The sequence below is a fragment of the Accipiter gentilis genome, chromosome 25, assembly GCF_929443795.1.
Source record: "Accipiter gentilis chromosome 25, bAccGen1.1, whole genome shotgun sequence".
In the NCBI taxonomy this organism is placed as follows: Eukaryota; Metazoa; Chordata; class Aves; order Accipitriformes; family Accipitridae; genus Astur; species Astur gentilis.
Genome location: NC_064904.1, coordinates 13,455,889 through 13,569,367, shown reverse-complemented (window position 1 = coordinate 13,569,367; position 113,479 = coordinate 13,455,889). Strand labels below are relative to the sequence as shown.

Genomic DNA, 113,479 nt, shown 5'->3' with positions numbered 1-113,479 from the left:
AACATGATTGTTATTTTATCATTTATAGGATTGCCAGAGCTCCCTGGTGCTGTGCAGTGTCCTGGCACCTCACAAGAGGCAACGTCTGCCCCAAGGATCCTATAATCAAAGAACAGCAAAGGGGCTGGGGGAAGGGAATTAATCAATGATTGATTTTCTCTGCATTAAATACAGGAGTGTCTGAGGTATGGAAATTAAATGACTTGGCTAGGTTATGCAGAGAGTCTATAAAAGAATTGGGAATTGAAAGTAGCCCTCTTCCATCTAAATTCAGACATGTTGAGTCATCAGTCAATAACAAGACTGATTTCCATGGCAGTAGCGTTCGGAGGCTTTAATCAGGTTTCATGTCCTATTATGCTGGGTACTGTGTAAATATAGAATAACAGATACTCTCTGCAGGCATGTGCTTAAACAGATCCCTGCTGATTTCAGTGGAACTCTACATGTCCAGAAGGATTCCCTGGGGTAGATCTGATTTTCTAAATAAGGATGAGATGCAGTAGGTGGGAGTAAAACCTGCAGGATTTATGGGGAACAGATTATAGGTAACGGGATCGCAGGGGTGCCTGCGTAAGGTACGCAGTGTAGCAACTTTGTTGATGACTTGTTTTATTTATTAATTATGGAAGAGGGTAAATGAACGAGGGAAAATCATAAACTTTTTCAGTGGGAGTCTGGTACCTATGTGCTTTGAAGTGTCTGAGTACTGGTGGTTTAGTGAATTGCAAAGTTTTCCTGCCCAAGAATAAATTAAAAGCACTTAAAACAACTGCAGCAAAGCTCTTTTCCATTTTTTCACATAAATAGTCTTTAGCAAAGAGTAACCTCTTTGCTAACTTAAAAGGCGGGATGGTGAAAGTTAAATGGAGAATAAAGATGCTATAATGGGAAGAACCATGAGCACATTTGGAGGACATCTGCTGAGATGTTATCGGTGGCAAAAAGAAGCCCTGCCCATCTGGTGACATCATTTTCTACAACTTCCAGCCTGTCCTGGCAGGCTCAGGGGCTGCAGCGGGAACGCTGTGTGAGAGCCAGGCTGGATGCGGCAGAAAAATACAGTGGGCCTGATTCCCTCCAGGCTGGCAACGAATATCTGGCTGAGGAGCAGCCAGTTCTCCAGCCGAATGCAGATGACAAGGCTGAGGGCAGTGAAGACTGCAAGGCAGGTCAACAGGTTGATTTCTTTCACAGTGGCCCTTATCATTTTAATATTTAGCATGTATGTCAGACAAGCACCGAGGGGCTCCTGCAGAGACTGTGCTCGGCACTGGACATGGACATGCCGAGAGGTAGGTCCTGTCCACACAGCCCCGAAGGGATGGATGGCCCTGTAATCCACAGCCTCTGAGTGGACCCAGCTTGATGCGTGAGCCTTTCTGTTCAAGGCTGGGATGGGAAGTTCAGCAGACAGGCCATGTTTGATGACTGGAGGTCCAGGAAAACTGACTTTATGTGCTGAGCATGGTGAGGGGTGGGGTGGTGAGGGCAACCGAGTAGGTACTTGTTACATCAGCACACATGCAGGGTTTTTTTAGCCTGAATTCTGCAGTGTTAATGCATGTGCCTGGTTCTTATTCCTAATATCTTCTTAAACTTCTTCTTCTTCCTAATGTTTTCTTAACTTCTGGATATCATCAGCTCATGTGGCAGCAATGTTTTCAATGCCTGCGTCTACATTAGCACGTCTGAATCAGGAGTGTGCTACCAAAGCAAATCTCCTGATCACACCGATTTTCTGTGCTTCAGTTTGTACCATGGACCAACCTGGGAGTGCATCAACCGAGCTCCCTTCCAGCGGACCTAAAGCAGTGAGATCCTCCAGACCAGTTCATGTGAACTCTGGCCACCACTGGGCATGCAGTCCGTAGGACCCCGTTGCAGCTAGCCCGAGGCACCCCCACTCCACTGGAACACCTTCGGTGTGGAGATGGGGTACTCCACACCAACGGAGCGAGTACTCCAGAAAACCACACCTCTGGGGCCACTACTGCTCACGCTAGAGCAAGCACAGCTCAGCTTGTTGCCCACAGGAAACTTTGGGCCAGGGGGAGAAGAAGACGGTTCAGGCTTGGAGAGGAGCCCTGCCCCTCAAAGCAAGATCAACATAACTCTGGCCACAGGGTGCAACAGCCATAAACCTATCTGTAGGCACAGCTAACAAAAGCAGCGTCGGTGTAGCTTTACTGTGTAGTAAAAGCACTCGGAAGTTTTGTGACAATAAGAAGTCAGGCAGAAAAGGAGACCTTAGCGATGTCACTGAGGGCAAGGGGTAGCACAAGCTCAAACTTGATCAGACATCAAAGAACTACAGGAGAGAGATGCTCAAACAGAAAAAAAAAATTATATATATTTAAAATATGTTTGTATATATATAAAAAATATTTATATAATATATAAATTATTACCGGAGCTCTCCTTTCATAAGACTGCTTGTTGTATTATAAATAAAGCAGAAACTCCTCTCCCTTGTTGCTCCATAAGCCATTGCTTTTTGGTTGGTGTCTGATTGGCACGACTGCAGAAACAGGGACGCAGCAGGGCTCTGAAGTAAAGAGAGCACCAAAGATATGAATTCATCTTTCCTCTCTTTTCCTGCTTTTATGCATGGTAGTATCTTCTCTTTTACCTATGACATATGAATACAGATGAAGACATCACTAAGTGCAATTTTATGGCTGCACTAGCCAGAGGCTCAGACCAGAATGATGCTGAAACGCTCACTTCTGCCCTTAAAAAAGTTTCCAAACCATACAATTTTGAGGAAGAGTTTCAAAGGGTAGCAGATTTTTGCATGCATGCAGATACCATGAAAAACGCACTGAAGAAATTAAAAGCAATCCCTTCTCTTCTGGCGTTAATATACAAATAATATAAAAACCTGCCAGTCCACTGGATAAATGTCATATGTATACACGTTTTAAAGGATCTAGGAAACCCCTGTCACCATAGCGCCTAAAACCTTAACAGCTCGATTACAGCTCTTGATCTCTAGGGAACTGCAAATGTCATGAGGAAGACTGACCTGCTCTGCGCTGGCTTTGCCCTGGAGCTCAATGCAGCCAGAACCAGTGCTCCAAGAACCCACTGCTGTGTGAGTGCCCGCATCCAGCAGCACGGTTGCTGCTCCTTCCACGTTTCCGTGTGGGGATCTGCAGGGGTAAACTGCAAAAAACCTGTAAAAAAAAAAATCACTGAAACTGCACCCAAGTTAACGTGCCCACATTGTGCTTAACTCTGTAATTTTAGGTGAAGAGCATAATCAGCGTTGGGTGTGGGAGAGTTGGGAATGCACCAGGAACCTGCAAGTTTTTACTTTTCTTTTAATATGTGTCTATAACTTCAGTATTTCCATCTCAGAGGATTTGCCTTTCTGACTAGAGTTAAGATTGTGATGTTTCTTCACACAGGTCATTGGAATTTTCTACATTTTCAGGTATCCTCCCAGAACTAAGAACTCAAGACATGTTATTTTACAAGCAAGGGGGAAAAGCAGCGGTTTGAAGCAGACTTCAGTCCCTTCAGATCAAAACCCGTGTCTTCCGATGTGTCTTCACGGTGCCTAATGGTGCCTGGTCCAGGCAGGGACTTGGGGTTAATACTGTAACAACAAAAGCAGCTGTGGTGGTGTATGGGACAGACCTGATACACTTGCTATTTTTGTACATTCTATATCTAACTAGTACATTTTCTATGCAAACCAGTTCAGTTCCTGTTTATATAGCAAATTCCCCATAGCATGTTTGCTGCCCCTTGTCACGTCTGTCATCATTCCTGGTCAAGAGGACTGTACTGCTCTCACTTTGGAGTTTGCCAGCAGCGTTCGTGACCCAGCCAGAAAAAGCTCTTTGCGGGACTGCGCAGCGTGCCTTCTTCCTCCTGCTCCAGCTGGAGAAAGCCCACTGCCATCCCAGGGCTGTCCAGCTTGAGCACCCTGGTGACCGGGAACAGAAGCTGGAAACCAAACCTAGGGCTCCTGTCCAATCTTTCCCTGGACTTTTAGCGAGCCATTGGGAAGAGCTCCCAAAAATGCTTCAACAAACAGGCATCATTCAGTTTTCTGCTCTTCACGTTACCAGTTTAGCTGACACTTAGTCTTGTAGGAAATTCATTGGAGAAGTACAAATGAAATCATACATTTATTCAAACGATGGATTTCTAAAAAGCAAAATGACAATGTTTCAGTATGACTACATTCATTGTTTTTTCCAGATAGCCTGCTATTGTTTTGCTACTGAGAAATACACCTTCAAACACTCGATTCGTTCAATTTTAGAAGCACAGCTATGTTTATTATATTTGGTGCCATGAAACGCACTTTTAATTTGTATTTTTATTGAGCTAGATTTTTGTTTGAGACCAAACCTGAGTTGTTTAAAAGCTGTTAACGCCTAGACTGAGATACTAGCTCTGTAATTCTAATAGGATGTCATATAGTCTCTTCCTTTGAGTACCTTTGAGTACAGCCCACCTTTTAAAAAGGGGGGAACAAAATCACTGTTGACCCATAAAGGTGCTGTCATTACTTGCAATCACGGAACAGAACTTGTTCTACTGGGGGTTAACTCAATAATTCCACTTCATTTTACCGTGCTAGTCTTTCTTCTTCTGTGTGACTGGATAAAAAAACATTTTTATCCCAAGCTGCTTAATTTTAACATTTTAAAATAACTTTTAAAAGTTACATCAAATTATATGTTACCTACATATGTGTTAAAAATGGATGAGGAGTGCCTGCTCTTCTGGCGTGGTATTGATACTCTGTTTGGCATTCAACCATTCTTTGCCACTAACCCTTACATTCAGTATTTTTAGGTAATATAATACCAAGGAACAGTTGATGCACCTTATCCTGAAGCACTTAATAAGCCAGAGTCAACAGATGTGAAATTTGAGTACGCGCTCAGGGAAATCTAGGGACTTCCCTGAAAATTAGGGTTATAGACTATAATCCCATTGATGATAACTGAGTGATAAAACCCACATTGTTTGCATTTATAACAATTCTTGAGTGATTTCATTGTTCGCAAAAGAAAAAAAAAAGCTGCTTTTGTTCATTGTCAATACAAAGTCACTCTTGTTGTTGCAGACCAGGCACTTCCTACTTCACCTGGGTATTTTTATCCACAGTACTTTGCTGTGTTTGAAAGATAAGCCCTTACTCCAGACTCTGAACCGCACTTCCCCCTCAACTTTGGGGAATGTCAGATCCAGATCAGGATCCAAACTTTCTAGTTGGGGCCTGTCTTTCATCATCGTAAATCAACAATTGCCAAATCTAAACAATCCGTTCGTGTTGAAATTTGGGGTTTTTTTAATTGCACTTCCTTTCTAGCAAACAACTGAGGTTTATTTTCTTCTCTTCGGGACAGAAAACTGTTTACTGTATGACCTTATTTTTTAAACTGCTGCTTCATTTGCAGGGGGAAGTCCTAATGACCTTGCTCACCACACAGCCTGGGAGCTTATCAATCAGGACAGGGTTTGGCAGGAAGGCAAGAAAGCTCTCCTGCAATCAGATCTATTACCAGAGATCCCCCTCCCTGGACAGAAGCGTCTTACAGACTGTGAACTGCTGTACTTACACATGCTCTTTCTTGCTAGGTGTAACTTCTGTCTGAAGACTCAAAATTAGTTCAAAAATTAATTTTCTTCTTGTTTTTGCTAAGTTCAATACATGTCCTCTGAGCTGCCTGCAAGCTTTGCACACTGATGATTAATTTAATTTTAAATATATCTTTAATGCCTACCTACATTTTAATCTACGCTAAATATTCTGTACGTAATGCAGAGTAGGTCGAAATGTGATCACAAACCCAGATTTTTCCTTTCCATTACCTTTGTATCTCAGAGAGTTCTCACAGCCATTTATTTCATTCTGCCCTGGTATCAACAGAAATCTTTCCACTGACTGCAGCAGATGAGGATCTGACTCTAAACTAGGTAACTGGGCCTGTACCACGGGGTCTGCTTATTCCGCTAAGTTGCCCAAATGGTACATTTTTAAAACTGTGCTGAAATATGCCCTAGTAAACTAAAGGACAGCCACAGAAAATGCCACGCTGGTATAGCAGCTCTCTCTGCCAGGAAGAACTGGTGTGTTCCTCGGTGGGAACAGAGGTCTTGCTCTTTCTCCCTGCACCATGAAGAAGAGTGAAGCCTTTCCTCCTCTGTCTTCGTCGTTGGCTCCTCTGCACGCTGGTGTACCCAAAATCCAGCGATCCATTTGATGCTCAGGAACCCTCATGACAGGTAGGATTAGACAGACTGAGTAGATCAAAATGAAAGAAGAAAGTGAATTTCACTAAATGTGTGCAATCATTCAAATGATGTGGTAGAAAAGCCTCTTACTATATCAAACAGGTTTGCCACCAGTGTAAAGGCAGAGTCGTATTCCCCAGCTTTACTGCTGTAAATGCATTTTATGCACCTTTATGTTAAGAGTGTAAAGCTGTGGGAAGACGTGCTGTTTTCTAAATTCCAGCTAGCTTCCGACTGCAGAAACGCGCTCATCAGCGATCGTACGTTTCTGAAGAAACGCAATCAGTTCTTACAGCCCAGTTAGCGTTTATGGCACTGTCAATTAGAAAATAAACAAAATCCCTTAATGACCAAAGAGGGCAAATTTTGATACTGGAAGCGCGGAGCACTAATAAATCTGTCAAAGGCATTTCCACAACGTCGTTTTTCAGAGCAGAACGGCTCTTAAAAATCTTACAACGCACTGCCACGCTGCAAAGCCATAGTTCAAGTCATTTGTGATGTTTTGAGCCATTCCTGCTGCGAGAGCAGGACGGCCTCGAGCGCAGCGAGGCGGCGAGGAGAGCAGCGTCCAGCCCCACCGCCCCGGCCTCTCCGCTGCCCAGAGTCCCCGGGGCCGGGGCCTAACCTCTCCACGCCTCGCAGCCTGCCTGCTGAGCAAAGGGATATCGCAATAACCCCCCCCGAGGTACCGCGATACCGTATTATTTAATCAGTTGGTATTCCGCGGGCACGAGGGGAAGCTCCGAGCGGCGGGTGAGCGGACTGGCACCCCCTGCTTTTGCCGGGGAAGCTTGCTGGTGGCACCCCAAGAGGTTTACGAGGGCCCGGCCCTTCCCCAGAGGTCGAAATGCCGGGCGGCGGGGTCGGGCCCCTGGTTTGTGGGGGTAAATCGTCCACGCTCCGGGCACCAGGCTCCTAAGGCTGGGCGGCTTCCCGCAGGGCCCGGTTAGGAGAGGCCACATCACCTCACGGGGCACGGCGTACCAAACGCCCGGGTCAAGGGGCCGGTGCGGGACCCCGCCGCCGGGCCGCCCGGGGCCAGGCCGCGCCGGGGGCCCGGAAACGCCGCCCTCGGGGCCTGGGGCCGGCCTGGCGGGTGGGCGGAGGGGGGCGGCGGCGGCGGCAGCGGGGGGGGGGGGGGGCCGGGCCGGCGGGCGCTGCCCCGCAGCGCTGAGGGGAGCTCGGAGGGCGGCGAGGCGGGGCCGGGCGGCGAGGCCCTCGGCGGCGAACCCCCCCCCCCCCAGACCCCCTCCGTCCTGCCTGCCCCCCCCTCCCCCCTCACCGGGGAGCGGAGCGTCGCGGAGCGGGGCGGCCCCTCAGCGCGGCGGGCGGGAAGCGGCGCGGCGGCGGTAGGACCCGGCGGCCGCTCCCCGGAGGATGTGAGCGAGCGCCGCGGAGACGCGTGTGGGACGAGCCCGGCCCCGGCTGCGGGAGCTCGGCCCGGTGGCGTGGGGGGGCGGCGGCGGTTGCGGGGGGAGCTGCTGGAGCGAGGCGAGGGGCGGCCTCCCCCCCCCCCCTCCCCTCCCCTCCCGGCCGGAGGCTGGGCGGCGGTGGGGACGAGGCGGAGCGGCGGGGAAGGCAAGCCGGCAGCCGGAGCGGGCGTGTGAGCCCCATGGGCCGAGCGCCTGCGAGAGGGGGAGGAGGAGCCGCCCCGCCGCCCGCCGCCCGGGGATGGTGAGGAGGCGGCGGCTGCCGGGAGCCCAGTGAGGCCTTCGCTCGGCACCCGCCGGAGAGCCCGCCTCGCCAGCCTCCCCCTTCCCCCCGCTCGCTCGCTGGCTCGCTCCCCCCTTCCCTCCCCTTCCCCTGCCTCCCTCCCCGGCTCCCTTTCCCTGCCGCCGCCACCCTCCCATCACCTCCTCCCCGGGGCTCCAGCCATGTAAGTGACCCGCTCCCCCGGCTGGGAAGGGCTGGGGGAAGGAAGCGACGGGGACGGGGACGGGGCCTGCTCCGCTCGGCCGCGCCGTGCCGGGCCGTGCCCGCCGCATTGTGCCGGCCCGGGAGGGGAGGGGAAGGGAAGGGAGCGGGGGGCGGCCGCCCTCCGCCTTCCCCGGGCGGCGGCCGCTGACCCACCTAGGCCGCGGCGGCGGGTGGGGGGCTGCCCCACCGCCCTCCCGGGGCACGGCCGGGCTGCGGCGCCCCGGGGCGGCCGGGCGAGGTGGGGGAGCGGAGCCGAGGGGGCCGGGCTGCGGGCGGCTCCCGGCCAGCGTCCTGCCGGCGGGCCCGGGGCGGACAGGAAGCCGTTGGCTGCCCCGGGATGCGGTGGGTGAGAGGGGCGGCGGGGCGGGGGGGCTCCCCCCGGCGGCCCTCGGCCCGGCCCCGGCTCCCACGGCCCTTCCAGCGCCGGCGGGGGGGGGAGGGGGGGGGGGGCTGGGGCCGCTCGGGACCTGCCCGAGCATCCCCCGGGGAAACGGGGGTGGCGGGGAAGGGGGTGTGCGTATTTGTAAAACTGTGGCAAATAAAGTCGCCAAGTGTCGCCCCCCCACCCACCCCCCCGCCTTCTCCCACCTCACCCGCCCCCATTTTCTCCCCTTGTCTTCTGTAGCCGCGTTGTTCAGCCCAGCTCCGCTTTGCGGACCACTGAGTGTTTGCCGACGGGGGTGAGATTATCTCCGTGGGCATTTGGCGTGTGTAGGTGGCTGTGCAGCGTTTGTGGACTTGATTTTTTTTTTTTTTTTTTTTTTTTTTTGCAGTCGTGTTTTGCAGAGCTGTAGGGAGCTGTCTGCAGATGCCCCCCTGCCCCCCTCCCCCAGGTGAAATTCTGCAGTTGCCGAAATGATCTTGGAGACTTCTAGGACTTTTGCTCCTGTTTCTTTATAAAACACATAATTATAATCAAGTTTATGAACGTGCTGGGACTTTTTATATATTTTACTGACAGTACGCTACTGATGCTAATGCAGCTTGCACCTTATCGGTATCTCCCCCTCCTCCCGCCCCCCCTAGGGAAAGTATTTAACTGTTTTTCTTTCTGCTTTTGTTTTCCTACCACCACTAACATATAAGAAGCAAATCCCTGATTTGCTCTTGTTTGTTTTATTTATACCACAGGAGGGATGTACATTTCAAAATACAGTTATAAAGGGGAGTTACTAACACTTAATTCGGAAGAATATTTGTTTACAGGTAAATAAATTTGACATACTGCATGACTAGTAATTACTTTTATGTAGTAGTTAATTTCCTGATGACAGCCACAACATTTGTCTGAGTTAACAGATTTAAAGACACTGTGGAACTGCCTTTGATTTTTTTAAATAGGAGAGTTTTTGTTGTGTGCAGTGTTTGTAGAACTGTTTTTGGTGTGCAGCAGTGCTAAATCAAATTTAAGAATTGATCCAATGTCTACAAGTTAACTTGTAGCTCCAGCATTCACTTGCTGGCTTATAAAAACGTCCTGTAAGTGATGACATTAAGAATTAAATAGGTTCATGACTGAGTTGATCTGTTTGGGGACAGAACAAAACTTCTGTTATAAATACTTTAAAATGGAATTTGATTAAATGCATCTCAAGTTGGTACAGAAGTTCTGAGCAGCACAGTTCTTAAATTATACGAGCATAAACTGTAAAAGGACTTGTTCTTGTTTGGGAACATAAAGAGGATTTTGTCTGGGCTGTGTCTTTGACAGAGAGGGTATGAAGAAGTCTCTTTTCTGCCATCACTCAGTTTTGAAATAGGCAGCTTAGTTTGTCCTATCAAAGTGTAGTTGTGGTTGCAGCTTGGACAGCTGGATGTCGTAACTCTGGCCCCTCACCTGAACAATATTAACCTCCTGTCTATTGATCAGCAAAGGCATGAGAGCACAAGTATTGCAAATTACAGTTTCCTAAACCTAGATTAGGCTAACAGATTGAAAGAAAAGAGGATGCGACTTTAGAGATTTTCTTTTTCTCTGCTTACCATTTTCCCTATAGCTTGGTATCAGAGAACCCTTTCAGAACCTTGTGATAAGCTGCACTTGCTGCCATGAAATACCAGTTTAGTGGTGGTGTCATTCAACACAGAACATTAATAGCAAGTACTAGTGACCACACCTAACTCGTGGCCCACAGTGCATTTTTGTAAAGTAAGCTAAGATGCTGGAACAACCTGGTCCTTCTAAGCTTTCTTGAAAGCTGTCTGCCCAGATTTGGTAACTGGGTCACGGTGCGAAGCTACTGCAGGCTTAGTGGGCCTTGACTGCCTTGGAACTGCTGCTGCTCCTGTGAAACACCCAAGGCAGGATTTGCATAATGCAGGAGATGTACTTCACTGGTCAAAGCCTGGTGGGAACACCTATCTGTATGCTCCACTTGAAATGTTGGCTGGTGCCCAACTTTGTTGTGTCTGTGCTGTTCAGGTGCAATTGGCTGTCAGCTGTGAACTCACATGGGGATCTGGGATCGACTGTGGGAAGAGCTTAGGTTGCTCATGATATCCCATGTAATGGGCCCAAACACACACCCCTTTGCCCTGCTCCAGTTCCTGTGTGTTTTATCTGCTCTCATGACAACGTCATGTGGCCAAGGGAGGCAAACGCGGGCAGCTGGATCCTCTTGCCTGGTCCTGCTGCTGTACATTATAAGAACGTTAGGGCTCAGGGTGTCCTGGGGGCATCAGGACTGTGCCACACCAGGGCAGTGGGCATTGGTAGCTGGTGGCGTGATAGGCAAAGTGATAGTCCAGGAGCACGCTTCACTGTAACCTGCTTTCTGATCTGGGCTAACTGTTACAGCCTGGACGCAGTCTAACGTGCCGGGTGAGGCAGCAGCAGGACTGAGGTTGGTGGGTCTGATCCTCCTTCAGTCTCTTGCTTACTCTCACTCATTTAGGACGAGAGGAAATGGCCTCAAGTTGCGGCCAGGGAGATTTAGGTTAGATATTAGGAAAAATTTCTTTACTGAGAGGGTTGTCAGACATCGGAGTAGGCGGCTCAGGGAAGTGGTTGAGTTGCCATCCTTGGAGGTATTCAAAAAGCGAGTAGACGGGGTACTCCAGAACATGGTTTAGTGGGCATGGATGATGGTTGGACTTGAAGGTCTTTTCCAACCTAAATGATTCTATGATTCTAAGATGAGGTGATTACCATAGATGCTCCTGCAGCCTGTAAGCTTACATTTCAGCCTTCAGCGTTACAGAAGAATTCCTTTTCTTCCTGCTCTGCTTTAGGTTGTGAGTAGAAACTAATAAAAAATTTCATCTTGGAAGGAGGACGAGGAGGGCAGATATCTCTTGATTTTGTAGAGGCAAAAGAAGGTGAGCATAATAAATGGAAGAGAACGAGAGAAGGAGCTTTAACGTGACTCGCCCAAATACGGAAAAGACTGTTCTGCTCCACCTTCTCTTGGTTGGTTGGTTTGACTGACTCCTTAAAGCAGGTTTCGCTGCTGTAGTGCCTAGGGAAGTGAGTTATCTCATTGTTTATGAAGAAGTTAATAACCTTTAAGGAACATAGGCATAAAATCAGCGTCACCATGATACGATGCTGATGTCATCCCATTCATGATTTACTGCACTTCAGCTGCGAGAGGAATACTTTGGTATTGAAAAAGGTATTACAGAAATGCGTATTGAAAAACAAGCAAACAGAAGGCTAAGAGAAAGACGGAGTTGTTTAGCTTTTGACAGCATTCAGTCATGTGCAGATACGGGCTGGAGCAGCCAGGTCATACTTACCTCAGATGCCCTCAGTTCACTGGGAACCATTCCTAGATGGCCATAAATGAGGACTGTAATCATTCCTTTTTTTTTTTTTTTTCTTTTTTTCTTTTCCCCTCTAAGGATTTTATGGAAAAGGAACTTTCTCTGGTTTATGCATCTTCAGTAGTACGTTGACCTGTAGTTAACTTGCTCTTCTATTCTGAGAAATTACCCTTACTTGCTGCCACTGTCTTCAATAGCTTCTTTTACTAAAATAGATATATTAGGCACAGCTTGAAAGTGTGTTTTAAAATATACCAGATAGAGCGGGTTTGCTGCTGTTGGAGCTGTGTCTATGGACATCTTGTTGGACAGCGAGAAGGGATCTACAGCTCTTTGCAGTGTGAAGAAAAAATAGCTTAAGTTCCTCCTTATAAAATAAGCACTCTGGCATAGCTGACTGAAGGACCAAGGCAGAGCCCATGCTGCAGGTTGGTGTCAGGGAATGTTTAGTGTTTTCCCACGTCGTTGCAGTGTGCTACCCAATCTTCTGTGCATGGATCCTTTATAATACCCTCTTCTACTCCCTTCACCACCCCTCTCCCTTTGAAGCGGATGGGCAGATAAAGACGTATCCCTGATAGCAGGGCTGCAGTAGCAAGTGGGCAGTGTTTCGTGGGTAGAAATTGTAGGGAAGAGGGAGTCCAAACTTTCTGGACACCACAGAGAGTAGAAAAGTAGTTCCTCTGAACTTTGAGTTTCTTTGTTGATCTGCTTTTTTGGGCCGTATTGTCATTCAAATTCAGATTATGAGATGACAGTTTAGTTTAGCCGATGAGCAGGAGGCTGCAAAGTGGTAATCTTGGCAAGCATTAACCCAGAAAAACCTGCAGTAAGTTAGCTGCAGATTGCACAATTTTGGGCCTTCGTGCTTTTTTCTGCTTTTAATAATAGGATTGTCCTTTCTACAGACTAATTTGGTTCGTAGCTTCCTTCTTTATGTATGGTTATTGAAAAGGATATTGATTGATCATTGCAGCTACATCGCTGAATTCAAGATGCAGAGGTAGGTTGCACAGTTCCTGCGTTATGTTACAGCACAACATTAGAAGCGTTAACTTTCACAGCTGGGTGTTGCATTTCCAGACATAAGCTGTGATAATCTTAGGGGTTTTGTTCAACACTTTGCAAATGGCTCGATTCTTAAACGAAGCCTCTAAATGAGGTCTAGCCTCCTCTTGACATCAACAAGTAAGTCTAGCTCGCATGACTATTGTGCATGCAATTTTGAAAGGGGAATGAAAGCCTGCTGTGTTTGTCAGGTTCTGTCCTAATTGTTCTGGAGCTAAAGGAGTTTGTTCCAAGGTAACTCTGGCAGCTCTGGGTTATTGGTCTCTATTCTCATATGTATTTGTGAACTCAAGGAATTCTTACGCGTCGCTTGTTCAATGTATTTTTTTGTGTTTTCCCTCCCTCAGGCAAATGTCTGTTTCTTGGAGTTGGTAATTTTAACCAGTGAGATATGGCAGATTTGTAATGTAGGAAAAAAAAACCCCACTGCCTTGTTTCTGGGGAAAAACTAGAAAATAAAGTGTTACTGGAAAAGCTGAGGAATAGTGATAAACAGTGAAAGTTCACAGGCAAAGGATCAGGAGAGTGACCTCGTTTCTCCCAGGCCGTTTCTGCTGGCAGTGATGGAACTTGTTCAAGTTTGACCTTGCTTTGAAGGCTGCCCATTTCAGAGCACTGGTGATGTACGGTACAGAGCCCTCTGTCTCAGCTGGGGTTTCAGTTCTAGGTTGGATTCATTTTGACCACCTGTTTCTTCCATCCAGGGTTGTGTCTTAGTGAGTTATGGGGAATTAGTTGCTTTTTAATCTAGTTTCTGATGGATGGCTATCACCTGCATGCTCTGAGATAATTGATGCACGCGTGCCAAATGCATGCAGAGATGGTGTATATGTGTTAGGTGGGAATGTGATATCTTTGTGGTTGGAGAGAGACTCCAGTAAAAGCCAGGTCTTTGGTGGCAGGTTACAAATGCTGCTGGGTTTTGTTTTATTAGACTTGTTGGTTACTGCTGGGAATTTGTCACCAATTACATTTTTTGATCACCCAAGTAATACCAAATTGAATGGCAGTATGGACACTTTGGAGAGCACAGAAGTCATTAAAGAAAAACAAACAGAGAACATTTGTACCATAAGTGGAAAAATAATCAGATTCAATTTAGAAAAATAATAAAAGCTAATGCATTTGGGAAGAGATTACTTTCAATGAGGGAGAGAAATGTGAAGAGCATTTCTGTGGTAGTCAGCCATGAGCTAGACACATTTTCAATACGATATGGCAATTTTGAGCTATTTAGATAGGGACTTCATCTCATAAAGCAGAAGGGTAAAAATCCTAAGTTTTACTTGGGTGTATTTCATTGTGAGAAAGACAGCAGCAAACTGCAGGGAAGAGCAATAAAATTGATCAGGGTGCTATAAGGGCTGATTTAGGATAACAGAAAGGTATGTGAGCTTACCTGAGATTCATTGTATACCTCTAGGAGAAGTAGGAGTTTTAAAAATCAAAGGTAGAGAAGACACTTTTTGGGGAGTCAAGATCTGAGCGGGATTAGCAGGGATAATGCTGAAGGTAGGAAAATGTGAAGCAGACATTGGGAATTTTTACTGTCAGAGGTTTATCTTGAGGATGATAGTTGATAGACTGCTATACCAGGCTGTAAAGAAACCTTCAAAAAGAGCTTTTGGAAGTCGTCTTACCAGGAAATACTGCTGTTGAGAGTGAGGTGGTATTGGAGAGATGGAGGTCTACTGGGCAATGTCTTGCATCTACCTCTAATCCAGACAGTGTCTGGTGATGTTGTGAATCTGCCCATGATCAGCCTGCTTGGTGAAGAAGCAGGACTTAGCAAGTACATATTTTGGCACCTCTACCCGCCAAGATGTAAAATCCTTGTGAAGAGCTAAGCCGTCATTCAGGATTTGTAATAATAATAATAAAAAAACCCCAAACCAACAACCCAGCAATGAAAGCTAGTCCCTGTTCTGTACCTTACTGTACACATGTGACATGCTTCAAAATGATGGTGCGCTCTTCTTTTGATCCTTTTAGAAATAGCTGAGAAGGAGAAAAACGGAAAAAAAAAACCCATCCCTTTTGTGGAGCCTTCTGCGGGAGTTCAGGAATTTCAACAGAGTGATCTTTTGGCATAAACTGGTTTTTCAAGAGACATTCCTGCCATTATGAATGAAGTAGCAATAGTGAAGGAAGGGTGGCTTCACAAACGAGGTAAGTGTCTCTTTGCTTCAGGACAGTAGATTGACTTTCTCTCATGCGGTGATCTGTCCTTTAGCAGCAGTGTATCTTCAAATAGTCCATTATTTTCCCATTCACCCTAATGGGAAACAGCATATAAGGAGCGTGCATGATCTTCTCTCAAGTTTGAGAAAATGCACGTGTAAGGGGTCTTCTTTGGGTGCGTGTGTGTGCGTGTGTGCACTGACAACTGTGTCAACTGCTTTGAAAATTATGATAAAAATAGCAACTGAGGAGATGCTACTTAGAGTGTTAAAGGTTAAACTGCAGCAAATTGTTTCAGTTTATATGTAAGTCTAGTTTTTCTTTCTGTGTCAGAAGATAAAATTGTCTTGAGGTGGATCTTCATGTGAATGGTGGAAAATATGCCTGTATTTTGCGAGCAATGCAGTGCTCTTGCAGAGTCTTGCTACAGAATGTGCTATTTTGTTTGTGTTGAACCGCACTTGGTACCAGTGTCCTAGACAGGAAGAATAGCCTTGAGTTTGTGCGCTCTGTGCATTTCTGTTGTACCACTAATGCTACTTGATTTTTATAAAAAGTCTTTATTCTTGACGGGGTGGCGAAACTGAAATAACAGTTATGTGTACCATTACGCTTTCTGCATTCTTGAATGTTTTATTCCCAAAACAGTGAGTTTATTCTTTTTTGGGGGGGTAGGAGGCTGTTTGTTTTCAAGTACGACAGCATTGCTCCTATAAGTTACTTGACTTACCTGTTTCTTTGTATTCTACTATCCTTTCTTGGAAAGGAGAGAACAGTGTAGGTACTTTCCATAATATCATCATTTTTTTGGACCAAAACCAGAATCTGTGTACTCCAGCAGTAGGGAAGCTCGTGTGGTTCTGCAGACTCAGGATTTTTCTAGAGGGTTTGCAACAACTTGCCTGAAGGTGCAAAGGTGTAGCATAATTATTTCTGGAAGAAAATGGGAATACGTTATCATAACCCTGATAAAGGCTCATGGTACTTCTGCAACAGTAAGAAATTTCTAAGAATTTAGAAAATGTGTGATAATCTGTGTTTTAAAAGGGTGGAAACGTATTTCTAACAGCTGGATATGCAGCTTAGTTTAGCAAACTGTCTGATGTTTGATGTAAAAATGTTTTGATAAAGTTTTTTCTGTTTTTTTGTTGTTGTTGTTCTGGTTTATTTCAGTTAGAAATGCCTTTCCACTCAGTATTTTAAATAACTCGTTTGATAATTCTGGTGTACCCAGGCTACCTTGTTCTGACAAAGTATTTGAGAATTATGCTGTGTTTGGATAAAATAGGAGAAAGAAACACAGAATTATGCTTCCTATTCCCATTTATTAATCTAGAAACTCTTCAAATCAAAGAGATATGTTTTTAGTTTTAAATTATGTTTTTAGGCTGAGGATTTTTTTAACTGTCTATTGTTACAATTCTTTCTGTACTTACCTGTAACTTTAAAAAAAATTATTTTGTTATTTTGAGGAGCACTGTACAAAAATTGGGGGGAGAAACATTTATTTTAAAAAGTATGAAAATGGAATTCTATCGTCCGGATGATTCAGACACAGATGTGTCTGAAACTTTAAAACAGTTGTGTTGTACTTCAAGCTTGTCCATATTTGCTTTTGAGAATTGAATTTTCATTGTTTCTACAATTATGATAAAGCTGCTTTCAAGTAAGGAGACCTCTGGAGGAGGTCTTAGTAAACGATGCTCTGATCTGGTTTTGTTTTTTTTTTTAAATTACCTTAGAGGAACAGATTACTATCTGATGGTTTGCTGATAATATTATGATGAGATTATCTGCTGAACACTTTCCCGTTTCCAAAATGTTACTCTGCATGTTCTGCATATTTGAGGCTGCAAATTTGTGCCCGAACGCCCAAACTCTTAAAAGATTTCTTGGCGTTTGTTGGATGCCAGGTTTCCTAATCTTTTTAACCTGTTCCCCAGTGCCTTTTTGCCTTCTTGGTATGTGCCGTGACACCTATTTCATTCTACTTCGTTGACTTTGCAACTGTTAATTTGGCGTTGTCCATGTGAGGGAGGGTTTTAGAAAGCAGTGCTATCTCTCCTCCTCGGCTTGCCAGTGTGTCAGCTCTGTTACTCTCTTGGTTTTTGTAGCTGTTTTGGGATCAGTTGACAGATTCAGTTCTTTTGGCTGGGGCTGCTTCTAGGGGGAACTGATCCACTGGTGTGTGTGTTTTCTAAAGGATTTTTTTTTTTTAAATCATCTGCATTTATTGGCAGACCCTATCAGTTTGCTGGCTCTGCAAGATCAAGTGCTTCAACCACAGGATGTTTCCAAAACTGATGTCTGATACTGTGAGCTTCTGAAGTTAAGGCATAAACAGTAATTACTGCAGGGAGGGACTGCTAAAGGAGGATTTTAGATATAGGAAATGTATATTGTTTGTCTTTTGGATAATTTATAAAACCGAACGTTGCACTGCATGTGTTCTTTAAAGATTCTAGGGCCCTCCACATGCAAATATTTTAAGTAGTGACTGGCTGAAATCCAGATTGGGCAATGATGTTCTCTCTACCTAACGTTCCCGCATAGCTTTGGTTGGATATGGTGTCTCTTAGTTCACGTCCTGAGCAGTTGAACAGCATGGCTGTGTGTAGTTAAACAGTTGCTACATCTCACCCCAGCAGTGGCTTAATTTTGGTGGTTTTAATGATTTGTGTATGTATAAATCAGGCTGCAAAGTGCTCTGGAGCCCTTCTGGATGGCAGGTGTATATAAGCATAAAGCTGTCATTAGCAGGAGCAGGTGTTTTGTTCTGGCAGGGAAATAGCAGGGCTTTCTAGAATTGTGGGGTTGTTTTCTTCTGTCAGCATGCTTTACATTTCTGTTTTTGTTTCCAAGATTAAAAACACAAATGGAGAAATGAAATTAAACATCACTGCCTGGCCGAAAGCTCTTGGCAGTTCTGTTGGTCGCTTAAAGGAAGCTCTACTTCCAGTAGCGCAGATGTTTGTGCAGGGGCCAGAGTCATCTCCATGACATGTCTAACCTCAACCAGGCAGAAATAAAAGAATTCATGAATGAACTTCCCCCCCCCCCCCCCCCCCCCCCTTTTCCCCATTGAGCAGTGCTTGGTGCTGTTACTCTAATCACAGTGAGGTGGTAGACTCTTGTGTGAAGATGGAAACAGTAGTTAAAATACTAAACGCTCTTTGCACGACTGAGTGGCTGAAGTGTTCCAGCACACATGTAGAAAACATGAAGAAACTCAGATTTGGGATTGGTGTATTGTACGGGTATGTCCAGAATATATAGTCCCTGGTTGTGTTATTTTGAAGGTTTGTTCAGTGGGAAAGGATGAGGGAAATGGGTTGATGCAGAGGTGCTATAGTTGTGGCTGAATATGAGGGGGGAAGGAGAAAACTACCTGCCCAAATTGCTGCTTGTTGAGTTCTGAGATTGCAGGTTTTCTGGATGTATGTCATGAGTACCCTTAATTTTGGTTGTGTATTGTGTAACTTTTTGGATAAAAGAGGTATGCCTGAGTGTATTTTATTTACTTTACGGATCCATTTTAAAGGTCTCATTGGATTTTTTGCATCTTTCTGCTCTGGTCCCTGTTTATAAAGGTCCTTCTATTGTCTTCAGTCTTCATCCTGTGTGTTTTTTGTTTTTTTTTAAAGTCTTTCTGCAAGGCTAACAAAGAGGGGGATTGTGCGTTTTGATACTCTGTCATCTCTGTCTTCCCTAGTATATCCGGTTTTCTTATTAGGGCATAAACTCATATGGAAAAAGGAGTCTTTTGGAGGCAGGGAAAGAGGGGGAGGGAAGAATGTACACTGACATTTAAAAAAGGAAATAGAAATCTCAATTTCTCACTCTGAGAACTCTGAAGCAATTACAAGCAGCAGGAGAGACCTGTGTATTCATTAATATTTAGCAGCAAATGTGGAGCTACATTTGCTTTTGTTTTTAAGTAGTACATAAACACCACACAGTAATTTTGACCGTGAAAGCCAGAACGCGTCCTCCAAATGTCAATTTGTGTGGACTTCAGGCAGGTAAAACTATTTGCGTGGTTGGGAGTCTGGCTTCCAAGCTGATCAAAATTACTAGAGGTCCTTAAATAAGAAATTACACAAAAAATACTTATTCCACTTAAGGAAATACTACTGATTTTTTTTTTTTTTTTTCATTAAAGAATTATTTCTGTAATGAAATGGAGTGATAACAGATATCCTAATAAATAACCAGTAGTCCATTGTGATTTGTCTTCCTATAGCTTCATTGCATAAAATGAATGCAGAATCCATATGTAAAATACAAGCCAGGAATCAAATGCTGATTGTTGCTCTTTTAAATTTCTCCAGCAGAATAGTTCTGATGGTGAACTTTAGCTTTGTTACTTTGAGCACAGGTTCATACTTTCAGTAAGTATTCTGTTTAGTATGAATCAAAACAGGATCTTACGAGGTATGACCAGAAGTTAACTTTTTTTTTTCTTTAAGCCAGTGGGTCTCTTGTCTCACTGTTTTTCTTCACCTCTTCTTTCTTCTCTCTTTTCTGTTCTCACTGTGTTCCCTACCTCTTTTTGTGTATATATATGTGTGCGTGTGTGTGTTTTATTTTTTACCTCGGCTTCTGTCCGTCCCTGAGATGTAGCGGTGCACTTTCTTGATGACCTGTGTAGCCAGAATCTTCAAGGTTCAGATTAGTTCAAGGATCGTCTGTCTTTCATGGTATTTCAAAGGAGTGGCTGTGGCATTTGATACAAGGGATCCTAAGACGCATCTGAACTCTGAAGATGCCAGCTATAGAGGGCACAGCTGCTTCAGAGGAAAAACTGAGGGGAAGAGGAAAGGTAAGAAACAAGATAGGGGCTGAACAAAGAACAGAGAGGGGGAAGTTTGTAACAGATGGAAAGAAGCTGATGCTACTTCCAGAGCTGAAGGGTTGGGTTTATAGGGAAATTGTTGTTCTTCTTATTGGAACCAAAAGATAAACTGTGTCAATTTGTGGTTTTTCTTTTGTGTCTCTTTTTCAACACAAGGGGCAATAGTTTTGCAATGCTAGGTCTTGGTTGCTTTCATTTTGCTTGCACTGTTCTGGGAAAAGGGGATTGGGGAGGAACCAGGAAATCGTCGACCAATAAATCTGACCTTGATGGTAGGCAAGATGCTAGAGACATTAAGAAAGGATGAGATCACAAAACATCTGGAGAAATATGACCTGATAATGGCTAGTCAGCTAGACTTTTGGAGGGTAGATCTCATCTGATGGAATTATTTGTGGAGAGATCATAGGAAACAGGCTGGATCCAGTGTACTGTAAAAAGTCTGCTTTGGATGACAGGGAAGTCAGATGCTGAGAATTACCTAGTACAGTGTAACTATACTGTATTACATCTTTGAAAGAGCTAGCATAGCCTGGAGATTGCTTATCTTCCTTCCACTGAGCAGACTACTTAAGTCTTTGACCATCTTTGTTACTTTCCAGTGTCCTTTTAAAAAAGCCTTTCTTCCAGCCACAGCTTCACGTTTTTGCAGGGTGAAGTCCAAATGTTTCTTTTTTCAGTAAAAATTACTCCAAAAAAGTTGTTACAACATTTTCCCCCACCTTTTTTGCAAAATACTTTCAGTTCTTTAGAGATGACATGCTAGGTTAGATGTTTTTCTCTGTGTTTGTAAACTGACTGTCTGGAACTTAGATGCGATGTGCAAGTGACACTCTTGCTTTGAATGGGAAAGAGGAAGAGCTCAGATGTTGATGCCCACGTTATTTATGTCAGTCCTAGAAGTTTACTTTCATATTCTGTTTTATTGTACATCAGAAGCGAAACAAACTAGGTCTCAATTTTATCTCTAAGAGTGGGGTAGTGTCATAAATTACTGTTACTTGTTATTAAAAGAGATTCGAGAATGAGGGATCTAGGACATTGTAAGCCCTGTTAAAGTGAGCCTGGGAATGCTTGATACAGTGGATCATGCAGAAACTGCCCGCGTTGGCTTTGATCCTCTTTTTCATGGTTCCTTCGTTTTCAAGAAGGAAAAGGTAGGCCTGTGGTGGTGGTGGGGAAGTTCTCCACGTGTGGTTTTCTGTTCTTTTTTTCTCTCAGTAGGCATATTGAGAAGTCATCAGGTTTGGATTTAGGAAGGAAGAAGTGCTAAGTGAGTATGCTATTTTGAGGTAAAGAGAGAGCAAAAGAGTAAAGTTCGCTCGTTGTTCTTGCAGGAGTGGTTTTAGGCAAGGTGCTGTGCCACGCATTTTAAATTTGGTACCTTGTCCTCACTTCAGAATGTCTTCCCCTGCAGCCCCTTTGTGGATGCCAGAAGGTTCCTTCCCTTCCAACATTCCCTCCTGGTGCTCCCCCTGCCTAAGCCCTGTCAGTTGCACTCTTTGCCTGTGCCTGCAGCTTCCCCTGCCTAAACTTGCTCTGTGTTACTACTCTTAGCCCTAGACTTTACCATCTGAAAAAGCTGGTGAAGACTTGGATGCTCCTAGAGCAGTACATGGTGACATGTAGTGTATCTTTTTTTATCCACTTTTTATGTTACTAATAATTCTCTTAAAAATTAGTGTGGTGGTTGGTCTCGGACTCATTCAGGAAACAAGCCTTAGTATGTATTGGAAAGAGGCATTTGCTGAACATTTGAACAGTTAGTTTGGATGCATTTTAAAAGACAGCATTGTAAAAAACCAAACAACTGTCAGCCTTGTTGGTTTTTTCCCCTTTTACATATTGAAGTAATTGATTTACTAAGAAAAAAATGGGTTAAATCTTATTTAAAAAGTAATTTCTCATGGGGGGAAGACAGAGGAGGGATTATTATTTTCAGATGTATTATGTTGCAGGTACAATGTGCCTCTTAATTGGGGAACAAAAACCAGGAAACTATGTGAGGAAAGAGGAAGAAAAAGAATGGAGAAAGAATAGCACCATATTAGGTGTGAAGTACTGTGCTTCTGTGAGAAATATTTACTGCAACTGAAAGGGGGAAATAGGACTGACTTCGAGTGCAGTTGGAAAACATGTTATGGAACTCTGGGATTATTCTCTCACCTCTTCAAGTTGAGCCAAAAATGTGAAAAAGATAGCTGGTCAAACAATATTGTGAAATTTGTCAATTTATTCAAAAGTGCATGGTCATATTTGAGGACAGCAGAGGTAAACAATCATCACAGACTGTGGGCAAGTCAGTTACTGTTTTCCTGAGTCTCTTGGGCAAGTAAGGAGAGCGTGTTTTGAAGTGCTGTCCAAAGCTCAGGCCTTTGATGAACTGCATGCAGAAAATACACTTTGGAGTCAGTGGTTCTGTGCATGAGTGCAGTGGTATTTTGTGCTAATATTGAGACGGAGTGCAGCATCTGAATCATTTACGGGGCCTTCAAATCAGTCTCCTCTGCTTGGCGCTTTACTAATGTTCTTCTCTTAACGAGGACCACAGAACATGCATGCCAGAGAAGTGGGTTTTGTGTTGGTCATGAACCATGGCATTCATAGGAGACACCTGTTTTGGGTGGGAGCTCCAGTCTTAGAATGGGTTGGGTTGGGAGGAACCTTTAAAGATCGTCTAGTCAACCTCCCTTTCCCTGGGCAGGGACATCTTTCACTACATCTGGTTGCTCAAAGCCCCATCCAACCTGACCTTGAACACTTCCAATGATGAGGCACCCGTAACTTCTCTAGGCAGCCTCTTCCAGTGCTTCACCACGCTAAGTAAAGAATTTCTTCCTTATACATATGTAGTCTAAATCTACTCTCCTATAGTTTAAAACCATTACCCCGTGTCCTGTCACTATAGGCCCTGGTAAATAGCCTCTGTCAGTCTTTCTTATAAGCCCCTGTTATACATAGAAAGGCCGCAGTAAGGTCTCCCTGGATCCTTCTCTTCTGCAGGCTGAACAGCCCCAACCCTCTCAACCTGTCTTTGTAGCAGAGTCTTCAAGACAAGCATTAGTGTGCTGATATGAAAGTCTAACTCATGAGGTTGACACTGGTGTTACTTGAGTGGATTTCAGGTGCTGATGCAGGTCAGGGCTGCTTACAGCAATCGCTGCTAATTCTCAAATTTTAAGTGCAGCCCTTACATTTGTGGTGACTTTATAAATCAGTTCCCAGCTGTAGAAGTCACAAGATTTTGAAAGTTTTACCCCTTTTTCTTTCTGAAGCAGAGGAGCTTGCTGATCTTTATGATGTAGAAAGAGCCTGGAAAATGTAACCTGAGTGCCTTCTTCACAGTTTAGACTACGGAGAAGAAAAAGACCTGTTTAATTACTTTTAAAGAAAAACCTCAGAAAATAGAGGATTTAGAATAATTTGTAATGTGCGTTTTTATTTTTCTGAACTCTCGGCCTTAGCAGTATACCCTACTATTTCTGCAATTTTGTCAAAGGATCTGGGGATCAAGAAGTGCATCCTGATTACACTTCTGAAAGCAAGCGATATGAAAGAATAACTTTCATGTTTTCTGCCAGAGGCTTGACAGGTCTAATGTCTAATAGAAACATACAAATGAAACTATATTTGAACTGCTTTTTCATCCATCAAAATCCAGTTAAACTAAATCTCAAGATTTAAGAGAAAAAAAAAAATTATTTAAAATCTTTTACGCTGTGTTCCCATATGAGCCTGTGTACATACCATGTTACAGCTGACAATGTAATGCTGCCTTGTTCAAAATGATGTAGTTACACTGGTGTGTAAGATGCTTGCACCAAGTTGGGTTTATGCCCTGAAATACAAGGGTTCACACTATTTTGTATGTTCTTGCCTATGTTGGACCTTCACAGTTGGGAGTGTCAGTGAAAAGTTATGCCCTTGAACAAACCTGTTAAGCAGTTCAAAATCTATTGTCAGGCTTCTTCATAGCTGCAAAGTGGGAATACTACCTTTTATTTGCTGGTTGCTTTTCAGGGGCTTCCAGGCATGGATTTTCTGGGCTGGTGTTTTTTTGTGTTTCAAGCATATCCCTGCGCCTGTCTGTGGTCTGTAAACCTTTTATAAATAGCAGTCAGTTAACTAAATGAAAGTGTTTTCTCTGTAATGCAGATTTTTGGGGGGTTTGGTTTTTTAATTTTTAACTTTTGCTCATGCAATATCCTTCCCCTCCTGGCCTAATTAAGTAGAAATGAAATTTTGGGAACACCAAGAAAAGAGAAGGCATTTATTTCTTAATTCAAGACTTGACTTAAATGTGTAGTTGAATAGGTTTAGCTATATTATATGTTTATTGTTCCACTTGAAGTTTATGCATGGAGCAGACTAGAATCTAGTTGTGATACTCTATAGTGGCAGTGCTGGTTGTGGGGCTTTGAAGTAGTTTTATAGTTGGAAATTGATTTCTGGACATAGGATATGAATCCTTTGTCACTATAAATTCAGTAATTAAGTCATTCTGTGGTAAGTGTTCTTTATGCTGCTCTGGCAGTGTATCAAGAAGACCATGCTTTAGATTGGGAGGTTAAATGCTGCCAATCATCATGGCTTTTTCTTCAATAATTTTTTTAAAAAAGAAGTCTGGCCTTTTTACGTGGTTGTTAATAGAAAAATAGTTTTGCTTCTTTAATGCTGCCTTTGGTGATATGTTTCAGACAGTGAAGGAGTAGGATAGTAGTTGACTTTTTCAACTTGAAATTTTCTTCTCATCAGAGTTCATTGTAGTTCTAGGTCTTTTCTGGTACAGATTCATTTTTACTATAGCATGAACATTTGAAGGTATATAACTGATGTATCGTCCAGTGTGGAAGTCGAAGTTGCCTTGTTACTTGCATAAGAGAAGTATTTTTCTAAATAAGAATTCAGGAAAATTACTTTTTCATACATGGAAAATCACTGCAAACTTGCCAGCAACAGCCTTCATCTGACTTGCAGAGATATTGCCTATTGAACACTATTGTGACAGCTTGTTTCTGTCGTTTTTGCTGAAGTTTAGCCTGTAAAGTCAAGATAATCTTGATCTGAGAGATGGGGAGATAGTTAAATTACATCATCATGGAAGAATACCAGCATACTTAGCTTTAAAGCCATTCAAGACTACATTGGCACCCCTTTGTTATACAGTGTAGCTGAAAACGAACTGCAGCAATAATGAACCAATCCATCTAAATCACAGCAGCTGAACAACTGACTGTTCTATCTCAAAATGCAAATGCCTTGTGCAGAATGGATTTAATTGTAAATGTTTGCTTAGTAGGGAATATGAGCCTTTTAGTTTGTGACAATAATCGTGAATACAAAGACCCACAGAATTTTAGGGTTTACATAGCTTGTCCCTGTTCTCATAACAATATTTCAAAGTCAGTTTTTTAAAATGTACCATTTGGCTTTTTTCTAGCCAGTGAATAGAACTCTAAATGCTCAATCTCTTAAGCGGTGTTTCGAAAACTGAAAGATAAATTTAGCTCTATGTATTTAGATCAGGCAGGATTTTCTGTTGTATTTCTTTCAAATCTATCTTAGGGCTTTTATATAGCTTCAGATAATAAGAGGAAAAAGTGCTGACTTTCAGAGCTTGGATTTGTTTTTGCAATGCAGAAATGCCGAGTGTAACTTAGAGTATTAGCATTTTCTTTGAGGTTCTAGTAAGGTGCCTCTAAAACAATTAAAAGGTTACTGTTAGGAATTTCTTTTCTAGTAAAACAAGCAAACAGCCCACCTCCTGACCATACTAAAATCTTCATTTTGTTTGTTAAATTCTTGAAACCTGGCTGCTGAATGCAACTCATGAGAATGAATCTCTGTCACCAATTTGAATGAATTAAAATAAAATAGCATTGTCATTTTTTGGGGGGGAAGGGAAAAACCTTACTGAGCTTCACTTAGTAAAAAGAGAGAAAGCAGAAATACCTGCCTCCAGGCTGTTCCTAGGTATCTTTCTGTGTAAGGAAAGACAGATAAAACTTTGAAAACACACATGCATGCACAAAAAGTGTGCATGTTTATGCTTCTGTTGGCATTTTGTGTGTTCTTTAATAGCCTTCACATGTGGATTAGTCCTTCTGAAAAAAAAAGGCAACCAAGCCCCCTGAAGAATAGGCCTTTGTGACACTGGAGAAGTTTAGTGTGCCAAAGTTATGGTAAGAATTTGTAAATTTTGGCTGCTGGAGTACTTCCTTCCACTGCTATGTTTTTAATGTTGGAAACTTGTAAGTGTGGAATGGAGGGTGTGGTTTTTTGTTGTTTTTTTTTTTTTTTTAAATGACAATGCAAACATTCATTTAACGAACTAAACTGCCCGTTCACATGACACTGTTGGTTGTATATAAACACCCTGTTGATCTTGTTCTGCAGAAGTCTTTCTTGGGCTTCCTGAGTCATACAGAAATTCTCCACTGCTTGTTCGGGGCTGTGCTGTGGACTTAGGCTGTATCTGCTCAGATTTAGTTTGCCAAATTAATGTCCCTGAAAGAAATGTTTTTACTTGGAAGAGGGCCCTCAAAGCTGGGATGTGTTTCTATGTCTCTCTTTCTCCATGTATTGAAAATATTTCATTCTGCTATCTTGGGAATGGTTTTTGTTTTGCCTGTATTCCTCGGATAAAGCTGAACCTGTCGGTGAGATGTTTAGTATTTCTTAGTTGCAAAACAGTCTTCCTCTTACATTCGTTGTTGTTTCTTCACATGGATCTTATGTTGAATGTTTTAGTTTGTGAGTGGGCAAAATAGCTTGGGGTGAGAGGGCTCTACAGAGCACAGAGGGCCGAGAGGACACCAGTAGCTGCACTGCCAGGTGAGCCTTCCCGGCGGCCTGGGACGCGGCGACAAGCTGTACAACACAGTTGACTTCACAGGGGTTTTCTTGAGTAACCAAGGGCAGAATTTGAGTCCAAGGCTAGACTGTCATGGTGACAAAATATTTAGAAAACATTTTCTTGCTCGAAACAAAAGCTTGGATTGTGCAACACGAAGTACTGTCCCAGTGTAATAAATGATGTTGTGTATTTTTAAACGGTTCTGTGTGTTCCCTGACTGTCAGTGCTTGCCAGGTTCAGCACATTCAGGTAAAACGAGGCATTTTTCCTCTGGACTGTTGCCTTTACAAGGTGGGTTAATTCTCCCCCTTTATGCAGGGGGCTTACAAAGGTGTAGCAGCCAAATCTGGCCTTACATTTTGCACATAGTGGACAGACCTGTTAAAGACAGATGCACTGGAGTAGCTTCTTCTCTTCAGCTGTGGTGGCTCAGCTGCATTAAGAGCAGTTGCTTAAAACTTACACCTTGTCATTGGCATAGACTGATCTGATCCCAAGCGAGCTCTAGGACTGGACTTGGTGATTGCTTTTATTGGGTTAGAATGTGCTGTTCTTGCTGCAATAGGAACCTTTTGTACTGCAGGTGTTTCATCCTTCCATAATAACTGCTATAACTTTTTTTTTTTTTTTAATGCCTGAGTTATTGGGATGTCCCAGCCTTACTGGTATCTACCCTCTGACTTGAAAGTAAGCCAGAGGTCTAAAGCGGCTGTACTAGATTGTTCATCGGGAATAACATAAAATGATTTTAAGATGAGCAAACCTGTGACAACTGAGTGAAGGCTACTAGCCAGCCATGTACAATTCAGTTCAGCATAACTGTGCCATTGGGAGTTAATGCATTTTTTCCCAGTCTAGTCTGTGTTTCCTGGGTAATATCAGTTGTTATTTCGGAGAAAAGCATGATTTTACATGTATACTGCCTTCTCTGCTTAGAGCAGCAGGTGGTCAGATTTCTTTCTGAAATAGTGACTTGTCTCAGCTCTAAAGCAAATATAACCAGATTGCAGAGACTGTATTTTTTGATCTTCAAAGTAGTTGATATTTTCAAAGCTGCTGTAGTTGTTGGAGTATACTGTTATTCATGAAAATAAAAAACAAAAGCAAAACATGGAGGGGGGGAATATACTTTTCTAAGGTTTGCATCATCTTGCATCTTTGTATGCTTGGCATGTAACCTTGTTCCATTCAGAGTGCTGCTCTGAACAGGGCAGAGCTCGTTCTTTGAGCTGCTGCTTTGTTGCTATCTACTAGTTCCTCTTGCATTGAGCTGCAAAACCATCTGCTTTTGCTTTTCATACCTATTTTTACCATCTCTAATTTGCTATTAAGATGTTAACTTCTGCCTCCAGTTAGCCTAGCATGTCTCTATACTGTGACTACAACATGGGGGCAAGCAAGCACTCTGTGCATTCTCTTATGCTACCCTTTCACACTTGGGAAATGGTCCCTGTAAACAGCTGCAGTACTGCTTTATTATCCTCTTTAAAAGCTCTCGCTCCTTGTGTTGCTTATAAAAGGCCTTGACGAACTTGCAGTGCACGTGTACTGAGACTGCTGTTCACTGCGATGCCCAGTATTGGTCCCCTTATTTTTGTGTGTCTATCTGCACAGCCTTCCGTTGTCCCTGTCCTGTGACAAATAAACTCTGCAGAACAGGGACTGTCTCATTGTTTTATTTGTACAGCAGGTGGCTCAGCTCCAGATGTGTATCTGAAGTTGCAGTGTACTGCAGTAATACAAATCATTATGTTACAGAAAGCTGTATCTAAAATGGGGGGGGGGGGGGGGAGAGATCAGATTTACTGTGATAAGTTTTATGCATTTTTAAGGGTTTTTTTTGTGGGTTTTTTTTGTGGTTGTTTTGGGGTTTTTTTGTGTTAATCCTCTGACAGGTTACTGGCTGGAATGTGCAAAAACCAGTATATATGAAGTTTTCTTCCCATTTTAAGGAATCCTCCTCCACATGGCCAGAGGAAAGCTTTCTTCTCAGCACCTGCTCCAGGCTACTAGGAATGGGCTACTTTACAACAGCTCTTGTTGGTGTCTTGGAGAGGTTTGTTTACTCCCACAACTAGACTGGGTGTGCTTATGGCAAAACCTCATGTTTCTGGAGACTTTTCTCTTTTTAGGCACCATTTTAGAAGTGGAATGACACACAACAGGATGTGTGTGGTTGTAGGTACATGTTCATGCTTCAGAGAGTGTGCATACCTTTTTGACCGTGTACGATCCTGTGCTGTATCTTTCATCATTCATGTGGTGAAATAAAACATAGAGGAACACAGAATTCATTTCTCCTTTTTATGCCCAGTACACACACAATGTTTATTGATGATTGTCTTTCTGCTGACTGTTAAAATCGTCAAACCAGTTAGTGGAGGCAAGGTGATCAAAAATGAGGGCACATGGCCAAGCAGACTTGAGGTTTTGTTCCTCAAATTTGATTTGAAAGTTGCACTTTTATAAAGTTTCATTCATTCTATTTTTTGCCATTGTGTTTTTATAATTCTCCTGAATTACCTACATGTACTACTAAGTGTTAGGATTTATTTTATAGTGTTTTGAATGGCCCTGCTTTGAGTAGACAATTAGACCAGATCACCTCTAGTGGCTTCTTTCAACATAAAGTATTCTGTGATTTTGTGTTTCTTGACTGGTTTGATATTGGGAATCTCATGCAAAGCCCAGCCTGATTTTGAAGGAGAATAACAACCCCATTGGTAGAGGTGCTTGGTTTTAGTTTTGATATTCCTTGTGATGGCTGTGAAACAGAAGGTAAGTAGCAGTTCCTCTGTTGTCAACACGCCTTTTCATTTTTTAGTGTTGGCTGATCTGTTCAAATACAGAACTTGGGATTTTCCAAGGAAAAGGTTCAAAACATGGAATAATAACAAAACTTGCTAATTTATTACTTGTTGTTAGTGTTATGGGTCCGTGCTTTGGAACCAAAAGTTGCTCTCTGCTTTAATTACTAGAATTCCTGGTTTACTAAGATTGCTATGTGGCTGTGAAACTGCTGGGAGCTTGCTTGCTTTTGCTTGTTTGGTTGGCTGTTGTTGCAGTGAGGCTCGCTGTCGGAAGGTAGAAATGTTTCTAACCTCATCCCAGCCTTTTCTTTCACCCTTTTGTAGTCCTGGTGTAAAAGAAGGGGGAGAAATAGGGGTAGCAGGATGTGTGGTGGGACTGGTTCTGTTCTTTCTGGTCCTTTCCAAGCAAGGCTTCAGTTATTTTATGTCACTGATGGAAGTTGAATTAGGTGCTTTGATGGTCACCTTCAGCAATAGCTGGTTGGCTGCAGCTCCTTGAGACTCTGACCATGGCAGAGGAGGTGTGCTTTAGATTCACGTTGAGTTACTGGTGGCTGAAGTTTACAGCAACAGCTTGTTATAAAAGTAGAGGCCTGAGCAATAAGGTCCAGCTTATCAGCAGTGATTAACAAGATAGTCTACTGATAGCAGAGGCAACTTGGAAGCTGAGCATGGCTGATCTGGTGCCCTCAGCTAGTATCAACTCACAAATTTCTTCCTTTGTCCCAATCAGTATAGTGACAGTGTCCTTCATCAAGGCCTATTTGTGATGGTTTAGTGGTGGTCTGTCGTCCTTTGGCTGTTACGAGCAGCCGCCTTTTGGAGTCAGACTCGATAAATAAGGTGATCCATGGGGTGATGGATCTATGCTGTTTGTTCCAGGATAATAGTCACCTCAAATAGGTGACATGAAATGCTGCTTTATGAATGCCCTTAAGTTGCAGAAGCTTATTTCGCTACTGGTGCTCTGGATGGCTGAAACTGGAGTTCCAAAGGACAGAGTAAATTTTGGACCTGATGTGCCATTTCACTTAGAAAAGAGAGCCTTCAAGGGCAGGGTTGAAGTCTGGCCCAGCCAGAAATGGGAAACCTTGAGCAGTCTCTAGACTCTGGAATTTGTTTTATCTGAGACAAGATTGTTGTGTGAAGTTTGGAGCCAAGGTCTCCATATGGAACTACGTCAGATCTGTGTTTAGATCTGCGTCTGAAATGAGATAGCTGTAGTTCCAAAGGGATTTTTTTATTTCTTACTGTTTTATAACTTCAAATCTCCAGAATGGGGAGGTTCTTGAAGGATGCATGTCTAATACCAGCTTCCTATTAAAACTTTTATTAATTATTTTAAAATTGTACTTACGAGTTGCTGTGGATTTTTTTTTTATTTTTCTACTTTGAAAAGTTGATGTTTCATCCTTCCTTCCTTTTCCCACAATACCAGGATAGTGCTGACTATTTTGGAAATTGTTGTCTTTGTTCAGATTTGGATTTATGAATGCAAAAAATGCCTGCATTTGATACCCTCTTCAATTTTCGCTTGGCTGGAAATGCTGTTAATAAAAATTATAGGCATTCCCTATTCCTTGTTGCCCAGGGGAGATAGGTAGGCTGGTCAAACTGAAGGCAGAGCATCTAGAAGCTTAAGAGGTGGCTGGGTGTATTAGAGTACCATCCTGGAACCGAGAATCGAAGCCAGTCCTCCCCTGCTCTGCCACAAACTTCCTCCTATATGATCATCTCAGATAAGGTTATTTTTATCTCTCTGTGCCCTGGTTCCCTATCTGTAAAACGGTGATAACAGCACTTCCCTACTTCACAGGGATGTTGTGAGGACAAATGCATCTCAGGCTGTGGGGCTCTTGGATACTGTGGTAACTGGGAGCACAGATAGAAGGGAAATGTTCTGCATAAAAACTTTCTGTTCTTTAAGCCCAGTGGTAGGTTACAGCACTGATGTGAGTGAGGCTTCCACTGATGTCATGGTTTGACTGGTGCCATGTCTTTTCTCGGAATGTTTCCTTGCTCACTACTACATGCATACCAGCAAAGCACTTAACGTCCTTGCTAAATACTATTGTTTGCATCCTTGGCTGCAGGCTCTGAGAGCTCAAGAGCCTGGGTGAGACTTGCTACTTGTGTGTTTGCCAGCGTGGGCTGCTCACAGTGACTGAATGGAGTACATGCTTCTGGCAACAGCCACCCAGTGCATTTCACAGACTCACTCAGACCCTGGAAGGAGTTAAAAATATGTATGAATGGATTTTCACTTGTGAAATTCAAACTACTGTTGCAGTTACTCTGAGCAAGCCATGGGCTGCAGTCTGACCAGAAGAAAGCAATTGTCCTTGACATAACTGGTTAAATTTCATAGAAACCACATCCTTTGTGTTGCCACTGACAACATAACATTCCTTAATGTTTGATTTCAAGTGGTGCTTTATTACCCAGCTGTACATGCAAACATACTTTCTTCAGAAGAATTTCTGTCCAAGACACCACAGAAGAGTGCAAACCTCTTTCCGTTTTAACATGGACTTCGTAGTACGTGTTTATATATAGTACAAGCAGGTAAGAGACAGGAAACCTATCTGCTTAACATTTACATCGTCACATGTCCAAAGGGAAGGCTGTGGTGAGTTGAATATTTGTTCAATCAAATCTCACTCATGCAAATTGAAGTGTGTTTTTTTGGGAGCTTTTTGGGCCAGGAGGTAGGAGTGTACTTCGTTTATTGCTTGCTCCTTGAAACGTGTGGCTCATGTCATCTTCCTTGTTCACCTGCTTTGATAAATTCTATATTTAGTTGCCTCTGCCCATCCACTTGAACAGGACAAAAATAACTTCAGTGTAATCCATCCTCTCTGTCCTTTCCTCTCCACCCCTTCCCTCCCCTTTCCTTTCCTGCTGCTGGGTTTAGGGCATTCAGTTGTTTGGGAAGTGGTGGATTTTTTGTTTGTTTTGCTTTGTCTCCTTACAAGGAGGGTTGGGGGGCAGGAGAGAACATTTATACCCCGCAATAAAATTGTTGTGAAGAGTATGCAAGCTGTCAGAAACACTTCCTCCTCTCTTACAACATTTGCTGAGGGGTCAGAGTGTGTGCAGAGTGCGTGGAGGGAGGTGGAGCAGAGAGGTTGGGAAATAACTTGCATGTGGCATACATCTGTCTGACAAAAAGCCAACCATGCCAGGGGATAAATGGACAAACAGTGTTTCAGTTCTGAACTCAGAGGTTGAATCTAAAGTTTGCGCAGGAGTAACTCTTCAGATAAGTTTCCGATGGACCTTGACTCCTGTTGTGCAAACATGTAGTAGCTAGCACGGAAAAGACTGTCCTCTATTTCCCTGCTTGGGAAAGGATATAAGCATAGCTTGTGCTTTGCACGGCTTCTCCTGTGTCCCATGATGGTCAGAGAGAGAGAAAGTCTGACACAAGTCAACATTGGCGAAAACCCCCAAAAGTATTTAAGTGCCTAACCCCTTGACTTTAGCATGAATTAAGCACAAAACTAATGAAGCGCTCTTGTTACTCTAGCCGTGGATGTTGACTGGTTTTATCTGTGAATTGGATAAAGAATGTCCACTGAACTTACCAACATGTTTGCTGCCAATGTTATCTGAAATATTGTCTTCCACTATTACACTGATAGGGATTGAGGGAAACGGTATTGTTTTGGTGAAACTGCTTTGAGATACAGCCTGCCAAGTTCTTGTATCTTGAGCTGAGTGTTGGGTATGTTGTTTGTTCCTGACAGAACATTGTCTGGAGATGTTGGGGGAGCGTTCCCACAAAAAAAGTCACTTTTTGTAACTTCAGCAATTTTTAGGTTGTGTTAAAGGTGGTGATGAGGAGCAGAAAGGTTGAGGGAAAGCCCTTAATTGATGCCTAACAGAACTCAAGTTGTTTCTTGATGAAACTTTTCATTCGCTATCCGCTTTTCAAAAGAAAGTGAGAATTATTTTTTTTTTTTCTTTTGCATTCAAGGAATTACTTCAGGACAGGAGGAAGAAAGAATTGGTTTTGAAAACTGGTCACAGTTTTAAAGATTAAAATTCTCCTTTCTTTCTCGTCTCTTACATGTGTACCGATGAAAGCCCAAGCCCAGTGGCAGTGTCAGGGTGGCAGCACTGCCCCATTTTGACTTGCAGCACCCTGGGTGACGCAGGTGTGAAGGACAGCTAATTGGAGGACACCAGATTATGTAGGGATTCTGTGATGTGAAACATGTTGGGCAGTACAGTGGAACCACTGACCAAACCTGGCTTTCACTTAGGAGCCTAAATCCCAGTTTGAACCTCCAGGCTGTGAATTTGGAACGAGATTCCTGGAGCCTGCCTTGCTACCTCACCTCTGTGGGGTGGCATCCGATTGCCTTGGCCCCTGTGCTTTGTCCTGCTTTTAGAGCAAAGGGCGCTTTAGTTTTTAGGCACATTAATTCCTTACTTCGTAAGCACAAATATGCACTCTGGGTGTTTGAAAAGGAGCAGGCCCCGAATTGATAGTGCGCTGCTTAGGCTTCCAGGCACAGTGTAATCCTGTTAGTAGTCTGGGTTGGTGTGACAGTCCTGGGCAGGCCAGGCTGCCTTGCAGGCATCTGCTTCTCTGCCTATTGAGTCAAGTCAATATCCTCAAAACTCTAATTTTCACTGTAATGATGGATTATGCCTGTCATGGTTTACAGAATTTTGTCTTGTGTGTTTAATAAAAGAATACAGATTCTAATGCTTATTATTTCTGAAGTCCAATACGTCTGAACTAAAGCTCACTGTATGCAAGACAAACTATGCTTTAATTTTACAATTGTCTGATGGGACTTTGCGATTTATTTGTTGTTACTTCCTTAATGATGTTGCAGTCAGAGGCACTGTTTTGCTAAATGTTGTGTAAAAAGTAAATTGTAGCACAGCAGATGTTGGTATTTGGATGGATGTCGGTGCAATGGGGGGACAGCAACAGTCATCTCTGTCAGCTGTCTTCAGGCTCGGCAGGCCTGCTGCGTGGTTACTTTGGTGTGTAAAAACAGCTCGTTTTGCAACTGGGAAGTTTGGCATTACATTTGGCACTGAGCCATGTAACTGGGTTAACACAAGTGTTTATCCAGCGATTTTCTCAAAATTGGTAACTTGGAGAAAATGTTTATTAAACTTCAGTACAAAGGAAGGAGGAAAATATGGCTGGATCTCTTCTTTTTAAAAGGCTTTGATGTTTGTAATGCTAAACCCCATTTTTTTAATTCCTTTTATTTCCCTCACCCCTGTCTGTCTTTTGCTGTTTCATCATCAATCTTTTTGCAGCTCACTGTTTACAGTTTCCTTTTTAAAGACTAAGACAGGGAAGCATACCCGGTGAAATGCAAAGTGTATAGGGTGCCATAACTACCTTTCTCTCCATCTTGTGTGCTGTCATGAATTAGGTGCAAAGAATTGAGGACTGCAAATGAAGCTATTTAATTACCATCACTCCCCCCCCCGCTCCATACACCCCCATTTGGTAGCAATTCTGACTGCAGCATGGAACAGGAGCCCTGATCTACAGAGCAGTTCATTCTTATATGATAAATTACCATAAATTTTGCCTTTGGGTTAAGTACAAGAATCCCTGCAGGTCATGAAGAATTTTTCATAGAACTCCTGTCAATATTGGACATATATCTTTATGGAAATAGCAATTTGGCCTGTATTTTTAGTAAGGAGGAGCAGGAGAAAGCAGTAGTTTTTCAAAGCAGCAGCAATTTCAATCAGATTTTATACCTGAAATTGGGAACCTGTTGATTTAAGGTTCATTGGGAAACTTTCTCATAAAGGAGACATTTAGTTTGGATTAATTTTTCTAATCCATTTTAATCTTGTACTGCCCCTGTGATTAAATAACTAAATGTCTTAAAGACTCCCATTTCTTTTGGAAAAGGGAAGATGATTAAACTAGGAAATTTGGATTCTCTGGTGAGGGGAGGAAAAGCGTGTAGAAAAACATATTCTCAAACCAATGACAGTGACCCAATAGTGGACTTGAGTGTAGTTAATTTTGTAGTTGAACTGGAATTTTATCACCAAATATAATATCAGGACGCTAATTTTCGTGTGGGTCCTTTGTTCTCTCTCTTTTTTTGTTTGTTTTTTTGTTTTAAAGGAGAGGGTGTTACCTGTACCTTCTAATTTCTGTACCCAAGTGTGGCTTCGTTTAGAAAACCGTAATTTGCAAGAAGGCCTGCCCACTACAAAGATTCATTTAGTGTGCTGTGCATAAATGAAAATTGCAGATTAGCCACTGCAAGTGTGCAGTGACTGCTTTTTTGAAACATTTTTTGTCTCTTAGCTTGATACTGAAACTGTAATCCTCATGTTAAAATGGTTTTCTCACAGTATGGAGGGCGAAGGGGAAATAAATGCATAAAAGCATTAATTTGGTAATAATCTAAACTTTACAGCTTCCCCAGACCAGGGGGTGGGCTGAGTCTTTGTGGCCAACCTGACTTTTGGAAGATTTCACTGTGAGCGTTGGCTCTGCCTGTGAAGGAGCAGGGTCAGTGCAGCGATGTGTGCTCATGACCAGGTTCTATGTTAGCTCTGTTTAACGTACGTACGTGTGTGTGTGTATTTAAAGGATGTAGCTTTGCTATTTAAACTTGCTCAGATTTGGCCATGTTTCAAGAATGAGGTCCTGAATGGGGAGCAGTACTCTCCCCATGGGCTGGGCACAATCTGCCCTTCCAGCTGCCCCCGTTGGTCCTGGGACGGGACCAGGAGCGGGACCAGGAGCAGGACCAGGACTGGCGATGGCTACAGGCACAGCTGGTGTGGCCTGGGGTGAGGGTCAAGCTGCCACCTCTCCCTGCCCTGCCTGTGCTCTCAGCAGCCCAGTGCCTTCCCCCCTGCCCAGCACAGACACAGCACCGGGGACACCCCGGCTTGTCCCTTTGTCGGCGTTCACCTCTCTGATGCAGCAGACGCCAGCCAGAATTACGGTAGCCACATCTTGGCTTATGTTTACCACCCTCTTCCCCCTCCACAAGATGCCTCTGTTCTCCCCCTTTCTCCTCCTGCTCCCCTCCTGCCTTGTTGGCAGCAGCAGCAGGGTTTTCAGGGTGGCCTTGCTTTTGGCTTGACCTCTGGGGCAGCAGAGGAGCCCCTTGCAGCTGCCGCCTGAGCTGATAGTGTCAGATCAGGGACTAGTTGAAGAAAATGCTATAACCAGAGCATGCGCTAAGCATCGAACGACAAAGCAGGGTTTGCATGCAGCGTTTCTTGTATGTGTGCATGACCTTCCTTGCAGAAATTCCTGAGGCATGAACATGGCCCCAGATGACCTTCTTCAGGAACATTACCCCAGGTGACCTGTAGGGTTTTTTCTCGCTCTTTTTTTTTTTTTAAATATTTTATAAACAAGACAAAGCAAAAAAAAACCCAACCCCAAAACCAACTCATAGAGTTTAAAGCTTTATTTATGGCTTTCTGGTGTTCTCATGCTTAAAGTTTGGGAATCAAAACTCTCCTGGACAGCTGTGTAGTTGTTGCAAGTTATACAAACCTGAAGGGTAGCTGTAACACAGCTAGGCAAGGGATGCGTTTTGGTGTTTGTCTTGCTTCTGTTCTTTGGGGACATGCTAGTAAGGGTGGGAAGATGAACTACAGAGAGCAGACTGTGCTCAGTTATAGAACAAGGCTTTTAGGATTCAGGTGGTAGAGGGGACGTGCATGGTGAGGAGCAGTCGCGTGGTGCGCTGTGCTTGGAAAATCAGATGCGGTAGAGAGGTCGGGCTGATGCAGCAGTCCCTGACTTCTGAGAATCCGGTGGGCCAGGTCCCAGGTTTGATGCCCATGGAAACTGGTGTCAGTTTAGGGCTGGCTGGGGGTAGGGGAAGATGTTTGGTTTTCCCCTGGGAATAGGAGCAGTTTTAAAAGAGGAGATTGGAATTTTTGCCATGTCTTCCCAAAACAAGAGTATAGGGCACTGCAAGCTGGAAAGTGTAATTCAAGCTCCCATCTTCCTGTGCCCATCTGCTTTTCTCTTCTGTGTGGTGTATACCTTTCATTTGTGATACTTTTTTAAAAATGAAAAGTGTTTTTAATATACCAAGATGCTGTTCCAACATGAGAATTAATTCATGGTAACAGTGTCAAGGTAGTCCTTCTTAACGTAGGAAACAGATTTTCGTGTAACTGACTGGAATGCATGTCTCCTGGAGTGTGGAGCTGTGAGGAAGAGGTATGAGGAGTCCACTATAATAGATGACTTTGGGTTTCAAACAGTAATAGTCACTATTATATATATATTTGTTTTTAGCAGTATATATGTATATTTCCACATTACAGGGCTAAATTGTGGTACCACTGAAATCCAGCAGGAATTTTGCTGTTGGATTATATTGAGACTCAATATTTTTACTGTGTATTGTAAAAATAAATGAATTTTAATAGTGTTTAGGGTGACAGAAGTGTGTCTAGCTGAGCCCATAAACCTGCTGAGGCAGCAGTGTGGATTGTGCTCTGCTTTACAGTGACGACACACTTCAGTCCAAGGCACAAAAGTCCTTGGCAAAGTTTCTTATGCCTGTGTTACTTGGCTAAGCTTAGCACCACAGCTACAGTGGCTGTTTGCTCTCAGGTTACCCAGTGGTGAAGTTGCTTTAATAAATTTTCAGTATGGAATTAAGTTACTATATTGCAAAATTCCTCTGAACTGAGGCAGGCACTCCTGTTATCTGGTGGAGACTTTCATTGCTGAATTTGGGGTAGTGACTCAGTAAAAGTTATCTGCGGAGTACTAAATTTGGAGGCGTAACCAGGAGGTTGCCATGATAACAAATATTAGAACTTGCTTTCTGGGAAGTGCTTGTAATTTTTCCATTGATGGCCATTAAATGGCTCAAGATAAATGAAACTTTTTATTAGAAACTAACACGGTCTCCATGTGCCCCTCCAGGGTTTTTCAGACTTGCTAGGGATGAGATGAAGAAGGGAAATCCAAATTAGCCCCAGCCATATAAACAGCACACCCCTTTTTTTTATGTCGCTTCTTATTTTTGCCATTGAAATATTTGCTTAACTTGGCTTTTATGCATCTTTCTATGAAATATTTACCCAGTAACTGTTTGTATAAACATGCTTAAAATTCTGCATTGATTTTTTTTTTTCTTGGCACTTTTGAGAAATTTCCTGATGCACAGCGTGATCACACAATTACTGGTAGAGCTTTTATTGTAAGTGGCCTAAAACAACTCTGTGTATTTATGTTGAAAATTACGACTCAAACCCAGAAGCTAAAGGATAACAATACGATGTGTTAATTTCTTACCCTCCATAAATTGCTTATTTATAAAAGTCCATGTTCTGCAGCTTAGTTTTTACCAATAGAGCTTTTTTTCCCATTTCAAACCGCCTCTGAAGTTGGTTCATATCATCTGTTTTAGAAAAGCTGCTGTTTCCATAAATCTCCCCTAATGTCCCTTAGCCTTTTTTTCACCATTTCTTTACAATTCCCTGAGGTTTTGATTCGCTTTGTGAATGACACAATGATCTAGTAATGGGAGCCTAGAAGACCAAGCCAGGGGCTCGTGAGTCCTCGCCGCTGATGTTTTCTGCGCAGCTGCATCCTGCTTTTTCCCTCCCCTGCTCTTGCTTTCCTGTGTGCATCCACCCCCCCAAGTTACCAGCTCACCTCTCAGCTTCACCAACTTTGGGATTTTAATGGAGAGCCTCTACTGAGTACTTTTCAGGTTTAAAGTTCACAAAGCAAATGAATGCATCATAAAAATTCACTCTTGCCTGAGTCTTTGGCTCTTGAATATTTTTTCAGTGGGGCAGAGTGGGGGAAGGGACCTAAAAATCAATTTTTGAGCAATTCATGATGCTTTTTCTGAACGTACTCTGTGTGTAGGCAGCCCTAGGAATACAAGCTAAAACTGTGCTTTTGGACTTTGTTTAATCTCTGGAAGAGCTTTGGCTTGTGAGTATTTCTTTGCTTTGTCCCTTCTCTACACTATCTGTCAGTCTCTAGGCAGGATTTAGTGAAGAACAAAACTGGGTATGTCATATTCAAATAAGGCATGTGTTCCGATAAGTGCAAGAGTCATGGCTAAGGATGCTTATGCTAAGAGGTAAAATAATTAAAGCAGCTTTTAGATGATGTCTAGAAAAGCCCTTCCTTGTTGAAATACACCAGGGTGTGGTGTGTTTGGTGTTTTGGTTTGGATTTTTTTCTTTGTATTTTTAGTAGAGTTCATAAAATCTTTGGAGGATTAAGTCACACCCTTTATATAAGTACATTCAGTGTATATAAGAGCCTGATTTGCAGAAATACTGATTGTATTGACTTCAGATTGAGCTCGAGGAATAGTTGTAGGTACCTTCCCCCTCTAAGGGAAGATATTTAAAAAGTTGCAGAGACTTATTAGCTTAAGTGCCTTGTTAGCTGCTTGTGCTATTTTCCATTATAGCGTCAAGGTAAAAATTACTTGGGGAGAAATAATTGTTCCAAGCACGCTTAATTCAGTTCAGTGAATCTGACACCTCCTCTGTCATTTTTATTTATTTATAAAAATGAGAGTGAGTTGGGCACCTGTCAAAAGCAGAGGAATACGTGATGGCACTTTCTGTTACAGGAATGTTTTATTTTGTTAAAATGCTGTGGCTGCTTGCGATCATATTACAGAAGAGATTTCTCTAATTGTGTTGGACACCTCGTGGTAGTTTTAAGTCCTTTTGCTCCCACCATGAGGTAGCGGAGATGCAATTCACTCCACGATTGTTTTCAGCATAGCTTAAGAAATGGCTTTATACTTTCCTGTAATTTATGTAGCTATCCTTAAAACTGCTGTTTTTAATGAAACTTCATTTACATCTTCTCCCACTGGAGACAGCTGTAGGTTAGGACTAGCCTGACTAAGCTGTGCCAAAGGTAGGAGTAAGGAGTTTTTTACATGCTGATTAATTCTCTTTTGCTCCTTTGGGAATATCTGGTATTGCTTAAATTGATTGCTGTAAGCAATATGGCAACATTTTTGACCTTCTAAACTGAAATTCAGCAAAAAAAGAAAAAGATAAACCTCTGTTTCAGTTTTACATAACCATACAGTTGAAATACAGTGATAAAAAAAGAGAGGTGTCATCTTCTGTAGTGGTGGTGTTGGCTGGTGATCTCAAACTCTTGGACAGAGATGGAATCGGAGAACGTGGTAGTTGTCCGTCCCCTGCATGGAGAAAGTATTGGGCGAGAATCTGTTTTTCTTTCTCCGTAATCTGGCTTCTGATCTCTCCCATGCCCTAGCTTTGTGAATCAGAGCACCCATTCCTTGCCTTCGTTAGGTGTTCCCCATCTGCGCCATTGGGTAACTCAAGGCAGGGGTAGCTTCCAGTATGCTTATTTTTCTACACAGCGCGCCTGTAGAGCTTTGTGGGAAGCGCTAAGCCGAGGCTGTTTATTGCCTTCTTAAGTTAATTTACAGATGTGGGGTGCCAGGTGACCAGCAGTCGTCCTCACGGGGCTCCCTTTGTCGCTTGAAGTCCAGACCGCTCCGCCATCCCCCTCACCCCACCTCCAACTCCCCTCTTCTTCCCTCTCTCCCTCCCCAGATTCCCCCAAGATATGATAATGAAGCAGGTGCCCCGCATCGCAGCTTTCTGTGAGCGTGAGAAACGGCAGTAGGTTTAGAAAAGCCGGAGCCGAGCTGGAGGAGGAGGCGGCGGCGGCGGCACTACTTCTTAACCTGTTGGCAGTCACGTCAGTCACGGCCACGCAGGCCGCCGGCACACCGCACGACTGTCCAGCTGCCTGGCGGAGAATAAAGCGGGGAGCGGATCTGTCGCACCCCGAATTAGCCCGTCGTGACCGCGGGACCCCGTGTTAGGGCCGTGAAAGGTGCGGAGGAGCCGGGCCGCTAGCCGCCGAGCGTTGGCCTGGCGCGGGCAAGGCCGCGGGCTGACCTCCCCGCCGGGGAGCAGCCCCGTCCCGGCCGCCTCATTGAGATTCAGGGCACAGGCGGCGCCTCCGCAGCTGTACGCTGGAGGCGGCGGCCGAGGAGGCGTCCAGAGAGGGGCCAAAAAGAAAATCATCAAAGAACCGGCCCCCTTCGCTGCGCCTCTGAATAGGCAGACAAACCAGAGGTCCTTCTCTCTCTGCAAGTGTGTTGGGAAAGGCATTAGCATAACCTCCTTTTCTTTTTTCTTTTCTTTTTTCTTTCTTTTTCTTTTTGCTTTCCCCAAGCTACTGAAAACCTGGCACTGTGTTTAAATATCTTGTTTTGACAGTTTGTTGAGGGAAGGGAAGAGTGCTGCACCAGCCTGGTGGGTGTCTGTGCAGCTATTTAAAAAAAAAACAACACACATATTTGAACTGAGAGTGTTCATTCGGGTCACCCTAGACTTAATTGTTTGGTGTCAAGTCGTTAAGATCCAGAATTAGCTCGCTGTGTTTGGAAAGGGCTTGCTTCCGAGTCCTTTAGAAATGCAAAGGCAAGTTTTCAAACCCTGCTTTCTTTTTCCAAATCTGGTTTGATTTCTGCTGGTTTTGAAGCGAGCGGACACTTACCCTATTTACTCAAGCAGCAGAAACTAACTGTAAATCCCTGATCCGCTCTTCAGCACGCACGACATGGCAGCTCCTGAAAGCTTCATGTCTTTAAGGAAGCTGGCATCTGTTTCACCGAAACCTTATTAGGCCGACAGGATGCAGACCACTTCTCGTGGCCATTGAAGTCTCAGAAATGAGTCATTCCGCCTTTGACCGGTGGCACATTAGCGCTGCGATTGGCATAACTTTCGTGTTTCCCTCAGACGGTTCAGGGCTGTACAGTCAAGGAATGTCGTACATCTTCGAAGCATGTGGGAACGTAGAAAAGGCTTGCGTAACTCAAAAGCTCTAATATTTTGAGTGTTAACCTTAATTGTAATTAATGGTGCTACTTCTGATGCTCAGAGCAGAAAGTTTAATGCATTATTTATCCATAGATTTGTGGTAGCCACTTGAGTGCATTTCATATAACTGAGAGCTTGTTTTCAGTTGGTGCTCCTGGGCTTGTTCTGGTTACTTTGGGGCATAAGAAAGTTAATAGTTGGTCCAGCACTTTTGTAAATATCAAGGGTATCATTGGATGCTGACTTGGTTAACCTAATGATTTATTTTTTTTTTTCCAAACCATTGGTATGTATGAGTTGATTAAAAAAAAAAAAAGCAAAGTCTTCTTAAATATAGTCTGTTCTGAATTAAAGGGTGTGGTGTTGGCTTTGAATGAGCTTGATGCAGCAACAAGCATGCAGCAGTTGGTAAATAAAGATGGATTTTCTTTTGTTCTGCTGGTGCTTGCTGCTCATTATTCTCCACTTACCCCGTGAGCTTCCCAGGGAGTGGCAGCTGTTTCTGATGTTAGACACTCTATCAGTGGTAGACAGCTCCAGATTCGGTGAGATACTGTTGTGGGGAAGAGAGGAAAATAACCTAACCCTGCATTATTGTAAATCCTCAGTAGAATTAACTTTTCATGAACCAAAAGAGTTTCGTGTTTAACTTTTTCTGAAATATTCAGGCGTAAGCGTGCTTTGCAGTACGTGTTACTGCGAAAAAGCTTTTCTGGCATGAGATGGATTTACATTCTAAGTGTGTGTTTAAGTATTTTAATGTGCAGTGTGTGGGGGCAGACACAAGGCAATAAAGGGAAATCGGTCTATAACAATCTTCGTGTATATTTCCAGATATATACAGTTTGGGAATCTTTGCAATTTGGAAATTGCTTGGAGTGAACAGAATGGTACATAAAGATTTTAAATAATAAAGCTAGCAAGCTACAGAGGAGTCTATTTGGTTCCAGGATTTTATATGTAGGATTTATAACCCATGCTTTTACTTTCCTGTCTCTGCAGTGTTAGCATTCTGTTACTGAAAACAAAGAAGGCTCTGCCAGGGCATTACACAAGCAATGAATCACAGAGGAAAAAATGTTTTGCTTTGTAAATTGTTCACTTTTCCATGGTGGATCATTATTATTATTTATTTTTTTTAGGGTTGTCTGATAAAATTTGCCACACATGCTTGCATTTACTGTACTCGGTACAGTTCTTCTAGTGTGACTACATAACTACTAATATTAGTGACTTCAAGTAACTTCTTGCTTATTATTCTTAAAAACAAAACCGCAACAGGAACAAAAAACACACGGCAAAAATTGAAACAGCTCAGTTCACTCTTCAGGCATGACAGCTTACTGAATATATCAGAGGAAGGAAAAGGTGTTAATGTTTTTCAGTCAGCTTTGTCCCAGCAGTTCCACATAATTATTTTTTTCTCTGTATTGACAAACTCCTTTTCTGCCTAAAATACTCAGATTTGCTGCTGTGATCAATGTGGTCCTCCTCACAGGTTGTAGGAAGTTTGTAGTGTTTTCGCTAATCATAAAAATATAAACTTGTTTCTTGAGAATATGCACTTTGTACATTTTCTTGATGACTGCGTTGGTGAATCTGTGTTTCAGAACTTCTGTAGAGGAATGATAGTTTGCTCAGGCTTGAATGTAAAACTATACTTACAGATAGATACCTGATTGGGAAGTCACACACCAGGCAATGTCTTGCCACTTCGCTGCAAGATGCGGAAGTATAACCTCAGTGGGTTATATGGTAGAATTTATACCACAGATGCTGCAGGGTGCCTTGTACTGTCCTTGGCAAGAGCAATAATCAATAATATGTATGCTTGCCATATTACAGGATTCATCAAGCTCCAGATATGTGGAAAAAGAAGTTTAAAATCTTGTTTGCAAATTAAAAAGGTGGATCAGGAACCAGCACCAGCTAAAGCAGTGGATAAGGGAAGGTCCAAGTAGAATGGTCCTTGCAAAATGCCTGGCAGTAACGAAATGCTTGATTTTTCACGCAGAAAGAGTGAAGAAAGAGTGAGTGTGGAGGAGGATGCTATATATGTATGGAATACACCATTTTAAACACTATGTGATTAATCTCTTAGATGATGTGTTTCTAACAGAGAAACAGATCGGTGGAATAAAGCTGTAAGAAAGTATGAGAGCCAAACATAAGCATCTAATTTAAGAGGAAGGGTCTCTTGTGACAGTACAGTGTAATTTGGTGTAAAATTATGCATAATTCACTGAAAATAACCAGATAATAATTTCAGAATCTGCAAGAAATAAATGTATCCTCTGTAAATACCAATGGGGAAGACGTGTAGCGTAGATTAGGGAGTAAGGGAAATGGAAACTCTGTGTCTTGCCCCTCTTCAGATATTTTTTGTCCCATCCAATCTAGATTTAGTCCTAAATGCAGGTATGATAAGGGCTATGTGATGGTTCCTGGGTCTCCTGGGTCTGCTTTATGCAAGAGAAGAAAATACCAACAAGTCAGGTATGTAACAGTGCGTTCCAAAATCGTGATGGTCGGGGCAGCTGCTTCCCCGACCTGCTTACCTGACAAACCTCTTGTCAAGAGCTTGGCTGAGCGTGCCATGTATCTTCTTGTCCCTGTAGTCACATCTGTGGTCTAATAGTAATGAGATTGGAGTAATCTCACTGATCTGGGCTGAGTTGGACTGATAATTTAAATGTGAAAGGCTTCATAATCTCCTACTGATCCCAGAAAGTTTTCAGCTTTTAATTAAGGTCAGAATTAAAAAGATGATGACAACAAAACCTTCCACATTTACCGCCTTGCTTATATGTTAAGGCATGACAGCTATAGGTGAGTTCTTCTGAAATTCCTAAAGCGACAATGACATTTTTGTAAACCTCTTATAGGTTAGTGTAATACTTACAGCTGTAACAGACGTCTCTAAAAGAAAGACTGAGAAGGCTTATTCCTTTTCCTCTCATCTTTCTTGTCCTGTGCCCTGTTTGATCAGTGCAAATGGATGTTTTCTGCAGACGTGGCCGCTGTTGGAAATGTGGCTCTGTGTGACTGTCTCTGCCAGTTCAGTAACTCTTAGTTTTTTGCTTTAGATTAGAAAATTAAAAGCCTAACGAGGGGTAAACAGGTGAAAGCAGCAGCTAGGGTTGCGCGTGCCCATGGCCGAGTGTCGTGGGCGTTGGGGTTGCTTGTGCTTCTGTGTGCGGGAGAGAAAAGTATGACTCTGAATGGAGAAGAAAAGACACCAGCTAGTGCCCGAAGCAGGTTGAAACTGCTCTGCAGAAGGAGAGGAGGTCTGTGGGGAGAGGAAGGAGGCAAAGCAGCTGCAGGGGAGTTCCTGGGGCAGGGTGCACATCTTCGGGAGAGAAATTACTGGTGGAGGAGAGCCGAGCAGCAGGAAAAGAGTGGAATGTGAGTGGAGCCTGGGTGAACAGGAGCCTGGGAGAACAGGAGAGCAGCAGGAGGTTGCCAGAGCCAATAAATCTGGGGAGTCTTTTCTTCTCACTGCTCTTGGTGGTTGTTTGAAGAGCTTGCCAGCAGATGAAACCGTGGGCACTGGGTACCAGCCGCTGCAGGGGCAGCATCACGGGGTGCGCAGGCGTGCTCCTGCTGTGGCAGACCAGAAAGAAGCTCCCTCGTCCTCTCCTTGATGTTGAACAAACAAGTGAAAACCATACTGGAGGGAGGAGGGTATAGCTGCTGCCCAGCTGTGGGTGCTTTGTTGTGACCACTTCTTTTTTTTTAATTTTAAATCAGTTGTTGTTGGGGTGAGCAGAGTTGGAAAAGTATGGCTGGTACCCTGATTTGAATAACACCTTGAGTGAGGCTTTTGTGATTCAGCTGAACAGAAACATTACTGCAGGACCCTGTAGGACCTAGAGGACTAGCTGACACCATCCAGGTAAAGCTATTTGAGGTTCTGGAGAGACTGCCTGAGAAGATGACAACATGGACAGTGAGCAAAGGGGGAAACTGAGGCATGTTGACAAAGTCACCCGGAAGAGCCACAGGTGGAACCCCTGTCTTCCTTCCCTGAAGCCCAGCTTAGTAAACCCAGTAAATAATTGAGGTTTTGATCAACTCTTTTCTTTTTATTCTACTGTTTGGAATGTGGCTGTAACACAGTCATGGAACTGTCATCTGTGCAGGTTACGCAGATAAGCAGTAGCATAGTGTCAGCAAGGGATCTTTTCTCTTGACAAAGAAGAGGTGGAATTTTCTTCCTTGTGGTGGTTATACATCATCCAGTGTTTTCCCCTTCATATTGTGATACATCATCTTGTGTTTCATGCTAGAGATGTTGTGAGAGGAGTGAGTGATGTTATATAACTTAAGCAGAGAATTATGTTCTTATGTTCTAAAAGTGACTGTTGGTTTGATAAAGCAGTTGACTAATTAGTAAATTACCCATTGTTTTTTAAAATACTTGCGCTGCAAAATGTAAATGAAAAAAATTTCTCCACTTGTCAGTATGAAAAATGACAATAGCAAAAATAATACATAGGACATCTGCTCTGATTTTTTTAAAACTTAAAATGCATTTAAGGCAGATGTTGCAGAATTTGAATGGAAATCGGAGTAGATGGAAGAACAAAACATAGCTGTTTACCTTTTATGAAGTCCCATTTTTATGGTTAATATCACTAGCAATATCTGATTCAGTGCCTGTATTTTTCCACTGTTTGTGTCAGAATGAACTGAATGTTCTTAAAACTGTTGCTATGTCAGGATGACATATAGTTTCAATATTAAAAAAAATAAAAATATTGGCGAGTCAGTATTTTGGGGTATTTTCTGATGTTGTCCCTTTTTGTCCATCCTTTCTTTCCAGGAGAATACATAAAAACATGGAGGCCGAGGTATTTTCTTTTGAAGAACGATGGCACATTCATTGGCTACAAGGAACGACCGCAGGATGTTGACCAGCGGGAATCACCTTTAAATAACTTCTCAGTAGCTCGTAAGTGTTTTTACCTGCTCCCTTGTCCAGTTTGGTGTTGATGTCGTCTTGTAGTCATAGTGCTGGTAAGCTGCATCAGTAACATTCAAATCTGCCCAGAGCAATGTATCTAAACACTAAATGTGTTTATCTGAGATGAACCCCCCCTTGCCCCATGTTTCTCAGTAATGACTGGCATGTGGAGGTTTGATGCTCTGCTTTTTTTTGCAGGTGTTTTTTGTTTTTTTCCCGCTGTTTCTGGTTATAGAATAAAACAGGTTTATTTGTTAATATTTTGTATGTCTGTTACTCAGCAAGTTGCTTTAAAGTGAAAATTAACCCAGGCATGTGTCTCGGTACTTGGCAGGTAGGCGCAGCCGAAGTGTTTCAGCCTCTGTTCTGCCACCAGATCTGGGTTCAAGTAGCTTTGATGGAGGTCAAAGTTACTTAATTGTTAGCATAAGAGAATGCAGTGTGAGTAGTGGTTTTAATGAAACACACTCAGTTTTTCTTAATTTTTAGCACAAAACCATATTTCTTCTGTTAGGGCCAACAAAAGGGTTTGGAAATAATAACAACTCCTAACCTCTGCACTCTGTCCTATGCAAACGTTTCCGACTTTGCTCAGGTGCTGCAGCACAGGATATGATAGAAGACTCTGAAGATAATTTCCTTTTCTTGCTCATGTTTTTAACCTTTCGCTGTATACTTCCAGCTTTTATTTTCTCCTGTTCTTAATCTTTCCTGTCTCATGATCTGCCTATGTCTCGTTCCACCACTTAAAAATAGATCATTGTGGCACCTGTTATTAACAACGATCTGTTCCGTGTTCCTGGTGACTAGTGGAAGCGAAGCTCTGCAGAGAGAAGGGTAGGGGCTTTCTCTCTTCATTATAGGGTAGCTTGAAATACATGGGGTTCATCTTTATAGTTAACCTTTGAGCAGGCAGATTTATTTTGGAACAATCTGGGCCTGAAGAGGGCTGGGCAGCACTAGGAATTAATGCAAATGTTCATTTTTTTTCTGCTGATAGCAACATATACCTGTTCTGACTGATGATGGGAATAAATAATGGACATGCTGTTGCCTGGTGCCTCTGTGCAGGATGCCAAGAGTGCTTTGGGGTTTTTTGTCTTGTTTTAGAGAGCGAATTGTCGTAGTGTTTTCATTTCGGTAATGACACGTACTTCCCTCTTTAGACTGGTATCTCTTTATGGATCAAGAAGGTAAAGAAAAGCAGCAGAGAGCCATTAATTCATAAATTAATTCAGTACTTGGTCTGTAGCCAGAGGCTTTTAACAAATGCACTTTTTGCAGGACACTTCTGTTGCTGCTGTGTTACTTACGATAATTATTTACTGCAGCTCAGTGCTAAGGAGTAAAAAAAGATGTGTCCATTGCCTTCTCTTTGTCCGAGTTGCCTTCAGAATGGGTTAACTTGAATCGGTTTTCACAACAGGAATATGGTGCTTTTTTTGGCAGATTGAGCCCATCAGTCTTGGCATTTATAGATAAACAAGTTGGTTACCATGGTATCTGAGCATTGTTGAAAGAGACAAGACTCATGCCTATAGAGTAAGGTGTAGCCCCCGTAAGAGGGATTGCAGGGAGGGTGGTGGGTGGAAGGATGTTCCTAGCAGTGGCTCTTGCCTGGTGAACCAGTGACAGGTTGGGAAGGCCTTGATGACTGGGGGAGTGGGCCTCACTGCCAGAAATCATTATTGTGGTTTTGGGCTCACAGAAGCAGCTGTTGCCCCACCAGGATTTAATTTCTTATGTAGGCATTGGCATGCAGTGCTGCTAGCACCTGATGTGCGGTTCCCTTCTGGGTACCCTCCACACTTGTATCATTTGGATGTGTTTTGCACCACAAGTTTTGCCTTTGAACCTGCCTGCCTGGTACTTTCATTTGGGTTAACTTGTTGAGTTAGCATGAGTGAACTTGAGCTGCCTTTGGAGGAAGGCTCAGGCCAGAACACAGCCTTGCACTGCAGAGGCAGCCTGTAGAAGCCTCCTGCCAGTGAAAGGTGGGGGAAATTTAGCTTAAAAGTTTTGTAAAAATTCTTTTTTTTTTTTTTTTTTTTTTTTTCCCCCCAAGAGACCATGATACTCCTCCTGACTTTTTTTGTTAATTAGTGAACTAGATTTTTTTTTTTTTTTTTTTTTTTAATGAGATGGCAGGCTGTCTGTGTCAGTCTGTTCTTTGGAAGTGGTCCCATGTTTCTGATTAAAATCTTTACCCTCTTCTGCTGTAAAATAATGTAGGCTTTTTTATCTTTGCAAGTAAAAGATTTTTTTCTCATGAATGGGGGACTCTTCTTACTTGTAGTATAAAATTCATATTAAGTGATTTTGTCAACCCATGAGAGGTAGGAAATACTCAATTCAGGAGAAAACAGTGAAAGAAGGTAGCATCTAATGATGATCTGTCTTTTCCCTTAACAGATATGAAGAAAGTATTAGCAATAAATAGAGTATGCTTTCCACGTGCTTGACAGTCTCTTCTTTCTCCTATACCTGCGTTTTCCTTTCAGTCTGTGAGGGTTTTGATAATACATCTTCAAAAACTTGTTTCTAGGGCACCCCATAGGTAGGTAGAGAGGCTCACTTTTAAAGTACCTTTTTCTCCACCTAATTTTCCATTTAAAATAGCCATATATCTATGTTTGTAATTTAATGATATGTTTAAGGAGTTTATTCTCCCTGGAAGTAACCTATTGGTGATTTATTTAAAAAAACAAACAACCCCAAACTTCTGAAGGATGGTGCCTGAGTATTAACTGTGGTTTTTGTCATATTTGTGTTCATGTTCTGTACCTCACCACTAGTAAGGCAAAAGGAATAAAAAAGCTTGTAACTAAATAGTTCTGCTCCAGAGACCCTGCAGATAAATAACCAATAGAGCCTGTGTTGTAAATCTGTGAGATAAGTAGCCTTCATGCCGATTGTAATCTTGGATTATCATGTATGTCTCCCTATTAGGTTATAAGCCTTTAAAACCATATAGCTGAGAAGAGCAGTATATTGTGAAAAACCACATGGAGAGAGGCTATTCCTGCTAGAAAGAAGGGATTATTTCTCCAACTGTCAAAAAGGAGGGTGGACTGTGGTGGTTTTGTTGTGCAGCTGAAAACATAATTGCTCAACAATATGAGTGCTCCTTTTGGGACAGGACTGCGTGCCTGCAGTCAAGCATTTATCAGAGGGCATGAGATGGCTAGATTAGTGAACAGACTTTTTTGTCTGCTGTTACTAGGGGCCACCTTAGCCCAGGTCTGTAACTCAGGGCTCCCAGCTCCTTGCCTTTGCCATGCTGAGCTGTTTGGGGGCTAATTTATCCAGTGGTGCTAGCAGAAAAGGAGCACTTCAACATAATATTCCTGTTGGCCTATCCAAAGTTTTATTTATTCATCATTCTTCTTGCCTGATTTACTTATTCTTCCCATCTCCTTCCTTAAAGAAACCAAAGCAGGAATGGGAAGGATTCTTCCTTGACGTTATTGTTTTAAGTGTGATGTCATTATATAGGGAGCAGAATCTGACACTTTCATCGAAAGTAATCTGCCTTTTACCTTAAGTGCTGGGGAAGCAAATATTGTGACATTTTAGAAAGTCACTGGGATAATACTAAGTGTCTTTCAAATACAAAATGGTAATTTACATTTGAATGCCTTAGTGTCTATTCCTGTTAGGAACAATTTCTCTGTCCTACTTACTTTAAAAGACCAAAGGCCAGGAAAGAATCGAGGCTCTTTAGAGCAATTTAAATCATTTTTAACAGGCTGCTGTTCATAGTACTTAATTTGTTGCAAATGGGAAATACTTATGTTGGCCTGTTTGACAGCAAAAACTGTCTTCGAAGAGGGGAAGTGGGTAAGCGACCCTCGGCCCATATTTCAAAAGTGAATGTTCATATAGCAGAATCCCCTACATGCCGTGAATCAGACCTGATCCGTATCTGTGCTGTGCTGTAGTGGCGCATGTTGCAGTACCTGATTACAGAAGGCAAGTTTGGTGCTTCTCTAGCTTGCCAACTATGGTGAAGAGCACAGAGCTAGTTTTAAAAGTAAGAAAAAAAAACCCCTACTGCTTCATTATTTTATTGATAAAATCCATGCAATTGGTGTATATGGGGAGAACTAAGTGGTAGCTTCAAACTTTCTGAAACCTATGTGGTACAGCACTTTGGTAAAGCAATTTAAAAATAAAGCCTTCTGTATTTCTTGATATGTGCTGTTATGATTGAGCAGGGTAATTAGACAGCATATTGTTCACTAAACAAAACACTTCTATGTGACATACTTGAATTATAGTGGTTATTAACTGACAAATCTCTATTATTCATCTTGCTGTATGCCTTAAAGATTGCTGGATCAGCAAGCTTAACAAATATCAATGGACAGTGCTGATTTAGGGGAAAAGTGGTGATGTTTAATTGGTCCCCTTCTATGACAGAAAATGCCTTGTGTGGTTTATTATGCTGAAATGAAATGGTTAAACTTTAGAGTTCATGGCTAGTTTAAATATCTGTGCTGCTACTTCAGAATACTTAATCTGAGGTACTAAATGTGAATCTAAAGTCAGTTTATTTCTTCATAATGTTGCACTTCTAGGTAAGTATAGGAGAACAGCTCTGGATTAGCATGAGGTTAGAAATAGTCTGATTTTCTTCTTTGAGTCTTCAGCCAAATTCAGTATCTGTTAGGGCTGCATTGTGCAGGCTCATAAAGAACAACCCCAGCCTTAATCTAATCATGTTAAGCAGACAAAAATGGGAGGCAGAACAAACAAACAACAACAACAACAACAAAAATGAAGAGTGGCTAAGGCAAGGTGGGCAATCTGGGAGCAGGAACGAGATATTTTGAGCTGAATTTATCAGTACAGGGCTTACTGGGCTGTGCCGGCTTGTGCAGTTGTGTTCGGCTTTCGTTGCCATTCTGTGAAAGAGGATGGAGGTAGCTGGAAGGCTAAATACGGCACTCTGCAAACACGGCTGCGTCGCTGTGTGGAAGTTCTTTAATCTCGGTGAATGAAGGAGTGCCGTTTATCACACTAAAACCTTTTCATGACTCATTAATAAACTTTCTTTTATCTAATTGCAGTGCTTTAGTAGGATGCAGTATAACCTCAGCGTGCTATTAAAGAAAAATTAGATTTTCTTGTCATGAAAAATGTAAAGTTACTCATTGAAAACCTTATAATTCCAGTACCAAATGAGGCATGAAATATATTGCCAAAAATACGGCGCCCAAAAACACTGGCGGTAAATATTTTATCTTGGTGCTAATTAAGAGCTTGAATTTAAAACTGAGCATTCTAAATTATCACAATAATAAAATTAACCTAACGATACTAGTGTAGCCTTAGTAACGTGCACTGTTATTCTGGCCGGATTCTGTCCTTGACTTGCACATTGCTGATGGTGGAGGATGTTCATAGCTCTAGCAGTAAGCAGAAATTTCTTCTTGTCTTCATAGTACCTTTTTATTTACTTGGAAGTTGATTTAGAACCCGAAGACCAAATAACAGCAAGCTTGTTGTTTTTTTAACTGCAAGGAAAAGAGTTTAATATAAGAAAAAAAATCCCAGTTATCTCTCTTCCCCTCCCCCAGCCCTGCTCACTTTGTTACTTAATTTGACATTCCTTTTAACAGGAGCTGTTTAATTAGCATTAGATTTTCTGTTAATGTAAATCTGAAAAATGTGGTGGTTTGGCTTCTGTTTTTATTTAATTGATTTTTCTTTTGTTTTTCAGAGCCTCTCTTTTAGTATAGCTAGTGTACCCTTAATCAGGTGCATTTTCAGGCCTAAATTTGTAGAATAAATACTCATAACATCCTATGAAGCTTAAAATAGTAGGTGTGATTTAAAAAAAACCAAACCGCTCAGCTTTCGAGAGCATTTTTATGAAGGAAGAAGTGGGGTTTTTTGCATGTAGCTGTACTCCTGTAGCCTTTTTGGGTTGTGCTTAAATACTGGCAATGATGGAAGCTGTTAGCTGCCTGTCCATACAGCATCCAACTCTGCGGCAGCTGTCCCAAAGGCGTTCTGAACAGGGTCTTTTCTGGGGGTGCCTCGGCAGTTTGATATTCCCTCTAGTGTTTGAGGATTGGAAATGCTGAGTCTAATCGTCAGGTCGCTGCAAAATGACCAAACATGCTCTCTAGCAACTCCTTGAAAGCCAAGGACAGGGTTTTATGTCGGGAAAGTCAAAGGGAGGGAATGTGGGGGTTTGGCTTCAATTTCAGTGGATGTAATTGCTGCGTTATCAGCTGACTTTGTCCGTGTGCTCTGCTCTGGATGACCTTTGGAATGTAGGACCTGAGTCTGAACAGCTTCTGTGTTATCACATCACATTTCTACTTACCTCTATGGGCAGACCAAATGTGGAGCCGTTCTAAGCAGAATTTGATTTCGGTGCTGCTTAGATGACTATCTCCCAAGCTATTTATTGGTTTCATCAACACAGTAAATTGTCTCAAGTCTCCTAAAGAAGTACTTACAGAGATTTCTATGGCTGATTAATTGCAACAGTTTGCTAGATAAGAATAAAGACAAATGATTATTTAAACCTGCTTATGTACCATGACTCTTTCTTCCTTGATTGTGGTAGAGTGCCAGCTGATGAAGACAGAACGACCTAAACCAAACACATTTATCATTAGATGCCTCCAGTGGACCACAGTAATTGAAAGAACATTTCATGTGGAGACTCCAGAGGAGCGGTATGTTTCATTCATATTTAATACATAAACTACTTGCAAAAGCAGATGCAAGCGTTCAGCATTAATAGCGAGTCCTTTGCTCAAGCTCTTATTTATCGGATGATGTACGTCTAGACTGAAAAGCGACAAATAATTTTTGAGCGCCTCAGTTTTAGTGCGTGTTCCAGTATAAAAGATACCTTAAAGGGGGTTTCAGAGAGTGGATTTTGAGTAGTACTTACAAATGAAGTGTTGCTAGGTTGGGTATCCAAAACAGGTGCAGGTGTGTACCAGCACACAGGTAGTTATTTCTGGAAACTTAAGGTTCATTTCTCACTGGAAGTGTTGTGGTATGTGAAATGAAGGGTTTCTGACCTGGGAGTTTCTGGAAGGGTGAGCACCAGTGAAACAGATTCAGGCAAAGTTGAGTTGTATCCGAATACTGACCCTTTAAAGTCTTTTTAGACGCCTTTTTTTTAAAGGAAAAAAATTAGTTGTATCATTGCTGATTGCTAATGTTTTATGCAAATTAGATAATAAAAGTGATAGTTATCTGCTGCAGGTGCAGATTTCTGTTTCAGCTGTTAGGAAACAAAGCTAAGAGCATGCATCCTGTGCTCTCATCATTGGAGAATTGATCTCTTACCTCCTGAGAGAACAGTTTTCCAGCACAGCTATTCTACAACTACAGAGTATTTAAATATTTACTTGCTCTTCAGGAACGGAACTTAAATTATTCCAGTACCATTGCCCTAGGGGAAGGGGTATTTTAAAACCCTTGTCCTCCCTAGATATGATACTGGCACATGTTTATTTTCAAGATCAGCAAATTCTACCTAATAATCTTTCCTTTTTTCTTCCATAGCCTTTGCATGCCCTGATTTAAAGAAGGTTCCTGTTTATTGGTTTTGATTCTGTTACAATGATCAGAAGAAGGTGAAATCAAATTAAAAGCAAAGAAAAAGAAACTGGTCCTTGTTTCTTTTAGTAGCTTTGTGGTCAGTGACCCTAAAGGGAGTGAATAACAGTTTCCACTTGGGGGAAGATTGTGTTTCAGTCTTGTTTTGTTCCCTCCTAGCCAATTAAGTCAGCTTTGTGACACTTCAGGGCTCGGAGTGTTAGTCACCTTTGTTGTGTACGCTTGAGACATAAAAGCTGAGGGTGAAATTCTGGTCTCCCAGAAATCAAAGATACTCATTTCAGGAGGACCGAGATCTCAACCAAGTCAGTAACAAATCTTACAAAAGATGTGAAGGTAGATATGCCTTTAGCTTTCTCTGTGCCTTTAAAACCAACATTTCTTTTTTGAGAGAGATGGAGAGATAAAAACACAGAAGAAAAAGTTCTTTTTGTAATTGTTCTGAATATGAAAAATTACTAGTAAATAAAGGAGTGTGTTTATGATGGTAAATGAAGTAGTCTGTGCTGGGAGTATAGGGAGAATGTTCAGAACGTTTAGCATTACCTTGCTACCCCAGACAGGGCTGGATAGTGCACGTTCAGACAAAAGCCAAAATAAAAAATGCACAGGGTGGGAAAGACCTTATGTGTAATTGGTGCAGGTTTTATTAGAATCTTATGTTGGGTACTTTTTCCCATGGACTTTGCTTCCTCTGGGAAATGATCTGCCTCTTCCATCTGTCACAAACTGAAATTCACATGTTCAGTTACAATTCCCCCACCCCTCCCCCCCCCCCCGCCCCCCCGGACAATTTCATAGAACCAGTGAAAAATTTGACATTGATTAGGATGGCATGGCTTCACTGCAGGTGGTACATAGAGTTGTTCAGCATTGGCTACTTCTGTTCCTGCTATAGCAGCGAAGTATTTTACCTGTGGTGTCCTTGGGAGAAGTGTTTAGCCAGTGCCCAGAAAATACCAACTAAACCACTACATCCCGTTCCCCACAGATACAAAAGATAGTAAAACATGGTAAATTCACATAGTCCACTGAACATGTCTTCAGTCCCTGTTTGTATTAAAGCCTGTCCCAAAACCCTGTAAGCTCTTACAAGTTGGATGCTTTACGTTCAATAAATTTGCAGTGAAATGAAGGCCAAGAACTTTCACTTCAGTAGTTTCCAAAGGTGTGAAATTTCCCAAAGGAGACTGGAGTGGAAGTGGTCTCCATGAGAGTTGAAGGGGTCAGTATTAGAGCACCCATTGCTGAAACAGCTGTGGAAACTTGTATGGTAACCAAGACCTGTGCCCAAGATAAAATGTCACTGCTTTTGCTGACATTCTGCGAAAATATACACAGGAATTGCTGTATTTCTGTCATCCTCTTTACAACAGAGGAATAACCTAAGTATACTGGGCTTTAATACCTTCTAGAACACCCCTTGCCATTAAAATTCAGGATATGTGTGCGAAGAGGTGGCATAGTGCCCCCAGCAGTTGGATATATGTGTTTCAGTGCACCATAAGAATGGAGAAGCTGTGTTTAATTGCTTTGTGCTGCATGGGAGCCTTTTGCTTTTTGGTTTTGGCAAGTCTGTTTTTGTTATGTAAATCTCTGTATCACCGGGTCATATCTTGAGCTGCTGACTGAATGCCTATTAGAAATTCTGTTGTCTGAAAAGCCTTATACTGTATCCAGACTGGGAGGACTTCAGTTGTCTCTTGTTTCTAGTACGATCAATAAAGATGTATGTTAAAAGTGCTCTTAAAAATGCATTTTTATAGTGCTTGAAAATGCACATAATTCGTTGTATGTTGCATCGATTCATCAAAGAACATTAGTTACTCTGTATTCTTTGGTGACTCTTGCCATGGCAGACGGTAATCTAAAGTCACAAGTAATGAATGTCTTTGCTTGTATTTTGCCAGGGAAGAATGGACAAAAGCCATCCAAACAGTAGCAGACAGCCTCAAGAAGCAAGAGGAAGAGATGATGGATTTTAGATCTGGCTCTCCCAGTGATAATTCAGGTGCTGAAGAAATGGAAGTTTCTATGACAAAGCCAAAACACAAAGTGGTAAGTCAGCGTAGCAGGAATAACAGTATTTTTTAGGTCTTCTTGAATGTAGACAAATAGCCATCAACATGCATCTGTTCCCATAACAATTCACAGTTGGTTGTAGATGCAGCTTCTGGAGGAAACGATTGTCTGAGCTGAGCAGGTACCAGCTGAGCTCTGTGCTGAGCAAAGCCTGTCTGGGTCCACTGGAGTTCTGAGTTCAGATGTCCTTACTGGATGGCTTTCAAGGCCAGCTCACTTCTGGGTTTGGTTTGCCTATTTTTCTGTGGTACAGAGCCTGAAATCATAGCTCCTGCTGGACTGTGTGACTGTGTAAACTCTTTGCAGGCTGGTGCAAAGATATTCCAGTGGATTTTCAGGATTTAGGGTGGGTCCAGTGGATTTAATTGCTCCGGATTAAGGGTTTAGGCTAACTCCCAGACAGCTGCTGTGTGTCTGTCCATAGTGTTCCTAGACTTTGGGTTTTTGCATCAGTCACAGCATTGTCTAAATGCACGGGGTCAGCTCAGCAACGACCTTCCATGAAAGGAGTATGTGCCAGAGGAGATCTTTGCCCTGTGGAGCCCTTTTAGGTATCTGTCTTCAGCCTCCCTTCACTTCTTTCTACCTCCTTGTGGTCTCCTGTTTGCATTTCCATTTTCCAAAGCGTTCCCACCTGCTCTTGTAAGAATTGATAGAACCTTTTCCCATGCTAATGCTATGTGTGTGGATTGTACTAAGGCACTTCTTTGAGTCCTTATCTCACCACTGTCATCCCCACTTCCTTTCATAAGTTTCAGTTTTGGGAAAACCAATGAAGTTTAAAAAAAAAAGAAAAAAAAAAGATAGCCTTCTACCAGTGTCATCACCAAGTATGTGTGCCAGCCTTGTATCATATCAGTGGTTTTACACTGATGGGGCTGGCTACTTATGTGTCACTCTGAGTTGTAGCTGCTGTTAGGCTTCTATGTCCTTGATTGAATTCTACTAAGCAAAAGGATTTAAAAAAACCACATATGCAACATATGCAATGTATTCTCACGTGAATGAGAAATTCTAGTCTGAGAATGATACACTTATTGTTAGTTTATGTAATTCAGTTCTTGTTTATCTGTATCGTTAACAGACCATGAATGAATTCGAATACCTTAAACTACTGGGAAAAGGCACTTTTGGAAAGGTCATTTTAGTTAAAGAAAAAGCAACTGGACGGTATTATGCTATGAAAATTCTGAAGAAGGAAGTTATTGTAGCAAAGGTGGGTAGATGGGGAAACTTGGGAATGTGGTTCACCCTTGATACAGCCTTTGGGAAAGTCATACCAAGGATTCTCTGAGTACTTGTAAAGAATTGCTCCATTAGTGTTTGAAATGGACCCGTGATCTGAGGAATCACTTTGCTGATTTCCTTCTGCTTGTGTTTCAGGATGAAGTAGCGCACACGCTGACAGAAAACCGTGTTTTACAGAACTCGCGGCATCCATTTTTAACAGTAAGCATTTCTCTCTCAGCTAAGTGTAACTTAACATCGTGACAACCAAGACTCTCCTTATTTTTTATTATTTATATAATACATCAGAGATCTGTGTTTTCAGAGTGGCTGTGTGTTTTTGTACCCTTCCATTTTTGGGAAGCACAAATTAAAATGCTTTTTTAAGTCTTCTGATTCTTGCAGAGCAGGTCCTCAGTACCTCTTGAAGACAGTGTTTTAGGGTGTGACTTTATGGCTCACCCATTTAATGGCTTGCTATCTCTGAGAGAAGTATCTGCTTTCGTTGTCCTCCAAATGCTTAGTCTCCTCATTGTATCAGAGATCAGGGTGACCCTGATCTTGTGACAAACAAGTTCAAGAAGATAGAGTGGGGGAAAAACCCTTTAATTTTGACTGCCTTTGTTGTTTTTTTAAGCTCCCAGAAGCAGCTTACTATGGAATCAGAGCACTGGTAGTGCCAGCCAAAGGGTAGTGGTGGGAGCATGTGGGATGGGACAGGGAAGAGCAAGACCATGTTTTATCTGCTGCTTTCCTTTTGGATTGGCTTAACTGTAAAATCAAACCATACTCTCAGTTTAGACCTCCAACACCAGCAGTCTCTCTGGGTTGAGTTTAGATACCGAAGTTCCACCTCAAGATTTTGTTTCTAGTATTTATTACAAGTTGGCTCTGAATTGTTTCCAACCGCTTAAGCCCTCTAAGAGACCTCTGTAGGATCCCGGTTGTTTCCGTCATCCAGGCACACAAGGGCTTAACTGGAATTTAGACCTTTTAAGCGTGGCCTCTGGAAGTAAATATTGGCTGTATTGGGTATAATCAGTAAATGTTTGTTGACATGTCTAAAACCCGATCCTCCCTTTCTCTGCAAAAATATGACTGGTTTGAAAATGCCACCCCTAGTAATGAAGACGATGATTTCATATGTGGTATTTTCTTTTTAATGCTTTCATAAACCCAAATATCCAAAACAAGGGCTGTCTTGAGAAGTCAGCTAGGAGACTGGGTTATGACCAAAAAACTTGAGACTGTGGCAAACAAGTTGTTGTTACTTTTGCCACAGGAATACATGTGACAGGACTGTACAAAGGCACCTTGTGACACTCCATCACACCCTCCATCCGGTCTGTTTTTGTGAATTGCTCACAAATTGATGGCAGCATTGCTCAATCCTCTGGCAGGCTGTCAACGGGGAGCAGTTGGAGGCAGCAGGGCAGAGACCAGGGTGCTGGTGTGTGTAAATATATCTGTTTCATCTAAAAGGGCTTATAGCCAGTGCAGTAAAATCTTGTGCTCTGGGGTTTGGTTGTGGCCTCTTGTCTGTGGGATGAAACTGTGGGAGCTTGTGGCCTGGGGAGGAAACTTCAGAGCCATTATTGGTACATTTTGTATCACTGTTAATGGGCCAGGACTTTGTTTCCCGGCATTATAGGTGTTACTGATAGCTTCTGCAAGGGATTGTTTTAATGTTTTGTTAAATTTATTTAATGAAATAAGTTGGCGGTGGATCAGTCCTCAGCTGCAACAGGAAAGTGTAAGTATTATGTAAGATCCAAGGACAAAACGTCCACTAAAATAGAAAATTTCATGTGTGTCTACGTTTCTGAAATTCTATTTAAAATGCTTTTATAACTGTCAGTGTGATCTGTCTTCTAAGTCTTGGTTTAAATCTGTTTCAGGCTTTAAAGTATTCCTTTCAGACACATGATCGCTTGTGTTTTGTTATGGAGTATGCTAATGGAGGGGAGGTAAGGGAAATGTAATAATGTTTAATACTTTAGGATTTTCCTGTACTACTACTAATTCTGTTTGACATTATTTAGCTAAGGTCCATGTTTGCAATTCTAATTAATCCAAGTTGTCCCAGTTAAACAGCTGTTTGCAGGTTTAACTAATATTAAGAATTAAGACTCTTAATTTTCTTAACTCCATTTTTAGAGAATAGAGTTTTTGGGTGTAGGTTCATATTTTACATGACAGCAACATATTGTAATCTGACAGTTAGTAATTCAAGAAAGCAAGGTTGCTTTCTAGTTGCTCTTCAGACAACGTTTTAACACTTTTTAATGAATATTGTGAGCATGCATTACTTTGGAGAGAACTAGAAACAGCAAACTACCGTTAGTCAAGAATGGAAAGTTGGAATATTAACATGTCTCTAAATCATGCATTAAGCTGTGGTTTTAATATGTTATTGTAGTTCAATCGATGAGGTTTTTTAATTTTCTGTACGTACAAGAATGTGTAGCACACAAACTGGTTATAAGTGTGCATCTGTGAATATGAGATATAATTGTCCAATCACTTAATTTATGATGCTTTTTAACACATTTGGGAACACAGCTGGATGAGGATGGGAAGGGATTTTCTTTTAAGTGGTATCACATTCCAAGCAGGATGGGCTGCGAAGTGCGAGACGTAACTCAGAAACATGCAATCTAAAGGTAACAAATTATCGTTCTTGTAGTTGTTTTTCCATCTGTCAAGAGAGCGTGTCTTTTCTGAAGACCGGGCTCGGTTTTATGGAGCTGAGATTGTTTCAGCGCTGGATTACCTGCATTCAGAGAAGAATGTGGTTTATAGAGATTTGAAGGTACATAGAAAAATAATTTCATAGGCTTTTTGGGTTTGTGCTTTTTTTTTTCTTAGTCACAAAAGCAAATGAGCCTGAACTACAAGAAAGCCTTTCCTGACTGAACTTCAACATAACAGCTATTGCAGCTGTTGGACTTGACTTTACAGGATATCTAAACACTTTTATAGTCTAAGAGGTTGTATAACGCATTTATCAGGACCCTGGCAGCTTTTCAGAGAATAGGAAGGGTTACTGAGCTACTTGGGTTGCATTTTCACTTGCCTGCTTATGTTCTCTTATGTTAAGAGAAACGTTGCTGGCTCTTCTGCATGGTGTAACGTAATCCTGGGCTCTTCATCCCAGGTCTTATCAGATAGATGCAAATTCATACTGTGTGGATGTTGTCCTTCCTTGCGATATGCTGCGCAGCACTATCTCCATAGTACCTGTTTGCAGTTAGAAAATTGGATAAGCTTCAAGTTGCTTACTTGTTTGGTGAGCACAAAAGGGGGAAACCGCCCCCCAAACCCAGCAAAACAGGAAATCTCAGAGCAAACAAACTTGGGAAATTCTTGAGGAAAATGCAGCAATAGCTTTTTTTTTTTTTTTCCTGAGAAGTGTTTTCAGGAGAGGATGGGGGATACTGGTAGTTCATTTAGGAGCAATTTAAAATGAATCATGCTGTGTAATGTTTTTAGGCTATGTCAAAGTCATTTTGGGATTCCTGCTGGGATTTCGTCTCCCATACTGCCATGATTCCTTTGACACTGCGCTTTATTTCATACACAGTAGAAACTCTGTCCTGAAATCTGGATGGCTTTCTGACAAATTAGTGGCGCAGGCTAGGTGCTGAGTAAATGTAAAAAGTGATTCTCATGTAAAGGGTTTATTTGGAAGTGGTTCCTTAGCCTTGCATTTGATTGTTTGTTTCATTTGCTATCCTTTACTGATGCAGAATATTTCATAAAATCACTTAGAGTAAAAGCAGGGATGAAGTTGTGTGAGGGGGAATACTTAATATATTTTTAAAAGAACTGGTGTTCTGTTGGTGATAATATTGTAGAAGTGGTCTACATTCTGGATTCTTTCTGTCTATATGGTCGGTCACCCAAAGACTGCAAATTAGTTACCTAACGTTCCCTAAAGAACTTAGGAAAGTGATATAAATGTATATTTACATCATACGTGCTTTGGCAGTTGCTATGGTTCTGACCCCAGTGAGAACAAGGTTGAAAAATAATCTGCAGAAATTCATGTCTTTCATTGACTTGCTCAGGAGCAGTGTATCTTACACATAATAATGTCTCTCATTTGGATTTTCTTCTCAGTTGGAAAATCTTATGCTGGATAAAGATGGACACATAAAAATAACAGACTTTGGACTGTGCAAAGAAGGCATCAAGGATGGAGCAACAATGAAGACTTTCTGTGGCACTCCAGAGTATCTTGCACCAGAGGTATGTTTATGTTGGCTGTTGTACTAAATTATCGTCTTAAATGCCATCCGTGATAGCAGTAGTGATACAGAATAATTCCTGTGCCATAATGTGTTCATACAGTAACTACTGTTATATAACAACACATAGTGAAAATCTTTTATTCATCATGTTCTGGGACCTATCTTAGCATAACAGTACGTGATAATTTTGGGGCAGGGTAGTATCTTCCTTCCACTTTAGGGAATATTTACATTTTACTGGAACAGTGCTTTCTTGTTGTGTCAGAAATCTAGTTTTAAAAAACCCTTTAAAAACACTTCAAATACTATGTGATGGATTGGTGACTGTTCTGCAGTTTGCTGTGTGTTGGCCTATTTGAAAGCTATTAACAGGACTTCGATTAAGTAAAAGTATTGTCCAATTCTTTTACTCTTTGAAAACAGTATAAGGTGACATGTTTTCACAAACAGGACAGACTAAGCTTTTTTTTGCAGTATTTAGCATGGTATGCATTAAAAGTGCCAACTGTTTTGTGCCTGTAAGTGCACAAGATGTTTCTTAATGTTAATTTGAACTTTTCAGCTTCAGAGGAAATAAATCCAAGCAGGGGATCTCAGTCCCCAAACTGTATGTTTTGGGGATTTTTTTGGCCTGATTTTTTTTTTTTTTGGTTTTGTTTAAGTATAAAGCAAAGGTGTCCTTGCAATTTTCATCCTGGAAATACTCCTTCTGAGAGTTGTGCAACACAGGTGGTGTTATAGCTGTGAGTTAGTTACAGGCAGATCAAAAGTGAAGTTGTGTGATAGAGAATATATGTATACATGGTATTTTGCAGGCAGACGCTAGTTTTCTCTGCCCACGCTCTGAGCTGTCTGGAAGCAGACTCGCTGTATTAGAAGGGCACCAAACCTGAGCTAATGCAGTGTGCCTCGCAGAAGGGCTGGTTGCCTTGTAGTGGGTGGCCTTTGCTACCCGTGGCATTAAGACTTCCACCCAGCTCGGAGCACAGGCAGAAGCAAGCCTTGGACTGCTGGCAGATTACATATTGTTGGCACAGCCAGGATGTAGCCTTTCTCCGAGATGGGAGACTTGAGCATTGCAAACTTTTCTGGAGTTGAAGTATGCAGAAGTACAAAGTATGGCAAACCAAAGCGGAGGAGGAATATTTCTAATGAGAGCTGATGGCTTTGCTGATCAGCACTTTTTGCTTGCATAGCAGCGGCAGTGTGCTCTTGGTTTCTGTCTGTCTGTCTGTCTGTCTTTCTGTCTTTCTCCCACCTGCTTTCAAGGGCCTCCAGTCTCTTCGTAATAATGAAGAACATGGGCACCTGTCGAAGTAGCTTGCAGCAAGGAGGTGGAGTCAGTCTCATGATAGCTGCCAGCTCTCCACAGATCACCAGAAGTCTTCAGTGAATCTAAATTGGGGTCTATGCACCACAATTTGAGATTTACTGATGCAGGGAGTAATTAGCAGCATGACAGAGTGTTTATTATTCATAAACATGGCTTTTATTTTAGCTTCCCTCTTAAAATCAATTGCTGAACTTCAGTTTCTCATCAAGGATTTTGAGGAGACTAAAAATATTTATTGTTTTGGTTTTGTTTTTTCCTAACTTGGAATGTGGGAATTCCCTGTGCAGGTGTTATGTTGTTCTTTCTGTTACATTATTTGCTGTTATTTTTCTTTTTAATATTTATGGTGAGTTGGCTCATCCAAAACCCTGAAGGACAAATCCTTTTGATTAACCCCGCTCTCTCCCTTACTTGCAAATCCCATCTGTGAGTTGGAGTGTTAAATTCTGGAGGCTTTTGTCATCTGGTCGGTAGCATGCAAAAAATCTGGAAATTGTGCATGAGCAATATTCCGTGCATTTAAGGTCATACATCCTTAGAAGCAGGGGTCTTGATCTTCTTGTCTGCATTTGTAACTTGAATCCGACATAGCGGCATGTTTGCACAGTTGTTGCATCGTTGTTTTTAGGTTCATACTGGAATCTTGTGCATGGATGACAGTGACTGAACCATGTCAACTTTGATGTGTCAAATGCAGTGATGGCTGTGATGTTTACAGCTGTTCTGCCTTCTCTTTCAAATTCCATCTCACAGCAGTCTGGAGCTGCTCGTTAGGAAATGATGATCCTTTAATTTAAGTGAAATGACCTTGTTACTTTACTACTCCCCAGCTATCTATTCTGTGTGTTGCAATAAATCATGGATGAGTGCAATACCTTTTTTGTTGCAGTATATTTTTGATACTAACACCATTGCTCTGTTCTGTGCAATCACTAATAAGAGCGTATGCTCGTTGTGATAAAGAACTTCGAAGAAATGAGCATTTTATTTTCTGTTTAGAATTAATGGAGGTGAAGAAAAGAGTTGTAGTTAGTAATCTAGATTATAATACAGACTATTAATAAGCTTACTAAAGTAACATTTGAAGTATTTGCTGCATTTCGAAAGCACCTGTAGCATTTATTACATACACAATAAAGGCTTTGTGGGTTTCATTTTCTTTCAGTCTCTCCTATTGCATCTCTTGCAGCAGTTTAAAAAATAAAAATCGGAGGCCCCATGACTGTTTTATTTTAGGTAACCCAAGTGTAGGGGAGTGTGAACAGGAAGCGCTTATTGAACGGGGTGACTCAGAGAGCGGTAACTGCATTGTCACACAATATCTCCTGTGAGCTGAAGGGCTGCGATGTCTTGGGAAGGACAGGGCCGGCTCCTGGAATCCTGTCCGGCCAGCAGCTGTGTCGGCCGTATACATATACGGGGCAGCTGCACAGCCAGCTGTCGTTTGGTGTGAATCATACGGCAGGGGATGCTGTAAATAGACCAACGTGGGGTAATCCAATACCTGGCAGCCTTTTGATTTTTACTGCAGGCCCTTTCCCCTCGTTCAGATAATTAAGGGGAACAATTAGTGAATAAAGAGAGACAGAGCGCAAACAGTTGTTATGTGGAGTGTCTTGATGCTTCTTTTTTGTGTGCAAAACCTTTATCGAGGTTTGTAAGAGGTTCAGATTCTGCTTCTGTTAAATTTGGGTCAACTTTGTTTGGCTCTTTCACCCTTTTAATTCTGAGTGTAAAGTATTCTGAATTGTAGCAATTTAAAGCTCACACAGACACCATGCAGTGAGAAAACACGATGGTGGTGTGGTCGTGGTTTGTGCTTTTAGCAAGAGTAAGCAGTTGAGTGCAGACCCGTGAAAAGAGTAAAGATGGCAACTAAAACCTGAGGACAGGGTCTGGAACATGAGACTGTTGGTGTCAGCTACAGACAACTGCGCAGGAGACACAAAGTCTAGAGAAGTCCTCGTAACATCCACTCCACAAGCCACAAAACACTCCCCACTCCCTTCAGCAACCTTCAGTGCAGAAGATCAGAAATGCACTATGACAGGGCTTCCCCAGAACAAGCAGGAGAGATGGAGGGCACTGCTGGAGTCCCAAGTCCCTGCACCAGCTGGGGCTTTGTTAGGTAGAAGTGCCCAGGGGAAGGGAAGAATGAACTGTGCTGGACTCCTTCTGCTGTGAGACCTGGCAGAAGTCCACCCCACTGACAGCTCCTGGGTTTGCAGCCCTCTAAGCAGAGGCAGGAGTGTTAGAGCTAGTAAGCAAGTGCCTTTGGAGAGGGAGGAGGGGAAACATTTCCAGACAATTTGGCTGCTGTTTTATGGCCTTACAGCCAGTCAAATGTTAGGAGTGGCGTTCTGGCTCTTAGTGTTTTAATGTAGATTAGTCATTTAGTATATGTGGGTGGTCCTTCAGGATGTGCAGAGCCACCCTTTGAGGGGTGTAGGTTGCTATGAAGATGATGGGGATGTTTGGCTTGTTGCTTGTGACATAACAGGTTGACCGTCTTTTCCGCTCTCCCTGTACTGGCTCTTTGGTGGTTTTTCTCAAAAAATTAGATCCCATTTGGAACAGTTTGTGATGAATAAGTGAGAATTTAACAGCTGGCTTTGTAACATGGGAACAGTTCTCAGCCTTTGGGCTTTCAAAGGTTGTGCTTATGACCATAATGTGAGGGAGGGTGGGAGGAAGAAGGGAAGGAAGCTGCCGTAACGTACCTGCTGCCTCCTTTTCCCCCTTCTGCTCACGTCGTGCGGTGAATGTGGATGCCAGTTCTTTTCAAATGGTTCCTCTTCAAATACTCTGCTGGTAGATATGGCTGTGACGTGTGAAAAGATGAACTTGCTGGGGTGGATTTTGCCTCTCAAGTTCTGTGTTTATGCCCGGTTTGGGAATGTCTTCTAAACCCTTCTCCTTATGCTTCTGCAGGTGTTGGAAGACAATGACTATGGCCGTGCAGTGGACTGGTGGGGTTTAGGAGTTGTGATGTATGAGATGATGTGTGGCCGGCTCCCTTTCTACAATCAGGACCATGAAAAGCTCTTTGAACTCATCCTTATGGAGGAGATTAGATTTCCACGCACTTTGTCACCTGAAGCAAAATCTCTCTTATCAGGTTTGCTGAAGAAAGACCCCAAGCAAAGGTGAGACTGTTGCTTAATAGTTGTGCTTTTAAGCACTCATGCCCTCAGAGATATAAAAAAAACACTTCACAAAGTTGTTAATAATTGTGCTATGCAGAGGCATGTCTATGAAAGGGAACTATCTTCAAGACAGGTGACTTAAAAGTGACTGTTTCTATGCTGCCTTATGAAATGCCCATATCGCCATCATTGAAAAACAATTGAAAATGGTACTGCACAAAGGGCTATTGCATGTATGCATGCCAGCCATTTTTCTTTATTTAAAGTTGAGGGAAGGTATTTCAGACAAAATGGTAGTTTTGTTTCTAATCCATTCAAAATGATCATCCACCAAGATGCAACAAGTGGACCTACTCATTTTTGTTTTAACTTTTGACATGCACTGACACTGCAAATAGTGACATGAAGCAACTTTGGTGATCAGAAGGCTGAACTTCAGAATATGATGGCTGCCATTAACGCAAAACTACAGCCTGGGACAAAGCAAGTTAACCCTGCCTTTGGTCATAACGAATCCAATGGCTGCTGTGGGTTATAAGCTGCTCTATGCTGATTGCTTTCACCTTCTGTCCCAGTTCAGGCTGCTGTCCATTTTCTGAATTTTTTGCTTAAATCCACGCGAGTGATTTAATATCCTGCTTTAGACAGTAGGTGGTGGTGTTTGTACCATGTTTGTGGTGGAGTTTGTACCATGCTTAATCTACTTTTCCTACTTTCTCCTTTTTTTTCTTTTCTTGGTATGCAGTATTATTTAAAAAGTAACCTTGATTTAAAACCAGAAAAAAACCAAAACAAAAAAACCCCAAGCTTTTAATGGCTAACAAACAGAAAATACAACAAGATCCAAAAAGGATGTTGACCTTTGCACAAAGATAAACATCAGTTTAAAAACCTGCCATCTTGTCAACCCAGACATTTTAAAAACAAATAATATTGTGACTCTGCCCCTGATCTCCTGTCCTGTACCTTCCACTGTAAATGGGCCCCAAATAGGAAATCTTTCATGTGAGGTGCAAGCAGAGTATTCCGGTTTGCTTTCTGATGTTTGTTTAGTCTCCCTGTGTGTGTGCGCGCGCACGCACATAGCAGGAAAATGGTTTTTGCCAGTATGTGGATACTTGTAGCAAGGATTTTTGTCATCGCTGTAGGCTATTTCCATCGCTGGTTTTTGATGGAAAATCCTGTTGAGAGGTCTTCTAACGCAAATACACAATTTGTACCGCCGGAGGATTCAACTTAGCAGTGACACGGGGAACCACGAACAGTTGTAGTCAGGATCGCGGCCAGCCTTCTACTAGGTGGCAACAGCTGCACGCGCCTCCTGAACCCAGTGCCTGCAAGGGGACCTCCAGGAGAAGGTTGTGTAATTGATTAGCAGCCCCCCCAGGTACTGTGCTCTGCAAGCGTGGTTGCAGCCCCTGCCAACAGGATTCCTGTCCAGGAAAGCACAGGTTAAATACAGTTGTGACCCTTTTGTAGCTTATTCAGGTGGGGCCTTTCAGTCACTGGAAACAAGCAGCATCTGCTGTAATTTGTTCTTAAAGGAGCATCTCTGATGAACCAAAATGTAATTTGTTTACAAACAAAGAATGCCACTTGTTTCTAATTACAAGGTTTTCCCAATGCCAATAATTACTCCACAATATGCTCGTTTTATACAAATAGCCACTTCTTCACATGTATCTTCTGCAGGCTTTGAACCAGTGATGCTCTGATCTGTTGGACAGATGATTTTCATGCTGCTGATAGAAATAACTATAGACTAGACAAGCCTGCACACAGGCCCGCAGCTTGCTAATTACACTGGTGCTTCCCAAGCTTTTTGGATCAGGGACCATTCTTAAATACTGGTTTCTCACCAATCACCGTTCACCCAGCTTTTTAATTGAAGTTGTGATTCTGCAAATCCCCTGCACTTCATAGTGTTTCAGACAGTACGGAGAACTGAGCTGGAAGCACTAGGGGTAGAAGTCCTGAGTCCTAGCCTTGTAGTTTTACGTTCTTTTTATTGTGTGGTCTATGTGCTGGGGTGGGTGATTGGCATACTTGGTAGTTGACTCATAGTGAGTTCATGGAGCCATATTGAAGAAAAACAGCCAGATAGCTACGAAATGCACTCAGTAAAAAGTTAAATAATGTGCAGTGGTCTGGTTGACATTAGCCCGTTGATGATGCTTTGGGGAACCACTGTGTAATTCAACAGAAATCCCCTCTTCCACAAAGCCCAGTGGTGGACAGAAGTTGGTGTCATCGTAATGTTGTCTGTGGCAGAAAACATCAGAACTGGCAGCGTTTAGTAACTGCTGATGAACTTCAGAGTGAGATGGAGGAGACGGCCAAAACCATGAGAAAAATGAAACTGGGAGATGTTGTCCCTTCCCGTAAAAGCCTCAGAAAAACCCAACAATAAAAAAGGTTGATATAATGAAGCTCAGTGATGAGGATATTTTAAGTTAAATATCAAGGAGCTAGGGAATTGTGACTTGCATCAGCAAATTAAATCTTAAAAATTACCTATTGTACCTGAGCTGGATATGTAGAAGCAGTCTTAGCACTCTGTGTTCAGTAATACCAGTTCAGTCTCAAACTCATAGGCATATGGGGAAAATGTGAAGACCAATAAATTTCATTCTGCTTTTAATCATGGCTGTTTTCTAAATTTGGTCATATAAAATCCATTTTGTAAGAGAAAAGGAATTTTGAAGTTTCTTTTGGGATTGATATAAGTTTATTAATCTTGTAATGTGAGCCCTAATTTTCCTAAGAAGGAAAAAAATCTATTCTGTAAGTATTTCCTTTTAAAGTGACCCGAAATTCTCTTTCACTGCTTTGTGGCATGTATCAAATGGAAGGAGGTAATCAGAGCATTTTTTCACACATAAAACAGCCAAGTTTTTAACTTCTGTTATTCTTTCTCTGGCTGTGGAGACTGCAACCTGTGAAAGTGGGCAGGGATCAGAGTGATCCATGTAAACGGGCTGCGTTTAGATGAGTGGGTGGGTTTGTAATAGGCAGTGTCTCGCTAGCTCTGAATCTGGGCAGGTTTTAAACTTGAGAGAACTTAGGATAGTTTCATCTGAATTTTGATCATGTGTTTTCACTACATGCCTTAGTGCTCCTTGCCATAGGTCAGGGTTGTTCATCCTCTTTCAGATGGGGTTTGTCACAAGCTGCTTCATTTACTTCTATCTTCTGTGGTGCTGTTGGACCTTGCCATTCGGGAAGAATGAGAGGAAGAAAGATGCAGCATTTCACAAATGCCTGTTAAAAGATTTAATAATTTCACAGAGTTGTAGTTGTGGCTTTGGAGTGCCGAAGGTGGTTGCTGGGAACTGGTGACCAGTCCTTGCAGCCACACAGAGATCTGGCGCTTTGTTCTTTCTAGTGATGGTCATTCTTTCCAAGTACGGAGTGCAACTTTGGCTGCAGATGCTCAGGAATATCAGGGTCAATCAAGCCTTTACCTGCATGAAAACCAAACTCCTTGGGTTTTTCCCTCATGAAAGGAGGCAATTTGTAGTTAAGGTGTATGTCTGTGTCCTCTGTTTGTGGTGCTCTGCTGCAGGAAGGGTAGATGGCTTGAGCAAACTTGCTCTCAGATACAGCTCGGTCTGCAGCCCATGCAGCCGTTGCTGGACTTGGAAGAGGTAGAGGTGACAGTCATGGGGACTGCAGCTAGCTGGTGGCAGGCAGGAGGATGGTCCTCTTAGGCAGCAGACTTCATTTGTTGTGGGCATCCAGAGTTTTAAAACCACACAACAAGTGTCTTACGTTTGCTCTGAAATAGGTGTGTCCTGAGTACAAAAGTGTTTCCATGTCCAGACAGCTCCAGTGTCCTGGGTATCCCTTGAACTGCGGAGTGCTCAAGTCTTCATATATGTTTCACCAGGAGCTTTGAAGTAGACTGAGATTTAGCTGTTCTATATGATAATTTTAGTCTAAATCAGTTCAGTCCAAAGCTATTCAGAACAAGTTTGGACAAACTCAAAACAGTTCACCCATAAGAGATCTAAATTGAAGCTGAGGAAAACGTAAAAAGCAAATTTAAAGAGATTTTTTTTCCCCAGCTTTCTAGAAATCAGTAGTTTAGAGACTTCCAAGCCTCGGTATCCTCAAACATGACTGTGGTTACTAATGTTGGGGAGTGGGAGTTTTTCCAGTGTTACTGGATCCACTACTTTCGTGTTGCACGCAGGTGGTTAATGAAGAAATGGGGAAGTAAAGCTCAGCACAGACCAGGGAGTTGCATTAGGCTTTCCAAAATCTTAATCTCTAAGCAGGAAAGCCCCCAAAGTATGTGTACAGGGCTTTGGGAATAATGTGGCCTTTTTCTTCCAAATCTGGAGTCATCAAATCGTGCTGTTCCCAAAGCCAGGCAGAGCTTCTCTGTGCTGATAGTGCTGGTCACAGGAAAGCGATGTAGATGCAGTTCCTAAATTTTTCCCTGTGGCTATTAGAGGCCTCTGAAGGTAAGGGTCATGGTAGAATAAGTTACTAGTCTCCATCCTGACTGTATCAGGGAAGGAGAAATAGGCGTCTGTGTGCTCTGAGCTGGTGAACTCCAATAGCTTTTGCTGCGCTGATTTTCTCGAGCCTGGTGGGTATATTTGCACTGCTGTACAACCAGGTTTGGGGTCAGGGGAAAGTCAGAGAAATCATGTGAAAAGAGAACGGCAGCAGAAGTGGTGTCTAAAACTGTGGCTGTTTTCTCAGACGAGGGTGGTGCACGTGCAAATCTATAAACAACAGAAATCTGTCACCTGAAAGTATGACAGTTTTCAGATGAGGATTCGCCCACAGTCAGAATCTGTGTTGTGGCTCCTAATATGGCGAAGCACGAGCTTATGAATGGGATTATTTGGCAGGGCAGAGTGAAGGCGGTTGCTGCCCACTTTCCTGTGTTGGACCCTGGCTGTCCTTACTGTAGAAACTTTTTAACTATAAAACTAGAAGTTTGTGGGTTTCTTCTTAAAGAGCTGGGAATGGACCTGGGTGCTGAGCACTGCTTACTTTTACATGGACAAGTAGAGAAACAGCATTTTTCCTGTGATCCACTAATTGCAATCTTCTGGCCTGTGATAATACTACTTTCACTATTGACTGTGTGTTTATACACTATATTTATATTTTTATATATATATATATATTACATAAATTTTTTAAAATATTTGCACATTATTTATCTGTGGAGTGATAGCTGATTGCCCTTGATTTGCAGAGCCACAGACATTTGTCATTAAATGATTAAAGGAACTTGCAAGCAATACACAGTTTCATGAAAAATTAAAAATGTGGAAATTGTTTCAGTTTAATATTGATGTTGCAGTTTATTAATAATTTTCTCCTTGGGACTTAGCTGAAATACAGAAACAAAGGCTCTGAAATATAGATGGAAGTTAAATGAATAACGAGAATTGTTTGGCAGGTATTTTTTAAGGAGACCAATTTGGACAGAAGTTTAGGCTTTGAGGATTTTGGGGGTTTTGGGGGTTGTTGGTTTTTGGGGTTTTTTTAATTGCTTTTTGGCGTCTACACTTTCTGTTATATTTCCTTGTATACTGTAAATCTCAGCAGCTTTTTCTCTTGAAGTCCTATTAAAACTGGTTTTGGTTCTGTCTGAAGACTTAAGTGTACAGAATTTAACTTTATTGTACAAGAAGCTTTTCAAGACTTCTATTCCTGCTGTATTTTTAAGCAGTTGTTGCATGTCCTTACAAAAGACAAACCTGCTGCTCTTTCAGTTCCCAGTGGTGCTTAACCATGATTTTTGCGTTAGGTGCTGATATAATTTTGCTCTCCTTGAGAGGATCCTTTCATAATAATTCTGAGAAACAAGAGTGTATTTTGGAATAAGCCCATATCCAAAATATGAGGTTTCTATCATTTCCCCATTTGCTTTGAATGGATTTGTTTAATAGTAAAGATTTTTAAAAGGTAAGTAAAACATCTGGGGTTTTTCTTGGCATTTCCCCGAGTGTGTGTTTGCCCTTCATGGAACAAAGGCTCGTATTAGATAACGTATTCTCCAAAACACTCCTGCGTGGGTGCAGCCAGCCAGCCTTCCTGCATGCTTCTGCAAAACACGATTCAGGTTCTTCTTAGCTCATAGTCACTCCTGGACTTCTGTGCAGAAGTGCAGTCTGTTGTCATCTGTGGATAAAGAAGATCAACTCCACCCTCTTCTTCACTGGCCATCATCATCTGTGCTGGGGAAGCAACAAGGAGCCTGGTAGAGACTTGGCAAAGCCTCTAGACCTGTGGGAAACCAGCTGAGAGATGATTACTCGCAGAGTTTGTCTCTGTTCCCAGGCTGCCCTGGAGTTCGTCTCTGTTCCAGGCTGCTCTGCAGCTGTATAAGGTGCTGCCAGGCAGATGGGAGAGTCGTTGGTTTGGCCTGTGGAGCTCAAGGGTGAACTTAGGCTTGGTCTCAGAGCTTACCTGGGGAAGGAGAGCATCACCCAACACTTTGGTACTGGAAGACTGGGGACCCGTTCCCTGTTCCACTGCACGTTTCCTGAAGGAAGGTGGAGGAGCAGACCCTTTAGGTTGCTGTGCTGCTAAATGGAAGAGAGCCAGGAAGCAAGCATGGACTCTGAGCTCTCAGGCACCTCTGCTGCTTGGTCTGTCTGGTACAGCTGGCCTCTGCCAGCTTGCGTTCTCTGAAGACAGTGCTCGGGCATGGCTGAGAGGGTTGCACGCACCGGGATCACTTTCCAGTCTGCTGTGTGGACAAAGCATCACAGTATTTGTCTCCTCCGCACTAAACGATCGTCCAACACTGTCCCAGTAGCACTGTGCCTTCAAGCTACATCCCACACCGTGCAGTGCAGTCTCAAGCTGTAAAAATACCACTTCAGTGGGCTTTAGCACAGCCTTCACATTATCTCTGATATTTTGAACCAAACCCCTCCCCTCTATCCCCAAATAATCATGTATTAGGGCTGCAGCGTTACCGCAGGTGGCCTGGAGGAGATTCAGGGCCAGCTGCTGTGCAGCAAGGGTGGAGGCCTGACCGGACAGCTTGGCTTCGGGTTCAAAGGGTTTGGCCCTTTTTTCTGTAGCAGTATAGCTCTAGCCTTGGTCACGTAGAGGCATTGTTCCAAGCTCTTAAAATGGGGATAATATCTCAGTTTGCCAGTGGCACCAAGACTCAGAGGACAGGCAGATACTAGAGGTCAGCCTGGATGAATGTGGTGGCACCTCTTGTACTTAGAATCCTGGGCGTCTTCTTAACCTTGTTACCTGAAAGTAAGTCTCCTGCTGATTACTCAGTATGTGTTTTGTTTTCTCAGTGCATGCCTTTGCTTGCAGATGTGGTTCAGTCTTTTAGAGAACATTTTAACCTCCACAGCAAAATTTAAGCATCTATTAGCTCAAGACTGCAACTAAACTGATTGCATCTATAAACTGTGTGGACAGTTTTATTTTGGAATAAAAGTGCTTTATCTTGATATACCTTAAGTCAATAAAACACCCTTTGTGCTTTCGTGAAGCCGAGGAGGAGGAAAGATTTGCATACAACATGATATTATCACTGCAGTTGTCAACTGTTTTCTTTAATGGAAATTTAAATCAGGTTGCATAAATCAGTTTGTCTTAAAAATCCTTGCCTCTCTTACACTTCAAAATCAAATTCAGTTTTAGTGCTGGCATCACTCTGCTCTAGAAAATTCTAAGTGGTAGTCACTTGTTAATTTAGAAAGAGAGAAGGGTGTGTGGCTCAGACCTTTTACTTGCAGGATCTACTGTGGTCCCTAGGAGAGCATCTTTCCTGAAGGGCAGGTCTTTTGAATTGTGATTATTACTATTTTTTGCTTTGTTTGTTTAAGAGAGACCTTTATTCTAATTCTATTTGTTAGTATGTTTTCAAATCTTTTAGTGGAACTGTGTTGAAGCCTAAAATAGACTATCCTGCAGCCCTTGCACAAAAAAACAAATATGAAGCAAATGCTAGAACTGCTCCCATATGTATTGTATAAACTCAGAATTTCTTCACTACAGTTTAATAAAAATTGCATGAGAAAAAATAACTCTACTCAAACATTTAATTACTTATTTTGCCCCAAACAGGTTAGGTGGCGGTCCTGATGATGCCAAGGAGATTATGCAGCACAAATTCTTTGCTGGCATTGTTTGGCAAGATGTATACGAGAAAAAGGTACTTGTGCAACTGTTTCCCCAAGGTGAATTGTAACTGTGGATATACTGAATGTTTCAAATTTTGTTGCCCTCTGTAAGGTACACAGAAGCCCTCCACCGAAGAGGTTTGCAGTTGTTTTAGCAAGGCTAAATTGCTCCATGTTTCTTAAAATACTGTAATCAGATTACTTCTGAACCAAAGCTTTTTTTCACAATGAGAGGAGTATCTCTATGAGATACTTGTTTCTGTGACTGAATAAATAGGATGTAACCAAAATTGCTTCCAAATTTAGACCATACATAAGCTTTTAAAGTGACTTTTCCTGTGAATTCTTGTTGCTGTTCCTTGCTATCAACTAACATATCTCTTGCAAGCCCAGGAGTTATTGCTGGTTCCTGAGCACCTGAAGCAAAACTTCCTAGAAGCAGTAGTGGAAGATGGGCTGTTTGTTCCCTCTGCATTTTTCCTGTCTTGAATGATGAAATTAGACTGAATAGGCAAGTGCAGAGAAGTGTAGGCTTTTACAGCAAACCAAGCCTAATACTTAGGTTTTTGTGGTGACAGAGGGCTGCTGTGAAGTGTCTGCACTTTATGGTGTTTCTCACTGGTTTTCATTGAGACCTACTGAGTTTGTAGTCTTTCCAGTGGGAGCCACTGAAGCCAAAGAGCCCAGCCGTTTCTGTATGAGTGTTTCATCAGTTGTCTACGCCTCATTGTCCCTTCATTCACAGATAACATTCCATTCCTCCAGGATGCCCTGCTTTGTGCTCTCAGGGCGATCCGCTGTTGTCCTCTCCCATTTGATTCTCACCAGCCACATTTTCTGTAATACTCATGTGAAATGCAGCTAACTGAAACATGGATATGGTGATTGAGGGCTCCCATCTATTGGTGCTGCATGATCCCATTCAATCCCAGCCTTTCTTGATTTCCCTCCTTCCCCCTGCAGCCCCTCACGATACCAGATCTTGTTTGATCTCTAAATACAGTTTAGTTCTCCCTCCTGTTGGTGGGAGCAGGTAAGAAATTCAGCAGAAACGGAGTTTTAATTCCTTGGATTCTTTTGGTAAAACTAATGTGGTGATCTATGAGCAATGTTGGTATTCTTAAAATAACAGAGCGTAACACCACTGGTTTCTATACTGTAGTGGGAGAATTGTCCAGTGCCTGTATACAACTACAAAGAGTGCTCTGTTTCCCTCTCTTCTTTCACTTCCTTACAGATTTGTGTGGCTAAAGGGAATTGGAAAATCATAAAATAAGTTTTTGTGCCTTGAAAATGTAGATAGAGTTTAGACCTCTGTCCTTTCAAAGCATCCCTTGAGAGAGAGATGTGTGCAGTCATGAGGGCAGGAGGGAGTTGCGTGGAGTTTATTCGGTATAATGTAAAAACTATATCTGAATTACTGTGCTAAACAGGAGGTTATCCCCATTTTCACCCAGCTGACAAACTGAATACTTGGGGTTTTGCCTTTTTTTTTTTTTTTTTTAAGTTTAAAAAGTTGATAATGGGGCTCAAGTGTCCTCAGTGAAGTTATTTGTTATTTGATGGTAGTCCTGGTTTCCTGAATGGAGGAGAAATCACACAAGCTGGAGGCAATTTATTTATCTGGGGGACTGAGAAGGCCTTCATAAATGGTCCCATAGTAGTACTGACTCAGATTCTTGTGGAAATTACCAGGAAATTCAAAATTTTACATATTTTGGAGAAAACATTGTGCTAATTGAGACTATTTCTGACCTTGCCATATCCAGGGAGGCTAGATTCTGTTTTTGCTCCTGTCCCATTAGCACGTGCATCTGAAATAGCCATGCTGTGCAAATGAAGAGATTTCAAAAAGCCTGTGAGTAATTGCTGCCTATGTTCTGGGTGGTCCAGAGAGGATCTTGCAGCATTTACCTGAAATGCAGTCTCATGGATAAAAGCTGGATTTTGTGAGCTGCCTAGAGGTGTTTATGTGCTAAGCTTGGTTACCCACTATCTCCAGATAATGGTGAATATGTTGATGAATATAGATTTGGGGTAATCGAGAACACTTACTTTGTAATTAAGCTTTTTGGAAACTTAGCTTTGCTTTGAATTATAAGGAGTTTTGAATAACTGGGGTTGTCCCAAGAATTTAAAATATTCATTAGACTCTCCTGGAAGAGTGTTGTTGTTTGTCTCTGGCGCAAAGAAAGGTGCGATTTAATTTGCAGTATTTTGCCCACCAGCAAGCGAAACATACGCAATGATATTTTAATCACATGGTTTTTTCTGGTCTTTTTTGTCTCTTAAACCAACATAAGCCTGCGGGTATCGTGCTGGTCCGCAGCAGTGGGAGGCTACGGGTGGCACCTCTCTGCCAGTTGAACTGCAGAGCTATTGCAGTGACAGCTTTTCAGTAAAGCAACATATTTGCTTGGTAAAGCCAGCGTTAGAGCTTTCTGCGGCTTCCCCTCTGTTTCCACTTAATGTTCTGAATTTGACAGCTAGGGGAAGAAAAAATTGTCTTGTGGGTGCATCATAATCTGTCTCAAATTGCTTTTAACAGATACTAAAATGAAAGGGAAAATTATACAGGCAGCACTAGCCCATTACACGTGTGTTCTGACTTAGGATTGCTGCTCTGAGTCGTTCCGATGTGCATAGTTCAGGTGTCTGCTGCAGTGCCCAAGTCTTAAATCACTCTGTGCTGTGCACAGCGAGCTAGAGCAACTGGGAGCATTGCAAGTGCCAAAACCACCATTAGCTTAAAAGGACAGATAGAACTTCACACATGTGAGCACACACAGCTTGTCAAAACCAAGCCAAGGTTCACTTTAAGGAGTAGGCAGAAAACTGGTATAAGGAGAAAGAGAATAGAGTTAAAATGTGAAAGAAAGAACGCTCATCCTCAGCAGGGTTTTTACATATAGTATGTTGGTGTGACTTGATTGAGAGTAGTGTTAGTAACATTATAATGTGAAGCATTCCCTCTTCAATAGCTTCAGGAGGACTGTAAGGCTCAGAGTGACTTGTGACTTTGGGATATCCTGTTTCCTTTTGCTTTTTAAATTCGGGACATAAAGACCACTTCGAAGGACCTAATTTTTTTTGACAGGAACATTTGCCAGGCTCCTTTAACCTGTCCTTAGGCACAGAGGATCATTAGTAATTAAAAAAAAAGAAAAAAAGAATGTATATTATAATTGTACTCTTTATAATCAACAGAATATTTATGCCCCTGAATTTTTATAGATTGATTTTAAACAGTAAATGTTTCTTTGTATTTGGAAATACTACAATATGTGTAGATTCCATTTCTTAACGTCTTCACATTGAAAATGAAGGAGCTTCATTGGATTGTTGTTTGTAAGACAGGACAACACTGTGTTAGTTGCTCTCAAAACAGATGAGAAAGGTGATCCTGACGATAGGGAGCTTGAAGTTAGTGCTTTTATTTACCAACTTGCCAAGCAAATGATTATTCAGATCGAAGGTGGGAAAGAGGTGTTTTGTACATTCAAGATTTGCTGATGTTTTCCAGGTAGTGATTTCTGTTGGTATCGTTCTTATTTCTGGAAGAGCAAAAGTGCAAGTCTCAGGGTCACCGCTTAATTCCAGTTGGAGCAATTTACCATTTGCCTTGAACAAACCTTTCCCTGCAGTTTCAGATTGGAAGCCATATACTTCCTCAATCACGCTCCTAAATTGTTGCCTGGTGTGGCTCTGTGCTATTAAAAGATGCCCATGCTTAACCCCAGTGGTGGGCGAACTGAAGCCCAGCGCCGAGTGCTATTACATGTCCTCTGTGGGAGGGCTAAGAACGGTGTTTACATTCTTGTTTCTACCGCACCGTGCAGCAGGGAGGTGAGCGAGGTCTGCATCCCAGCTCCGTTGCCCTCCAAAATTGTACGTGTTCCAACTCTGTGCATCTGTATGCAACCAGCTCCACCACTCTGCTTCCCAGGCGGGCTCCTCCTCCAGCCCCAGTCAAGCAGCTCTGCTCCATCTGGAGTTCCTCTTGCCAGAGCTTGCCTAGGTACACATGGATGATTTCTAGCTTGTCTGCCCAAGCGAGTGTCAAGAATAAAACCCAAATAGTGCGACTCGTGGTGTAACAAGAGGAGGATGTTCACTGCTAAGTGTGCTTGGCTTTTTTGGAAGTGCTCCAGATTTTCTAAGTTCAGAGTTGATATCAAACTGCTTTTGGGAACTGGGAGTATAAAGGCTTAATGTTGCTGCTGCCTTGTCCTAAATTCTCCTGGGTTGGTTGGACCGACAGCACAGTTGCAGTCAGAGCTCCACGGGCATGGTAGCTCTGTAGCTGACTTTTTTCTGTGAATGTTACAACCCGTGTGGCGATATGCAAGTCTAGGTGATCAGTTTGGTATCACTAAGCATCTTTTTTACTCATTTTCATCCTCCTTATGCATAAATCTGACTAGATGCAGTTGACAATTGCCTTATAATTAGGTGGGGAACCAGTATACACTATTATTTTTAAATACTTGTAAGCATGTTATCTATTACTTGAAGAATTGTTAGGATTCTAGGTTTTTCTTTGTGCAAGTAAATTCTAGGGACAAAATGCCTTAAATGCCCCATCAATAGGAAGGGCCCACCTAAATAAATACTTTTTACTGTATATGGTTCCTTCTTTATGAACTGTCATTTTTTTAAACTTATTTTAGGAATGTAGGAAAAGGTGCTGTAGCTTATAACTCTATTTCAAATTCTACCTGTTTCAAACAGTACTGCAAGAACCTGCAAGTGGACAGTATTTTTTTTTCTTTTCATAGCTTGTACCTCTGTTTAAGCCACAAGTTACATCTGAAACAGATACGAGATACTTTGATGAAGAATTTACAGCACAGATGATAACAATCACTCCTCCTGACCAAGGTAAAGTTTTCCCAAATGCTTCCCATTGTGTTCTCCAGACCACCAGAAATAATCTGCTGTAATGTTACCTGGTCTCTTTAGACCATGTGAAAAAGCATCAGTTTAAACTCACTGGTATTCCATATATGTATTTGACCAAGAAGTTGGTAAATCGATGTGAAACTTTCCACCTGTCTTTACAGTTTGGGAAATGAAAAACCTGTTTTAGAAGACAGTGAAATTATTTGTACTGTTGTCTTTTCCAAATCTGCACATTCCTAATGGAGAATAATTCTGTTTGTGAGTTTTGCATGTGTACATCTGCACACACACTGTGTGTATGCAAGCAGTCAGTTGAGTGTGGAGTAATGTCCATATTCAATCAAAGTATATTTTATTTTCATGGTAACTGAGCACGCTTGATGCTCTGAAATAGCAATTGCCAGAAATTCAGAACACTGAATATGGATTTAAGCAATGCAGCAATTTTAAATGGACATCCGAACAACTGTTTACATACAACAATCGGGATCTTCTGTGATGCCCATTTAATGGGGTGAGATTTAAGACTTCCTGTTTCTTTGTCCCTTCAAGTTGTGGAAGAAGAAGGCGACAGTGAAATTTTCTGAAATAACTTTACTATGCATTATCTTACTGTTTGTTTACTTAAAATCAAAAAGGAAGCAAATGTTGTCTACTTTTTTTTTTCTTTTTCATTTTTCAGATGACAGCATGGATTGTGTAGATAACGAGAGAAGACCTCATTTTCCTCAGTTCTCCTATTCAGCCAGTGGAACTGCTTAATGTTTTGCAATGTTTTCCCATTCAGAAACAAAACAGACTGCATTTTGGGGACCTTACTTCAATGGACACTAGAGAACTTTCTATATTATCTGAATTACAAACTGTGTTTGTATTACAATTTAGATGAATTTGTAGGAAGCCTCACAGATTCTGTATTTAAAACAATTCTTTGATGCATTTTTGAGAAGGAAAACAAATCCATTCTTAAAGTATTACGTCAAGGCTTTTATGCTGAATGACCATAGGTTTTTAAGAATATACACCAAAACTGTTTACTTTAGAAATAATTAAGGTATTCAACATATCAGCAACTCTGACCAGAAAATCCCCTTATTTTATTTATTTCATACAGTTCATTATCTAAATATAGAATCTGCACTCTGAACAATTAGATTTATATAGGAAGATATAAGACTTTAGTAGCTAGTGCAATAATATAAGCAACAAAGTGAACAAACTCTGGAGGGTTAAGGTTCAAACTCATTTTGGACAGCAGTGAAGTGTCATCCAACTCCAGAAAACCAACTATAGGAACAGCATTAATGGCCTCAGTGAGGTAAATCAAAAAGCAAAAGTTATTTTTGTTATAACATCTGCTACAAGACATTACATATCAAACTGAATCCAGTGGAATTGCCACGTTGTACAGATGAGTATTCCATTCTAGACAGTGCATTTAATTATTCCATTTGCATAGAGTGTAGGAATACTTCATAGGATTGGCTTCTCAGAACCTAGAAAACGCCTGATTTACCAATCTAATATGAAATGCAACAACGCAAAATCACCCACTTTCACCACTGTATAAAAATACCATGCAGGTCTAAGTGAGAAATCATCTTAATGAGTGAGTCAGCCAGACAAAAGTACGTTTTGGCACTGAAGTAATGACTTGTTGCCGCTGTTTGGTTTTTTTTATGAAAAGATATATGAATATATATAAACACTTAATGATTTTTTGCATCATGCCAGATCATTTCTTCTTTCTTGAGTGTTCATTAAAGGTATCAGCCAACAGTTCATGGTGCCTTCTCACTCTTGAAGATTCACTTTAACAGTGTTTCCCATGTATAAGAAAAAAACTAGGTTGAAACTTCATATGTGTTTGAATAATAATGGTGTTCAAAAAGTGAATATTTTTTTTGTTTTTCATTTTTAATCTTAGTGGAAAATTCCCCACACCCTATTTTTGTTGTATCATGTTTCTTTGTAATTTTCATAAAAGCAGTCTTATTCTGTCTCTGCTGCGAATGAATTTATTCCATTGTAGGTTGCGTTCTCTTAAATAGCTTTTTTTGTTTTTCATTCTCTTGACTGTATAAAAAAAGATGACATGTACTGCAGTTAACTAGCATTTAATTTTTTTATCTGAAAGGGAGTATGTTATGAAAAACCCTCGCTTCCCCTTTCCATCAGAAACTGCTGTGTTTGCACAGAGAGCCCATCATCTTGACTTTTTTTTTTTAACAACATTCAACTCTAGTATTTTTACTCATGATATGAAAGTTTCCCTCCAAATACTTAAATAAAAATTGCTTTAACAAGTTAGGTTCTTATTTCTTGTGGTAGGAGCTTTCTGAATTTGTAGAGATGCAACAACTGCTCCAGTTCCTTGAGTTTTGATGTGCGTATTACTGAGGGATTTAGGCTTTTCAGCCCCTCCTCAGTTGTTTCATCTCTGTGCTGATCATTATGCAAAGATAATTTTGGAAAATGTTTGTTAAAAGAAATACACCCTGTGCCAGAAATAGTTTGTCTTGAGGTAAATGAGGACAGGCCTCATTCTGCTGTCCTCCTGATGCCAGTGAGATTGTGTTACTGAGGCCCTAATCTTAAAAGGTATTTCTATTCCAGTCACTTGGGCCAGTGTACAATATATAATACTGCATTTCCTTTCTAGGGACTAATATTAATTGCTTCTAGGAGGTAGTTATACAAGGCTGGAATGTCCTTTTTCAAACAAGAATACAGAGAAAAATAAAAGAACGTCAAAGAACAACTGCAGTATGCTTCAAACTAAGCAAAGAAGTTGCGACTGTAGTAAGCCGTTAAACATGCAAAACATTTTTTGGTTCAAGGAATAAGCTGTAGTTCCCAGTACAATTTACTGCACTTTTATGCAAGGAGGGAAGGTGAAAGAAGGGATGTGTGTTTCTGTAGAGACTGATGCTGGACAGCCTGTCCCATTCTGCAAGTACCGTCTCCTAACTGCTCTCCTTCCTTTGCTTCCAAGCCTTCATCTGAGTTTCCAGCCAGCCCAGGGACGAAGTCCAAAGAACTCCTCTGCAAGTCTACAAGCCCTGACAAGTTCTGAACTAACACACTTCATGCATCCAAATATAGGCAACGCGAATGAGCAAAGGTTACCATAATCTGCCCCAGGAAAATCTGGCCTTTTAAATGCAGGAACAGACATGGATCTGGTGGTTCTGCTGAGGCTGATTATGTCTCAGAACAGTATTTTTCTGCCAGTTGTTGCTAATGGATTTTTGTTTTAATTCCCATCTATAAAAAAGAACTTAAAAAATAAATGCCAAAATAGTCTGGGAATCTTAGTATTGTTAGCAACAGTGAGCCATGAGTGCCACACCTGAATGCAGGGTCTTCTGGATATTTTCCCTCATTTTGCCTGTGATTATTAAAACGCCTTGCCTGTTGTCTATAACTGAATGATTACTGGCATTGCAGCTGTCTACCTGCAAACATAAAATGTGTCCTTTAAATTTTGATTTAGCACAGAAAATCCTATCACAAAAGTCTGTATAACCTCAGAGTCATTCACCTTGGATTGCTTTTGTACCATATACGTGGAGACTGCTTAAATCTTGCATGTTCCTTTAGCTTTTTTTATTTGAAAACCCAAAACTTTTCTATCTGTACAGCCACAACCTCCTCATTCTTCCTTCTGGCATTGACAAATGTCATCTTGCTCTGGTGTTGTACGTTGCAGCAAAGATGGTGTGCATCCCAAGTGCAGAACACTGGTAGCGTATGTACGTTACAGCCCAGGAACTTGGTTGTAAACACTCGGATTGGAAGAAAAATAGGAAAAAACCTTTGCAAGAGCAAGTAAGTAACATGGAGTTCTCTGTGTGCCTCTGACTGCAGTCAGAAGATAAGGTTGGCTGAGCGCTGGTCAAAAGAGATACATACACTGCTGCTCTTGCTGTTTGGGGTTAAGAGACATTGGCAGAAGCCAGGTAATTCTGTAAATTCCGTTTTACATTCTCTTGTGTAACTAAGACATCCAGTACAGTCCCATTAGGATATGGCAGGCTGTTTTCCCTTTAAACTGGGCGAAGATCACTGTACTTTATAGCATTCCCAACTCTGCACAAACTATGACCTCCACCCCCCCCACCCCCCCAATAAAACAAACTGCTTTCTTCATTTTTCTTTCTCCACCATCACCCCTCCAGCAGGTAACATCCATGTGCTTTCCAGCTGCTGCACTGCTCTCATGCAGGCCTTGAGTATCTCAGCTGCTATTTGAATTTGTTCCCTGTTTTCCACCTGAGAAAAAAATTATGATAGTTTTGGGACATCTGAGGGTAAAAACTTTCCCTTGATTGTTTGAGTTGGATGATCTTTGCTTTAATTGAGAGTGAATTTTCTTGTCTGCTACTTTGGATTGCTTATGTGCATTTAAGTGCTCAGTACAAAAGTACTGTGTTCTTCATACTCCTAAGTGTTTGTGGGATTTTTAAATCTTTATCAGAGAAAATAACCCTTTGCTTTTTAGAGCATATGCCAAGTCAGATTTTTATCTCCAGGAGCAGGATTTAGGATTGTGGTCCCAAATTGGAGGTCACAACCTGTAGTGGGAATGCAGACTCCAAGTTGGAGACGGAGTTGCGGAAGAGAAGGACACACATGTAAAGCACCTGTGACTGTTGCATGGGTTTTTTGCCTAAGAAGTTTCAGAAATGGTAATTCAGGAGGAAGGTTTGATTTATTTCACTGTGTCTAAAAGAGCTTCAGAGGTAAAAACACATTTGAAGAAACGGGCGAACGTAAAAGGATCTTGTTTCTTCAGTGTTGCAAACAAGTGTGTTTGTCTTCCACTGTTAGCTCAATTTTCTTAATAACAGGGAGGTTAATTGCCACTAGAAGTAAAACAAAAAGAACACACAGTGCCTATAGCAAATGGGAGCTTATTATCCCCAATGCAGCTGAATTTACAGACGTTTGGTAGCTGTCTAATGGAACATATGTTGCATTCTAATCAGGTGATGACTAGTTGCTCTGTGTCTGAAATAATTTTAAACAAAACCATTTTGTTACAGTAGTCCCTGCATGCCACTTTTTTTTTTTTTTTTTTCCTCCCAATTTTAATTTTTGTAACTGCTGGTCACTATCCTGGTTTTGTAAGGATGGTGGGTTCTTCCTTGAGCATCAGATCAAAGACTTTGTATGTGAAAACACTTCTTCCCTCTGTGGTTTTTCAGCGTGCTGGTAGTTTGGTTCTCAGTTTCTCCTTTGCTGAAGCGCTGCTTCATGTGGTTGGTTGCTCCTCACTACCTGTTTCTCTAGAGATGGACTTTAGGAACTTCCTCTTGTGTTATATGTAACCCTGGTCTAACCTAAGATTGTATTTGCAGGAGTTTTTCCACACAGTTTCTTCATTGTCTTCTGTCATATTACTGTCACTGCTTCTATTCTGTATCTTCATCAGGTCTTTGAGTTTCTTTCAGTAAGATAATGACACCACAGATGGCGGTTGCTGTCTTTCTGAGGGTCTCAAATTCTGCACATTTTTATAATAATACATAACTTTCATCCCACAGAAGATACTGTAATTATTCTGACTACAAGAGTGAAAATTCTTTACAGAAACAGAGAAGACACAATCCCTACCCCAAATGCTGTGATCTTTAGTTATTTGTAAACTCCACCATATCTATTTCCTTGCACTAATTGTATTCTTACAGTACTGATGCTGTTAGCCAGAAAACTGTTGTGTAGTACTGAGAAAACCTGTATCAGAGCAAAAAAATAGCGATTGTGATTTTCAGCACGGTGCCTGGGAATTCATAGAAATTGGATTAAAGTGATCATAAAATACATTTTTAAACTTTTTATTGTTTTGGAAAAAAAGCAAAACCAGTAGTGCTGTTCTTCCTTCATCTTATTGAAGTACAGTGATGGCAACAAATTGGACTCCTTTGGGGAGGTCTTGCTGACCATACTTGGAGCAGGGGCACTGGACTAGACAATCTCCAGAAATCCCTGCAAGCTTCAACAAGTCTGTGGGTCTATTCATGATTTAGGTCCTGGATTTGAGAGCATGTGCTTTAGTGAAGGAGCCTTAGTTTTTTGGTTTTGTTTTTTGGGGTTTTTTTTCTATCATCTCTGGTATGTATTTATACTTCCAGACTGACACGACCTCTCTACTACTGTCATACAATCTATGTGACTCGGCACCAGCCTTGCTTTGAGATGCTTCCAAGTAGTACAAATCTGCATTTTTCTCATTTTCTTTTGTCGTTGGCCCTAGTCATCCCAAGTTCACTGCACTTACTGTTTTAAGCAAAGTATGTATCTTTGTTGAATTGATAGGCATTTTATTGCATTACAGTTTTGCAAGTAATTTTCTCAGGGATGTGAAGAGTACATTCTATTCCAGTATATTGTCACTTACTGAGCTGGAGGTTGTTGGCGCATTCCTCTAAAGCAGGAGCACCACCGCTTGCCCTTGCATTGCCTGAGATGGCTGCAGGCAGGCTGGATATTCTAGGTTTCCTCCTGGCATGACTAGGAGAGAAAACCCTAGTGATTACTCCTTCAGGTGAAGGATGATGTCTGCTTTGCATTAGCATTTGCACTCTAACAGGATCCTTTGGCTGTTTCTGAGAGGCTGCATTAACAGCATCGCCACCAGGCACTTCCATCTTTGCTTGGTTTTGGTGGTTGCAGCTTTTCCTTTCCACAGTGTCATGCCCAGAATAGATTCCTTTTAATGTTCTTTTCACCTGTCTGACACAAGTCGCTCGGAAGTTTTTTTCTAGTGCAGGCTGGAGCTGCCAGCTCCCTTAAGGTAGCTTGCACCTGGAGCTGCACAGCTGTACCCTGTGGATTTATATATGCTTCCAGTTTGCTGACTGCTGTTGAAAATGCCAGTTTGACTCCGGTCTCCTGACAGAATTGAACCAGCAGCTCACCACATGTCAGCAGTGCCTCAGTCAATCAGGAGCACCGGCATGGCTGAGGGCAAGGTCTGCGCTGTGGGGGCTCCTTACCCTGAAATTGGCTTTTTATTTTTAATTTAGTGACGTGCAGATCTGACTTACTTTGGGAGAACGATTGCATCATCTTTTCCCCCATACAGGCCTGGAGATGATACAGTGTTTGAGTGATTTTAAATAGCTAATGAACTTCTAAAATGATTTTTGAAGGCTTTATGGATGTGCAGAAAGATCAAAACATAAGCCCTTTAATGAACTTCAGTAATGAAAAAGGGAGTGATACTATTCTTAAGCTGGTTGCAGCATATAGTAAGCTTTCCATATGATACATTCAGCTGCTGCAATTGTTCCTTATTCCAATATTACTGGGGGAAATGAAACTAAACAGGAAGACAGGAATACCTGCTAACAGTCCAGTAATGAGTATAAACCGAAACTGAGAAGAAAACAAAAGAGGTCACTTTTGGTTCAACTGCAGACTGGAAAGTTGAAGAGGAAGGGAAGTACAAGAAAGCAGAACAAAATGTACTTATTTACACAGGTGAGGTTGTCATAAATTTAATGTGTAACTAAGATAAAGGGATTAAACTTATTATCTTCCTTTACTTGATTGTAAAACTTGAAATCACGTTACCTTTCCAAAGTTTTACTTTCTGTGCTCATTTGGTCATCTGTTAAGGAAGTGAGGTCAAAGGTGGCTGCTTGTTATTTAAAATTGATTATTTTTTTATTGTTTTTTTTAATTCTAGTAAGCAACTCACTGAGTTGCAAGGAGGGTGATGCTTCCTGGGCTGCCCAGTGGTTTTTCCAGGTAACTTTGAGAAACTTGTCACACCTGTGCTTTGTCAGAGGTACAGGAGGTACCCGAACAATATAGGAAGGCATTGAGATTGACTGATGAAGTCAGTGTGTGAGTGACACAGTGCTGTCTGAGGTTCCTCTCTGCAAAACAGTTGTGTCAACTTTCTTTTCAGATCACTGCTGGTTACTCGGTTTTTATTAGCAATCTCTCGATAATGTAAAAACACGGGTGCATGTTACAAGAAAGGAAAAGTCAACACAGATACTTTTCAAATATGAAGAAAACCCTAGATATAAATACAGCTATTTTTCTAACAGGTTCAGCTGAAATTTTCACAGTACCGAGATGCATGTGCGCACATGTCTGAGTAGCATATGATACGGGTACGCAGACTGGTGGAGGCCCCGAGCACTCGAGGGCTGCTGGAGAGGAAGGCTGTAGCAGCACAAAGAAGCTTCCAACTCCCCATCTGGAAAAATCCCCCACAGGAGCACAGGCAATGGCACTGCCATCTGTCTGTCTTCTGCAGAGCAGACCTCCTCTCCTGGGAGCAGAAAAAAAGCTGGCACACGGAGGTGGGCTTTCACTTCCCTGCTGCACGGAGGTTGGATGCAGATTGCTGGGCGTTACCTGTAGAGACCAGGCTGCTCTGTTCTGTCCCCCCTCCCTTATTTTAGTCAGTTCTGTCTGAATTCCAGTTCTCTTTATTTTGCCTTTTTCCTTCTGATACCTTCTTCCTTCCCTTCTCTTCCCAGGAGACAACAGATTCCTTCCTCCTCCCATTCTTTTTTATGCCGACTTAGCCTGTTTCTGATCTTCTGCAGTCCTTTCTAGAGGGTGTCTTATGAACTGACATAGTATCTCTTTCAATAATTACTTTGTCTTGGGCAGTGTCCTGATGCTGGATGTTCCTTGGGTCACTGTGGAGACTTCAGTCAGAGACCCAATATACAGTTAAGCTCCCTTTTAAATAATGAAGCTGCAAGACCCTCTTAACCTTGGTGTCTCAGACAAATGCAGATTTAATGAGCAAAAGGAGGTATGGTAGTTAAAGCCTATAGTGTAGTCCTTCCTCTTCCCATCAGCACTATCTGGGTGGGTCAGGACTGGTCTGGGTGTGGGTGAATTTACTAGAAGATACAAAATACCCAAGACAACCAAATATTTTACTTTAGGGATGGGTGTATTAGCTTGTTTTGGATACTACAGTTCTTTAATGTAGCAAAGCTGGGTGAGTTGAATTTTGTCATCTGATCCAAACCTATAGGACCGCTTTACATTGTCTATATGAACCTAAATCCCCAAGTTTCCTGTAGAATCTCGATTGGTGTATTTTGGCATGAAATACTGGCCTAACCAAAATAAAGAAAATGTCTCCCATTGAATTTTAAAGCAATTCCCTATTCCCATTGGTATTTTTCATATCAATTCTGCTCCAGAAGCCCAAGTAGAAATTACTAGGGCATGAAGAGGAGGCAACTGCCCACTGCCTTTCATCCTTCTAACTCTACTAAAGAAATAAGAATGTGTGGAGTCAGTTGCTTTCCAAAAAAATAATCTGGTCATCCCTTACACTGTGGCATCCATTTCTGTTCCAGGGCATCCCTAAGTTTCCAGCTGATAAATGTCAGAAACCTGGGGAAAGCAAACTAGACCATTTCTCTGCCCTTTATCTAGCTTATCTTTTCATTGTGGGACGAACTATCAAGTTTAACTTACCCAGAGGTCTCTATAAAAATAGAGTTAAATCCCTGATAAGACATTGACTGAAAATTGCTAATGGAAGACCTTTACATATTATCTTAAAAACTCTTATAAACTCTTCAGAACTCTTTAAAATATGGGAAACTTAACATCAACCTTTCTTCAGCATCCTCAAGTTCCCTGCCTCAGTCTGCAGACTGTACATCCCAAGACCACTTTTCTAGTGGTGTGAAAGGCTTGCAGTCCAACTCAACAAAACTAGTTAAACTCTCAGAACACAAGAATTAATCATGTCCTTTCCCATCCTCCTGCAGAACCACTGAGGCTTTCCATCTCTGGCACCCATCCCTTATTATCCCCTGGGTACCCACTGATCGAATTTTCTACAAGGAGCTGGGGGGAAGTCCTGTCAGACAGCTCTGTGAAAGTTGCCCAAGAAGTTTCAACACTCTATTCCTGGATGATACTGTCCCATCCTATAGTTACCCTGCTTGGCTCCAGCTAGTTTGCAGATGCAAAAATAAAAATCAAGACAATATAACCTACATAGTCCTCCCCTCCCCCCCCCCCCCGCCCCTTATTAAGGCAGTTAAGTGAAATGAAAACATATGGACGCCATAAATTCTTTTGTGAACAGCCTTAGTTTAAATACTCAGCCAAAGCAATGGTTATCATTAAACAAATAATAGCACTAGAGCATAACAAAAGTTATATGCAGGACACGATCCTCAGCTGCGTAGCTCAGTTTGCCCAGTGACACTAGGCTGATTTACACCAGTCTTTTGGACTTGGTGTTGGTGCAATCAGCTAACTAAGTGCTACGAAAGCAACAAGGAACCCACACTATCCTCTTGCAAACCTTAAAGAAGTGCTCTTGCAGCTTGCTAAACTGTGAATGAAATGATGTTTTGTAGTGTTTGCGGAAGAACAGTACATGAACATTGGAACAGGCTGCCCGGGGAAGTGGTTGAGTCACCATCCCAGGAGGTATTTAAAAGACATATAGATGTGTCACTTAGGGAGATGGTTCAGTGGTGGACTTGGCAGTGCTAGGTTAACGGTTGGACTCGAACATCTTAAAGGTCTTTTCCAACCTAAATGATTCTATGATAGCAAATCTCTCAATAAACATACAGCATAATCAAGAATGTATCCACAGCTAAGCAAACCAGACTAAAACAACAGAACTAAAATACTGCTGGAGACAGGTTTAAATATAGACTGACCCAAAAGCATGTGAAGAACAGTTCTACTTCTGGGGCAAACTGTCTCTCAGTAATATGAAATGCCATAAGCAATGTGTCAGAACAGTTTGCTGTAACAAACACGCACACATCCCCCTTCCAGCCTACTGATTTTTTTTTGGTAATTAATGGTAAATTCTTACGTGCAATCTAGGTGTTCCCAAAGCTTTTTGAAGAGTAATGAAACTTTAGAGCACATTACATTAAAATAAGTATCAAAATAATGATCTTAAATTTATGTCACACCTTCCAAGAAGCTCAGTTCGGTTCATAGCACTTTTGCTTGTGTGGTATCTGACCAGATTGTCAAAACCCATTCTTACAGGGTGCTGCAGGGTACTATAACTTAAGTGATTCATGCATGCAGCTGTTGGAACTGCTTGTTGGGTTGTGAAAAAGCTCACAGTGCCAAGTGCTGATCTAAGAGAACTCAGATCTCCATCAGCCGTCTTGGCTCTGAGTAGTTACTGAACAACAGATGGTAGCATGAGTTAAGCAAACTAAGAAAACATTCTGAGTGGAGGAATAAAGTTAAAAGCCTCACAAGAACTGAAATTCTTGAGAAAATACAGAGAACAAGTGTTGAGGTTTGAACTAGTTTTCATGTCCAAGTGATGTATACCACTAAACTTTAAAGAGTAGTCTTGTTTCTGAAGCACTCATTATGATGAAAGTTTTCATTTAACTTTGGGCAGAAGAGACTATGCATGAAATTAATATTATGGACATTTCAGATACAGCTCAAAGCCACAACTCTTGTGTATTAAGCTACACTTGCACTGTAAAACACAACCAAAGACAATACCTGGCACTAAGGAAAAAACAAAAGAACCCCAAATCATGTCATTTTGCAGTAGATTACAAGCACCAGCAGCAGTGAAGCATCATGAGCTTTGGTGAACTCTTCAGCAGAGCAAGGACAGCACAATTTCCATAAATGGAAAACTTACTAGTGTTAAAGTGAACAGAAGTGCACAAGCTCTTGCTGTATCCATATCAGTAGCATCAGTACAGAAGGGACAAAGTCAGTACAAGATGTAAGGAAAAAAGTTTATAGCAATGATCCTAAACACAAATACATAGATACATGAAAGTGCATGAAGTAAACAAAGAATGGACAACTTGTACCAGTGAAGAGGGAAAGTTCCTCTAACCTGGTTTACAATAACTTCTAGATCTTGGTCTCACTAAGACAGTGCACTCCAATATTGGATAGGTGAGGAACACAGGGTATTTTCCAGAATTACAGATGCTTGTGTTCAACAGTGCTCAGGAGAATTCACATGAATGAAGCAGTTTTCTACAGAACTTCTTTACTCCATGCGATGGCCAAGAAAACTAACATGAAAGTCTGACCTGTCTAAATATACAGGTATCATAAACCAGCTCTGTAAAGTAGCAATACATGTGACTATATCCAACTGAGACCAAGTTCTCTCATTTTCAGAACAACCTGGAGTTAAACCACTCATCTTCTGACGAAACAAGGTACAAAGAAGTATTTCAGCTGGCTTTCTTCTAACCTTTGTGAGGAGACCATGAAAACTTGCACATTGACTATGTATTTTCAGCCTTACATTTCACTATATTTTAATTCCTTATACTGTTCATCCAAACTGACTACAGGCCCAGGTCTCTAAGCTTGTTTTCACTGGGTTTAAAAATATTTTAAAATCTAGTTTGGGGCAGTAAATAATCTTGCTGTCATGGAAAGAGGAATCAGAACAATCGGACTACTCATTTAGCAAGGTATTACTCAGTGCAAGAAAGCGTGGGAGAATCAAGCTCCTAAAATGTAAGTCAGTGGGACTAAGATACATAAAAGTGCATTAATTTTTGTATGTAAGCTACTTGGTTGAAGATTTAATTATTTATTTCTTTAGGGTCAGGAATCTTTATTCTGTGAAGTACTGCACTCTACAGCACAGCCCACCAAAACACTTACGGATATGAGTAAGTTTCATCATATCAGTAGTTCTAGCAGAGTAAACAGGATGTAAGAGTGGACACACTCAGACCACATATCCTTTTACCAGTTCCTCATTTCTGACTAGCAGTAATCAATGCTCAGCAGAACAGAAAAAGAATGTAGCAGGTCTAAGGCTGCTGAAGGGTTTCAACAGTACTATCAATTCCCAAGTGTATTCAAAAGCACCATACATGATTACAGAGCCTTGCAATCCCAAGAAAAAACATAAAATACTTGTGCTTTTGATACTCTGAAGGCCACAGACATGCCCTGTCTGTGAAGTGGAAGTCTCCAGGCTTCCCGTCCCTTAGCGTTTTCTCTCTGCACTGTATGGTCTTCAGGACAACTAAAGCCTCTGTGTGCACCAGTAACAGCTCTGGATCTCACCATGCTGGCTAGCAGTTTGCCTTTACCATAACAAGGACACACTGACTCAGGTGCGACCCAGGACACCCAGGTCCTTTTCTGCAAAGCCGTTTTCTAGTCCGTCAGCACCCAGCCTGGGCTATGGATGGCATGACTCTGTCCCCAGAGCAGGGCTTTGCATTTACCCTCACCAAATCCAGGAGGCCCCTGCCAGCCCACTACTAGGACTTGCTGAAGCTCCTGTGCCACCATCCTTCAGGTACTGACCACTGCTGCCAACCCAGCATCATCCAGGGACTGCCCAAGGGTCTGCTCTATCTCATCGTCCAGGTCACCAGCAAAGACGTCAAGGAGCATCAGCTCCAGTAACAACTCCTGAGCAATGCTACTAGTAATCTGCTGCTGGTTGGGTTTGCCCTGCCTGTCACAGCCCTTTGTGTGACAGTCCGGCAAAGCTTCTACCCACCTTACAGTTCACCTCTCCAATAGAGCTTCTACAACGGTACTTTCAGGGACTGCGTTGAAAGCCTTGCTAATGTCAAGGTGAATGACATCCATTTCTCTCCTCTCATCTGGTGCTGCTCATCTCATCAGAAAAGGCAGTTAGCTTGATCAGACATAATTTGCCCTTGATAAAATTGTGTTGACTGTTCCCAATTATGTTCTTGTCCTTCGTGTGTCTGGATATAGTCCTAGACACAGCTTTTGTGAGGATTCACACTATAATCTTCCTGTGGACTGAGGTCAGACTGACCACCCCATAATTCCCGAAATTGTTGTCTTCAAAGAATGGCATAACCCTCACCTTTTCTCAGTCATCAGGACCATCTACCAGTTGCCACTGCCATTCAAAGGTGATGGACAGCAGCCTTCTAGTGATGTTAGCCAGCTTGCTCAGCACCCTCTAGTAGATTTCAAAGTCCAGCATTACAGTCCTACTATTGGTATAGCTATCGCCATACTTTCACATCTTTATGAGAAGCAACTTTACTAAAACAAAATGTGGAATGTGGGTGTTTGGGGGGGTCTTTTGTTGTTGTTGGCATTTGGGTTTTTTTCAGAAAAGAGTGATATAACTTCCATATTGTCTGGCATATAAATACCCTTGTTTACGATACTGATACCTTAAAATTCAAAAGAAAAAAATGTGATCAATTTATGTTTATGCATATGATTTACATTTTGCTTTTGTCTTTGTAGAGAGCAAAATGGTCCATTTTGAATTTCAGGCTATCTTTTATGAATGGTACAAAGTATTTTGGATTAAAAAAATTCTGTTTTGGAAACATTTGTTTTGGACCTACAGATCTATGAGGGGGATAGTTTAAAAACACTAACCCCCTACCCCCCCCAACAGTCCAATTATAATAGTATCAATCAAGCTGTGAGGACTTGAGAAAAAACTCAGAACTTGGGTAACAATCTACACAAAACTAACATAGTGATGCCACCCTGTGGCTACAACATGAAACTTCTGCTGAAAAGGTAAGATGAAGGGTTATGTTTTATCTTCCAATCAGAATAAAGTGGACTTCTGCACAAGAAGCTCCTGGCAGTTTTCAGAACTTCAGTGCAAGTTTAAGAGCATATGTAGAACAGATCAAGATAGTACCTGGTGATACTATGTTGATTTTGATATTGCTGTGCAGGTTATCAAGTGGACATCTGGCACCACTACCTACAACTGTATTTGTCAGGGAAAGAACAGAAAAACATCCATATCTTACAGAGAAAGGGACAACAGAACAAATGACAAGGGGAGAACTATTACATTTGAGTAAAACAATTTAAGCAAATACAATTAAATAAATCCTAAAGTTTAAAAGTAAATCCTACAACAACAAAATGTTTAAGCAATAATAACCTCTGCAAGAGATAAGTAATATAACATCTATCACTAGGTTTTAATGGAAATCACAACCACAAGAACTAAAAACTTGTAATTAAAGTGTAAGCTATAATCATTTGATTCCAGCTGCAGCTTTTCCTAAGGGAAAAAAACAAAACAACAAAAGCCCAGAATACACAACACTAGCAAATATCATTAAAACTTGTATTACAATGGTAGCAGTTCAAAATGCAATCAGCTATAAGAACTATGGTATTTCAGTATCTTTAGAAATAAAGTATCTATACAAAAGTAAAGTTATATACATAACTGTGATAGTCATTAAAATATTATAAAATATACAGTGTCTGATCACTTTCACTCTATTGCAATTTTATTAATGTAAAATATAAAGTAAGATTTAGAATAATTTTCTTTCAATTTTCTATCCACAAGCAGTGTTGGTCTTTGAATTACATAGCTCCTACTTATTTTTAAAGAAGCGTTAACATTTTCTAAAGTCTCTTCGCTACTTTTAATAGGTTAACCAATTTGCTTCAAAATTAACAAAACACAATGTTCAAAGCTTTGCTACCTTCCCCTGTAAGATTCAGTAATGAAAACCCCTAAAACAGCACAAGGAAACTCAACATCACAGTACACGTGGTCTTTCTTAACTTTATCTGTCCTCATGCAAAAGCCTGCTGGAAGAAAGACAGTCTCTTGGAAGAGCCTCCCACCAATCCTCACATTTCACATTTGCAAAGCTGTAATACCCAATGTTACGCTACAAGTTTGGCTATACAATCTTTGTGCCGCTGTAAGCAGTTTTGTTCTGCGCATCAGTAGAGTTCTTCTGTTGGGTGGTTTGAAGTTTTCCTCCCCCTGCTTGGACAACCCCACACATTTCTACAGTAGCTTGGGATCTAAGCTTAGTCTAACAATCGATGGTAAACTACTCCATAGAACAGAGGACAAGCTTGATGTGTACAGAATAAACTGTGGAGATATACTGCCACACTCTATACTAACTGGAGTTTCCCCAAGCACCGAGTGAGGACTTCATGCGTAGGTAGTCAGCACTATTGGAATCTGGATGGAAGGTAAAGGTGGCACAAATAGCTAATAGTTGCATCACCTGCCATGATGAAACAATATTACAACTAACCAAAAATTACAGAGGAGTAGTATATGTAAGTTTGTACACATACAGCATAGGTAGGAGTTTAATGGTAGTTAAGTTTTGGTAGGATTCAATTTTTTAATACAGTCTGATCTTGTCAAAACACTAAACCCTTCATGCAACTACTACAAGGGTCCTGAATGGAGAAAAACATAAGTATGTATTATTTGCATAGTGCTGGCATTTGCTGTTGTCTAACCAATTCACCTTGAGGCTAGTTGTGCGTTTTCAGAAGAACGAGACCTAACAAACCTAGAGACAAAGATAAAGTTTCCATTTCTACTTCTTTGTTGCGCCTGTTCAGAAAAGATTCAGAAGACTTAAACCATTTGTAGATTGCTGCCACATCTTAGTATCTCACAGCCGATGGTAGCAAATACAGCACAGAAGCAAAGCATAAATATCTTGCCCATATTCATAAACAGAAAAAGGACATAATCTTTCGCTTACACCCAAATAACTTGGGTTTTGTGCCCTGTCCTAAAATACAACTACATCTCGTTATCACCTGCTCAGAAAGAAGAAAAATGAATTGGCTACAAGTCAAGGTCCAAATGCATAGGACAATAAAACAAAAGGAGCAGCAAAGGCTTAGGTGCTGGCTGTATTAAACAAAAGATGTACCGATCACACAATGGCAGTGGTTAGATTTGTGTCCTGAGCTAAGATTTTGGGGGTTGGTTTTTTGGGGGGGGTTTGTTTGGTTTTTTTTTTAGGTTGTCTGGATCATCTGTAGAATGGCTCACTTTTCTCTTGGAAAGCAAACGGGCTTCTGACCTGATCTGCAAAGCATAGAGGAATTACTGTGCACACAAGACTAAGGTTATTTGTGTAACCACTAAATCTGATCTACACACCAAGAACACAACATTACTACGAGGGATGCATGTAATGGATAAATGCTATTGAAGGAGGTAACTCAAGTGTATTTGATCTTTTCACTGAAGTTCTTCAAAATATTGTGTGGTTTTATTCTAATGCAGATTGTAGACACTGGAGACTACTGAAGTCATTTACCACCTTAGACTGTCCTTAAAGGAATATCTGGTGTTTCTGAAACCATACATTTCTAGTATTTACTCACATACTAGGCTTAAAAGAAATTGTTTTACCCTGATCAGATCAGCTGACTTCCTTTTAGACATAAAACTGTGCCCTTGGAGACTTATTTCACCAGTAATGATATACAGGCCTCAGAAGAAGTTTCTCATCCATCTGTAAAATCATTAGTGTAGGATATTTTCACCCAACATTATGCTGGCTCCTCGGAGGATCTCCTTCCCTCTGAACACCAAGAAAACTTTTATTTTTGACACTTTGCACAGAATAGGAGGGGAAGAACATATGATAACAACAACAAAACACAGTATAAAAAATAATTTCCTGCTCAATTAATAAACCAGTTTCTCTGGCTCTCCTATGCAGTCCTAGGAGTACCCAACGTACAGCTCCTTGACCAGCAGCAACATACAAAGCCTTGTGAGTAGGAGTAAATTAGACAAAGAGGAAAATCTTTGGACCTCTCACCCAAAGATTTTTCCCTTCCCATAGTTCTTTCCTGTAGGCAATATAAAGATTTAAAAACGGTCCCCAGTCCTACCTCCCATTGTTCATCTAAGAACTGCAGGCCTAGAGCAGGAACTTTCCTCAATAATATTTGAATCTTTTGGGAGATACAAGCACATGAGAAGCAGTTTTTAACACCTTCTGAAGCCAGAGAAGCAAGCCAGCTGGTAACCCACTAAAAAAAAACATTTCTTCCATGTGCGATGCACCATCCCTGTGCAAGAGTTGATTACGCTGTTCTGTTGTCCTCCTGCCCTGCTCCTCCCAGCCACTAACCCCTCTTTTCCAGCCCTCTCCTCCTGCTTTTTCCTTCTCCCAGCTCCTCACTCTGCATCAGGTATCTGTCCTAACAAACAACCATCTTTCAAGGAGCAGGCTAGCGGATAACAAATAGAACTTTAAGCCATGAAATCCATGTCATTGTTTACAGAGGACATCTTTCCATGAAATACAGCAGTGAATAAATGAGCCAAAACCCCACATTTATCAACTACTTTGAAACACAAATCATTTGTAAACAACATGTCTCATCTCTCCAGGAGCCTAGAAGTAAAACAGTATTTTCAGTCTCTCACCGTCAGGAGAGAATGAGAAAAAGCAGACACATACTTGAAGGTTTCAGTTTGAAAAATATGCTTGACTGAAAAACATTTCTGTTCACTGCTTAAGGCTTCAAATGAAATGAAGCCAAGTTTTAAAATTCTTTCCTAAAACTAACATTTAAAGGCAATAACCCACAGATTCTTCCCATTCATAAAACCCATCTCTGTGTTTTAAGGTGATTACCACAGCAACATTTTTATCTGCCCTATGATACCTGACAGCTGGGAACTGCACCAGAAATCTGGCATCACTCTGCCTTAATCTATTACAGTTTTGAAAAGATAGATAATACTGTGGAATCACTGCACACTGACTAATACTTCCACTACCAGCTCACCTGACTGACTTATGACTTTTTCTGTTTGTTTTGGGGGTGAGGACAAGATACATTTTACAGTTGCTCATAATCAAGACTGGAGTAAGAACTAGCAAACTCCCATTTTAATTGGCTTCAAAGCATGCAGAACAGGGAAACAAACCAGATCCATCAGGCACACTAGGCTAGCACACAGATGGTTGATTTAGTAGTGAGGTGACACCCACCCCTCCCACCAGGATACCCTAAAGGGCAAAAATGCTTTTGAAGTGTCTCTGTGTAGTTATACAAAGTATTACACGGGGGGCTAGAAAAAAAAGTCAGCTTGTACTTCATTGTAGCTCATATATCCAAAGACGTCCAATGTGCAACTATGAAGTACCACTCTTGAGCAATAGCTATCACCTCACCCTTTACATCTATTGTTCCATTTTGGTTAGTTGCAGTATTCTGAAATGTAAAAATACCCAGTATGCTTTCAAAAGCATGTCAAATAAAGATGTCCCTCAACTTGCATTGCAAGGGCCTTTCAGTGTCTTCAAATAGAAGTGGCTAGAGTGGAAGGGAATAGGTAAAAAAATGTTACCTCACGCAAAACACACTAATCACAGTTGAGAAGGCTGGGAAGCATGAGTGGCAGACTTTGCTTTGGGAATTCAGGGCAAATAATTTGGGAAACTGAGTATTAGCTATGAGTGCCATGATAATTTATTTTTTCTCTCAGCTCTGTTCTTTTTCTCCTACAGTCTGAAATCAGCCACTTAAGTCATCGTTTTCCTGAGATGAAGACCACTGTAGTTTTGTCTTACGTATAGGTGGCTTGCAAAATGAAAAGTCTGGTGTTTTCAAAAATAGTAAAAGAAAATTATTTTGAGGGGCTTTGCAGTAGGACTTAATGATAGTCTCACTCCTACAGCACAAACAATACTCAGCAAACTGGTCTCTGCAGTGATATGAAAGGAAAATGAAGGATGAGCTAGTTTATGGAGATGTACACTTCAGTGCTGACCATCTTTCAGACCACTTCATGAGCTATTTTTGAGTGGGTATTCAGGACAATATGAAGTTCACAGTGTAGAAGATACACTTATACAAACAAGCTGCTTTCCAAGAAAGACCTTGCAAGGAGGGTACAGGAAAATTAGTCTTTGACACTTAACTACTAAGAAGTTAAGCCTGGTGTATAATTGTTCTTTTTATCAAAGTTACCATGGAAAGAACAATTAAAACCATCCAAGCTGTCAGTAATAAGTTTGTGACGGTTTAAAAAAATTTGACCAGAAATCAGCAAACTCTCCGCTTGGAAAAACCTTCAGGCATAGCTGATTTTCCTAGTTAGCTCACAAAGAAAACATTGTGTGTCCAGAATAGATTTACACTCACCTGAAAGCACATGAGGAGCAACCGATTTCTATTCTGATCCCACAAAAGTGTGTCCTAACACGAGCAACAAGTGGAGAGACACTGGATGAATATTCTGAATTCTGTATCACATAAGGAACACCAGGTAAGAGCACAAAGTGGCCCCCTTCCAGATAGGCAAATCACAACTAGGGAAAAGGAGAAAGTTGACCCGAAATAATCTAGAAAGCCTCAAAATATAAAAGTTTATTTAGCTACAATATTAAAAAGTACAATATAAAGATATAAAACATAGAAATTCCATAATTAAGTCACATGCTAAAAGGATTAATTGACCAGCCGTAAGGAGGAGACTTCACGAAATTTATGGACATCCTAGCCATAAAGGCTATTTCATCAAGTTTCAGACTTGAAATATTGAACAACCATTGCAGAGAACTTGCTCTCCCACATCACCATAACTGGGGGGGGGGGGGGGGGAGAAGAAAAAAAAAAAGAAAACCGAAAGAAACAATGTCAGTGTGTCTTCTGTTTCTGGAACATAACAAAAAGAATGCCATCCTATTCCATTATCAACTGTAACCACAGGACTCCCACGCAGCACACTCATATCATAGAATTGTTAACAATGATGGCAAAAACTTAAGATTACTCCTTGGGAGCGCATTCATTCATCACTGGCCAGCATACTCTATTGCTGGTGGGAAAGCAAGTGGAATTTTTGCCTCCTAGAACACTTAAATGAAGAGCTAAACGAGACTTGCACTAAGACTGATTAGACTACTTCATGCAGACATTTTATTTTCCATGTTTCAGACAGTTTTACTGCTGCTAAAGCAACCTGAGAAGAGTTCCTTTACGTGGATGAGCTAGATATCTGCTGGGTCTTCATAGGCTACAGCCAATCTTCAGGGCATATATAATTAAAATAAGCTTAAAAATTCAAAAGGCACTTACTCAATAGTGGAGCACAAAGAACAGGTAACTGTGTTACAGCAGCTGCAGAGCCTGCTGCAGTTCTGGCAGACAAACCGGTCGCACTGTGTACATGCTTCCTTGACATCAGCAGTTCTTACACACGATGAACAGGCTTTGGAAACTCCCACGGGTGGAACTGCTTTGAAAAGATGCAGTTAAGAAGAGAGATACTTTACAGCAAAACAGAGAAAGCACCTGGAATTCCGTTCTAAGAACTGCAGAGCGTGGTTATCTCCGCTCAGCGCTACAGCCACAGGCGGCAGCAGGCACCAAGCACCGGGCCCGCTGCTTGTAACCTTGTCAGTACTTTTTCTGCTCAATGGCAGAGACCACCAAGAGATTCTCCAGCAGACCATACGTGCAACAGTTTCTAAATCCGCCAGCGGAGCTCAAATCTAACGCTTCCTTTAAAAGAAGACAACAAAGAAGGACGGGGGGGGACACAGCCTCCCGCCCCCCCAACGTGTGCCTGGAAGCCCGGCGGGCAGAGAGCAGCGCCCGCGGCCTGGCTCCAGGCAACACCGCAGGGCAGCGCCGGCCCCCCTGCCCGCGGCGGGCCCACTCACCCTTCTCCGTGGCGGCGGGGCCCCTCAGCAGTCTCCCGTCGTGGCCGATGAGGAGCTGTCCGCTCCACCGCCGCCCCGCTCTGCCATCCTGGGCCTCCCCGCCGGGCTCCGCCGAGCGGCTGACCGCCCGGGCGGCGGCGGGGCTGGCGGGCCAGGCGCCCTCCATGTAGGCCTGGGCGCCCCTGAAGAGCAGCCGCCGGGTCCGCTCTGCCGGAGGGGAGGGAGAGGAGGGTTAGGGGCGGCTTCGCTCCCCTCACACCCCGCCGCCAGGCCCGGCAGCTCGGGCACAGGCCCGGCCCGGCCCGGCGACGGCTCGCGGCCCTTCCCGCCCTCCCTCCCCCTCACCGAAGACCTCCCGCCGGTACTCCTCGCCCCGCACGCCGCGGCTCAGCTCACGCAGCCCCACGCGGGTTTTCAGCTGGAGCGGGGCCGCCTCCCCGAAGGGGCAGGAGCGCTTCGGCATGGCGGGACCGGCCCGCCGCCGCCACCACCACCACCCCCTCCCCCCACGGCCGGCCGTTCTCCGCGGCATCATCGCCGCGCAGGGCCAATGGCGGGGCGGCAAGAGGGGGAAGCGCGAGGGGGTGGGCGGGGCCGGCCCCGCCCCTCCGCCGCCTCCCTCCTCAGCCTGAGGTACTTCGGGGCCGGCACCGCCCGGCGCTGCCCGCCGGGAGTCCAGCGCTTTGGCCGCAGGAAAAATTTCGCTTTTCGCCGCGCCCCGAGCGCCCGCTGCCGCCCGCCGGCGCCGTCTGCGGCGGCCGGCTGGCCCTGCCGCTCCTCACGCGTGTCGGCGGCCGGAGGTCGTCCGCTCCTCCGTGCGTCTGGTCCTTGGTGCGAAGAACCCGGCAGGACAAAGCGAAACGAGGTTTTGAAACTCGGGTTTGCCAATAAACCCTCTTTCCCCGTTAGTGGTTTCGGACTCGCCTTCCTTTCCACAAGGCCTGCGGGTTACGCCTGGGTTCGGGCGCACCCAGTTCTTCCTAAAACTTGAACCACCTGCTTTGGCTCTAGCTGTCTCAGTGCTGTAGAACCAACGAGTGCAAGAATTCACTTTTATTTAAAAAAAACAGCCCAGAGGCTGGAGAACCTCCGGCCGGCCAGGGCCTGCTAACAGGGAGAGCGGGTTCGCCACTCGCGGCGCGAGGCGAGGCGGCGGGGACTGACGCTCGGCCTCAGCTTGGTCACCCGAGCTCCCTGAGACTTTCTGCTGTTGTTGTGTGACCAGGAATTACTACAATTAATTTGCTATTTATAGGTAAACTGTCTACAGCAGTCTCGGTATCGCTTCACCGGTCAAAAGTGTCGTGTTCAAGTCCAAGTAGCAGTCAGTCTGGTTGCTATGTATATTTTGAAAACACGTTGTTTTCCGCAGGGCAAACAAGACCTTTAAAACTGGCGGTGGTGTCCCTGGTGCAATGCTGTGTGTCATTTGAAGAAGGCAATCACTCAGGACAGTTGTATTTCTTCCAGAGAGGTTTTTGAATTCAAACCTTCACTTGTATGTACGCTAGGGCAAAATCACGACCAAATATAAGGGTGAACACCAAAACCATACTTCCACTAGCTGCTGAACTGCTGCTAGTTTGCAGGCACAATCATACTGATTTCATACAGGTTAATGTGGGGTTTTTGTTTTCTTTTGTTTTCTTTAGTTGTTTTTTTTTGTTGTTGTTTTTTGTTTTGTTTTGGGGTGGGTTTTTTTTTCTGTATAGCTGATCAGCCCAGGCTTGTGGTCTGTGGAGTGGAAGCTACAGTTGTAATGCACAGTAATTCACAAAAATCCCTTCTGAGAGCCAAAGTCTGACTCCTGTCATGCTTTCTTTAGCTGTGAAGATTTCTACTTTGGCTTTTTCTGCATGCACTTGCAAAGGCATGCTTAAAGATGTTTGGCAGACAATTTGCCACTGCACATTGAAAACTTATGGTCTTCTCTTTCTCTTTAAGGAAATTTCTTTGTAAATATTCATTAGATATACATTCTGATGTCCCTGAAGGTCTCTGGGGAATATGGGTGAATGAGAATGTAATCCCAGTCAGATGGAGCCCTGTCAGGATAGAGGGCAGCAGATCACACGTTTCATTAACACGGCGTAGGATAAGTGTGGATGGAACTTGACTGTCTGAGAACGGCATGAAATACAAAGAAAAAAGTTAAAAGTGCTGTTCTGTTTGTGAAGGAGTACTCTGAAACACTCATCTCAGAATATGAAGTAGATTTGAAAGTAAGCAGCCTGTGCTGCAGCAGTGTTTCTGGTACTGTCACTGAAGGGTAAATTTAAGGGCACTTTCCCTGAGGGCTGATTAGGTTTGACATGTGCCACCACCACCCCACTGCAGGGCAGATGCAGAAATCTTCTGTTGCAGCTGAGTCAGCCTCAGGTAGTGACATCTCTTAATTGCTTTGCAAGCTCCAAACTTAACAACATCTGTTACTGACCAGCTATTCCCTATTTGTAAGCTATGAAGGCAAAAAAATCCTGTCTGGTCTGTACCAACATACCTTAGCATCCTACAGGGAGGGAAGTGGTTCACCTGCCAGTCTGTTGACTTGTTACCCAACAGAATGATTCTGAGTCTTTTATTAGTTTCATAGCAGTAAGCCTTGAGGAAGGTCCACTGGTGATTTGGAAGTAGAAGAAAGGCTGAGATCTGATCTGGCAAAGCTTGCTGGCATTGAGCGCTCATGAAAATTAATGCTAACGACTTCCCAAGTTAGTTAATGAGATCATGTGTTACATTACGCGGCTTCTGAATGTGAAAAAGCAACCCAAACAAATCCCAGACCACTAATGGTAATTGTGAAATACGATGATTTTGGTTTATCCTTGAAGACATGCTTGTGAAAAAAAAAAGCAGAGAATAAAAATGACAGTCTTTTTCTTGCTCCTTTGCTTCTCCTGTGCCTGTGTGAATATTACAGACAAATTGCCTGGTTGACAGCTTTGTCACTTACAGAACAAAGAAAAATTTAATTTATTTTTTTTCCAATAGTTTCCATTTCCAGTAAGCAAATTTAAAGAGCAAAATGGATTGTGCTCACTAAGTCTGTCTTTCCTAATATTCTATCTCTGCCAGTGCTCTAAGAAAGTCAGGGCACCCACAGAAGGACTCTGGCCATAGTTCACCTTCTTCGATTCTAGCAGTTTAAAGCTCAGAAATTTTCTGAGCCAAAATTTCCGTCTGGATCTTAATGTTTAATAGCTGTCAGTAGGCCCACTCTTCATGAATTTGTCCAGTCCCCTTCTCAAAACTGGTAACGTTTTGTTTATCTTGTCTAGCAAGGTCTATAAATTAGTAATGTATTATTTTTTAAAAAATGCTTCATCAGGTTTGTTTTCAGTTTGCTGCCTGTTAATTTCCTTGGATGTCTCCTATGTCTGGTTTTATAAAAAATAATGAATAACCATTCCCTATTGACTCTCTGCATAACATCCATGACTACAAAGACGTCTGCTATATCATCCTCCTTCATCTTTTATTCAAGATGAAATATTTTGCCATGTTGAAGCACTCCTTTGCAGTGCGTCCCGATCCACATCACCTGTGCCACATCCCCGTTCACGGCACAGGAAAATTCTCTAACGTGCACTGTTGCTCTGGAGAGCGACTGGGGTGCATGGGAAGGGAGGGAGGGAGCCCCGGGTGCCCCAAGAGCTCTGGGCAGAGAAGGACTAGGTGACTGAATGTACCCAGCATACCTAAGCTACAGGGTACAGACAGCCTCAGATATCATTTTCCATACCTCTCATAGTCTCTAACGTCCTTCCTGAAGCTGGGTGGCCAGTGCACCAGCTGCGGGGATGCTATGCACTCGGACAGCACAAATCTAAAGGTGTTTCCTTCTTGGTCCCTTCCCTGATAATTCTTAACATCTGCTTTGTCATTTTGATTACTACTGAAGTACCAAACTGATGCTTTCAGGGAACTATTCGTAAATGGTTTACAGCATCACTCCCCTGAGTGCTACTCACTTAACTCAGAACCCATCACTCTATATATATAACTGAGGCTATCTTTCCCCCACGTGTACTGCATACTTACTGACACTGCCAATTTATTGCCCCTTTGGTATCGTGAGAGCCTGGAAAATACACAGCTGCAGCTCTTCCCAGCTGGCTTTTGGATTTGACTTTTAACAACAATGCAGCAAACACGTATACTGCACTGCTCATCTCCTTGCCTCAGAGTACTTATAAATATGTTGAATTGCCAGAAGCTTCCTCAGGTTTACCAATATACAGTCCTCAGGATTACACCGATCCCTTTGTAAGAACTGGCATTGCGTTCCTTTTGCACTGAGACTAATTTAATTAAATATATCACATTCAGACCTGAACTACGATAGGCTATGTCTACAAAATGTGTAGATTTAGATTTTAAATACTCCAGTAAGCAATTATAGATTTTAAGATTTTTTGTTTCTGATCCATCTGTAAGACAATCACAATAAACGTTTGCCTGTGAGCCAATGCTTCCAACTACTCCAAAACATAATTAGAAGTAAACAGGTAGACTGGAATAAAAATCGTAGACTGTAAGTCACAGACATTGCAAATCGAGACTGGAGGTTTTCTTAAAAGGAAAAGAACTTATAAACTTGAAAAAGAACAAATTGAGGAAAATTCTGCCTTCTGTTTTAAGCAGGGTCAGACAAAATATCCACAATGGCTGACTGGGCTTTTTGAATCTAAATATTCATCAGTTTTACTTCTTCCCCTCTATGCCTTGTTTTGTAAGCAACCTTTATCCATTTACCGTAACAAGTTAAAGTGTTCCATTCTAGGAAGAGGTGGCAGGTAAATAGCAATCCAGATTATATTAGCTTTTAAACTGTTCCAAATGCCTAACAGTAGGTTCCCATAAGCATTGGAAGGGCCTTAAAAATACTTTATCTTTCTCTCCAGCTTCACTTATACCAAAGCCCTCCTCCCCACGTGCTTGTAGTAAAAATTCCCCATTTATTCTATTCTTTCCTTATTAGGCCATTTAGAAAGAAATCAAAACACAATACCTAGAGGCAGGACTCTCTCTTACACCACTTTAAATAAGGGATTCCCTTAATGACTGCTCTCAGTTTGTATTGATATTAAAAAAGTGGATTTTGGGCAACTCACTGGTTCTTTTCTAATGTTTTCATGATAAAATGGTGAAAGGAATATTCTGGAAAATCTTTTAAGTGGAATACATGTTATAGTAGCTGATGTAATTGCCCGCGCGTCAGCATGCAATCTATGTTGCGTCAGCTGGAGTATCAGGATGCGCACACACCCTCTGTTAGGACTGAAGTAAAGCACCGCACCCCATGCACTCAGTCCCACTGTACTCTTCCTTCTGTGCTCTGCAATACGGATTCGAAGATTTAAAAAAACCTCCTTGAATAAACCTGTTTTTACTAGAATGGCTGGGGGCCGATTCCTTTCTTTTGTACCCTTTTCTTTTCCTATAGTACTGTAGCACATCAGACTTAGCAGACAACATGTTTACAACTTGGATCAAAGCACTACACTCAGTTCAGACATTATCTGTTCGCAAGTGCACGTCATTTTACTATGACTTGTTAGCAACGGAGTTCATGCCCTCATCTTGATGAGTTGGTTCGTGCATCAAAAAAACATTTTATAGACCAGTAATGTGCAAGATTAAGGGCTGGCTCCTGAAGTATGCTGCTGTTAAGCCAAGGTTCTGCCATCTTAGCACGGCCGACAGTTCTGGTTCTTAAATTAGCATGGTGTGGTTGAATTTCATAGCATGTTACTATTTTGCCAGCCATGAGATAGACCCGTTCTGCCCAGGCCGAAGGTCCCACTTACACTAGAGGGCACTCTCAAGACTATAAATTGGTTTTGCTGTTGCAAGGCTGTTACTGTTCTGCTGACAGCAATGTGCAGGGTTTACAAAGGGGCTGCTTTCTCCAGGGTTTTTTTTCATGGTTGTTGTTCCTGGCCTTTCCAGTTGTGTGCCTTCATTTCTGTTGCAAACAATTTCCTTTTATTTTGCCCCTTTCCTGATTATTTTAATCTATCAAGAAAAAAGAAAACTGAGCTCTGATAGTGATCACTGCCATTCCTGACCTAACGTGGTGCCACGGTGTTCTGGTTTCTTTCTCTGCAGGAGACTATGTTTTTCATTTAATACTAGGTGGTTGTCCTAAGAATTCTTTAAATGTGTGTCCAAATGGTGCTGTTCCACTATTCAATGTGGATTGACTTGGGAGAGGCTACAGGTACCTCTGCCCTTTCACTAGCGCCACACAGTACAAAACATCCTCTCCCTCACATGGCATGGAAAGGGCCGGGCAAAATCTTCCTCCCTCCACACTGCGGCTGCATCCAGCCCTGGTCTTGTTATTTTGCTGTGGAAAGGAATCCTTCCTTCGAGACAGCTTTGTATGTTGTGCCTCACGTGCTGACGTTTATCCGCTCCCTGAAGCAGCCATTTAGCTGGAATAACTCAGGGTCCATCCATTCAGCTCGAAGGGACTATGTCAGCGCATGCTGGCAAAGAACCTGGCTCTCTGCACTCACCGTGTCTAACAAATGATTCCCCAGCAGCAGCCCACAAAGTGTGTTTACTTTAAATCTGTGCGGCTGTATCGTCAATCCTGGATAGAGAAGATCTCTGTCTAGAAAACAGAAGCTGCACAGAGTCAATGCGAGTCCCTGAACATTGCCGGGATAACATGCCGCAGCTACAGGGACCATCACTATGGCTAATGTGGAAATTTTCTTAGTACAGCCTTTTCGGTTGAAATCTGTTTACACTGGGAAGTCTTGAAGGCACTCATTTTCTTTGCTCTCTGCTGAGCAATTCGCATGGGTGGTGTGATATAAGCTATAAAAGTAATGTTCAGTCCTAGGCCTACCATCCAGGGTGCCAATTAAGCGAATGAGACTTTTTTGTGCTGCTGGGCATGTTTCCTCTGGGTAGAAATCATCAATACATTCTGCATAGGCTCAGACGTCCATCAGTACCAGCTTTGGCATTTTAATTATGTAGTCTGGTGCAAATCAATCTCTAACAGACAAAATGTCTTACCCATTTGTAATACCTTAACTAGCTAACATCTTTTATTTCTTCCACTTGACCTCTTTTTCATGTATATTAAAATGCGTTATAACTTATTCTATATATTTATGCTCAGTACGTTCCTGCCATGTATATGCATTCATCTTTTTTCCTTTTTTTTTTTTTTTCTGCATGAGAATTTCAGAAAAGATATTGGTGTGACACATTTGTATCTTCTTTTCTTCTTCTTTCCTGTCTGCAAGATTTGGAAGATCTCCAGAATGATGGTGAAGGTGTTCAGTATTGCCTGATTCTAATATTGATTTTTTGTCACAACCTAAACTCTAGGAAGGACTACCTATATATACCAATATATCACTACTGAAACTGGTGCAAATATAAAACTGTAATACTGGCATTGAAAACTGACTAAATAATGGAGGGGAGTGGCCTGACATTCTTCCTAGCTCTTCAGAATTCACAGCCCTTCAGTATTCATCCCAGACACCAGTCATTCTTTTGGCCAAGTTCAGCACCCAGCACATGAGCTTGCTGCTGTTTTATTCCAACTTCAGTTCTTCTGGCAAGGTTGGAGATGCTTCTTTGTCCAGCCCCCTATTTATTTCCGTACCCAGTGTAGACAAGTGGAGATCACTGAAGTTAGATTCTTATTTTTTTCTGTAGAATGTATATACCTAAAATCAGTGGACCAAATCCTCAGGAAATGGGTTTGATGTCTTAGTTACCTTTTCCAAGTAACTTAGTTACCTTTTCTTCTTTAGAAGCTACAGATAGAAACTTAATGCTGTTTCAGAATGGCAAGGCAAACCTTCTGTGAACTTACTCAGTGTCTTCAAACTTTACTTAATCTATCTCACATAGACACGATTATGGCCCCATTGATACAGGTACAAACTGCATTCCTGAATTCTGAAAGAATGACTTTATGCAATTACAGGGCTGAAAGAAATGCTTCTAATAACCCTTCAAGTTGAGAGCGGAATTGTATTATTGGAGAACTGTAAATGTAATACTTTTAAAGGATGCAGTGAAAAAATTATGCTGACAAACAGAGGGTTAATAGTCTAGACTCAGTAGTTTGCAAGACTTCAGCTATGTTTTCAAGGAAAGGCTCACTAAGAACATAGAGGTAAATGCAAAATGGGATAAAATGCGAGAAGGACTTAAAAATAGATGACTCCTGAGTAGCTTGGGTAAATGCTGATTTTATGGACAAAGGAAATGCAGTGGTTATAATCTACTTAGACTTCATTAAGCATTTGATATAGCACCATACAGGGAATAATTAGTTAGGGATTAGTAGTAAGTGAAAAAAAACTGTAAGGGAAGATGGAATGGCTGATGTTCAAAAGGTTTGTCTATATTAGCAAGCAGTGCAGCACTACTGGAATAAATATGCAAAGTAGTTGGTGCTCAGGAGCCAAAACTGGAATAAATATGCAAAGTAGTTGGTGCTCAGGAGCCAATATCCACACTGTAGGTGGAGGGTTGCTTCTGACCAGCTCTTGCCTGGTCCCATGGACTGAAGTCTGATTAGCATCTGGAGCATAGCGAGGGCACTGCTGGAAAGCATCTCTTGTTCAGTTTCATCTGAAAGGAACTTATTTTCCATACTGGGTGCACTACTTTGTAGTGCAAACCAAAGTGTGCAACAGTGATACCAGTCGTTGCAGAGCAGGATGAAGCCACCACAAGGGGACAGCCTCAGTGGCTGGAACAACTGAAGCAGAAGAAAATTGGAGTACAAAATGCAAATTTCAAAATTTGAACTGCATTGCCTATTTTTGATGCTACAGGATGCTAAGCAGCAAAGTTTTAACTGTAGTATTGACGTACACGTGACTGTGCACTGGGGCCGTAGCTAGTCTTCCCTGTAGCAAGGCAGATTCTTGAAACAACAATGTCACATCATCTCCCCAATTCTCCTTTTCTTCTTCCCCCATTTACTAAGGGCACAAACCATGCCATTACAATGGATGCCAGTGGGTATTTAGCATGAATCAGTGGTACTACTCACCAACATGAGTAATGGGAAACACCTTCCCTCCATCTCCTGGTCATTATCCTCCTGGTACAGCCCAGTAGGCCATCTACTTTATTCAAGATGCAAGTGCATCACTGGCTCATCCTCACCCTGGCATCTGCTGTAAACCTCAGGTCCTTTTTAGCAGAGCTGCTCCTCAGCCAGGTGCTTCCCAGTCTGTACTGAGACACGGGGAACCCTGCGCTTCTTCCTGAGCTTCATGAACTTTCTGTTGCCGAGGGCTTCAAGCTTATCAAGGTCTTTGCCATTTGTTGTCAGCCACTCCGCAATTCAGAACTCAAAGGACAGGTTTCCATTCATGGCAGAGTGCTGCACTATTTTAAGAACTTCAGTGGAAACATAAGTCTAAATATAATAGGTTTGTAACTGGGAGTTTTCTCTTCAGAAGCAAAGAACACCACGAAACACCTTTTTATAATAGTGACTGGTAATACACTGTATTTACCAAGTTTGTAATTTTGTCAGACTCACCAAGGGTTGACTCCAGCACCCCTTGCATGGGGCCATCTCCATTTACAGGCCAGACGGGCTCCACAAACCTCAGTGGCAAACACCGTTTCCACACATTTGAAGAATTAGGCCCAGATAGCACTGGAAGTTTTGTCTCATATAGGGAAAGATGAAGATGGATACTGCCACCTCTGCTGTAATGGCATGTATAGGTGACTGTATTCTGCAGTCCTTAAGAAAACATGTCTCCCGTGCTTCTGCCCAGGGTATTTTAAGGATTTCAGCAGCCACCTAAAGTGTCTGAAGTGCTCCGCCAATTACCAAGCACTGTAAAGGTATCTCCTGAAACCTAACGCTGTCGTTTGAGGCACTATTTACAGGCCTGTAATGTAAACTCCAGTGTATGTACTTAACTCGTAAAAGGTAACGCCTGTCAAAGAAACAGTACATTATCTCAAGATTGCGAAAACATTCATATACACGAGTGTTATTTTTTTCCTGACAAAGATATTTCCTTGCTAAAGACATTTCCTTGCCAAAGACATTTTTGTAGACAGTGTTAGAATTTGTACAGTTTGCAACCACTGCAAAATGCAGCTGCTGGCCAAAATTTTCTACATTAAAGGAAGCTATAAAGTGTATGTACTCATAGAAGACCTTCTTTCCTGTTTTTTGGTTGGTTTTTTTTTTCTTACAGTCAGTCTCACAGGGCTGATGGGCAAATATTTAATGCACAGTCTCTACTCCAGAAATGTACAGATATTAATAACACATGAAGGTATTTTAGAACAACTAATTTCCTGTAAGTATATAAGAGATTAAAAGGCAGAATCTTGAAGCCCTTATTTACTTTACTTCTTTAATGCCTCACTCTATGGCTAACATCCACATGGATAATTTTTTACTTAAAATTTGAGCAATATGTAAAGGTTCAGCCAGCCCCATCTGAGACTAAAAGGTGTTCCTTACCAAAGCTCCTTTGTGATGGACCTGTGTGGTGGTTTAACCCCAGCCAGCAACTAAGCACCACACAGTCACTTGCTCACTCACTCCTCCTGCTCCACTGGGAAGAGAATCAGAAAAAAACCTGAAACTCGTGGGTTGAGATAAGAACAGTTTAATAATTGAAATATACTAACAATAACTACTGTAATGAAAAGGAAGATAACAAAAAGAGAGAGAAATAAAACCCAAGAAAAGACAAGTGATGCACAATGCAATTGCTCACCGCCCACAGACAGATGCCCGAGCAGCGATCCGTCCCTCCCGGCCAACTCCACCCCGTTGATACACTGAACATGACGTCCTATGGTATGGAATATCCCTTTGGCTAGTTCAGGTCAGTTGTCCTGGCCATGCTCCCTCCCAGGTTCTTGTGCACCTCCTTGCTGGCAGAGCATGGGAAACCGAAAAATCCTTGCCTTAGGGTAAGCACTACTTAGCAACAACTAAAACATCAGTGTGTTATCAACTGTATTCTCATACTAAATCCAAAATATAGCGCTGTACCAGCTACGAGGAAGAAAACTAACTCTGTCCCAGCCGAAACCGGGACACCTGTGATTTGGGAAGGAAAGAACCCAGTCACCTACCTCTCTGAAGCAGGCTGTACAATACCACTTCTCTCACACTACGAGTCCCATGTAGCACTGCGACAGGCGAGCAGGCTCTAAGCCTCAGGCATCTTCTTTTTCATTGGCAACACGGATCTAATAAAGAGACGATACCACCACTAACAAACTCACTTAAATTAGTAGCCAACAAATCCACAGGCTACTCCCCTGATAGAGTGCCTATACCACAAACAGGGACTTCTTCTAAAGATAAGACAGTTGGAGCTGGATTTTCTTTCTTGCCTGATGGCTAGTTAAAAGGGTGATGTCAGCTTATACTTCTTGCACACATCCAGCTCTTGAAACCAGCTCTCTGGTGGATATGAAATGTTACTGTAGAGGAAGCTGGGCCACTTTCATGAGGAGTAAGGAGCGGGCTACAGCTTGACCCCATGTAAAGTATTACTTACTAGAAGAGGGTAGGGGCGGAAAGTCATCTATTAATTGCAACTCTCCAAAGGCAAGATGGTCACATTGTTCCCATTTTTACCAGGCTGCCTATCTTCTTTCCTTCCTCCCAGTGATAAGACTCAGCTCTCCAGGTGACAGACAACAGACAGTAACAAACCAGAGTGTTTTCCTGGTGGGTAACTTCAGCAAAGAGAGACTCCCTCAGTTTTGGTTTTGGTATTTTTTGGTCTTGGGCATTGCCAGCATCACGTGGAGTCAGATGAAACTGCTTCAGATATCTGGCTACCAACGACCATTCTACGTGAATT

General features: G+C 42.1%; 2 protein-coding genes across 13 annotated transcripts; one reads left to right on the top strand and one right to left on the bottom strand.

Moving 5' to 3' along the window:
* Nucleotides 1-7,491: 7,491 nt before the first annotated feature.
* Nucleotides 7,492-84,313, top strand: AKT1 (AKT serine/threonine kinase 1). 8 transcript variants are annotated; one of them, XM_049828470.1, is made up of 15 exons: nucleotides 7,492-7,646; nucleotides 8,958-9,017; nucleotides 9,316-9,390; nucleotides 47,391-47,519; nucleotides 54,115-54,226; nucleotides 57,035-57,182; nucleotides 58,291-58,422; nucleotides 58,590-58,655; nucleotides 60,332-60,400; nucleotides 61,120-61,245; nucleotides 62,556-62,684; nucleotides 66,951-67,165; nucleotides 75,236-75,323; nucleotides 80,070-80,172; nucleotides 80,876-84,313. In XM_049828470.1, exons 2-15 carry the CDS (start codon nucleotides 8,993-8,995, stop codon nucleotides 80,953-80,955), a joined length of 1,497 nt encoding a protein of 498 aa, XP_049684427.1. In that variant the 5' UTR covers nucleotides 7,492-7,646; nucleotides 8,958-8,992; the 3' UTR covers nucleotides 80,956-84,313. The 8 variants fall into 8 exon arrangements, with proteins under 8 accessions (XP_049684427.1, XP_049684430.1, XP_049684426.1 ...); XM_049828469.1 differs by lacking the exon at nucleotides 7,492-7,646 and adding an exon at nucleotides 7,718-8,143; XM_049828473.1 differs by lacking the exons at nucleotides 8,958-9,017; nucleotides 9,316-9,390 and adding an exon at nucleotides 15,010-15,186 and having other exon boundaries at nucleotides 7,495-7,646.
* Nucleotides 84,314-96,936: 12,623 nt separating this feature from the next.
* On the bottom strand, nucleotides 96,937-102,139 carry SIVA1 (SIVA1 apoptosis inducing factor). Of its 5 annotated transcripts, XR_007509573.1 has the most exons (6): nucleotides 101,973-102,139; nucleotides 101,628-101,834; nucleotides 101,041-101,197; nucleotides 100,105-100,158; nucleotides 99,053-99,171; nucleotides 97,443-97,520 (listed from the first exon to the last, which is right to left on the bottom strand). XR_007509573.1 is itself a non-coding variant. In XM_049828484.1 (5 exons), the coding sequence occupies exons 1-5, from the start codon at nucleotides 102,088-102,090 to the stop codon at nucleotides 99,141-99,143; spliced, it is 567 nt and encodes a 188-aa protein (XP_049684441.1). In that variant the 5' UTR covers nucleotides 102,091-102,139; the 3' UTR covers nucleotides 96,937-99,140. The 5 variants fall into 5 exon arrangements, 4 of the variants coding, with proteins under 4 accessions (XP_049684441.1, XP_049684440.1, XP_049684442.1 ...); XM_049828484.1 differs by having other exon boundaries at nucleotides 96,937-99,171; XM_049828483.1 differs by lacking the exon at nucleotides 99,053-99,171 and having other exon boundaries at nucleotides 96,937-97,520.
* Nucleotides 102,140-113,479: the final 11,340 nt, after the last annotated feature.

Bases quoted from the DNA above. Each gene is read 5' to 3' on its own strand.
- AKT1 (XM_049828470.1), top strand. From the start codon at position 8,993: ATGCCCCCCTGCCCCCCTCCCCCAG. The intron at 57,183-58,290 runs GTAAGTCAGCGT...TATCGTTAACAG, and splicing joins CAAAGCCAAAACACAAAGTG to ACCATGAATGAATTCGAATA. The intron at 58,423-58,589 runs GTGGGTAGATGG...CTTGTGTTTCAG, and splicing joins AGGAAGTTATTGTAGCAAAG to GATGAAGTAGCGCACACGCT.
- SIVA1 (XM_049828483.1), bottom strand. From the start codon at position 102,090: ATGCCGAAGCGCTCCTGCCCCTTCGGGGAGGCGGCCCCGCTCCAGCTG. The intron at 100,159-101,040 runs GTAAGTGCCTTT...TGCTCGTGTTAG, and splicing joins TCTTTGTGCTCCACTATTGA to GACACACTTTTGTGGGATCA. The intron at 97,521-100,104 runs GTGAGTGTAAAT...CTTGGTGTTCAG, and splicing joins TGCTCCTCATGTGCTTTCAG to AGGGAAGGAGATCCTCCGAG.